General features: G+C 37.2%; 4 protein-coding genes across 7 annotated transcripts; 3 read left to right on the plus strand and 1 right to left on the minus strand.

The window, feature by feature from the left end:
- The first annotated feature begins 22,262 nt into the window (after nucleotides 1-22,262).
- macroh2a2 (macroH2A.2 histone) lies at nucleotides 22,263-27,902 on the plus strand. Its single transcript, XM_088420819.1, has 9 exons — nucleotides 22,263-22,508; nucleotides 23,833-24,010; nucleotides 24,219-24,325; nucleotides 24,524-24,721; nucleotides 25,214-25,318; nucleotides 25,409-25,508; nucleotides 25,589-25,678; nucleotides 25,752-25,926; nucleotides 26,874-27,902. The coding sequence occupies exons 2-9, from the start codon at nucleotides 23,839-23,841 to the stop codon at nucleotides 27,037-27,039; spliced, it is 1,113 nt and encodes a 370-aa protein (XP_088276945.1). The 5' UTR covers nucleotides 22,263-22,508; nucleotides 23,833-23,838; the 3' UTR covers nucleotides 27,040-27,902.
- Nucleotides 27,903-28,155: 253 nt separating this feature from the next.
- Nucleotides 28,156-82,374, minus strand: gbf1 (golgi brefeldin A resistant guanine nucleotide exchange factor 1). 4 transcript variants are annotated; one of them, XM_088420816.1, is made up of 41 exons: nucleotides 82,117-82,374; nucleotides 80,049-80,152; nucleotides 78,569-78,635; nucleotides 60,518-60,649; nucleotides 59,063-59,181; nucleotides 58,681-58,789; nucleotides 58,524-58,584; nucleotides 56,245-56,299; nucleotides 52,675-52,710; nucleotides 50,486-50,633; nucleotides 50,115-50,335; nucleotides 49,860-50,019; nucleotides 49,076-49,287; nucleotides 48,438-48,536; nucleotides 48,124-48,318; nucleotides 47,843-48,035; nucleotides 47,511-47,648; nucleotides 47,344-47,432; nucleotides 47,044-47,246; nucleotides 46,818-46,941; nucleotides 45,510-45,635; nucleotides 42,685-42,767; nucleotides 42,207-42,443; nucleotides 41,771-41,864; nucleotides 41,308-41,484; nucleotides 40,974-41,038; nucleotides 40,606-40,729; nucleotides 39,952-40,023; nucleotides 39,722-39,816; nucleotides 39,482-39,635; nucleotides 38,015-38,240; nucleotides 36,596-36,753; nucleotides 36,258-36,507; nucleotides 35,169-35,377; nucleotides 33,567-33,717; nucleotides 32,532-32,662; nucleotides 32,338-32,439; nucleotides 31,916-32,029; nucleotides 31,647-31,824; nucleotides 30,782-30,967; nucleotides 28,156-29,899 (listed from the first exon to the last, which is right to left on the minus strand). In XM_088420816.1, exons 2-41 carry the CDS (start codon nucleotides 80,142-80,144, stop codon nucleotides 29,652-29,654), a joined length of 5,637 nt encoding a protein of 1,878 aa, XP_088276942.1. In that variant the 5' UTR covers nucleotides 80,145-80,152; nucleotides 82,117-82,374; the 3' UTR covers nucleotides 28,156-29,651. The 4 variants fall into 4 exon arrangements, with proteins under 4 accessions (XP_088276942.1, XP_088276941.1, XP_088276944.1 ...); XM_088420815.1 differs by having other exon boundaries at nucleotides 35,157-35,377; XM_088420818.1 differs by lacking the exon at nucleotides 52,675-52,710.
- A 5,162-nt stretch (nucleotides 82,375-87,536) lies between these two features.
- Nucleotides 87,537-102,802, plus strand: pitx3 (paired-like homeodomain 3). The gene is made up of 4 exons (XM_088421280.1): nucleotides 87,537-87,816; nucleotides 94,161-94,278; nucleotides 98,801-99,006; nucleotides 101,461-102,802. Exons 2-4 carry the CDS (start codon nucleotides 94,170-94,172, stop codon nucleotides 102,019-102,021), a joined length of 876 nt encoding a protein of 291 aa, XP_088277406.1. The 5' UTR covers nucleotides 87,537-87,816; nucleotides 94,161-94,169; the 3' UTR covers nucleotides 102,022-102,802.
- Nucleotides 102,803-114,479: 11,677 nt separating this feature from the next.
- On the plus strand, nucleotides 114,480-124,036 carry LOC148420062 (inactive pancreatic lipase-related protein 1-like). Its single transcript, XM_088421353.1, has 13 exons — nucleotides 114,480-114,571; nucleotides 114,663-114,717; nucleotides 116,212-116,363; nucleotides 116,435-116,554; nucleotides 117,370-117,504; nucleotides 117,702-117,810; nucleotides 117,931-118,050; nucleotides 119,003-119,119; nucleotides 119,799-119,917; nucleotides 121,765-121,894; nucleotides 122,454-122,568; nucleotides 123,340-123,507; nucleotides 123,923-124,036. The coding sequence occupies exons 2-13, from the start codon at nucleotides 114,663-114,665 to the stop codon at nucleotides 123,990-123,992; spliced, it is 1,410 nt and encodes a 469-aa protein (XP_088277479.1). The 5' UTR covers nucleotides 114,480-114,571; the 3' UTR covers nucleotides 123,993-124,036.
- The last annotated feature ends 2,653 nt before the right edge of the window (nucleotides 124,037-126,689 follow it).

The raw sequence follows: 126,689 nt of genomic DNA on the forward strand, positions 1-126,689 counted from the left end.
AGCCCTGCGGGTTATAGTCCAAAACTTAGCCTGAAAAATACCGTATTTTTGGGACTATAAGATGCTATTTTTTTTCTTGTGATTTGAGCTCTGCGGCTTATGGTCCAGTGCAACTTATCTGCATTTTTTTTTTGTATTATTATTATTATTGCTAGCCACCAGGAGACAATCCACCATTCAAGAAAATGTTTGTATTTGTTCAAAGTGTCAATTTATGGAACAACCATGAAATAGAACTGAAAAGATGTGAATCAATGGCTGAACTCAAAAAGAGTTTTAAGAATTAATCATTAAAATATTAAAACATATGTCTAAATTGAAAAAAATTGTGCATAAAAGTTTGTGATGTGCAAATTTGATATGCGGTAGATATGATTTTATTTAAATATTTATGATTGTATGTATGAAATATCTGTCATGTGTTTATATGTTCACTAAAATAATCTGCCAATTAAACATTGGGAGACAGAAGAAGGTGCTGTCGAAGAATTAATTTTGATCCTGAACGGCTATTTAACTCTACAGTATTCTATTGGTGTTATGTTGAAAATAATCCATCCATTTTTGCATAAATATTTTGGTGCTAAATATGCACGCAAGAGGATGTTACTGCTGGCAGGCAATTACATTTTTTTTAAATAACTATAAAAAATGTAAAAACTTCCACGTAATATCTTTTTGCGTAAATATCTGATTTTATGACCTGCGTCTTATAGTCCAGTGCGGGTTATCGGTGACAAAAATAAATTTTTTGGTCAATTTTTGCTTCTGCGGCTTATATACCAGTGCGGCTTTTAGTTCGGAGAATCCGGTACTCAGTTTGTTGTGAATGAGCATGCTGGCCATCAGAAGTGGTCGCAGGGTCAGGGGTACTTTTGGTATACGCAACATTCATCTAGCCTCCATTTATTTAGCCTTCCACCATTAATATGCACCAGTACGATAACATCTAAAGTTAAGCATAAATAATCAGCATCAAAAATGGTAAAAAAAAAAAAAAAAAAAAAAAAAGGTTTCAACAGCTACTTTGCAATAGTATAAATACATTTAAAGGTTGAAGTTTTAATACATCAAATTGTTGTGCATTTCTTTAATGGGCTACTTTGATATTTATGAAACGAGCAAAGAATCTGACTAACGCAAAAGTTTCAATTTTTGGTTAAAATGTTTGGGGTCAAATTTACTGGAAAGCTAAAAGTTGTTTTGAAATGTTATAGCACACTACAGTATAAGGTGAAATACATACCTTAAAATAGGCGGGATGTCATTTTGGGGAAATGTTTTTATATGTTGAAATTGGAGTGACAATTTAACCGAGTGAGAACACACTTAAAATGAATATTCCCTTTGTAAAATGTTAAGATTACGCAAGATCCACCATTTATATAAGTTTTAGCACTGCAATATTTGACATCCATGTGAACAGATTTCCCATCAATTTTAGTTCCTGGATGTTTTGCCTTGAGCAATGACTCACAGAAAACAGTGTAACGAGGACCAGCTTTTTTAGAATAAACAAAAGGTGGGCAATCATCAACTATGAGGTAAACACCGGCACTCGCGACGTGTTGTTTTGATGGCTATCAGCTGTGCTGGGGAACAGAGAAACTTCAATGGTTAAAATGGCAAACTCAGATTTTGCTGCTCTTTTGAATACTAAGGAACATCACTGATTAGAAATATTTCTGATGCGATGATTACTTTATATATCACATTCGAATTCGGAAATGGAAACTGCAACGGAACAACCGTTTTGCATGCCACGAAATAGAAAATTTTCAAAGTACAGTAATATGATGACACTTTCTGGAAGAAGTATTAACATCCTTCAAGCACACATCATTGAATCCCCGACTTTCCACATACTTTTTCATCTACTTTTGGACAAATGCCCAAAATTGGGAAAGCCACATTGTCAAGACTTCAGTTCCGATTTAAAAGAAAAAAAAAGTGCTAGCCTAAAACTTGCATTGCATGTTTCTTTGTATTTCTAAAATAAATCATCCTGGTAAAGGCAACATTAAGGACACAGTATGGCAACACAACATCTGAAGGGGGAAAAAAATAAACACGTGTAACACATTAGTAACACACACATTTTATCGAACACCTGAACATTTACAACCGTATATAAAGTCGTTTTTATGAGGAATTCATTTGTGCCATCTAACTTCATGCTGGGGGCGTTGCAGGTGTGTTTTTTTGAGTTACTGACTAAAAAAGGGAAGTCAACTCAAAAACGGTTTCATAATATGTACTATGTAGCCCAACTAGTCTAAACTGAGTAATCTGATTAATACAGGATTTGAGGAACGAGATATAAAAGGCAAAAGCTACCAATTGTTGTTTTATTTTGGTAATCTGATAAGATCGAGTATTCTCCTGAAAATAACACATTGCTTGGTGAGAAACCATTAAAACTATAGAACACCAATAAGCACTTAAATATGAATGTCCAGCTTTGATCAATTTTCAACCATTTTAACTTAAATTTAAACTGATTAGCAGCGCACTACTTTAGACAAATCTTTCCCCATAAAATTTTGGTCAATGAGACATTGTTGCCGGCTGAAACGGCACATTTGAGTCACCACGGTTTTAAAATGTGATCAGTAGGAACGGCAACTCTGTCAGGTTTTCCATGTCAAAGTGAGGGTTATTTAAGTATATCACGCCGGCCAATATAGAGCACTCGAACGCAGCTAGCTAGCGGCTAATTTATTCTAGAAGCAGCTATATCTGAGCCGGTAAACACTAGAAAATGTTTCCATACATCCATGTTTGCAAAATTAAGTGGTTTGTTAGTGCCCTGAATTAGTGATTGAACGTTATCATAGGACATTTTTTTGTTTTAATTAGAAGTTGGAATCAACAGCTGCAGTAGAAAGCCAAGACAAGCTAATATGTCTTTACACGTTGCCAGGAACAACTTATAAATAAAAGCTTTGTCCATATATTAGTTGATAAACTAACATTTATTTGATTGATTTGATGTTTATTTGATGACTGATTGTTCCTCTTCACTGAACATTAAAAATTGTTCTTGTAATTAGTTTGACATTTTTTTCTGATGTGCTCGCTACAAGCTAGTGTGCAAGAAAAAAAAAAGGTTATTTGAACCAAGGTTCTTGAATGACGCAAGGACTCATTTCTGCCCCAGCTCCAGTAAATGACTTCTTGGTAGAAGCATTTAATGGACTGAAAATTAAAATTTTAGGGCTGGGAGAAATATATTTATAAGCAAACACAAATAAAAATCAATACAACTAAACTCGAAACCATAGTTTCAAGAAAAACGCTTTAAAGTTTGGCCACATTCATCGTTCAATGGTCATCGTTCATACACGTCATTACAAGCTGAACCTGTTGGCTGCTGGAAAATGAAAGTCAGAATCTTAAAGTCGTCGTTTATGTAGAATTTCCAAAATGAGCATCTCTGGCTGTATTTTCGTTAATAACGCAAACAAATCTTCGCAATACAAGCCTTATTTTTTCTTTTTTTCCTAGACCATTTGAACAACAAGATTTCTCATTTCTGGCACACTATACATATTTAATCATGTATTTTTTCTTGAGCAAGGGTTTATTTCCCTTTAGAGCATCTGTAGTCCATTACACGATATGAATTTTGCAATGGAAATTTCCATCCAGTCATTCATTTTCTATAGGGCTTATCCTGTTCGGGGTCATGGGGACCTGGAGCATGTCCCGGCCGACTCACCAGTCAATCACAGGGCGCATTCTGTAGATAGACAACATAGCGCAATTGCATTCACGTCGCCATCGGGATTTCAACCCATGGAAGTCAGATGAGTGACCTATTAAAGTAATTGAAGGTTGTTACTGGAAACACCAAATATTTTCTCGACTGTAAAATTGATTCTAGCACAACAACAGGTTCAATGCACAACATCAGATGGACTCCTTTCCCCTTGAAAGATTGCTTTTTGATTTCACGGCAAGAAAAAAAAAAAGTACCTGTAGTCCTGCGATCTTGGCGATAATGTCGCAACGACGACAGAAAAGACTCCACATCTACGAACAGATACCGAATGTAACAAAATCTGAAGAAATGGATAAGGAGATCCACATGGATAAAATCCCCGGGGCATGCTCATGATCCTAAATAGAAAGCCAGACCAGAGGAGGATAAAGCTGTCCCACTGGCGGAATGCACTGCGGGTGACCTGCAAGACGGCCTGGGTCCAAAGATCCAAGATGGCTGTCTTCCTCATCTGTCATCCTTCAACAGTAAATGTCGTCAAAACCGCCGGGGCTCTCACGTTAGTTCGGCGTTGAGTCAGGGCGAATTTGGGAGGCCGATATGTAAATATGTAATCTTTAGACTTGTTTTGGGTGAGGGGTTCACGAAGAATTTATACTTGGAAATCGACGATTCAATGGCCTTTGAACCTATGTACGATTTCATTCCAGGGGTTGTGTTTTTATTGATATTCTCAAAAAAGACTCGAAGTCACTGTGTGGAGCTCAGTCAATGGGAACTTGCAGGACAGGGAGAGACAGATCTTACACAGTCTATCTTAAACATGCCATAGAGTGTAGATCTTTGATTTATTGGATGTCTCCATATCTGTTTTGGATATCACATTCAAGGCATACACACTAGACTTGGCGTTCTCATGGAAGGGTTTTATACCGTAATAGGCATGTGCTGTATGACCGCTGTTGTCGATATCATTTTTAAGCAAGGTTTTGGTTTGCTTTGAAAATATGACATGTGGCTTTTTTATGGCTGGAATGGGTAACAAGTTAACTCTTTCAGTACCAAGCGTTATCTGAAAAGGCAAGCCCGAGAGTGCCAGCCGATTTCAAGCATTTTGACGCATCTTTCAAGGCCGACAGAATATTGTATTGTATAATAATGTAGACATTGGTGGTACTAAATAAACGCTTGGATTCCATTCTTTACGTAGAAAAAGAGTAAAATTCTATTCCTTATTCTGTTCTTTAGAAACCACAGTTTGAACATAGGTCATTTGATTGACACCAAGCTATTTTGGACAAAACGAGAATTTTTTTTGTGAAAGTGACTTTGACACTTTTTTTTTGTTGTGCATGAAACATCTCAACAGTCCTTACTTTCTATAAAACATGAACAAAATTCCAACCGTGTTCGATTGGTATAATATTTAGAGGAGCATAGTTGACAAGAATTCTTGTTACTGGTACACAACATCAGTTTTTTACATCATGAAAATTCTCATCCATGGCACTGAAAGATTCAAGCAGTATTGCTACAGTTACCTTGAAAAGGTTAATTTGCTGATTACTTGTTTCAAAAAGTTACATTACCCGTTTTATCCGGTTTTGCCATTTAATTGGAAGTGCTTTTCATAGGGATGGTAAATAACAAAAGTTTGGTGTTGGTAAAAAAAAAAAAAAAAAAGCATTTTTTAAAATTTAATTGCCAAAAAAAAAGAGATATTTCCAGATTTTCTTTTTGATTTAAAAGAAATTACAACGTTTTTCTAGACCTAAAATACATTTTAATAGTTTATAAAATACAGACAGTCTTACTTGACATTTAACTAAAGTTGTTATAGCAAAAAAATTGTAGAATGCACATGTTGTTTTTAACTGCACAACTTGATTGCATCTTAAAAACACTATCATGCAAATCAGACGTGAATTTTAATTGAAATACTCCCACAATGTATCTAAATATATGATCTATAAAGTATTATTATTTCTTTAGAGACATTGTTTTCAAAATTGACATTTATTTTCACTTGTCATAGTATTGTGCTTGGTGAGGCAAAATTGAGCCAAAACTTTTCCAGAAGAGAAAAATATCTTTGTAACATTGCACAAACTTGTCACATATTTACAAATAGACTTCATGAAAATATCATTCATTCATGGATTTCATACAGTAAATGTAAACAATAAGCAGAGATGGGAACTCCAGGTCCGGAAAGTAAAAACCCTGCCACAGTTTGGCTTTAGCCACAGGTGCTCCTAATCAACTCGCAGTCAAATGAGCTCCATAAATTACCTGTTGAGTGAACGCATATGTGGCTAAAGCCAAACAGTGGCAGGGTCACTGTCGATGGTTGTGTAACTTGTCATTTTGACCAACACATGATATTAGCTTCACATTTTCCTATCGGCCTATTTGTACAAACCTCACTTGCCACTGAAGTTGTATAAAATAACCCCATGAAGTGGCAGTGTTTCTTCTAAAAAGATTTGCAGCCCTTTTCTGTGGTCAAAGAGGCATGATTTTGTCACCTCATTAAAACGCCAACCCATGTTATTTTTCAGCAACTATACAAGTGTAACAGCTCTGTGGAACAAGACAAAGTGTGGGCCAGCGTGTGCTGAGTGGAGTGCAGCTTAGAAATTATGCACTCCTATGTGGCTTTCTTGCAACACAAAGGCTTAAAAAAAAAAAAAAATATATATATATATACATATTATATATATATATATATATATGTGTGTGTGTGTGTGTGTGTGTGTGTGTGTGTGTGTGTGTGTGTGCGCGTGTGTAAACAATAGAATATCAATGACAATTATTATTATTGTTGTGTTAATGTTTAATGCATCAATGACCTTCTATCCTGCACAAGTCTGAAATGTCTGACTGCATTTGAATGCACCATACGTCTTGTCCTCGTGTCAGGAGCTATTGGAGACACGTCAAAAGGAAAAACTTCCAAATAAAAGTCTGATAAGGCTATCGCACTGATGTGCGTGTGTTATTTGGTGTGTTCATTTTGAAGTTGGCTTAAATAGTGCGTTTGTAGCCTGTTACGTTATATTTTTTAGCAGGGACTTGGGCTAAACCATGGCCATTGTTCCATACAGGTCACGGATGAATGAAATCTGGCATTCTTGAGCACAAATGAACTGTCGTTCAAAAACCATTTGGGACTGTCTGCAGGCGTTTGATTCATATTTCACACCGCAAACAGCGATACGAAACCGCTCATTTGAGCCGTGCAACACAACACAATGGCATTTTAATGCCTTTCTGGTTTCATAAATATTTTAAGCTACCACGTTGTTAAGGCATTGCTCACAAAGCTGTTTTAAAAGACTATCCCCACAACTACTTCTTCTCCTTTTTTCTTCCCCATTTTTTTTTGTGCCGACAACACCAAAATTTTACACTCAGGCCACTGGCCCACGAACTCAGCCTAGACAAGAGCGCCGCAGAGATGACTTTGAATTTTCGAAAGGAAGACCGAGCCTTGCAGGCGCATTACTTTAAACATTAGCACGTCGTAATTACAGTGTATGGGATGCCGAGGCGGGTTGGAGTCTGCAGCGGGTCACAACTGCGGTTGACTTGTTTTGGTCTCGGGAGAGGCCAGGAGGCAATAGAGGGAAGGTGGAAACCCACAGGAAGAAGAGAAAAGAGGATATAACATTTGTTTCCTCTGTTTTGGGTCAACCTCAGGGACTGTTTTTTTCATTCTTCAATTTAATGACTTCCTCACGCCTCCTGACTGACATAATCTGGTTTTTGCAAAGGTCGGTAAGAGTAGGTTACTCATAGCGGGAGCTGTTGCAAAGGATGACAAGATGACAAAAGCATGCGGTGCAAGATTTACACCAAAAAACTACTGTATATCCCTCTCTCTACCTCTCTTGGGAATAGTGACACAAATTAGTCATCTGTAAGCATTCATCAAACCACTGTGGTTGTGATGAATGCATACAACATATGTGACCGCTGGGCTCCCTTTCCTAGTAGCACGCAAGATTTCAAAGCTCCTGCGTCTGCTGGAGTCATTTGAGCCAGAGGAAGAAGACAAATTCAGCCAAATCAAGTTAAATGTCACCTACGGTGACGGGTCCGACTTATGTTGGGGAAAATGTTGGATTCTTCTCACATTCCTTGGTTAGTTTGACTAGTTTTGCTCAACTTTTTGCAGAAAAGTAAAAGCAGGATGTTTTGTTTGCGTTTTTTTAATTGGTCGGGTAGCAGCTCACACATTAGGCAAGCAGTTTTTTTTTCTTTCAAAATCACATAAAAACAAAAACAAATGTTAAGTCCACTTATTGTGGAAAATGCCCCTTTTTTTCCCCTTTTTTGCAGAATCGGATGAGTAAACAGCAACGATTCATATATTCATTATAAAGTTTTACTGTAGAAAATGTTCAAGTGGCAATAATGTTTGTTTGGGAGAAAACGACCAGGCAGCTGACAGTGTAGTACATCGTTCACTTGTAATTGTTATGAGTAGTGGTTTCACGAGGGGACCGATTTGATAGGAGGAACAGGTGCTTCTGTGAGTGCTCTCTTGACACTTATTTTGCTTTGTTGGCAATCCCAGTTAATTTCAGTCAGTAAAACGCCTGTTTTGGCTTCTTTGTTACTCCGCCTCTGACCCCCTTTTTTGATCATTACAACCTTAGCTTTTTTGTTGTTGGTGTGTTGTCGTAGCAGTCTGGTTTAAAACAACATTATCAATGGGGTGCAGCAGTCACACGGTGAGGGGCGGGGTTTCAATGAACAAGGTGTTTCACGTCCTTGTCAGAAATGTTGAAGAAATTGCATTTCCGATATACCAAAGGTAAGATTCCGTTATTTATTTGCAAATGATTCTATCTATATAATCAATAGCATCCTACACACGAAATGCACGGTTGTGAATGCAAGACCGTAGTAAATTGTTCACATCATATATTGAGCATGAAAACAGAGCTTTGAAGCTTTTAGTTGATGATAATTATTCAAAATCCTTATAGTACATTGATAAGGAGATCCTCATCGTCAGAGTTATCTGTTCTAAATCCACCCGCGCAAGTGGGCTGAAACCTAGCACGCATTGTTACTCGTTGTACTTTCTTAGTAATGTTTTCGCATAGTATGTTTATCCATAGGTCATTTGGTTATTTCTTCACTTGGTATCTTGTCAACGGAGCGGGATCACCAAAACACCACACTCTTAACCCTAACGTTCCAGCGATAACATTCCAGCTAAGGTTAGCGCAAGAGCTCTTTCTGTATTGGAGGGAGGTAGTGCTGATGGAGGAAAGGACAGGTGTAGCCATAAATCAAGATCTACTAACGCCCCTAGCGACTTGATGAGTGAAGAGACTGTTTATTCCGCGGAAATAAATTGCAAATGGTTCTAAGTATCCATCCATCCATTTTCTAGAGTCACTTAACAATACAAGGGTCGCAGGCTTGCTGGTGCCTATCCCAGCTGGCTTCGGGCAATCGTCAGGGGACACCCTTAGCTGGTTTCCAGGCAATTGCGGGGCACACAGAGACCAACAACCATTCACGCACCCAATCACACCTAAGGACAATTTAGTATGTCGGAGGAAGTCGGAGTGCCCGGAGAGAACCCACGCAGGCCCTGGGAGAACATGCAAACTCCGCACAGGAAGGCCGAGCCGGCTAGATTCAAACTCGGGTCCCTTTAACTGTGAGGCGCAACCAAGCTGCCACCACTGGTGGAGCCAGTTTTGATCTGAAGTGCTTTTCAGTCAATCATGAACGCAATCCCTCACCCCTCACTTTTAAATGTTGCATGCTAAAAAGTCGGATATAAATATCAGAAACATTCACTTATAATATCATTTACATTTACTTATAATTATAAGATCCCTGACTCAGGATGCGATTCTGTTGCAGGGTCTCTATATTTATCAAGTATTGTTTTGATACCCAGTCCACCAGATATGGACTTCAAAGGGATGCCCGCATAAGAGGCTGGCATTCTGACAGGGCCTTTGAAACCAAACACCGCTTCGGGATGGCGGGGCAACTGTCCATCATCCTGACGCTCATAAACAAACGCCCCACAAGGTAACACATGTAATGACGAGAAAGCTTTCTCACACTCTACCAACTCTTAATAAGAAGTAGATACCTAATAGCTGTGCCCAGCAATTGAATATCCGGCAAGGCAGTTTGGTCTGCCTTTCGCCCGCAGTTATCTGGGAGAGGCTCCAGAATCCTGCTCCCCGTTATAGGATAAGACGTAGAAAATGGATATGGATACAAGGTTATACAAAACAGTCAGTGTAAATTTACACAGAGGAACTAGGCAAAACTCAACTCTGCCCTTAACTCTATTTGTAGAACTCCTCAAAGACACACGCAACACAGTTACTGTAAAACATAAAAAGCACTGAATAAGTCAGAAAATGTTCATTCCTGATAAAGCATGCGCCTCGCATGCGGGAAACTAACTCCACAAAGCTGCTCAGCTCAGCTCAATTGCTGTAATTATTGAGACATTGATGTAAAAAATAATGCAAATTGTAATAAAATGGTGGAAAGTACATGTAAGGAGTTCATAGTAGCTGTGACAAGACACAGACGCAAACTCACATGCACACATACACGATAAGCTCTGATGTTCTCCACCCAAAAACTGTAACAGTACACAAACACTACGGTAAATGGTAAAAAAGGAGTTAAAAGTTCAAATAAAGGAGAACTGGAAACAAATGTCTGCTTCAGTTCTTAGAGTGGACAGAAGACACAGCCACAGTATACTATACAGTAATTAGGCAAAACAGACTAAGTATTTTCGCAGACCATCTTTTAGGCAATCCATTAGAAACATCTGTATTTTTGAGAAAACAAGTCTGGGTCACTTCATTAAGCTTGTCTTATACTAAACAACATACTCTTACCAACTCGTTTTTTAATGCATGTCACATTTTACAGACATTGCTAATTTTCCAGATCGATCCCCAACTGAAGCAGTTGCTGACCTGTCCAAATAGGTGACAAATTTTCCGTCTCTTGGAGTGAATGCAAATGCTAACATGATTACATATTTTGTAAAAGCAAATTTGGCAGCACTAAAGTAAGCGCTGACAGAGAAGCTGCTAACTCGTGCTGGTGGCTTGGGGTTTGTGCGATTCACAATAATGGCAGGCATGTATTGGTGTGCAAAAACACAATTCTGCTAGCATTTAGGGCTTAAAAAAATGTTTTTCTTTACAGCGCATAGAGCATAAGTATGCAGTCGCTACTAATAATAGGAAAAAATATTTTTAATATATCGCACTGAGCAACACTTTCTTCTCATTGAGATAGTTACTAGTTAGTGTAAAGCGCTTTGAGTACCTAAGGTAGAAAAGCGCTATATAAGTGAAAGTCCATTTACCAAGTCCAGATAGCTTAGCATGGCTGGAAAGTCAATGTGCTGCATTTCGCAGTCATGGTTTCATGAACTGAAACGCATACTGTACACAATTTTGCTCAACACATTCATTATACAGCCCTGAAGTCAAAAGCAATGTTTAGAATGAAGCGTTAAGAGATTCTTTGGTTATTTTGCATTTTGAATATGATTTGAATGAATAAATCACTTGCACATCGTTGAGAAAAGGATGCCCAAAGAAGTGCCGACATTCAAGTAACTCTCAATCTGATTGGCTCTTAGTCAGAAAACACAAGAGTCGTTTTTAAAATCCCCCCCAAAAAGGCGCTATCTAGTAAAATCAACATAATCAGAAGAAACTTCCAGGCATTTGATTCCATCTACCTTTCCCTGGAGCTCTACTAAAACGAATCCTACCTATGACAGACATGCTTTCATATGGGAAAGGTGACTCATGACAGATTACCATGATGCCAGGATAACAGGCTCCATTTTACCCGCAACCGTAACAACGATAAGCGCTACAGGAAATGTAAGACGTATGATTTTTATTCAGCATTTACAATAAATGAACTACACATACTTTAAACACTTTGTTAGAGGCAGTGCTTTGCTTTGGGATGTGAAATGTGGAAATTGGAAGCCCCCAACTCCCAGGTGAGACAAAGCTTGCAGAGAGGACAAAACCACACTGAGCTATGAATGGAAACAGCATGGCATCACTCTGGAAGTTGGAGTCCTATTCATGTGACTGACCGGGATTATCAAAGTATTAGTTTGTCATAAACATGAACATCATGGGGCAAACATCAAAGTCAGTGGGGTTACACATGGTCAAGCTATCTACCTATATAGCTATCTTATCTATTTAGCTAGATAGCTAGCTAGCTTTCTAGCTCGCGGGAAGCTGACTATGAATAGATTAACGTTGTGTTGTGTGGGGTGCAGTAGTGAGTAGTCAAGCTGTTACGCCGTGACACACTTCAGGGGAAAACTTCAAAATGAAAGCGCACATTGCTATTGCATATTGCTATTGTACTGAGTGGAATTTATATGCTAAAATGCTACTAAATCTTTATTTGTTTATTTTTCCTCAACATCTACTTGCTGCCTTGCCATTGGTTCACTCTTTCAGTGCCATGGACGAGAATTCTCGTCTTTTAAAATACTACTAAAAATAATAAATAATACAATTCTCGTCAAATATTTTTTATGGGGGGTAGCTGACCCCCGTGACTAATGCCTACCTAATATAAGCCAGTTGAGCACTGTAGTGCTAACTGTGACCATTGGATGGCAGTGTTTCCTCACATACAACACAGATATTACCTACGTGCAATTTAAAGTAAGGTATGGAAATCAACCTTTCATATGATAGCACACACTATGTTGGCCTTGAAAGACGAGTGAAAATGCGTTTTCCAATAACACTTGGCACTGAAAGAGTGAAGAGCATTGAAAGATTCATTTTCATTTCTTAGTAACTTGTAATGCATCTGTTGTATATGGAAACACTGCCATCTAATGGTCACAGCTATCACAACAGTGCTCAATTGGCTTAATATGAGATAGGCACTAGTCAAGGGTGACAGCTACCTTCCATAAAAACAGTATTCGACCAGAATTTTATTATTTATTATTTTTATTACTATTTTAAAAGATGAAACCTCTCGTCCATGGCACTGAAAGATTTCTATTTTGCGAGTTAACTATCCAAGTGAGTACGAGTTTCTACGAGTTTAGTTTCTGAGTCTAGTTTTATGAGTTGTGAATATGTTGGATTTTTTTCTGCTCCTGAGTCCAGTATCTCCTCAAATAGACATTGTAAGCATATGCAAAGTAGCAGGCAGATAAGAGAGAACTGTGTTAACAATCTTGTTTAGGTTCTGAACTTTCTGAACTGTTATGAATTGACTAAGGCCTAGATACACTCAAGACTATTTCCAGCAGCGCACATATAATGTGAGTTGAAAACCCCTCAATTCGTTATGATTCTTGTGGACACCACCACCACCTATTTTGTGTGTCTGTTGTTTTCTGTACACCTGTAATGTTTAAATAATTGATGTGTATATGCAGTAAAGCATAGCAAACATGGCGAACCTTGAGTGCAGTAACATTAGAAGGCAACTTTCTAGTGGCTGCAGAGCGAAAGCAACGCGGTCCCCTCGCAGGAGTCGGATTACATTCATGAGATGACTGACATATAGTGATGGCCATCCGTCTTGGTGTCACTACATTCCACTTTCATGTTTTATTTCAAGAGCATGAATAACAGCTCTCATCGCAGGCCCAGTGTGTTCTTGCACTGCTTTGAACACAACGGTTCATATGTTAGAGTTCAACAAAACTCTATTGGTAGCGTCAGACTCCGTTAGTTGCTTTTTTTTTTTTTTTTTTTTTACAAGGGCTCAGACTAGTCGCAAGTTGTAAAAATATTTTTGCAAATTTTTGACGGATCCAAAATTGAAACTGTCCTCTGTTATGGTGACACAAGCTCAGTGGTTCTTAAACTTTTTTTTTTTTTTTAATGTACCCTCGGTGATGTTTTTTTTTCAGACAAGTATCCCCTAACCGACACAAACAATTATTATAGAATTATAGAATAGAATAAAATAGAATAGAATAGAATAGAATAGAATGCCTTTCTTGTCATTCTGTACTTTGTACAAAACAAAACTGTGAGCGTTGCTTTGATTGGTGAATATTATATCAATATGCACAACAACTATAATCAATATTTTAGAATAAAAGGCATTGTTTCACATAGTGTCATTTTTTTTCAGTATGTTGTTTGTGTGTGTGTGTGTGTGTGGGGGGGGGGGGCACCAATCATCAAATCATTTTGAAATTGAAGTGAGGATAGCACTGCATAATTAAAAAATATGTACATTATTATTTTTTCAGGCAAACCTCTTTATGAAATTAAAGCCAGACTTAAATAGTTGCAGCTATCCAAAAGAACAAACCAAAAATTCCATTCATTTTGTCATAATTTTATCACATGTGGCTCATGTAGAAACTCAGATTGAATGGACAATTTCACCTAATGTCAATTACAGTATATGATTGCAAAAAAAAAAAAAAAGGCCTGCCAGTCAAACTTTTGTCAACACTTTCAAATTTTCAAAGGCTCTTTACGTAAAATCAGAAAAAAAGAAACCACAACGATCTTCATATTCAGAATTACATTTAAAAACAACAACAAACTACTGAAATTTAAAACGAAATTAAAGTAAATTAAGAAAGTCATTTCCACCGAGCTACAGCAGAAGAACCCTCGCCTCCTGAGTCACGAGCCGGGGTTGCGCACCACTTACTATAAACAATAAATGCTATCGCTATATGCATTCAAGGGAACAGGAAATGGTGTGAATCGACCGTGTGGGTATGTGAAAGGTTGCCAAGTATAAATGCCAGAGCTAAAAATAAACAGCCAGAATGCGGGAGTTGGCAGCGTGGTCACTGCTGGTTTCTCGGGCTTTGTCGCCACTCTCGGGTGGCTTTTATCTATCTCGCGCCAATTTGTGGCACAGAACTAGAAGCCTGCTAAGAGGCAAGGGGGAAAGAATTTTTTTTCAACTTCAATTTCGACAAATGCTACCAAAAAAGGTTCAATGCTTTTATTGTGAAGGGCTACATGTCTTCACTGAATGCATCCGAAAAAAAAAAAAAAAAGGCCAGGCATTTTTAGAACGGGGACGATGAGATATTCCTCCTCTCGCACCCATAACGGACTTTTTTTTTTTTTAAACAGCATTGATACTGCACTTTTGAGTGAGGCGTAAACAATGTACATGTTTTAGTCAGATACTGATTTTTTTTCTCTCAAATTTTTCCGATTTACTATAATTCCCAATCCAAAACACACTTCTTTTTAACCAAAAACACTGAAAGGCCAAAATTATGGGTGCATCCTATAAACGGTAACTTAAAAATGTGATACTTTTTTTTTTTTCAGGCACATAAGCCAAGTTTTGACGCATAGATGAGTATTTTTATATTGGCTGTATTCTTACTTACAATAATTAATGTCAGAATACTGACATTTTTTCACATGTCTCAAGATGTGCTCATGATCTCTGTGTGAGGTATCATAAAAATAGTTAACAGTGCAACAATTCATACCAACGCAAAAAAGTGCATTACCAGTACTACTGTAAACTACATACGATGAATTATGTGTTTTGTTTTACGCTCCAGTTGCATAATTTATTATTTAAAGCACAGATCTGGGAAAGGCTCCAAAAAAAAAAGATTGAGAGTACTGTAAAGGATCTGCAAGACGAATGGCAGATAAATGCCATGTCCTGGTGTGCAAAAACTGGCATGATTCCCAAAACTGTTAAATACTGTTTTGGCTTGCCTCTCTCCAAGTCAGAACTGAAAAGAAAGAGTCAAAGGCAACTACAGTGGGCATCCTGGGAAAAAAGTGCTTCTCAACATTTTTTCAGTGATGTACCCCCTGTAAAATATGTTTTGAACCAAGTATCCCTTAACCAGTACAAAGCATTTTGGTTCACAAAAAAAAAGGACTTAAAACATGCCATCAGTGTCTGATTTATTAATAAAGCATCCTCTTTTAGAAAGAAATCTAGAAGAAATCTGTTGTCTGTTCAAAACACACAAAAAAAAAAAAAAAAAAAAAAAAAATATATATATATATATATATATATATATATATATATATATAAAAATTATTGTATTAATAAATATTTGTCCACAAAAAAATAATCAAAAAAAATGTCAGCCCTGTTCTCAAAACAAATAATTACAAAGAGATATTTGTCCAATGAAAAATATTCAACATAGAGCGTCTTGTTTTGGGATTACAGTAGAGATGTGTTGACAAAAATAAATCATTAACTCGAGAGGTGGCACATGACAAATTGGGTTGAAACATTCTAGTAACCCACTGGACATACAACAAATTTTCTGTACTTCTATTTTCCTGAAACAATTATTTAATCCAACAATTATTTCTAAATGATTTTTGCATTCGTTTGTTTTATTAAAAATCTCAAGTACCCCCAGGGGTACCCGTACCCCCATTTGAGAACTACTGCTCTAAAATACAATAAACATACAGAAAAATAGTTTTTTAATCAATATATATATATATATATATATATATATATACATATATATATACACACACACACACACACACATACACACACAGGGACTTGAGGACTACATATCCATACTTGAGGCTCCTCTAATAGGACGCATAAACAAGGGTGATGGTATCTAAAATAGCTTAAAATGTAAATTGTAAGGCAGCTGATTACCATTTTGGTTCAACATTTGAGATATGATTTTCAAATGATATATGGAAGACATTCCATTCCATCGCAGCTGTCCTTAAATTATCTGCGCAGATGTAACACATCTGAGGAGCAATTCTGAACTCTCAAATGGTTGCGTTGGCTTTGGACTTGTCTACTTTAGGATTTTATACCGAACAAAAACATTGTTCTCGACTTGCTTTGAAGGCGCAAAGTCCCGTCGGCTTTCTTTCCTTGCCTAAAAATGCGCTCCGATCATTCTCCGGAGTAATTCACTTTGAGATGAACTGGCAACAGCTGGTACAGAAAATAGCTGAAAGTGAATATAATCTACTTTAAAGGCCAGCAACGCATACATGAGAAAATGGAGCGAGGATACCGTAAACAGTCTGATACTTATCCCATCTGCGACTTAATGGTGCCACCTGAGTGTGGTTTGGAAGATGACTTTTCCACTGCTGGGAAACAACTCCGGTCTTGTCCCGCACGCTGCTGCTGATGTACTTGTCGCGCAGGCCCGGTTAACCCCTGCCGGACTATAAATGAGCTTCATCTGCCTGCAATTGCGGCAAGTGTCGCAAAACCGCGAGATGTTCGAAAATAACAGAAGAACCTTATGGGGTTGGGGACATACTTGAATTCTGTCAATAAATCATAGAACGGCTTCAACTGCGTGGGTTGGGTGATAATTGTAGTTTGGGTTGTTTTTTCTTTCTTTAAAGATAGAAACTTGTAATAGTAATTACAGGCAGCCGTGAGCTCCGGGATTTAACGTTCCCTGAAGGGAGGCCGATCCGCTTTCCGAGCGCTGCCCCAAGGCGCCGGATTTAGGGTGAACCTTTATTGAGTTGCCAACGTTCGATCCCAGGTGTCGATTTAATACTTCAATATCTGGAAATTAATGTCCTCAATTCACTTAGGCGTCAATTGTCCGGACTCTTAAAAAAACGTGAAAATAAATCCCTGGCATTGAATGAGTTTATGTGTTTTTAAAAATGTAATCATTTTGAAATGCTACTGGATGATGAAGCAAAGGTAAAGCGGCATTTTATTTTAGAATGCTGTTTTTGACTAAATAAAAGGAAATTGAGCCAGTTTGTTAAAAGGAGGTGTGCAATTTGCAATTTTTTCGTCGAAACGTCATCAGAGCTTAAAAGTAACAAATAGATTTGTCAAATTGAATCTTTTGGTCAACAAAAAGGGCCCTTATTACATTTTTAATTGAATAAACTTAATCAATTTTAAGTTTTGTTTCCACGAATCTATGCTTGCCAGTGAGGTGTCCATGGAAAGTAAAGAAGATTCATTAAAAAGAATCGAATGTAATTTCAAAAGTAAAAGTGCAGAAGTAAAAGCCGAGCAACGAATGTTCTATCTGGACAGGAAATAACAAGCATCGGAATGCTATACGTCACCGTTCCTCACTCTAATCTGGGATAAGTGCTCATTGTTATACAAAGTGTCCAGATCCTCAAACTACAAAACCTCACTTAGGATGAACTCCATCACCTTGTCGCTGTTGTGCAGATCACAGGTCACTCAACAAAGGACAAAGACCCCGAAATACACCACGATGACCTCAAAAGCTGTCATTACCTCCATCCATAAACAGCAAAGAGGAAAGGCTGGGTTTCCCTCTTCTACTTGTGGAACAGAGATAGGCTAGGCAGAAAGATGATCGCAAATTTAATCTGGTTGACAAGCAAGGTCGTTTTCCCAGGATCAAATAAACAATGTTGAGGACACGGAGAAAATCTTATTATTTACACACACACATATATATATTAGGGCTGCACGTATTTTGGACAATATCGATTATTCATCATGTTTGGTCAAACGTCTATTTATAAAAATAATAATAACCCTACTTAGAACCAAGCACATTATTTACTTTTAAGCACATTTTAATCAATTTAGTAGTCAAAATGTCATTTCTGGTCGTTTCAAACCGAATTTATTCCCACTTTTTTGCCAATCGGATTTTTCAATATGGGTCTGAATGGACAGCTAGCACTGTATATATTAGGAACCAGGTGTGAAACTCAATGCCATTTCACACCGGTAAATAATATATTAGGGTGAGAAAAGCAGAGGCTTTTGTAAACATGTGGTAAACAGTGCCCCTGGCGGTAGGATGACAATGCTGGCTTTGGCATATGCGTACTCTAGGTAGACAGCTTTTTAAATGATAATATTGCAGAGGATCACCTTAATTAATCGTAATATAATGATTGCGATTAAAATTTGATTCATTGTGCAGCCCCGACACATAAATACACAACTCAGTATTGGAGGGTTAAGGTTGTTCCACATTACCTGCAGGCATTTCGGGGGGCGCTAACAGTAATTTCTTTTTGAAGAACTTTAAAATATTAATTAGTGACATGTATGGTGAATTAGCGCAACAAAATAACAATTTTAGTGAGATGATCATTGAAAACACTTTTTTTTTTGCAACTAGCAAGATTGTATCGCTAACTTATGACCTGCTTGAAATTTAGTGCGTACGAGAGTAGAGTTTCTGGGTTTTTAACGACAGTAACTTGGGACTCGCTTGAAACTTGAAGGTTAGGACTTGAGACTTCCTTACGACTTGCACATATGTGATTTACCTCCACCTTTGCTCTTTGCTACCGTTGCCAAAGGCATTGCTCACGCGGTGTTCCGTTGGCTTTCTTTAATGTATAATGACTGTGGTCCTATCAATCTATTTAAAAATTGCCCACATTCATTTTGTGGCTGGTGTTTTGAATCATTACCATCCTCAACTTTCACGGAACTCTTGTTTGGACTGCTTTTGCTCTCCAGGTGTTTTCTCCATTCAAAGCTAATGCTGACGTTGGGTGTCCATGCCCATTTAGCTATGGCTCAGGGCTCAGAAGAAGAAGAAGAAAAAAAAAAACATCTGCTGGGCCACTTTGAAGCATCTGCTTGAGCACTAACTTCAAGTGTCCTACCCAAGAACAACACAAGACTGTGATCACGTTCACTTAATAAAGTCCATCCAGCATTTTCATCATTCCTATTGCTTTTGTGTAGCTTTTTATTTTTCACTTGTTTATCCACCACTTTTTAAGAACTTTACTTGACAGTGTGACCCTGCCTACCGTTTTTTCTACTTAGGAGAATAAAGTGACTCAAAAAAAAATAAAAGAAATTCAAGAGAACAGTTCATTGATTGACGCATGGAATTGCCTGTAATATATTGGACATTTCAACACACGCTGTATGGCTTTTCCATTCTAAAGCAAAAACAGACCCAAAACTGAAATGAATCTAAGTTGAGTGGCAAATTACACTGGTCACAAGTCATTTCCTATGAAACTGAACAGCCGCTCTGTCCAATTAATGCTGTAGGGCAGACCTGGGCAAATTACGGCCCGCGGGCCGCATCCGGCCCACCTGCAGCATTTGACTGGCTCCTAATTTTGAAAATCGTCATGTCATTATTACACGCATGTTCAATTAGCAATAGCAATAGCTCAACAAGCACCACATGATAAACATTACCATTATTTGCATGTACAAGGTACGAGTGATAGTTACCCCAGTTTATGTGATCATAAACGAAGTGTTAGGCCTAACAATTTGTGCTCATGTCAATAACCCCCCCCCTCCCAAAAAAAAGAAAAAAAATCATGAATACTGTGGACTTTTTTTTTAACGATATATTAACTCATGTTAATATGTATACATGTAATGTTAATGTCTAGTGGCATTTTTATGTCCTAATTATGCAAACATCTTTAAATCTAGTGTCTTACAAAAGCAGTAAGTCATACTCATATGTTAATTAGTATGCAACATACTAGCATGCCGCTGTGGCTCTTGTCAACCTTTTCAGTTTCTCAAATGGGCCCCTAGGAAAACGTAAACTTCAACTGCAGCGTAAACACAAACGTATCGCTTCAGTTAGCTTTCTACTGACCTCTGCTGGTTATAAAAAATTTAGCAGCAGTGCAATATACATTTCCAGACATTCTGATTGCAGTTACGTTGGAATAATGAATAGAAATAGCATTCTTGGCTTGCCCAAAGATATATAACTCGCGTAAGAATATTAAAAATAAGAGGAACAATTAAAAAGAATATAACGAATAAGAAAAAAAATGACGATTGGGAATAAGAATGAGAAAAAAGTAAGAATTAAAATTAAAAAATAAGAATTAGAACAAGACAATTAGAAATAGGGTGAAAATAAGGAAAATGAGAACAAGGGGAAAAAAGAAAATGAAAACAAAAACTAAGAAGGAGAATAATGAAAAGGAAAATGGCATGAATAAAAATAAGAAGTATTTAAGAAGAAAGCGAAAGAAGAAAAAAATAAATAAGACTTAAAACAGAGTGCTGCACCTTTCATGTCTAATTTCTTAAACTTAACGTTTGTGTTGGCATCTCCAGCTGTATTTCAGCAACTCCAAATGATAAATCACATCACAACATTTTGATTTTAAAAGTTGTCAGTACCACGTTGTCTTTAAAATTAATCCATGAACATGACAATTAACAAACAACAAACAAACAAACACAAAAAACATCACCTAAACCCTACGTAGCAAAAACTTTTACAAAACGCTCAACAACAATTAGGCGTGGTATTTTTGGTGCCAGTTTATTTGACCATGTGCTTTCATGCTATACACGTGACAATAATTCTCTACAATCTACAATTCAAAACGTCAACGTTGATAATTGAAAGGCATCCATCTTAGCAGCATTTCGACTCACCATTTGCTTGTTCAAAGAAATCAGCAGCCGCATCATGAAGTCTACTTGCATGCAAGTTGATTGTCCCCACGCACGAGACCACGGCGGCCATTTTGCTTTTCACCCTAGACCCAAGCAAATGCATGAGCTATACCTGGCCGCTAGAGGGCAGTCTAACAACAATACCAAACGTCTAGAGTTCAACAAACGAACTTAACTACAGTATAAAATCAACCTAATGTGTCCTCTTTTGGATCAAAGAAGAAATCTGTTATATATATTTAAAAAAAAATACATAAAAAAAACTTAACTTCAAAAACTTAATTTTTAATAAATATATTCCACAAAAAAATCAATAAAGTGTCAGACCTGTTCTCAAAAAGAAATAATTATAAATAAATATTTCTACACAGAAAAACATTAAACATAAAGCGTCCTCTTTTGGGGTTACAGAGGAAATCTGTTCACAAAACTAAATTGTTAACTTAATTGTTAATAAATGGATATATATTCAACTTTTGGCATCATTTTAGAGGTGTGTTTAAAAAACAAAAAAAAAAACAAACAAAAAAAACTTAAATTGACAGGTAACGAGAGGTGGCACATGAGAAGATGTGTCCAACCATTCAAGTATGAGCGAGAATCGGAGTTTTTATTTTTTAATGAAATTGAATAACCTACTGAACATAAAATTTGTTTTATGGACTTATATTTTCCTGAAACATTTTCCTCAATAATTATTTTTGAAGGATTTTTGCATGTTTGTTTTTAAAATCTCGAGTACCCCCTAGAAGTTCTTCCAAGTACCCCAAGTACAAATCCTTTGTTTTGTACAAACCACCAGCAGTTTTAGATATTTTTCATATCATATTTCTCTACGTAATTTTCTGCATATTTTTTCTTTAATTATACATTTGATGTATTGATTTCCCCCAAATATATCGTTTAAAAAATGTAACGGCTCACCACCGTCTCTCTAACTCCTGGGTCTCAAATGACTTGTGTGCGATTTCTGCAGTCTGGGTTCCATTTTCTGCTCAAAGATTAAAATGTGAAATCGTTGTTGTTTGAAAATCAATTACCGCCATGACGTGCGAATAACACCGCTATTCGTTTATTTTGGAGACTCGGTATTGGGGGGTGGGGGGGGGGCGTTTTCATCGACTTTTCCCGGTATTGAATTTTTCCCCTTTCCAGCATCAGTAGCACAGAGCCAGCCTCCACACAGCCTGCGCATGTTCTTCTTTGCTGTATTTTTTTCCTAAGGGGGGTTTTGAAAAAAAGAAGTTACGAGCAGAGAATTCAGATTAAGACCGTTTGGCGCGGAGTGTGTTATTGGGAATTCGTTCTCCCCAGGAGCAGCGAGGGCGCGCTTGTCTCGCGTGACAAGAGGACAGTAGCGGAAAAACAGGTAGGAAACTTGGAGCATTTGTCTTCATTTCACGCATCGGCGCCTGAAGCTTGGCACTCGGGGACACTGCTTCTTGCTAGTTCCCACGTCTGAGGAGGTTGTCATGAGGACTGGAAGTGTGCATGACAAAATAAGTGGGCGGGAAGGGCCTTGTTGAAGTGTGTTCATGAGAAAAATGTATCAGAATTAACAGGAGAAGCTCGCGAGATGTGCGGAGTAATTTGACAACCAGCTCGCTGGTTCCTATTGCATAATTGGCACATTTCGTTATATGTTTTGTGTTTGCAAGTGTTACGCGAGTCGCTCCGGTTATTGCCGCTTGTGGATATATTTTGTACAATGTAAATGGCAGAAATACCTAATTGCGAATGCGTAGCTACGATGAGTTGTGCGGAGTTCAGTCTGTCGTATCCTTCCGCCGACATGCCAACTAGGGAACCCGTGCGAATTAGTGCGGATACGAACATGATGACCCAATGGCGTCCTCAACGTTGCAATGTTACAAAATAATACAACCCCGAGCGTCAATGACCTCCCCTAAGTTATCAACGTCATCAAATGGTTTATAGAAATACATGTACATTTTTTTTTTTTTAAATACGGACCTAAATCCTACTCGCGGGGAACGTATTTAACAAAAGTATTGGGACACATGCCCGTGCCACCTTCAGGTTGTGGACAAAAACATTTTTTCAATCGATTCTTTTTTCCGTCTTCAACGAAAAAAACAAAACCGGAAAACAAACACTGGATGGATCACAAGGACTATGTAGCGAGGCACATAAAACTTAGCCAAACTGTCAAGTTAGAAATACATAATGAAACATTGAATTAATTGAATACACAAAAATTCAAGTCAGAAATGTTTTTTGGGCCCATCTTGTCACATTATCCCGAATAATATTGCGTTTGTGGAATATGAATAAAACTGCAAAAACAACCTGTTTTAATTCATTTTGGACAGCGGCCATTTTGCCACCAATATCAACAGAAATGACATCACAGTATCTCAGGGGCTGACCAATCACCGCTCAGTTTATGAACATCACATGACCAAACTAAACAGCTGTTACCTGTGCAACTGCAATGTTATTTTTATGCCAACACACAAGAATGTCCACAGCACATTTTGAAAATTTAGCAATGAGCATCATTGTATTTTTAAATAAAAAAATAAAAATAAAATACTTTATACCTCAAATATGCAGTGCAGTTGTACAGCCCCTAAAAATAAACACACCATCCCTGGCAGTAAATGATCAGATCCAGTTTATGTCCTTTTGATATCCCTAAACTGTGTCTTCTACCAAATTTGGAACTGCAGAAGAGGATGTCTGCCAGAGGGGGGAAAAAGAAGGTCACAAAGCTGTCCCGCTCAGCCCGGGCAGGGGTCATCTTCCCTGTTGGCCGAATGATGAGATATCTGCGCACTGGCACACACAAATATCGCATCAGCATGGGGGCACCTGTCTACATGGCAGCAGTCATCGAATACTTAGCAGGTAAAATGACTACACCGTGTCTCTTGGAAGGTTTGTCTTCGTTAAAAAAAATTAGTCAACTGACTTTTTTACCAATACAACTGTTTCTAAAAGAGTATATATATCACAGTGACAAGTATAAATATATAAATAAGTTTAAAAATAAAAAGTAAAAGTATATAAATAAAAATTAACGTGTCATTAAATTCCATTTTCTTCTTCTTTGTAGCTGAGATTTTGGAGTTGGCCGGAAATGCTGCACGGGACAACAAGAAAGGCAGAATCACTCCAAGACACATTAAGCTAGCTGTGGCTAATGATGAGGAGCTTAATCAGGTAGCTACGCATTCCTTCAGCAACCTTTGATGTGAATTAAAATGAGGAAGATGTTTAAAGCATGTTTGTGTGCAAGATATTTGTGCCTCTTTATGTAACGGGCTCCTCTGTTCCGCATTTACTTCATAATTATAAGTTGAGAAAACATGGCATAGTAAGAGATAGTGTTCCCCGAGAATCAAAGTTCATGTTTTCCAGCTTCTTCGCGGTGTGACTATCTCAAACGGAGGAGTTCTGCCTCGCATTCATCCGGAGCTTCTTTCCAAGAAGAGAGGAAACCGAGTCAAAGTGGACAGCCAGGCGTCTGTCCCCGAAAAGCAGGAGTCACGCTCCAAAACCACCAAAGCAGTCAAACCCTCCAAAAAGGTTAAAGGCAAACGAGGGCGAAAGCCAAAGGTTAGTCTACTGATTGTGTGCCTTGCCCCCCCCAAAGACTGTCACTTCACAGCTGTGCCTACCTGATAAACAGGAATAACACTCCCACGTCCAGTCCAAATGTGGAGTCTAAAAAAAGTCAACCTACAACCTACTTGGTCTTGTTCAAACACAAATGAAGGCACTTTGCTTAAAACTAAACCACCGCTCATAATTCTCCATAGACAGATTCATGGTATAAGGGCATTTTGGCAATGAGTGGTGCTCTTGTGGCTGTGAGTGAGAGAGCTGTGCAGAGACTACGTGTGAGGGGGGAGAGCAAATGCATGTGCTAATGATAAGCGGAACCTGCAAAGAAGTACCTGGGATTGAATGTTGACACTTTGAAGATGTATTAGTATGCCTTTGGGATGGAATTAGTTAATTTATTGCCTGTTAGTAGAAAAAAAAACACACACAGAGGATGTAAAAATAAATATATAAAATAACTGCATATATGTTTTCATGTGACAGAGCACAGACAACGACAAAGAATCGGTACCAAATTCCACAGTTGAAGATGGCCCGGGTGATGGATTTACCGTTCTCTCAGCCAAGACTCTGTTCCTCGGTCAAAAGGTAATTTTGTATTCTTGAAGCCAGCTTTCTTTTTGGTTTGTTCCAAACTGCCACTTTGACGCTAAGTTGTTTGCTGGTGGGGAACCGCAGCTTTCTCTCACAGTGACTGAAATTGGCAAAATCGGAACAATAAAGGTGGACGCCATAATTAACCCAACAAATGCAGAGATGGACCTCAAAGATGCCGTCGGTGAGAAAGCGCCACTTCGGTGACACCTTGCTACTTTTTTGCACTCATCTGAACTATTTTTGCTGTTGTTTCGTTTGAAGGCAATGCTTTGGAGAAGGCAGGAGGTCAAGAATTCCTCGACGGAGTCAAGGAGCTTCGCAAAGCACAGGGACCTTTGGAGGTGGCATCAGGTACTGATTGCACCCATCATTTGACAAAAATGTAACATTCAAATTTAATGGTTTTTTTTTAATTCCCGTGTAGTGGCAGTGAGCCAGGCTAATGGAATGACAGCCCGTGTCATCATCCACTGCAATGTTCCTCAGTGGGGATCAGAGAAGTGCGAGGAACATTTAGAAAAGTCCGTGGAGAATTGCCTCTCAGCTGCAGAGGAGAAGAAATACAAATCTTTGGCTTTCCCGTCCCTCCCGGCTGGACGGTGAGGACACACCCACTTGTTTGCAATAAAAATGATTCATGCATTAGCACTTGTAGCATTCTGCACTGATGGGAAAATGAAGTCTCATGAAGCACTTGCAATATTTTTTTATTCCTCTCGATGGCGCTCTTGGATTAAAGATAAATGCTAGCACAGTGGAAAAATAGTAAATTTCCACTGCATCTTTAAACTGAGAGGAGTAAAAGATATCACCTGTTTCATGAAGCTTCAGTTGTCCATCGTTGGTGTTCTGGATGTACAATGGCTTTTTTTCCAATGATTGATAATTGAAAAAAATGAACTCATTAAATCCCCAAAGACATTTTTTTAAGACTCCAGACATTCAATCCCAGATACAAAAAAAATAAAAAAAAAATCAAGGGTTGACTAAAGGATTGTCTAAAAACGGCCGTTATTAAATAGATTAAGTATAATGGAATCAATTAGTAAGTACTAAACTTATTAATTTAGGTAGGTAATTTATTGTTGACGTAAATTACTTTGGGTAATCAACTGAAAAGTGATTACGTAAGGTACTGAAGTACACCTACTATAGTGATCGATAACTAAAGTAATCAAGTACATATACTGATTATTTTAGTCCTTGATTACCTAAAGAAATAATTACTTCAGTACTAATTCACAAAAAGTACCTAGAGTAATCAACTACTCGAGTTAAGTACTAGAGTTAACTGATTACTTGTTGATTAATGCTTGGACAGAGGAAAAAAAAACATAAAAACAGCATTTTTTTTTCATTAACATTTGTGCAGAAACAAGTGCTTAATGACTTCAAAATGCCTCACATTCCCGACTAAATAAAATAGAAACCTTGTGTTTTGTTGTTCACCATTCTCCAACCATGCGACCAAATGAGTTTGGATGTCTTCGTTGTTATTTAAAAAAAAAACAAACAAAACATGTCCTTAAATAAACCTCACCCACAGGAATGGATTCCCAAAAGCAACAGCTGCCCAGCTCATCCTCAAGGCCATCTCCAACCACTTTGTGTCATCCACCAACTCCTCTCTGAAAAACATATACTTTGTCGTGTTTGACAGTGAGAGTATCGGGATATACCTTCAGGAAATGGCCAAGTTGGACTCCAAGTGAGGAATCTTAGTTGTGGATTTTTCTCGGTGGGACATGCTGATGTCCTTTTCAGTATGGTGCAGTGAAAAATATTTGTTTTCTCTTTTTATTTATTTATTTTATTGCATTTTCTCCCAACATCAGCAAAGATATGAAAATATTAGAAAGATAAACCAACCCAAGTTAAAGCGAACTTTTTTTTTTTTCCCTTAAGGAAATAAAACTGATCAAAGATCCCTTTTTCAGTTGGGTAACGTTGAATATTTTACCACTTAACTCTCTTAATGCCAGGCATTAAAAAAAGAGAATTTGACAGCTAATTTTGAGTTATCTGAATATTTTTTCTTTTCATAATAATCAAACCAGAGCCATTCAAATGTTTTCCTTTACCATGACAAAAAAGAAGAAATTGACATGAATTCACGTCGGTCGGATTCCAATTGACATGCTTTCAATGTCAATGGTGCTCTAAGTTTTAATACATAAAAATAATGAAAAATAAACTTTAAAAAGAGGTATTCATTTACTTTGGCCTTCCTTTGTTTACTGATCTTTAAAAGAAGTAATTGCAAAAAAAAAACTTGGGGAGACAATTTTTTTCACTACACGGTAGCTGATAACACAAGCGGATCTGCAGTAAGTGAAATTAAGAAGGAAATGTGAACGGAACGCTGATGACAAACTATGTTGCTGTTTCTTAGAGATTAGATAATTTAAGTCTCTTAAGTTTGCCATTACGTTGTTGTGTCACGGATGTTTTTACATTCCATGTATAAATAGAAGTTATTTCTTGGCTTCTGTAGTTTTTCAATTACACAAGGTTACTGACAAAAAAAAAAAAAACGTGGTTCTCATTCTGCTTTGAAATAAAATGTTTTACATCATTTTGCTTTTGGGAGAGTCTTTCCATGACGATGTCTCGAAGAGTCCTAGGCTGCGTCCAAATGTCCACCCTCATCACCTAAGACACATTTAATAATAGTGAAAAATGCTCATAGGATTATGTTTCAGACAACAAAAAGTCTTCTACCTTTTGTCATCTAAAATAATTTCATTCGGCACAAAATTGCACTCATTCCTGTTTGATAGCTGTGTGTATAACACAGGAGACTCGTGGGAGGTATATGACGACAACAATCCTTATTTACATTAGATTTATTACATTTTAAAAAGTACGTCACTTTTTATTTATATATTATGTACAATTGATTTGATTTCCTGTCCAAGCAAAACATCAGTTCCAGATGCACAACGAAATAAACATTTTTTTCTTTTAAATCTCTTAGGCTGTTGGTGGTGCAAGACTGCCTGTTATTTTCCCACTCGATAAATAACATAAAACATCACAAAGAGGACGCCGGGGCCATCCGACTTAGAGGAGGCTCTCGACCTAACTTATGTGACACAATTAGTATTCAAGTAGTGAAACAAAATGTATTTGATAACTAAAAATTCCTACTCCTTGAAACACAAGGAGACATGATTTCTATGTCAACGTAAAGCGCGTAAGCCAGCCTGCCAATGAAAGTTGGTCAACTTTCAATTGCCATTGACGAAGGCAACGAGCACAAGCCTAAATGCGTTTCTGAAAGAATGTGAGCCCTCCTTATTGATTCAAAATTCAGTTGAAGTCATTTCTTAGAAGGAACTGGAGTTCCGCTCTTGGCAGCCAAACTCAGTTTGAGCCACATTCATTCAGATCCGCTGTAGTCACTAAGAAGGTTTTCGGCATTGTTTGCAGGCCTCGGCTTTAAACGGCGTGTGTTAACATTGTTCACAAGAAAAACAAAATAACAATACTGCACTATAGAAATAAATCTACGCATTGGAATGTTGATCTGCTGATCCTCTGAAGAAATGCACATGCACACAAACACTTCATGAGGTCTATTAAAACAGTTTTTTTTGGAAGGGTTTAAAAAAAAATCTATATATGTAAAAAAAAAAAAAAAAACGTGTAGCAGGGGGAATACAAACCAGTCTCTTAGTCCAATACACGAAACACAATATATATCTTTTTCTCCCCCTCGTGAGCAGAATCTCCACGAGTGATAACAAGGCTGCTAAGAACACGGACAGACCTGATTTTAACTGACATGCAGTACCTAAAATACTTAATTCTCCCTGCCTACAATCTCAACATTTACATGCGCCAGCAAACCTCAAATCTTGCATGATTATCAGGTTTAAATGTGGACTTTGCTTCACTGCGTTAACACGTTGGGAAGCACATTGCTGACATGCTCGGTTGCTCGGAATCGGAAAAACTATGTAAGCCCAAACTTGAGCATTTATGGAATCATTTTACTAGCGTATGTATGTAAGTGGAAAAAAAAAGAAAAGAAAAAGAAAACGGTTTTGTTATTTGACTACAGGAGTGTCCAAACAGTTAAAGCATGAAGTCTAGCTGTCAGAAAGCAAACAAGTGAAATTCCGAACATAAATAGCAACTCGTCAATGATTGGGCGAACTCGTCAATGCATTTTGACCTCCAGACTGTGGAATGAGTCCAAATAAACTGCAATCTGCCAGAATTGCCACTATGAACAAGTGATATAAACGGATCAGATCTGACTTCATTTGACAAGCATGTGGTGGTTGGGCTGGGGGGGGGGGGGGGGGGGGGGGGGGTCCTACTGGACCTCGTCCGAGGGGCTTGTAGGTCTGGGACCCGGAAGCAGCGGTACCGGGGATGTGGCCTCGATAAGGGCGGGGTTGAGGATGATTGGCAGGGACATGGGCGGGACCCCCACCTGTAGCGGAGAGGCAAGTGGTTGGATAATGAGAGGGGACTGGCTCAAGGGTGTGGGCATTTGACAGTGAGGGCTTTGCGATGGCACTGGCATTGGTGGCAACACTGGGGAAGATGATCGCTCTGGTCCTGAAAGACATTAGACCAGAACATTTTATGTTAGGCATTTTATTTTTAATCACGTATGTAGGAGTATACATTTGTATAAATCATCACATCCAATGCAAGTCAATGAACATAAAAGTGGTATCTCTAGAGATATCTTTTTTAGTAACTCCAGAATATCTATCATGTAACATCATCGGATATATTTCTGACTCTTCTTCTGAATTGTGTCACTAATGCATTTCAATATGAAACTTGCAAATGTTCCCAGAAATTTGCTCTCAATTTGAAAAGAAAAATCTCTTTCTTTCTTGGGATTTAAAAAAAAAGCATTACATTAAATCTGTTAAATTCTCATATCTTCAGGGTTACACATACCCCCATTTGACAACCACTGGTCTAAGCAAGTCATGGCCCAGGTACCAGATATGGCCCCATCATATGATATTACATGGCCTGCGAAAGCAGATTGTGAGGTCGGGCTTTGTTTTGTTTTGTTTTTTTAAAGCAACGTGTACCCCGAAATGCGTTTTAGATTTCAGTGCAACTTCTTGTTCATGGTGCATTGTTTTGGTATGACTTAAATTCTGCGGCGACTACAGTGCTAAAATGCTACCTTTGGTTCAAAGTTGTCAGAACTCTAATCTTGACTATCATATCTATGCAGTTGACACATAGGCTTTCTATCAATGTCCTCATTCTAAAACAAAATTTAAAAAACGGGATGAACCAAAATGTCCCTCAACTAAACGGAAACAAAATCTTAGGTAATTGTTTTTGGCAGCAAAGAAATTATTTTGAATCCAAAACGTTGGAGTGCTGATAAAACTATATGTGACTCTGACCATTTAGATCAAATCTGTCAATAAAATAACCTTTAACCAGCTGAAAAATGTATGGTGGTACCATTGGCAGCTTGGGTCTCCTGTGGTGATGATGGCCTGCTTGGAGTTTGAGGCTCTGCACAAATTATAGGCACAGGGGAGGGCGGTTGTTGGAGTGCTGGAACCACAGACCCCGGTGGTGAGGGGGGCTGGCCTGAGGATGATGGCTGCACCTCAGATGGAGGACTGGGTACTGGTTCTGAAGGAACTAAGGATGCAACATACTGAAGATGAAGTAACTTAAATAGTTCTGCAGCAAAGTTTCAATAGTTGGAAAGTCAGTACTTGATCTAAAACATGAGAGAAAAAATATATAGTCAAGAAGGCAAACAAGAACCTAGAATCCCTAACATATAGCTTCAGATTATATTGTTTCCCAGTTCTCAGTCATTTATTTAATGTTTGTCTATTGTTTCTCCTTTATAGTGCAAATTTCCTGGTAAAGCTGTAAGGAAAAAGGGCTTCAAATTCAAATTGCAGTACAAACTGTTTAGTTACTTGTAACGTTTATTTGCAGTTACAATGGCCAAATACGGGAAAACCCCAACTAATATGACATCATTTACACCTTCCTATATCTAACTACTTAAATGCCAGCCAATTAAGAGCATTTTGGCTTTCAAAACCCACAGGGTGTCGTGCATCAGTAAAGTCTTTTTTCCCCAAGATTTGGGATTCACGGTGGAGTAGGATCAAAGGACCCCCTGCCAATCCTCCTTTGAAGACGGTGATTGACAAGTGTACTCCTCAGTGTAAGGGAATGAAATCATGAATATGACGTTTCAATCCTCGGGCAGAATCGTTTCTGTTCTACGACAATAAAAATGACTCCATTTTTGAGTTAGGTCAAGCAGCTTCAAGTGAAAGTGCATGAAATAAACATGTACCTGGTAAAACAGTTTGTTTAAAGAGCTCTTCTCTAAGGTGAGGCAGGAAGCAGTCGATTCGTTCCCACGTTATTTCCCATAAATCTGAGTATCTTGTCTTGGAATCTGGGCTGCGGAAGATTTCTGCTGTGTCCATCACCAGCAGCATGTTCTTCAGAGACTCTGGGATGGCCTCCAACTAAACATACCAACACAGATGTATGTTGAGTTCCACATTCACAGACATCTATGCTACGGAGTGACATCACGTTTGCTGTCAAAGCCCCCACCAATAAGTCACTGGATCCTGCGTGCATGTACTTGTCCATGAAATCCAGAATGGTGAGCCACAGGGCAGCAAAGGTAGGCAGGGACAGCAATGGTAGGAGATGCTGTAGAAAAACCTGCCATACATGATGATCATTTAAAAACATAGCAATTATTATGAAAATACATATTCACACAAGCCTGTGAGGATCGTACGTAAAGCCTAACAGACTGTTTCACATATTGAGTCCTGAGAACCGTGAAAATTTGTGTAATTAAAGCCCACCACTATCAAAAAGTTTTACAATTGACTGCAGGTGCTGAGCACTCCATGACATTCCTCAGCTAACAACAATACCTACTTGGTACCATGATGCCAGAAAATGGCACATATATAAAACTCTAAAATATGTTGATTTATCCATTGCTTGTGTATAGCGCAAACCTTTGATAGGATAGTACAGGCTCTCATTCTGGTCTCCTCCATTCCACCTACATCAGCTGGGCTGATGTTGTTTAGCAGCTTGGTCAATAGTGGGAATAGCACCTGCAAGGAGATAATTAATTTAGCTTTTTAAATGTATGCATTGATTTAGTTTTTTTTTCCTTTCCAAATTACGTAAGCTGCATAAGAATCACCTTATTGAAGCAGGACTCCCATTCGGTAGCATCTAGCGTCTGCAGATCGTGTACAAGCAGAGCCCTCTGGAGGTAGTTGAGAGCCTGCATGCGCACTTGACGTCTGGCATCGCAGCACAGCCAAGCGATGCCTTTGGTGATACAAGTGCAGAAATGGAGATATACACCAAAGAAGTGATTCAAATTAACCTAAAATGTGCCAACCAATCTAAAAGCGGTTTAAAAAATATGTTTTGATAAGAGCTTAGACTAGGGGTGGACCATTTGTTTAAATTAATGGATTTATAGAGGACATTAAATTGTACTATTTTATATAAAATTGAGACAAAATTCACATAAAATACTTACAAATAACAATAAAGCAAAATTATGAAGTAGAATTGAGGAAAAAATATATATATACACACTCACACACAGTACATATACTGTATATCTATATCCTTGGTTCAGCGCATAAGTAGCAAAATCAACCTGCTTTAATCCATCTCGGGGAGTGGCCATTTTGCAATTTAAATGTGCATACAGTATTTACAGCATTTGCATATCCCCCCTGAGATGAAACCCATTCATTTGTGTCTATTGTATTGCACATTGTACATTTGTTGTTGGTCGATGTCTTTGACTCATTCAAACTACTCCTACTAATTTCTGGTGTGCTCAGTAGAGGACATCCTGGCCTTTCCAATAATGGCTCGTGTTTGGGTGGGATGCAACTAACCTTGCTATCTTCCTGAGACAAATTGGACACAACAATGGACATAAATGAACAGGCTGGGTCTCATGAGGATATGTCGATGTACGCATGTGTAAGTGCAGTTAGAAATATGTAATATGTAATAAGTTTATATGTTGAGTTTTTAATGTGCATTGATTTTTTTCCCCTCATTGATTTGCGATAGGGCAAACTTGAAATAGGTCAAGTTAATACCACCTTTATTAAAACATGCATTAATTGCAAAATATAACCTAAAAGAAAATCTGTTTGAAGCAAACACATGAGCATGATATAGTCTGTACAATGCAATATAAGCAGACCTTGCAGTAGTGGGCACCAGCAACTAGTCCACAGTGTCTGCGAGTCAGCTTCAATCTTTCTACCGGCAGCCTCCAGATTCCGCTGTTCTTCTGCCCAAGAGCTGTAGATACTTGCAGCGCGAGTGTGCAATGTGTGCATCAAGTCTAGAAGCTAAAACATTAGACACAATATGAGTAAGCATTAACAAAAGAAACTATAATACTACAATAATAAGTTGGGTGATAAATTCAATGTGATGTCTGACAAGGCACATGCATATTGAATATGGATTTATCGTACATGCTAGTAGTAGTGATGGACAAATGAAGCAACATGAAGCATTTGTAAAATTTTTCACACCTATAGATGGCACTCATGGTTTGAAGAAGTGGAAATTTAATATATTTTCATTGAATTTCCATTGCATTCACATTTATCTTTAAATTAAACCAGGAGTACAATCTAGAGTAAAAAAAAGTATCGCATGTGCTTTATGAAGCTTCATTTTCCCATCCCTGGTTAGCAGACCTGTTTATTTTCAAATGTAAAGCCGACAGTGCATCTTCAAATATTCAATGCTTCCCTTTTCCCACATTTAACATGCCAAACGTCACACACCTTGTTTTTCACAAATTATAGATTCAACATCCTGTATTTCCTTTTTCTCAAAATTCTGAATTCAACATCTATGATGTGAAATGCATTTGCTACTATAATAATCTATCTTGAAAAAGCCAATAATTCCATACAATATAAAATTCCATAGGAAGAGCTTACTTAAAACGCACAGTGCAAATCCATCGCGAGTGTGCATAACAGAAAGTGACAGCACAATGCATTTTCTGTTCATTGAGATCAAAAAACATATTTCACGTCAGAATATTTACTACAAGGTCAGCAAAGAATAATGAATGCCTAATCAATCGCACAACTCAATTCAAATGAAATTTCAAAAAGGGAAATCCTATCTCATATGGATGAGTGTAAATCACTAAAAATGAATAAATATCTGCTATATTGGGTGTAGGTCAGCCTTTCCCATTAGTCATACTGTTATGTTAAATATTTGTGCAACTTCCATTCTCTGAATGCTTATTTCAATTGCGGATGTGGACTAGTCTATCCCAGTAGTTATTGAGCAAGAAGCTGGTTACACCCTGAACTGGTGGCCAGCCAATCACAAGGCAAAAACAGACAATCAAACATCCACACTTACTGTACATTCACACCTACGAACAATTTCGAGTGTTCACACTGACCTGCATTTCTTTGGATTCTTTTTTTCAAAAAAATTGTTCTTACATACACATATTCAAACAACTAAATTGCTTTAGGCTGGTGCAATGTTTTTAGATGAGGAATTACTCAAAATTGCACCACCCCTTAAAGGCATAGACACCAAAAAAATTGGTAGCCCCCCCCACCCCCCTGTTAAAATCAAAGTAAAAAAAAAAAACCACAATCACTGCTGAAATAATTTTTACCTGACATAACTAATCATGACTAAAAATGTACCGAATATTAGCAACTGTATTTAAAATCAGGCAATAACTAATGTTGCAATCAAACAGAATACTAAATAGAATGAAAAAGAAGGCTCCTGTACTTACATCCCGACTAACCTGTAATGACACAGTATGATAACCTGCTGGGACACCTTCGTCCTCCTCGTCATCACTATGGGAACGTGATGGACGATGGCCGGAAGCTCGACTTCCGCCTCGTCTTGCCCCATTCCCACTCTCTTTCTCCTTTCCTCCAGCCTTCTTCCTTAAACGAGACTTGGCAGAATCGTACTTATGACTCTTCTTCTTGTCATGGTTGCGGTAACCTGAGGAACGAAACATGCTCTAACACATTTGCAGTACAGCTTGTAACATTTTGTCAAGTTCTATTAGTAGTATATAACATATAATGTGTAGTGACGAGACGTCTCACGAGATTGAGTCCACAAGAACAAGGATTTGGTGAAATCTGTAATATAAATAATGCCCAGTATAAATGCCAGTTTTTAAAGTTATTTACCCACTTGATGATGACGAATGACTACATTTTTTATATCTATATTTTTTGATAATCAACATTTTCTTTAACCTAAACTCTGAGATTTTAGACAGCTCTCTCCGCATAGTTATTTTTCAATGAGACAAGTGACATCAGACCCACAGAAGACACATTTGACTCAGCCCTGTATGTTCAAAACTGATCAGTAGCAACTGCAACCATGTTAGGATGCCAGCATCAATGTGTGCTGTTTTGATTTATGTCTATCAAATCTCCTATGCAAAGTGATCTGACTGCTTTCGAAGACACGGAAACTGAGCTAGCAGCTAATTTATGCTAGATACTGCGCTCAAAGCTAGCAACTGGCGCTATACAATAAAATGTCAGCATAAGTAATTTTAAGTGTCCTATTGAACATGATTTCGGAACAACCTGTAGTTTACTTTGGGAATTCCGACTCACGTCGGGTGGGAGGAACAGTTTATGAAGTAGAATGTATTGTCACCGTCGATGTGACATGTTTCCAGAAAGGATTTGAAATGAATAAATAAAGTGTCCCAAAGTGTTCATGTCCATACATTATTCGGTATGGTGAAGTCTTATTTTGAAGCGTAGGCTGGGCATTTCACCACATTTGGCAGCAGGTTTTACTGCGATAAAGTGTATTCTGCTGTGTCTTTTATTGTATGTGCATTTGAGTAACTAACCTCCATTAAGACTAGCCTCCACGAATACCCGGATGGCTCGAACACACAGCTCAAAGTTGTCTGGTGTGACGTGGGCGGCGTCACGGACAATGAAGGACAGTGTTTCAACACACTTGATGAGAGACTTTGTGTCATGCTGACCCAGGTCCTGACCCAGTGTCAGACTGTACTGGTTGACCAACGGGTGATTGAGTTGGGATTTGGAAGTCACTGGTAGGGTCTTACTAATTTCCAAATCCTCTTTTCCAACCTAAAAAACACAAAGTGGTCTTTAAATTGAGGGTTTCCAGAAAAAGGTCAAAGCATAAAATCATCTGAAGTAATGTGTGGGTACTGACCACCAGCCATCCACTGGTAGCTACATCCACATCTGTTGTGGAACGAGGGATCCGTGCCTTGCTGTGTTCAGTGTAGACCTCGGAGTCAGATGTATAGCCGCGATCTAAACTCACTTCGCTCGGATGATGGGATGGCAGCTCACTGTCCGACTGAGCACCTGGACAAACAGATTACAGATTGACTCGTGTCAAAACATAAATACTTCACAAATGAAGTATTGTTGGAAAGGGGGATTCAACAAGAATTGCTGATTGAATTTTCAACGTCAATTTATTGATCAGAAGGTCAAGTTACTAAAATGTGTGCTAATCTTCTCAAGTATTATCTTAAGTATTATAAATTATAATCTGGGATCCTTCGTGGGTGATTGCACAATGGCTGAAAAATTCTCTCTGAAAAATTCTCTCATCTTCAATAATGGTTTCGTTTTTCACCTGAATAAACCACTATGGTTTTCATGTTTGTTTCAAATTTAAATTGCACAAATGTAGTTTTCACACACAACACCTGTTAGTCCTGTTCCAATAGTTTGGTCACGAGACAAAATTTTATAAATTATGTTTGCGTCTGTTTTCAAAATTCTAACTCTAGTTATACTTGACAGTAAACGAGTATTTTTAATTATGTTTCGAAGCTATGCCGTGGCTTCAAGCACAGTCAGTTCAGCCATCCTTCATTTGAGAAGTATGAAAAGGTCTATTTAAAAGAGCACATGAACATAGCACAACTTATGGCTAACAAACAGGCTAATCAAGCTCAATAGCTAATTGCCCTCTTGCCAGATGGCAAGACAATCTGCAAGGGCAACACAAGCTCTATTTAATAGTTTTCTTCTTGCCTTTCATAAAGCTAAGCATGTGCGACCCAAGTCGTCCTATTCTGAGGATATTTGCTACTGAAGCGGCTTGGATTGGCTGTTGGGCGGGGCTGTGTATCATTTTCGTGAAGGAGATTGCTTATATTATCACTTTACAGTTGACGGAGATTTTGCTCTGACTTCCTTGAACTAATTAAACTGGATCCAGAGCAACCCATGTAAACTATAACTGTGTGTACACACAGATGGTGTACTGCTAATGTCAGAGCGACACAGAGAAGGAATTTGAGGGAAACTGTTTTTAATGAAAGAAAGGATGCATCCCTAATGGTACTCATGTGAGTAACCCATAAAAAAAATAATACATGCACCGCTGTTAATTGAATTGTGAAGTATTCATTTTTATCATGTCTAACCCAAGCGTTTCCACTTTGCGACAAAGCAACTGTGTTTCATTTTAGTCAGCTAAAAAGTGTAAGAGGCAAAGTGTCATATATTAAAAATGTATTGAATCAAAATAGCAGATGTTTATTAATGCTTAACAACTATGATGTGTGTGTCCTAAATGTTTAAGCAATCTTAAATCAGAGAAATATTGCACCTGTTTCGATGTCCGTGCTGGAAGAGGTAAACTGAAAAGAGGCAGGAGGTTTCACTCCAGCCCCAACGCATTCAAGCAGCGAGAAGAGAGTGTACCAATGGTCTGTGCTGTGGATGTTGGCTGCATTGGTCTTGAGCAGCTCATGAAGGCCATAAGCCACCTCTCTGCTTACCCGCGACAAAACATGTGGTTTCATCATAAGCAGGAGACGCAGAGAAAGTAGTACCTACATGTGGGATTCAAAAGAAAAAAGATCAGAGGTATTGAAATATTTTGATAGCACAATTAAATGTAGTACATAAAGATGGCTAGCCAGTGTTACCTACTGGTAAACAATTTTAAGTAAATAAAAAATAATATCCAACATGAGAGCAGATCAAAGGGCAGTTATGCCATGAAGGTAGACTATTAGACGATCAATTTCAACACGTGTCAAGTTTACAAAATAAAGAGGGCACCTTTGTGTTGGCATCGGAACGAAAATATACTAGTAATGTGCTATGGCAGCATCATTATCCCAAAATGTGCAAATCATTTTTGTGTCAATCATCAATACTTCAAGAGCAATAATCTTGCTCTTTCAATATATTAAACACATTTAAATTCTCATGTTTTTTTAAAATACTAAAAATACTTTAATGTAATTTCACTTTTTGGGGTGTCGCACTTTCACATTTACACAATTTTCTTGCCTACCTTGTACAATGGTTTGACCTTGAAAAGTGTTATAACATTTAAAATTTTGAGAAAGTTTGAGATCGCGCTCAGCTCCAAAAATGCTTATCGAGTAACGTCTACATAAAAAACATTATATAAACTGAGAAAATATAATGAATGAAAAAAATGCAGTATAATAACAAGAAAAAAAGACAAAAACACTGTGTAATAAAAATGAAAACAAATACAATGCACAGAGTCCAGATAAAAATGGCCATAACCAAAATGACTGATTACTCATAATAAACAGAAAGAGGGTTAAAATAATGAATATAAAAACAGGTAAGTATTGTAAAGGGAAACACTCCTTGGGAGAAAACAGTGTTCACCATTCAGAGGTCATTTTTTGATGCATAATAGGTCTAATAGGTCATTTGTACCGTTTTTTTAACTGCATTTCTTTATTTGAAAGTAGTGATGCTGTGAAAAACATTTACAATTCATAAATAATTTTATTTATTTATTTATTTATTTATTTTAACTTGAGTCCAGGATAGGTACTTGGTGCTCGTGTACTTAACGCTCTTATGCGAAATCATTTCTAGTGAACAAAAGGCTGTGTAAATTATTTTATTTTGACCATGCCATTAATTAGCATTTATCTTTTCTCTTGTTTGAACATGTTCATTTTTGGGGGCTTTCATGTGACACTCCTAGATCGTACTTTCGAGAACCTACTCTGAAATTCTGGCTTCGTACTGTACCCGAATATCTGACATGTGACTTTACGGAAGAAAACGATTGTTGTACCTGGGAGCTTATATCTTCTCGTCGTAGCAAGCGGATAGCAAGTCGAAGAAGTCCTACTACAGCTCTCTCCACCAAGAAGCAGCTCTCGTTAGCGTGAACGCAAAGGTGACAGAGGTGGTCACGCACTGTCTGCCACACGCATGACACGCGGTCTCTGAAAATAAACATAAATTATTAATATACAAAAATTTTGATAAAAGAAACAAAGGTGGTATCCTTTTATTCTGCCTTAACTCCTACCGATTTTCCATCACAATACGCAGTAACATTTCTAAGCAGAAAGCGGCATCCTCTTCATCATAAGTCTCTTCATCAGGGGTGACGGATATTAAAGCCTTCAGAAGATAAAGTAGTTATTTAATTTCCAATCAAATAAATAACTTACATGCAACAACATGCCATAAAAGATAACATGCTTAGCATGGTGGTTGAAAAGAAAAAAAATCTGTGTTAATTCAATCAACAGTTACCTTCATTAGTTCCTGTAAAGACTCAAGCTGGAGGAATTTGCTTTCTGTGATCATCTTCTCTGGGTCACATTGCTGAAAATAAAGAATAAAAGATAAAGGTTTGACATTTATATTTGAGAATTTGTCTATTCAGAGATTGTTGGGGAGAGGAAGGGAAAGGCTATCTTTCATTATTTGAAAAGTGCATACAAGCATCCACAATCGTCTGCAACGTAACAAAAAAAAGGACATTTTGTGCAGCAAAGCACTGTCTTCCTTATTAATGTACATCATGTAAGTACAATATTAAAAATTGATGAGCAAGCATGAACTCCAATTCCAAATATGATGGGCCAAATATTAAATTCTATTCATGAGTGGAAATTAATATATTACAAACTAAAGGTGTCTCCTAAATATGTGTTGGGCATGCTTTTTAGGCACAGTTACACTGGAAGATATTCTGGAAGAGATTGAAATGGAAATAAAATGTTTTGGAATAATAGTGTTTGCAACGTTTATCCATTAATAAATAAGCAATAACCAATTAAAATATATTCTAAAGGCGTGTCGAAACACAAGGATCCACCGTACACTAATAAAGACAACAAAATCAAACACATGATGACTGAAATTAATTTGTGTATGTTATTTATTGTAAATTGTATTCAGCACCTTTATGCAGAGGATGGCGGCCTGTTTGGCTTCCTGATTTTCCATAGATGGTCCTCTAAGTCCAGACTGTTCCGTGCCACTCAGAGTCAGCCAGTTGACAAAACTCAACACTGCTGACTCCCCACTGAAATGATATTGCGGAAAATTGTATATTTTAATGCTTAAATGTCTTGTAGCTCTTTGTGTCATTACAAGCTTTAATTGCCATTTTGTTCAGATCAGTAAAAGTGACAGCATTAGGTGTGACTGTGTTTGGTTTAAGTGTATTTGCGTTCTTTTTTTTTTATGTTGTAAATTAATGTTAATAAATTTATGGTGTATTATTACATCAGGTGCATGAATTGAACAGAGATCAAAAATGCAAATACCGATTAGAAGGAGTCTCCTCTCTTTGAAGAGAGATTTTCCCATTTGGCTCGAGAAAGTCCTCCACCTGATAGAAAAAAACCCCAAAACAAAACAAAAAAAACAACTCATTATTGAAGAACAGCCGATAGGTGGCAGCAAAAACCTCCAAATGAAAGCAAAAAGACTAGCTTTGCACAAGGCAGAACTAATTCATTGGCCTGCATGACTAGTTCTGTTGAAAACAAGTATAAACAGAAGTTCAAAAATAAATGTAAACAAGTAAACATAATACAATTTTAAGTAATGTTATAATATTAAGTGTAATTAAGTACTATTTTATCACTTGAAACTGACCTCAACCATGGCTTTGGGTAGGAGTTCAGCCCTGAACAGCTGAAGCATGGATTCCATGATGTTCTTCCAACCCTCTCTCAGGATGTTGCCGTGCTGATGGGCAAGATCAAACACCGTCTTGGCGGCTGTTTGTGCCTTTGTGTTGCTCCCAAAAACAGTTGGGAGGTTTTCCACTGACTGGAAGGGAGAACAGTCAGTCATATCAATGCTAACTTTCTGTTTGCCCATCTATTTGTCAAGGAAGTAGGTTGTAAATGTGTTTGTCTGCAGTTAAGAATCAGCTAACAAAATCACATAATGGTCTACACTGTACAATATATCAACCCACAAAGAAAATGTCACCACTTTAAATACCTTGTTTTTGTGATAATATAGTACCAAATAAAACATTTTGGTATGTCATTGCAAACAAGGTTTTGTGGCAGTTACAGGCAGAATACAGTGACATATAAAGTTTCCTCACTTCACTACTCAGAGTGGTAAACTTGCACAATGAGATGATCAAATTGTCAAACACATCGTTAAATCCACAGTGAGCTGCTATCTTGGCACATTTCCTGCACAAACACATGCAAACACAGACACATTATTAGTAAAACATTTCCGAAAGAAAGTTTTTGCATGACTTGAATGATCTACTATCATGCTATCCTGACAACCCAATGCATTTGTAATCAAACGCAGTATGCATTCAAACAAGGCAGCTATTTTGAGTGTTTGTGGGTGTTTAAGTCAAACAGTGCACAGAAATTGTTGAATTGCTTTTAAAAAGCATACACATTGTTCAGGTTTGTAAATAAAGGTGAGTGACTGTATATGTGTCATATTATGGAGCCATGTCATCAAAACGTTCTTCCAAAACACCCTACAGTTCAACTGAAATTTTCAACATACAGTACCTAAAGCCAGTAATGGCCTTTTGGAGGATGTTGTCATCCAGACTCTTGTCAAAGACGTAGGAGAGAGCTGCAATCGTAGGCCCCCAGGTCATGGTGAATAAGTCGTGATCATAGCTGCCAGGTGGCAGGTGAAGAAAAAGCCCTTCTGGTGTAGCGCCACGGTGTAGCAGCACACTCCATACGTAGTTCTCCTTCACCAAACCAGTCTGCTCATCCGGCATAACAATCTCATCATTCCTGGAAAAAGGAGGAGTTTTGATACTGTTTAGTGAAAACACAGATGTTTCTTAGTGAAATCAAGAGCCACTGATATTGATGCTGAAATATAGTGTTCGGAGCATTAATTCAGTCTTTGGAACTGTTGTGTTGGTCAAGTCAGGCTTTCTACAATTCCAATGCCATCAGTCCTGTTCAAGAATCCTCAAGCAAACTGTAGTTCATCATGATGCTGCAACAGTAGTTTGTAAATAAAACTTACTTGATGGCATTGTAGATATCCTCGAGCATGTCCTGGTTAAAGTCTTTATTTCCATTAACTCCTTTCAGATTCTTCTTGAATTGCTGTTTCAAACAAAAACAAGTAGGATATCTTATTAAACCAAACATCATTTCCAACTTCTTTTAGAGCGAAGCTGTTTAGAAATTCAGCTAACGGCACAGTTTAATGCTTTTACATGAATTGAGCATCGACCAAACAATTAAAAGGATTCTAGGTGGGTAGACCCTCATTATGTGTCACTTAATATTGTTAAGCCTCTAAAACGGGGATTAGGGAAAAGATCCTCCTGTAAATAAACACAATCACCGAGTGATAACTGACAGCCTCAAGCCTCGGGTTGGTAGGATTTGTAAATGGTGACTGCATAAATTAATACTCCACAACTTCAGTGACTACTCAATGCTTTATTTATCCATTTCTTTTTATTATTATCTCAGTAAAGACATTTTTGGACCAAAGTATTGTTTAAAGCGTTTACGTGATAGCAAAGAGAGGTAAAATTTGTAGCATTGTCCAGGGCTTACTTAACATGTCGTATAGGAGCACATTGCACCCACAGTTAATCCAACAAATCCCCAGACGCACACGCAAAATATATGTTGAAATGGGGACAGCATAATTAACTTATTCAAAGGCATATTTTTGAGTTGTTTTTTTCTCTCGGATAGTCAACACCAGGCAATTATTTATATTTTTATTTTTTTTTTCTTAGTTGGCTAAAAGAGGGTCTAAAAGGGGAGACAAAATGGGGTACAAAATGAATTAGATGCTTAAAGTAATGCATTGCTTTAGTACTTTAGTACCTCAAATGATAAATTACTTTAGGTACTAAATTACTTTAAACAACTGTTTATTATTAAACTATTTAAAATGATTGATTACTTTGACAATTAATAACATAAAGCAATCAATTACTTTAGAACCTAATTACCCAATCGATTACTTGAGTACCCAATTACCTAATGTAATTGATTACTTTAGTTATTTTTAGCAATAGGCATTCTTGAGCCATTTTGAAAAAAAAAAAATGAAGACGTGAATAAGTACCTGGGATTAAATGTATGGACTGTCCAAAGAAAAAGGACAAATATGTCTTGGTATTGAATGAGGTAATGACTTCACCTATGGGTCTGGGAAAACATGCCATACCACTGTCAAGTAATTTGGAAAAGGCTCTGATTTATGCACTGATGCGCTGCATTGTGTTCTCATGTCAAAAATAACCCCAGCACTGACATGCTGTGTTGAATCTTACAAATTGCAAGCTAAAGTGTTTGGTGCCATTTATATTGGGCCTCTGTAAGTTATTGTTCAGTAGCCCCTTTTTGTTGTTGGAGCCAAGCGGTCAAATGTCCTTCTAGGAAATGTGATTACGGAAATGAACTGGAGCATCCTGGAAGACCATTCAACATTCAAAGCAAATGAAAGAATGAAGAAAGCTAGAAAACAGGAACTTGCTGGCCCACCCACAATCCATTCACAAAACTCCAGAGCCTGTTTGGTCTTCAGGATCTGCCATCGAAGCTGCAAAATAACATTGGCAGGGACAACAGATGAAATAAGCCCCCGACCCCCACCCCACCCCACCCCACACCCTCCCCCAACCCTCGGCCGCCTGTTTAGAATGGTTTCGCGTCACAGACAGACCACCACTGGTTACAGCTGTTGACTGAGGGCTTTCTGACCCGCCAAGCCGAACCAGTGCAAATGCTACAACTCCCAGAGGAATGTCATACCATCAGACACGGGCATACACCACAGAGAGAACAAAGACAAAAACAGTTGATGTATTTCTACCAGGAAGCTTTAGGTTAATTAGGATGGACTCTGCATTTAATTTTGAAGTCAAGAAATCTGTACTTGGGTTAGATTGACAATAAAAAAAAATGTTCACATTGAAGAACTACATTCAAATATACAGTATTTAAGAGTCTACTAGGGTTGTCACTATCGGACCTTTATAAAATCCATAAGCCTATTGAATATGCCATAGAATAATGGAGTAATCGTCTCCCAATTTTTAAATTAATCTATTAAGCATGAACTTAAACTGACTTTTTAAAATCTACTACAGTTGAACCTTAATTGAAATGAGTGAACATACTCATATTTTAATCTTTTATAAATACAACATTTTTAGATAAACAAAATTTGCCTATGCTGACCGGTTAGCGATTGTGATTAGCATTAACGTGCTAGTAATATATTTAAGATCAATAAACACCAACTATCATTTAGTTCACACATACTTAATGGTATATGTTTATTACAAATGAAAGAAGTGTAATTAATGTAACTTATTCAAATATTTCAAGAGTAAACCTGAGAGTGGAGCTTGCTGTTAGCTACAAAAAAATTAATAATTTCCTGTTGTTCTTTGCATATGTGCCTCTCCCTGAAGGACTAATGTTGTGTGCCTTGTCCACTTAGCAATAAATGAACATTACTTTTTTTAATTGGATATGATCTCAAATTGTGATATCTCCTCTTTATGGGGAGAGTGTGCCGCTATTGTAACACTGTGCATCTTGCAGAAAAAGGTGGTGCGAATAGCTTAGAGGCGGGTGTTTTGGGTCGCCATATAAGTCGACTTAGAACTTGATCAACATTTTTCCCTTAGCCCTAGAGTGTACACATTATATAATGAGGTACAAATGAGCATCCAAGTGTTGTAAATTAGCTGCAATAAAAAAATAAATAAAATAAAATAAAATAAAATAAAATAAAATAAAATAAAATAAAATAAAATAAAAGCTTGGCAGAAAAAAAAGTGAATGGATGAGCAAGAGAGTGTGATCACTAACCTCTACAGTCATAGGAATATTCTGTTTTCGGACATTGTGGTTATGCTGGTCAGTGTTCAACATTATAACAGCGTAGGCCAAGGCAAATCCTGCATCATTAGTCAGGAAAGGAGAGCCATTTACTTTCTGAAAAAAAAAAAAAAAAAAAAAAAGAGTACAGACACACACACAAAAAAAACAAAAGAGTACAGATTATGCCATGGTTTCAAGCTAAATAATAGATGTAAACAGATAACTATTTGTGATGAATGTCACACAATATTTTCAACTAATCGTCTGATATAATTATATCCAATAGTGTGGAAAACCCATTCACACTGAGTCATTACTTATAATTACTCATTGACGTTTTTAAGATGACTATTTTTATATTAAGTGTCGAATCCAAGAAAAGGTCACTACTAGGAATAGTTTCCAGGTCACATGGATTCTCTTGTTATTTTGGGAAGACAAATGTTCTAGGAATAGAGTGGTCTTTTTCCCTTGTGGGTGCCTGTGTGTTTGATGGGGACACACTGTCTTTAAGTCTGATGTCATCCAACAACTATAATACCGAGGGTTAATAATGTGACAGGTCTTGAGTTATGTTGTCGCCATGCCCACCAACTTGACACCAACTGAAATGAGCTGGTAATGGAAAAGGTTATGTTTCACAAAGCTGAAAGATGTATTTAAAAAAAAAAAAAAAAGGCAACTGTGTGTTTAGACAATTGAGGTAGAATTTAGGGTTTTCTATGTACTCATGGAGGTGCCAATATTACCAGAGTTTCCTCTAGAGTGTTATAAGGTCAGTGGCAAGCCCTTATATATATAATTATTTGTTATTTCATTTTGTCCACCGTGGGAGGAGCACTGTATTTTTCAAACTTTGTCCTTTTGTTTTCATAATTTGGCCGGTCCCTTGACTCACTCAGGAGGGAATTGGGGGAATATAAATTAACCCTTGGACTGGCATCAAAAAAGGCCGTTCCCAAGGATGTGTACCAAAATGTATTGTGACATCCAAACACTACTCAGAGTGGTAACATGTGGAAATCCTCTTACAGATTGCACAGTTTCTCACTGATTGTCAGTGAATAGCTTTTTCTCCTCATAAAGAAAAACTAAGAACTTAAATTTGTCTTAGTCAATGACCAAGGACCAAGCACAAAAAGTGCAACAATCAACTACAATACTACCTTAGAAAACAATTTGAATAATGGTCCTGCAGTGACTGAGGCCAAGTGATGAATTTCACTAATAAATATGCATATATCTACACACTGTATAATTTCACTCTGCAAATGGGATAGCTACTGTATGTCTTACATGCCAGTTGTCTGTAAATGTTTCCAGAAGTCTTTGGATGACTGGAGCCTCTCCAGGTAATCTGAAGGCCTCAAGGTAAAGCCTCAAGGCCTCATCAATACGAAGCCCCTGGAAGGTGAATGTGCTGCAACACAGTTCATATTTTTATAAGGAGTGAACATGCTTTAAGACGGCAACCAATAATTAATTAAATTGCAAATCGTTTCATGTTATTTGAACATCTTACTTGACAAAGCTGTCTAGGAGCTCCATATTATTACGGTCACTGATAAATTCCCCTATCATCTTTTTGTCCAATCGGGGATTTTCACGAAGCCACTGGGCCACTTGGTTATTATCCATTGGATTACTGAGAATCCCCTTTTCCTGAAGGAACTGAATTCCCTTCTTTGGTTTCAGATTAAATTGTTCTGTTCCTGTGATAAGAAGCTATAGAATGAAGAAAGAATGTACGATTTATTTACAGATGCACTCTGCTGTGTTCCAAACCAAAGTGTACAAGCGTGAATGTGTGTGAATACTACACCTTTTTCTTTGTTCTTATTTGGAGCAACTCTTGGGAATCAGGAATACTTGAAGAGAAACGCTGAGGTTTTTTCAAGATTTTCTTGTCAGCTGGAAGAAACAATGAAATGTAAAATTTACATGTAATACCTCCAATACCATTAGAGTCAAGCAAGTCTCTAGTCTTACTCGTGTCAATCTCTCTTTGAGCCTGTCTACACAGCTTCATCTTTTCTGCCATGAGATTTCCACTGGTTGGTGGGCATCCTGGACCATGATCCACTAATGGAAAATTCAACCCATTGGTACTGCCTTCTTGATTAATATCTGAGAAACGCATAGTTTAAACATTGTGATCAATGTTTACGCAAAGGTAAGGATATTATCAAATTTTGACATCAGGAGACCAAAAAACAAAACAAAAACAAAAACAAAAAACAAACCCACCAGTTGTTAAAGGAGATCAATCATATCTCCAAAAAGTGAACAAGATTCACATAGTAAATAGTCTTTGATTTTACCATTTGCAGTGTCTACGCCATTTTTCATCAACGTTTCCTCCTCCGATTGCAGTTTTTCTGATTGGTCTTTGTGAGAGGTGTTGTCTAGCACTTTGGCCTGGCAGTGGCCCACAATGCTGTCAATCACAGTTAGCAGAGCTTCGAGTGACAGAAGGTGAGTGGTGTAGAGCTGCCCTGATACAGGAAATGCATTCTGTTGGATTAAAAAAAAAAAGAAGAGAAAAAAATCAAATTAATCCATCATTACATTTATCGTTGTGCCCCTGACAACAGGAGTCTACCTTTGACAGCAGCTTAGTGAGGTCTTCAAATAAGTTGGAGCAGTAGAAGTCACAGTCATAGTTGATGTACAGCTCAGTAACAAAGCTTGGGATTCTCCACAGCTGAACTAGTGCCTCCAGAGCCATTTCCTTCATTTCATAAGGCATCTTCATATTCTCTGAAGTGATTATGTCCATCAGTTTCTTAAGATACATCTGTAAGGTTAAGCATATTTTCTGAAGACTATAAAGTACATGCTTGACATAGATGTGGTTCCATGAGAAAGATTCTACATGTCAAATAAAGAATACTGGAAAATGGTTTGTAACATTACCTCCAGCTGAAATTTAAGATGCACCCTCATGCTTTCAAATAGCAAAAAGCACACTCGTAACGATGAAGCATAGAGGTTCATGCGGTCCATGCTAAGTAGCTGCCAAAAAAAGAAAAAGAAATAAAACCTTACACTTTACAGTTTGAATTTTGAAGTTTTTGCAAGTGAAACTACTAAATTCGACTGCACTCGCAGAAAAAAAGTCTTAACTGATAAAATTTGTGGTAAAGTTGTAATAGGTCCATGATATTAAAATGGTGAAACTACAATACCAACTTGGGAAAAGTGGATTCTATGAAAATGCGCACCACTTCTGCCCATAACTGCAAAGTATGTTGTTCAATATACAATGAAGACATGCGTCTGAAAGTAATGTAATTGTCATTTCAATAACACACTAGGTGTTATAATTGGACAGCTATGATCTAAGTAACCACTAATCAGGGGTAGACTTATACTCGCTATTTGTAAAATTCACCCAAATTGATGTAGAAAAAAAAAGGGGGGGGGGGGGGGGGTGTGAAGCTGTCGACTTATAAGCGAGGTGAACTTGTACTCTGAGAAATCTGGTACGTTACTTTTTATTTCCACAGCATTGTACAAAGGAATTATTAGGTTATGATGCTACTGTACTTTACCTGGAAAAGATGCCTACAAAGCTCATCTTTGATTAGTCCTAACAAGGTTTGGTAGTTAACAAAGTGTGCAGACTCCAGGGCTACACTCAGCAGTTGCAGGCCCATGTGCATCATTGCATCAGTGTTGTGGCGGTCATGAGGGTTGGTCAATGATATTAAAAACCGGAAGAGCTCCCTTAGACAGGGCAGACCATAGGGGACGAGAGATGCACCTAAAAAGAAGAAAATAAAACAATTAATAAAAGCAAATAATCAGTAATAGCTGCAATATTGAACTCCAACCACCAGAGGACATTCTTTGCAGATTTAAGAGAGGCTAGCATTTTAAAAGAACCACATAGCATGTTGGACTAGCAGTAACAGTGAAACTAATCAACAAATGTTTAGTTTTTGTTTTTTAAGGATGGAACAAAATAAAAACTGTGAGTGTGTCATATTTTTCGCAACGCAAAATAGAGCAAGAAAAGGTTGACATGCATATTTCCTATATGCCTTTTCTGTATTTGTGGAAAGAAATATGCTCATAGCTGATGAATGTAAACGACCCTAAAGTACTGCAATCACTAATCACCTGGCCCTGGCTGAGTGTATGTTATTAATAACTGAACTGTCATACTTTCTCTCACATCATGAAACTTCAAACGTATAGTGAATGTAACTTTTGACGCTGAAGTAATACCATGAAAATTTACCAATAGTATGCTCTATAATCAGTACTGTTGTTTTGAAAAAATTCCACAGTGATACAAAGCAAAAATGCTGTACACATTGTGACTATTCTTACCATCTCTTTGTGTGGACTGTGTGAATCGGACACCTCTGGGATTGACGTAGTCCATGTCATGGACAGATGCGCTATTTGACTGTTCTGCAATAGATTCCCTTTCCTCAAGAACCTCTGGGATGGACTCCACTGATGCTGATTGAGGCATTCTATCCTCAGACTTGAATGACATGGGAAAGGACATAAATGACATCCTTTGCATCGCATTTGTATTAGCCATATACGTAGATATAGAGACGATGCCTGCAGGCTCACCTGTGCATTTGGAGAGCCAGGATCTGTGCCAGGTAGTGGGTTAGCATTGCCAGTTGTAGTTGCAAATAAGCTACACTGATCCAGGTCAGAGAGGTCTTCCCCAGAAGTGGCTTTGGAGCCAGAGTCTAGGCCACTGTCTGTTGTTGTTGGACTGGAGATAGAAGACCCAGCACTGTCTGAGGCTGGTAGTGAACACCTTTGCTCTGTCGAGACAACTCCTCCTGAAGAGAAAACAAAGATAGGGAAAGATAAAATACTCGGAGGAGTCAAAGAGATTTTGGAAGCAGGTGCATGGATATTAAGTGGCTGCCGTAAAATGGCTGCAGGTAAAGGAAGCACATTTTCTTTAGAAATGGTTTTAAAATGCTTACCAGATAGGTTGTTATTACTGAGATTGGTAGACTGGGTAGAGTCCATCTGTCCAGAGGCACTTCGCACCATGTGGCGAGCCGGCTTTGGTGAACGTTTCTGCTTTTTCCATTTGGATGACTCACTTATCCCACCTGTACGCATTTTCAACTGAAAAGAAAAATATAATGCATAAAGGTGATTTTAGTCCAGTACTTTTAGTACCTCAGTTAAAAAAAAAAAAAAAAAAAAAGTGAGGCAGTGTATATGTCAGAAAACCTGTAAAGCCAATTGCAGCAACAGTAGTTAGAAGACAAACTTCAAAATGAAGCTTAGTTTAGCAAATAACATATGGACGTAAATGCCTTCTAATGCTTCCTGGCAGCATGTCAGTTTGACTAGTCTTCCCACTGCAATCGACTCCTGATACAAACAACGCTATGTTGTTCTGAAGTTACGTTCAATCGACAATGCAGGACGCTAAAAACAACACAGAACCTTTTGCCGGTATTTGCCTGTGGCTTGAGTTCCATTGTAGCGGTGTATAGCATAAATTAGCCGCTCGCTAGCAGCGCTCAAGTACTCCATATAGAACGGCATGATGGATGTAAATGATTGCACACTTTAATGCTGAAAGCATGACGCAGTTCCTGTTCTTCAGATCACAATTTAACAAACTTTGATAAATGTGGTGCTTCATCTGCCAAATTCGTCTCAGACCAAAATTTATGGGGCGAGAGTTGGAGGTGGAAATTAGTGTGCTGCTAGCCAGTTTAAATTTAAGTAAAAATAAATTAATTAATGTAAAAGTTGCTCAAAAATCTAAAATGTGTTTTTTCTGTCTTCTGTCAATCTTTTTCACAAAGCAAAAAATTTAATTTTTCTGCAGGATAGCCAAAAATACTCAGCATTTCAGCAATAGCAGCATCTAATAATCTAATAATGCGCCCTATTCAGTAAGGGTTCCACCAAAAAGAATAATTAACAGCAAACAATCAGGTGGTATATGGACTTGCTTATACAAGATGTTTTCTCCAGCGTAAGTCACAAATCTTTGCATGCTTAATCATAGTAGGGTATATCGTATCCTAGCATCTCATCTAGGAAGTAGTGCTGTTGTGAACTATAGGCAAGAAACCCCTACCCAATTTCCCATCCAAAACTATTTGAACTCTGCCCCTGAACCCTGAAAGTCACAACTTTCAAGTCCAAGTTCTGTGTTTTTCTCTTCTTTTTTCGATGAACCCACATTCCACTTTTACTCCGTCTTCAACCCACAGTACTTGTGTTTCCAGACCTGGGCCATGACCGATTGGTATGGTCAATAAGCGATGACTACTGTACTGTATAAACCCAGTCAATCTAATTAGTAGATGATCAAAAACCAAGACTTTTGTCTGTTGAAAATCTGAAGTGCAAAATTGCACCAGCTCGAGCACTATCAAATAACGTGCAAATGTGTGCAGTATGCAGTGCGCAGTGTGAGCCAATGCTCCGTTTTAGCAAGAGTTGCATGCACTAGTGTGATTATGATTGTCCAATATTTTTCATGCTTTGTAACACTTAAACAGCTTCAGCAAATTATAACAATGATTTTGAAATATGCACAATAAAATGAAATTTGAAAGTAAAAGAGAGCTTTGGAAATAAATTCCAATCAAAAGACAGGTTCACATCTTGAAATATTTGGACATTAAAACAATTCTCAATTTTTGGGGGGCTTAAAACAATGCCATGTGAGTGTAAGTATTCTATTTGGGTTGGAAATTTGTTGCTGCTGTCTCGCAACCTGAAATACGAAAAGTTGCCAATACCAGTGGAGCATGCCGGACATTCGGCTGAAAAATAAACAAACCCGTCAGATAGGTACCAGTAATTAAAAAACATTAGGTTTGGTCAGAGCCACTATTTGTAATATTTTTTAATAAATATCCTAAAAGCAAAAGTCAGTGATTAAAGCACATCTTGATCGTTTCATTTCAAATCCATAATAGTGATGTTTAAAGATAAAATATGAGAACTGTGTTGAACTGGTTGCAAGCTTAATCATTGTTAATATCAGTAAAATATACACGAAAGTGTCATCTGCTTACACATATATCTAGGGAACAAACTAGGGTTAGTATTATCTTAAAAGTGAGATAGAAAATGTTTTGGGGGGGGGGTGATAAAAAAATACTCCAGCTTTAGTTTTTAAGATTATCTTTCTTACCTGGACTCGTTTGTTTTTCCATAAGATATTGTAAGCCTCAGAAGAGAAGGGGAGTAGGCAGGTGCATGTGATTAGTGATAAGAAACATGTCAGCAGTGGGACCATCAGAAAACACATGCAGGTACAGTTATTTATGCACAGTCCATCCGGAAAGTATTCACTGCATCACTTTTTGAACTTTTATTAGAGCCTTATTATTAAATGTAAAACTTATTTTTTGACTAAATTCTACACACATTACAACCCAAAATGACAAATTAGGAATATTTTTGTGACATAAATCAAATGTACAGGCATTAACAGCCTTTGCCATGGAAAAAAAAAAAAGAGCTCAGGAGCATCCTGATCCCAGGGAATGACACAGACATTGGCATGTTGTACTTAAAATTGAAGCCTACAGTAATTATACATCTGCAAAATGACACATTAGTGATTTTAGGTTCGTTATACAACAACACCCACTTCTGAAGGAAAGAGGTTAGCTTGTGTCCTACTTTTCAGCTAATGTCGCAGGCAAAGTATAGGAGACCAAAGGGGGCATATATCCATACCATACAATGCAGAGGAAAAGCGGCATTACAAGCGTAGTTAGTTACAAATATTACAAATATTGAAAATGCAAACTGGTTTCATTTTCTTGATTAAAAAAATAGTTTTGAAGGAAAAAAAAATGACAATCCTGGCCCCAATCATCTCTTCAAATGTTTCAAAGCGTAACTGGAGTCAACCTGTAGTGAGTTCACTACTGCCTTGGTGTTGAGTTGACATGAATTGTAAAGCCACACATTTCTACTTAAAGTCCTTTAGATACTTTGGGATGCATGTGTGGACACAATACAAGCATTGATATCAAAATAATTGTCTGTAGACCAAGACCGGATGTATTTTCAAGGCACAAATCTAAGGTTACAGAAAAATTCTGCTCTTTTGAAAGTTCCTATGAGCACAATGCCTTCTATCATATAAAAATGAGAAAGGTTATCGTTCTAGTGCTGGCCATCCACCCAAACAGAGCATTCAAAGTTGAAGGGCTTCGAAAAGTAAGATGACCCAGAAGAGCTATGAATACTTTCCGGATGTACATATGGTGACAAAGGTGGGGGTTTCTAAATGCAGCACTGTGTTGGGAACAAACACAAAGTATTGGCTGAAACCATTAGGAAATGTTCAAAATAGCAGGGGAGGTTGACTCGACAGACAAGCAGATCATGCAAACCAGTAAATGTGGAATAACTGCAAACATCAATTTTTAAACTACTCCTTTTGGGGATTTTGCGGGATGCTAGCTCACGATTTCTTTTAAAGAACAGTCTGAAAAACATTTAAGAGCTACAGCACTACACCTGGTCAAAACTATTAAAAAAAAAGCCATAGGGAAATGCCAGTTCTTTTTGGTGATCACATGTACAGTAGCAATATGAATAAAGCCTATTGCCTTTAGCTAGTGACCCCACAACACGAAAATATGGACAAAAGCAAAAATGCTCCAGTCTGCTAGGTATTCTAGAGATAGGTGTGCTGCATAGTCAGAAAGCTTGGTCAATCGCAGGTCATGGGGGTTCAATCAAATCGAATAAAAACTCATAGATAAAAATACTAACGAATGACTAAGAGCAAAACAATGGACTATTCTGAAGAGCCTTGCCATACATCCCAAAGAACATTAGTTGAAAGAACTGAAAGATGCCCTGTGGTAAAAGTGCCCTTCAAATCTGAGACAACTGGAGGATTGTGAGAGGTGCATGTGTTTATGTTAGTTGAAGGTATTTGTCCAGGTCTGTTTTATGAGTTTTTTTTAAAAAATTTTTTAATAAGTCTGTAGAATCATGGCTCAAAAGCAATGGGGTTGGGTTTTCATTTGTAAAATTCCATTAAATGTTCTTTTACTTAAGTGACTTACATTCAAAAATATGCAAATATTTTGTGCTACCGGTGCATATTTGGGTATGTCGTGACCAGTGTCTATTGTACTATCTGTGGCAAAGCCCTATGTTCAAAATTGCAAAAAAAAAAAAAAAAAGAGAGAACTCACAATGAACCCCAAGGCAACAAAATAAGGAGGTAAACACGAGATTAAAGGATTATGGTCTGTAATAATGGTCTGTAATAAAATATGCCCTCTATCAAAACAGAACTACAGCAAAGAAATCTACTGCACAGTGGTTGACATTTGTCAATTATAGACATTTACAAGACACAATTATTCAACAATCAATGACACACAATCTCTATCAGTTAATCTATTCATTCATTATGACTATATCTATTTGATTATGGAATGAGATTATTTTACTGCCTATGTGCAGTTGCACTCAAATAATCCAACACCCATTTATAAATTAAATTTGCAAAGTTATACAGTATATTTCCATGAACTTCCTTAAAAGGACAATGTGTAAGATTTAGACCGTTTTTCATTGCAGACAGCAGGAGGTGCTGCATTTACCATTGTCCCTTGCAATAACAGATATGGGAGCCTCTGGAGGAGTGCCACCCTCTATGTAATATAATTTAATGATAAAAACACCTACAATTATATTTAAAACATTTTGTTGGTCATTAAGAACACAATTATTTATAAGCTTTTAAAATTTATATTAATTGAATTTATTCATTTTTAATTTAAAATGGTGTAAATCTTACATATTGTCCCTTTAAGAGCAATTTAAAAAGCGAAAAAAAATATAAGGGCTCATTATTTACTTACGAGTCGCCATCTTTTGGAAGGCCATACATTTGACTCATAACGTAATTTACAATGACGTTTGAATTGTATACCTTTGAGTGAACATTTAACATGCAATTGTTATATTCAGTGATTCAAGGGATTACGATTGCATCATTACGTAGGAATGGTAATAATCAATTACTCTATGTCAAACGATCGGATTTAGTGCAACATAACCAAGTGACCTGGGTCCCGTTTGAAAAAAAAAAAAAAAAATCTAATCTATGTTTTTCACGCTGCCAACAAAAAATCAGATACAGGTCGAAGAGAGGGAAAAAAATAACAGAAATAGGTCCCCGCCTACTATTGCTACTCAACAAAAATGTTCCCATCTCTGAAAATGTTATTTTTTAGAGACAGATTAGTTTTTGCACAAAGGTTTGTCAAAGTCACATGAGCCACAAGGTCAATTTTACATACAAATTATTGATAAAAACGTCAAGTCCCAAAATTATGCTGTAATCTTGTAAATGAAGTCCTTGTTGCATCTTTCCAATGACACTTCATTTACGAAAATCAACCTAGTGGTTTGAGATATAAGAGTTTAAATGACGCCAGCCATGACCCTTTTGCCTAAAATGTAAAAATTTGGCAAGCTGTAGCTCTGAAACCACTGCTTTGGTAAAGCTAAAATTTCTGATTTAGTCCTGCGCATCACTATCAACAAGTTTCAACAAAATCGTATTTGAAAAAGAAACAATTTTACCAACAGCTGATTAATTCAGATTCATTTATGACTAGAGGCAATCGAGGAAATGAAAATTTGCAAACACAACAACAACATCAACATACAAGAGGATAATCGAATAACAGGCAGACCAAGTACTCATTCCTTTAATTACCTTTTTCATGCTGGCACCAGCATAACTTTTTGGCTCTTCCTTAAATTGGGGAAGTCTGTGGGGAAAAGAAACAAGGACAAATTTGGTCAGCGATAAGTACCGTACCTTGATAAATTGTAAAATTTGGTACTTAATTTCAATAATAGATCAAATTAAATTGAATTCTATACATTTTCATGGACATTTTCTATGTATTTTTCCGTTCAGCATAGTGCAACAGTGAGAATTAAATCCTGAACTGTGACTTTTTGCAACTGTTCTTTTGCACAAAAAATTGTTGTTTATTACGCAAAAAACATGCATTCCCCCAAATTATATAACTGTTTGTCTTCCATAACAAAGTACCATCACTCAGATTCTCCATGGTGAAAAAAATATCATATATATATATATATATATATATATATATATATATATATATATATATATATATATATATATATATATATATATATATATATATATATATATATCCCACTGCTAATGAGGGGTCAGGAAAATTAGGATTTAGGAAAACTAACTAAAAACATACAAAAGCAACATGTGTATGGCTTTTTTCCCCAAAATAAATCCATACAATTAATTCTGTAGGAACGTAGAACATGCTCTAAGCCACTTAAAAGCCAATAACATGGTGGGAATCTCAACATTCTCTGCCTAAGTCTCAAACAAACTTCTCCAAAGATGGTGATCAATGTTATCAAAGTGTGTGATGTGTGTGGGTGTGCGTGTGTGTGCGTGAGTCTGTGTGCCTCTCTAAAATTTTGTGGACTTTAAGGCTTTAGTGGAAAATGAGATGTCACCAGCAATCACACGCACAAATACAGAAAAACCCCAAGAGAAAGCAGCCCCCCATGACATTAACTGTGATAATAGAGAGTTGTCTCACAAGCATGATTATTGGATGAGCTGTGAGTCCAACAGATTAACATGCTAATACTCTTATAATCCAAGAGTCCTGTGAAACAGACTAATGGAACTCCTCAGTGAGCGCTCTGATTCATTCACATCTCAATTATCCACCATCTGTAGAACGGAGGCTGGTGGAGGTTGAACGGTGATAACTAATATGCGAGTGCATATGTGAAAGAGCGCTAGTACATGTGCATATGAGCACATATAGATTATGGTGCGTACTGCCTTACATACAGTAAAGCATTTTACTGTTCTCAATGTGTACATTTTTTAAATTGTACCTTTAGTATCTTCGGTTTCTGCCAGAGTTATGGAATGATAATCCCCATAATGTAAAACTGGATTTGTTGAGCATCAGGATTTCTACACCACTCATAAGAAATAAATATGAATATGTGCATTCCTGTCAGATCTTGGGCATGATTATAAGTGTAAAAAACACTTTATGTTGCATTTGAGAAAACAGGATGTGGGGCACATTTTACTTATATTGCCATTTGAGGTCAGCCCCTAAGTAATAATACAGTTGAATAGCTGCTAATCTCGGAGGATACAGGCCGGAAGGGCCCATGAATAGAGATAATACAAAGATAATTGACATCGGAAAAGTACTGATTTTTTTAATTGTATTATATTTAGTTATTTTACAAACCAAATGTATATTTCAAAAATCAAGATACAAATTCAACATGTTTTCGAAAAGAAAATGAGAAAAAAATAGGAAACCAAAAAAATTGGAAACAAAAATTAAACAAAATGTAAAATGGTGGGGTTGACTGTCATTCATTTAAAAATTTAGCAATATAAAATCTGTCACCCACAAGAATCTTTGCTTGATTTGTAATTATAGCAAGAGGCTATAAAGTGTGCTAAAAAAGTAATCTGTAACAACAGCTGACCATGCGTCAAAACCATACAGTAATAAATGCAAAAACATGCAAAACTAAATATCCCTACATTTTTTTTTTTCCATTTTAGTGAATTTCTACACTAGAAAGAAAAGAGAATTTATAAGCTGATATCAGATCACAAAATTCAGCAGCTGTTAATATTCACGGAAGCTAAATTAGCTTTATCAACATGCAGATCACTCAGTGAAGAGCTCAACTGGATCTGGAAGCATTTATGCTCAATGCCATGTTATGCTATTAGTTGATCAGTGGTCCAATGACCCTTTGTAGAATGAAGAAAAAAAACGTGATTTAAAAGAAAAATAAAAACTATGAAATACTTGAATTGTGACAGACTTCTCAGTCATTTGGCACAGCCTTATTCCAGACAAATAATAAACAACTCACCACAACAAATTTGAAGGGCCACAACTGCAGACAAATATAGCTCATTACACAGTCATATCAATTTACCTGGAAAACAGAAGCTGCACCATATCAACAAGGGTGTGTTCCGCTGATTTTCTGAGGAGCTCTGTGTGCACAAGACAAAAAAAATGTTTGATGTAAACATCTAAAAAAGTGAAGAAAGACTACAAGCAGAAGAAAAAAATGAGGTTAGGTGACAAACCACTTAGCCGCATCTCGAAGCAGATTCGGAAGCACGACTGCATGATCTCGCAAACTGATTCATTGGTAAGGTGGGCTCCAACTGGTGTTAGCAGCAGTGTCCTCAAAACCTGAAAGGAGATCATAAGTGTGACCTTGACTTTACATTGTCTGTCATGTGCAGCTTTTAAATCAGTGGCATGAAAATGCATTACTTATATTAGATGCGCTTTTCATTTTAGGATCCATATACAAAGTAAAATGCAATTCACCACAAAATAAAATAATAACAACTAATAAAATTGCACCAAAGACACTGCGAACACCATTCACCTGATTGTAAAAATATGTAGAATCAGCATCATATCTGTTCGAATGCAAATGACCAACAAATGGAGACCTACCTGTAGAATTTTCATAAGGACCACTTCATCACTGGCAGGGTCTGTTCCGACAAATCTGGCGTGTGTTACGGCATCCGCCATGTTCTCGATGGCCTCGGCTGCACCTTCATGATTAGCATCTACAAATAGAGAAATACAATGGTTTCCACATATGGTTAATTTAAAATAAAAGTGAATTTCATTCATATAAAAAAAGAAAATGTGAATATAGGAATGTCAAAATAAGGTTAGATCAACTTTAGCATGTTGAGGGGGATACAACAGCACAGGATTTCAGTTTATTGTACAAGGAACCATAAAACGGAATGACAAAAATAAAATTAGCAGCTCACGTTCACTGAAACACAAACCTAAATCACTGACTGGTAGTTAAAAATGTACATAGAGACGTTTTGGTTGCATGGAAGTATAAAAACATTGTTTTATTTTTTGGGGGGGTGATAGTTCAAAGCTTTTGAAGAAAACAAAACACATTTTGACAATCAATTACAATGTATTTGATTGAATTTAAGTTCATTCATTTTGTTCTTCAAAACATGGGACCAGATGTGGCCACTTGTAAGAGGAAGCAATGGACAAATTGGCTGGTGGAAACACAGGAGCTTGTGTTTTGGTAATCTGAGTGGCTAGCTAGCTGTCTGCCAGCCTGTTTTTCATTATATCCCTCTAGATAACAGCAATTCATTAACTAATAAGCATGGGTAAAAAGATGAGCATATGGGATCATAGATGGAAAGACTGAGACTACGCAATTCAGTTAAGGGTTTTCGAAGAAAAGCTACAAGGCAACCCATCTGACTTAAAATGTTGGAGATAGTAATTGGTGTCTGCCAATTGCAGCAGTTGTCGTGTTAAAAAAAAATCATTGACTGCTAGCTAGTCTAGATAGTATGCACACTGCCTTTCAGCGTAAATCCAAGTTTATTTGACTAGGCTTACAGTGGAACAACAATGAACAGTTTCCTTGCATTCAGCCCTTTTACCCACGATACCAACCATTTAAAATCTACACATGGGCAAAATTGTTGGTATCCCATCTATTAGCATCCAACTGAATACTGACAAGGGTAGAAGTCCAATTTACAGTTGTTTGATTGTAGTACTGTAGTTTTCAGATTGCAACTTGTCTCAAAGTGATGGCAACAAAATAATAAGGTATGGCTGCCATCACACTTCAATCATTCCAAATTGGAAAAATGTACAGAATATTTTCTGCTAACCAGGAGATGGCAGTGCTTGACAACAGCGAGTTATCTGATGTTCAGATTGAGCCCTTACTGTATTCCAAAATTTTATATTCCAGGTGCAACAACTCAGAAATAAATTGTAATTGGTTATACAGCAAGACATCGTATTAAGATTAATGTATTAAGTTTTGGCATCTCGTTTATTTGTATAATCGATAGAAGGGTGATAAACAGCTATAAGCAATAAAAATGCCATAATCTTTCTTACCTATTAAGCCATAGGAGAGGAACTTGTTTACAGAGGTAAGGGCAAGGCCGGTGATTGGTCCAGTGGTATCCTCCGAGCGCACCACCTCGAGGAATGGTCGTAGGAATACATTGGGTTCAACATCTGACAGTTCTGTATATAAGAAACAGGCATATTAATTATTTGCAATGAAGAAAAAAATACACGCCGTATCAATTATGAATGGACTGTGTTTAGCTACAAACAAAAAGAAGAAGCAGTACCAGCAGCAACAGATGAAGACTAGCAGAAAGTTATAGACCTTGTTGTAGCAAACAAGCAGCTCCAGTTTTAAAGTTTACCAAGGATGGGATATTGTCAATGCATCATCTGCAAGCAACTTTAAAGACACTATTAAATGTGACTTGTAAGACATTATTTAGGTATGAACTAAATGGTAGTTTCAGTTTAAGGCTAACCCTAACCCTGTTACCTTTAATGTTAATCGCTGGCATGCTAATGCTAATTGCAATGGCAAATCATTAGGCACAGGCAATTATGTTGGTGGCCGATAATTCGTAGAAAAAAAACTGATTACTTTCGCTCACCTCTAGTGGGGGAGGAGTAACAGTAAGGACAGTATTTTTTTCTTGATATATATATATATATATTTTTTTTTTTTGCATTCATAAATATAGACCTGATTCGTCTTGCAAAAAACTTTCCAGTTTTGTCTTAGCGGTCCATCAATCAGACATTCTCCTTGAAGCTTTGCTGCTTGTCAACGTGCATTTTTCAAACTGTAGTCTCATGTATGTATTTAATTTGAACAGCAACGGTCTCTTTTGTCGCAACCCATAGAGTCCACTTTGGCTCAAAAAATGCAATCTGACACTGATGTATCTTGACTTGGGAGTTCACCTTTGATTTCTCTGAAGGTTTTTATGTGCTTTTCTGTTAGAATTTTTTTTATCTGTCTCCCTACCTTGTTATTAACCTTCGAGCTGTATCCACATCTAGTAAGCTTAGCTAAGGTCCCTTGGATCTTGAATTTCTGAATAATATGTGAAACTGTAGTTGCAGAACCTCAAAAATCTGCTTGGTGATACTCTTGTAGCTTTCACATTTGTAACAACATACAATTTGTCAATGTTTCCCCCCCCCCCAATGCCCTGTGACGTCTCTCCTTCTGATATCTCTGGTCTGGTCTATACTTAGTGTCAAAAATATGTTCAACCTTTTCTAGAAGTACTAATTATTTTTGTCCGATCCAGTTACATGAGATTTTCGTTATTATTAATAAATCAGCAGAATTATAGTTTACAAGAAATGCCTGATTTTCACCCTTTCAAACGTTGAGCAACTGCTCCACCAAAGGTCTCTACATGTCCTTGGAGAAAAAAAATAAACATATACCATGTACCATTACGAACAATAAATGTTAGTGCTAGAGCGCACAACGGAACATATTGTCAAATAATCACTTCATAGACCAAGTTTTGCCGGGTATTCCACCATGGGAACCCACATTCCAAGATAGAATGGGGTCAAGGAGGGGTGCCCCCCAAAAAAAGAAAGAAAAACCAGTAAAAACAACAACAGGCAAAGTTAGTGGAGTCACGCACACCATAGTGAAACATTGAGTACATGCTGTGTAGATCATGGCTCCACTCCAGGCATAAGAAAACAACTTGGGCATCAAAAGAGCTGCAGTGAGAGCCCAACTAATTTCTAAAACTGCACATGTGACCACCACGAATTAGACTCTGATATCCAATAGCCCTACGGCTTTGTTTAGAAATAAAATATGGAATCGTTTGGAAACTCAAAAGAGACTATCTGCCGCCAAGGTCACTTTAAGGCTTCCTTACTTTCAAAGGCAAACCTATTACTTTCGCCTTTATTGAATATTTTTTCACCTGGTGTTTTATTTCGGGTTAAATCTGAGAGCTTTGCACAGTCATAGTTTTTACTGGGGGAGGGGGGGGGGGGGGTTCAACCGAGTGTAAATTTAGAACCAAGCCAAAAAAAAAAAAAGTTGACTGTAAGACGTCAAGATTGAAGAGTTTTATTGTTATATGTATTTGCATTATGCTACATCTTAGACTAATGTTATTCAAGAAAATTCTAACTGTGGTTTTAAAATAAAGAATAATAAAATTGAAAATCATCAAACTGAGATTAAACTATTCATTGTTAATTGTGCCACTATGTCCATTACTCACTGAAAAAGGGGATTTAGTGTTCCATTGGGTTTCAATGTGGGGAAAAAAATTACATGTAGTATTGGTGGAAGCCGGGTGCCCAAATGAATCTGTCAATAGATCCTGATGAAGACTTCTGCAGAGGTGAACACCCAATAAGTGCTAGAGCTTCTCTCCTAAAGACCAGATTGGAAAACTAAATTGTGCTATATTGATCTGGATGGCCATCAGTGCGCATGGTGCTGACTGAAGCCATGTGTCAATGGCCATCACCAATCTTAAATAAAGCCCAAATACAGACTCGCTATTTCGTCTCAGTCTGTGGTCACGGTAAAACAACTACTCAAAAGCCAGATGACCTCTACTTAGAATTGGCAGTAACAAACAACAACATAAGCAATCGAGGGGCAAAACAGGCATACATGTACTGCACGTTGCCATCACCTGAGTTTGCTCATTTAAGCGTATGTTCAAGCCAAACATGAGCTGAATTTGTTATGAAATGAAAGTTGTAAAATATGAGTTGTGTACAGACTCTGATTGACCATGAGCCTAATCCTCTCAAGCTCTCACCATGCTAGAGCCTCGTCTCTCTGCTCTGAGTATCCAGCCATGTGTGGATTACTACTCCAAATGACCCCAGCAAAAAGAAAGGGTGCGGGGGTGAACCTCAAACCCCCAGGAGAGCACCTTGGGATGAAGCTGGCTTACTGCAGAAGCAGAAGCTCTCTTTAACACATGCACATCTATTGGCACTGGAGCAGAAAAGGCTTAGAACACAAGGAGAAAAAAAACAGGAGATGAAACTGAGCTGCAGACACACACTGTTGTCCAGACAATGACGAAAAGAATTGGACGTCAAAAAATGAAATACAAACAATACCCACAATGTACCAAACCTTCTGACTATAAAACATAATTATTTCCATCTGGAGCCTCAACAGATTATTGTAAGGCTATCTAAGCAGAGTCAAGAGTTATACAAACAGGGCAGTCTTAGGCTGAATCACAGTATTGAAGAGTAGAGCAAGCACATCAAAAGCAGAGTAGGATTACAGTTTAACGCTCCTAAGCATGAAAACGACTAATATCTTCATCTCACAAGTTCAATTTCAGGTGTGTTTGGACTTCACTCTTTCTACTTAGGTTGCAGTCTATGGAAGGGCTATTTCAACTGACTTTTTTTCCAGTTGTTTTTTAAAGATATATTTTAAATAGAGCTGGCCAATGAATCCAATTTATTCAATTAATTTATCACTGAAAAAAAATTCGAAGATTAAAAAATTAGCTAAATTGTGAGAGATTTTGGAAAAGAGGCGTAATGCCGAATGGGCCATTAACAACATGTTTACAATAGGCACTAAAAACTTTAAAGTGGCATTTGAATTCTGAAGACTTCATTTTGCACAGGTAGCAACTGTTCTGTTCCAAGTTATAAAAGAAAGACATATGATGTATAAAAGTAAATGAACAGGTAAAATATGAAACTAAAAGAAAAAAAAATAAAAGACAACAAAGGAAAAACAACTCAAAGAAACCTGATGCAAAAAGAACTATTTAAATATCCCTAAATAATGTTTAATAGTAAAATTTAGCATGTCAAATATATGAGAAGATCTTGAAAAAAAAAACATGTAAATTTGCGACTGAAAATAAAGTGATCAAATCTTTGATTATTCAATTGTTTTTACATAACTCCAAGATGGCAGTCACTTGTTATTTTCTACTTTCAGTGGTGGACTAAATTAAATTAGATCAATTTTACAAAATAAGATAGTGATGGTTTCTAAACTACAGTATAAGCTCTTGGATATAGTATGGATAGAGCACAGAAATGCAGCAGACAAAGGAAGGGTTGACCGCTCAGTGATCCAAAACCAAACAATGATGGGTATTGATTTGGACCACTTTGCTTCTGAAATTAAGCCAGACTGTTGGTTCTGGGGCCAAAGTTCCTGATGCTGAGATGACACTCATAAGGTCAGCAAACAAAATCCAGAGAGAATAGTCCTCCGTTCACCTGTTGAACGAAATATTTTATGCCTTCATTCAAAATAAAAGAGACTTTCTGAAGTAAATAAACTATATTTTTAGGCATGTTCGGGCAGCACGATGAGTAGTTAGTACAAGCAGCTCACAACTCCGCGGATGGAGATTCAAAAGTCAGCAACAGCCTACAAGTAGTATCCATGTTGCCCTTGTGCTTGCATAGGACACACTACGAAACACATTTCCCAAGACTCATTTGTCCATTGACATAAATGGATGCATATGTGTGTCTATAAATTTGCTGTGATTGTCTGATACCCAGTCAGCTGAGGTAGACTTCAGCTTACTTGTTATGCTAGTGAGAAAAAAGGAGTACAACAACAAACTGATGAATGGGAAAAAAGGAGGCTAAAATGTTGTCCGGCTGTAAAATTCTTGAGTGAAATGTATTTAACATTAAAATCTATACAAACAATTGTACATTTTTATTCATTTAGTTTAGGATAATGGATGTATGACAGAACAACATTTGTTAAATGTAAATAGTATACAGCCAAAAGTGTTTGAACCAGTGGGTGGCGCAGGGTCTGCACATGTGTGCAAGGTTAGAATGGTACCGCCTATGCCTCAATTTGAGCCAGAAAAAAAAAACCTGACCATGCTTAATTTCATTGCCTTTTTCTCGTCTGGGACAGAGTCTCCGGCAGGCCCAGTGCTGTTTTCTGCACCTGTCAGTCTACATTGAGCAATAAGTATTTTCTATGCCACACTCATAGCACAGAGGCTACTTTATTGCAACAGTGTTGGCAAATCTCCCAAATCTATAAAATTTGTTCAACAGTCTGGAGTTAGCTTTTTTTTGTGATGAAACTCAGCAATGCTTTGCGAAGCGGAACACAACCGAGCTAGATGCTAATGCTAGTCTAGCTGATGCTAGCTGCCAGAGGCACAAAAGTACTGCACCAAAGTATTGATGTTTTTGGATGCAAATGAATAAATAGCATAGAAAAACCAAGCAAGTACAAGAAGCTGAAACGATATGAAAACAAAGCAACAATACAGCAATTCAATGTGTGCGTGTCTCAGTCTGCGTGTGTGTGTGTGTAATGCATGTGTGTGTATATAAGCCTTGTTTGTTTCACCTGCTGCACTCCTTCAGCTCTCCCCTAATGGCATCCCCATGGGATGGGAGATTTTAGAAACCACATACTGTAAAGGCACACACTACACTGTGATCTCATCAAACAATATCATAATACTAATGCAACTAGTATCATGAGGTTTTTTTGTTTTTGTTTTTAATAAAATCATGATCCCTACAAAGCATTAAAGGTGAAATCTTTTTTTTTTTTTTTTTTTTACAATGTATTCTACGTGCACCCTCAAATCAAAACAAAGCATTCTGATTATTTTTTTTTTTAATAAGGAAGGCAGAGGTATCTAAGACAAGAACATAAATACATAAATGAAAATGAGTTTTATATATATTTTTTTTAAATCCTTGATTAAGGTTTGATAATTTGGCCTAGACCAAAATGAAAACAAAAATATGCTTTGAGGCATGCATGTCTTATTTGTACAGCATCCACAGTGGACCTGTATGTGATATTTGTATATAAAATGGATGGATATGTACAGTATTATCCGGTTTATATCACACCATTAATAATAAAAATAAGAATAAACAATAAGAATTTAATTATGTGGTATAGTAATAATATACATATGACAATAAAACTCGTGAATTTTGAATATGTCACATTAAGATTTGAATGATGGGAGTTCACACTTGACCAAAGAGTAACATAAGGTTAAACTCACAATGAAACATTTATTCATTTATTAGAACATAATTAATTAGTGTGATTAGTTTAGATATGCAAATGAGGTACACCAAATGACAGTTTCCTCACGCCAGCGCATTTCATTTATGACCGTCCCTGTGTGCTCTTAAATACAGTCTTGTTGCTTTTAAGGTCCCCTAAAGCTGATCCTAGCATGCCAGACATGCGGATCCACTAGGGAATAATTTATGACAGTTGTCGCCTTGGTCTGCTAAGCCAGTCCAGGACAACTCCAAAGACTAAGAAAAGGGCAATTCAGTGCCCCAGTGGGGTTAAACCTGATAGGCTTTAATGTTTCCCCACCATGGAGCCAGTGTGGCATCAGTGGTTTGAAATGTCCCTTGTAAGTAAGTCTGTTGTTTCAAAGTCACGAGCTGTTGTCATGGGGAGTATAACCTGTTGCAAGTCAGGAGCCCATAAAGCAAATAGGCGAGCAGGCACATTTATTTTGCTAAAAGCATTTAAGAGATAAGGTAGACTTTTATGACAGTTTCTTATATCAGCGGTTCTTGAATGGGGGTATGAATACCCCAGGGCGGAGATGAAAGCACTTCAGGGATACATGAAATGTTAACAGGGATTCTGTGGGTATCAACAGATTTATTTTAATACATGTTAATGCAATGAAAAGAACAGTACAGCTGTGTTTTCAAATTGAGAGCAAATTAATTGGACCACGAATCAACTTATTGCTAAATTGGGTTATAGTAACTCCTTCGCAAAATGTTTATTTTAGGGGGTGTACAACTTTTTCACGTCCAATACACCACCATTATATAAGCCTAAAGCGCTGTTCGATATCAATCCAATAATCTATCATCAGCAACTGTACCTGCGTTTAGTATGAATTTTAGATGAGACTTGATCAAGCGATAACATTCAAACAACTAACGAGTCACCAACAGTAGGTATTCCTAATTGTAACATTTGAGTGACATAAAGCCAACCCCAAAAACGAATATAAAATACAAATAAACCATGAAATAAACTATGAAAAAATTAAAGGACATTGCGGAATTGTTTGGGGCTTTGGGGTATGTTACATGGGCTCTGTAAGTAGACGCTGCTGAACAGAAGAGCAGAAGCATAGTCTGGAATGGATCGCTTGTATGTGTGTGAGTGCTAATATCGGAAATTTTCAATGAATAACAAAATATCAGATTAGCGCACCTCATTCTGAGCTGGTTAGAAGGTACATGGCTGAAAAAACATTGATTCTCAAACAAATCTTTTTTCAGTTCAACAAACTATATTTACGGACTGTCAAAGCTCCACATAGAACAGGGGGTCTGGGTGTAGGTTAGATAAAGCTATCCAAAACAACGTTACAAAAAGTCCAAATGCAAAACAATATAATTCTGAATAGGGTGCACTTATAAAAGAAAATAGTTCAAAAATGTGTTTGCAAAACCACTACTTGGTTAACATCAACAACAACTTAGACAACTCTAATGAATTGATAATACTCAGAGACTTTTCAGTTCTGAAACTTCCTGTTAATATTACGTGAGCCCATTGAAAACATGTAGACAAATTCTTTCCCATGAAATTCGTTTCTGCAGTGTAATGTGTCTCCCCAACACCAAGCATGCTCTGCGCACGCAAGGCTGCGCCTATCCAATCTGGCTGGCATCACGGCCATGGAATGCTGAAGTCCACATTTTTCCCATTCAGCAAGGAAAAGCGGCCTTTCAAAGCCAATCAGCTAGAAATGTTGCTTTGTTTTTATTTTCGACTGAACTTCCTGGAACCTATTATGGAGCTGTCAGGGATGTATATTTAGCTATGGCTACACAGGGCCTCCTCATCCCCTTGCGCCACTGGTCATGTCACCTCTGATAAACAGAAAAACAATTGGTTATTGCTTTTGTCACCTTTAAAGAAAATGGTACTGATAATGTGGGCAGTGGGTGGAGCTAGCAAATACAACCTATACAAATTCTCTGGAATCAAGAACTGTTGGGCAACGTACTATATTTGAGCTCGCGAAACAAATTTCGGGTGTCACACTAATAAACTAACCGCCTTTGCAGATTGAGGGGTATTAGCCAAAACAGGTGCAACATGATTTTAATCTGAACCTGAATTTTGAGTTGTTCTTAGCAGAATATGAAAATTAGGATCACTTGTGTCTAGAACAGCTGATCCAAATTCTTTCAAACAATCTTAACGACTCTCACCTTGACCGAAACTCACAATAATTAAGACCATCAAATGATTATTTTGCTAGATGACTAGTCACCAATACTAGTTGTGATTACTTGACTAAGCTGCTCCCATACAATTGTTACCTTGCATCTTAAATCTTTTAAGACCCAATTATTGATGTTTATTGTGGTGTTTATTTTTTTTTTAACTACTGGTCTTTTTAATTGGTAAAAAAAAAAAAAAAACAGCAACACAACAGTTAAGCAATAGCACATAAGAGAAAATTATGTTACTCATCAAACCTGTTAAAGTTTATTTAATTACTAGTTCAATCAATGTTTTTAAAAAAAGCAACTGCTGACAAATGTTTTATTTTGAAAATACAAAAAAAAGATGATCAGAATAATTACTGTTGTGAGGTAGAAACGAGAGGATTCAGACCCCTAAGAGTGAATTCCTTCCATGTTTTTGCAACCAAACCACCTAAGAATTGACTAATTCTAAGGTATCTTCTAGCTTGGAAACATTCTGGACCTCACAATTCATCACATGAAGCTTTAGGTATTGCAGATTATATATTCTTTTTTTTTTTTTTTTAAAGTGGTTTAGACAGTTACCAAGAACGAATGCAACTGATATTGATATGAATTTTGGGCCATATCATCCAGTCCTATTGTCACTGCACTAGGGACTATATCGTACTGGCGAAACTGCCTAACTCATTCACATAAAGGTATACTAAATGCCTAAAATCACAGTTAGTTGTGTATAAACTAAAGTGATTTTGGTTACGATCAAGAGAATAATAATGAATAAGTGTTTAAGATCGTCTTTTAAATCACTCTGATGAACTATTCTTGTTGTCATTATTATATTTGTCCCAACAAATCTGACTTTAGTTGTTCTAAGCATTTACAATGATTAAGACAATGAAGGAAAAATGGTAATCTAACATTTTTTCCATGTCAGTACAGCGAACCCAAGTTTCCACTGAGGGTATCTACTCTGCTCTACATCAGTGAACATTGCATCTCCACTGCCACTGCCCAGGAGCCCCTCATCACCCCGCCAGTGACTTCATGCTACAAGCAACCACAGCAAGCGAGCACACGACACACTAACAAAAACAATGGAGAATGCGTGAACCAATCCAGCTGCTTCTGCACATACTGAATTTTTAAGATAATAATGTAGGTATTATAAAGGTTTGCACCTCCTCAAAAGTCCAAATATTGATTTGCTGGAAAGCCATTCTTCTCTCTTCATCGTTAATGATGGCTGTAGTCCATCGGTGGTTTGCACAGTCGCACAATAATGGCAGATTTGGCTCGGACCAATCGATGGCCTCCAAAATATATACGTCAAATTTCTTAACCAAGCTGTTATTTTTGTCAAGTACTGTAGGCATTGGGGAATTATATGGGTTCAGAGTCAAAATTTGTATATTGTGATTGAAAAACAGCCGATGGATGGAAGGTCCCCCTCTGGGTATGAGTAGGGAGCTCAATGTTTCACACTTTGAAATCTTTTCTCCACAACCATATCTTTGTCCCACTGACGTGAAACTGAAAGCTGTAAATGAAGGCTTGAGAGAAGGGAGTGAACATGGTTGTACATATCAGCAGATCTCTTTTGCATTCAAAGCAATCAACACCTTGTTGTCTCTGGTATTGAGCATGTCTCCTTGTCAGCTGCACTGGCATAAACTGTCTTGTGCTTAGCTTCTTCCACTGTCAGCAGGTTGGATTATGTCAAAATGTGTTTTCAGCCAAACTGATTGCACTCTACGATCTGGGAGTGCTGTCAGGTTTAAAAGGAACTCCCTGTTGCATGCATTTTATTTTTTGCGGCTCAAAAATTCCAAAATACAGTAAATCTCAATCATGAGAACTATTTGCAGAAACCCAATGACGACACTAGTCACATCAACTCGCAAAGGGTAGCTAAACTTAGTGGCACACTGATAAAATGAGAATAGTTTTCTCAAAAATGTGTGTAGCCTATCAAAGTGTCATCACATGCCGAACATAAAGTCTATTTTTTGAGCGGACCTGTGGTTACTAAAAAAGGCACTAGATTAAAGGGTGCTGAAACACACCAAATGTTAATACCCTTCTTTAAAAATGTTGCCTGTCAGTGTGAACTTTGTGAAGTATTTGAAGCAACATTGACCTCAAAGACAATTAGCTAAGGGGTTAACACAATGAAGGGAAATCAACATAAAAATAAAATTTGACGTGTAAGCCAAAAACTTTCACAGCTGTTTTTGCTGTGTCTGATTCAAATCTATCAAATGGGTTTATAACCAAATTCCATGCAAAGGTTTGACAACATTATTTCGATTATTGTTGATTCAAAAATAAGTGTAAATACTAAACTACTAATAAATATAGCCATTAGCCAGAGCTAGATTTATCAGTAATCAGGTTCGATTAGTAATGATTCCAACTATTGACAAAAAGAGATCAAAAAGCTTCATACTTTTCGCAGAATTTGGATGTCAACACACATTTAAAAAAGATTAGTCATAACTCTCGTTTGGTTGTAAGGGCTGCGGGCTTCCAGTCTTTCCTAAACCATATGGATAAATTATTGTTTTTTTTTGCATGAAAATGCAAGTTGAAATTGTTGAACTTGCGTTTCTTTTGTGACAAGTTAGGTTTTAGCTCAAATTCTGCCTACTTCTGTCAACATAACACGAGTCACACTTCTACCCACAGGCCATCAGGATTCTGAACAAATCCCTCATGCACTAATCTGCCCCATCACCAGACACTTTACTACATGCACTTTACAAACCATGCACAGTGCAGGAAAGCTGCTACCTACATAATATTTTACACTACATGATAGTTTGCACTATCATCCTCATATGTATGTAGTTTCTGCCACTCTATCCACTCCATACATTCAGAATGTGAGTCTATTCCTTTATTAGTGCCTCATTATCACTGTTCTTATTGCCTTATTACTGGTTTTGATTGCCTACTTTATTATTGTGCGGAATATAAGTCTGCTCGGGGAGGTGAACAGAACTTCGTTGAGGAGTGTTACCATGCATATGACAATAAAACTCTTGAATCCACCAAAGGACCCTCCACAAGCTGTCCATATATTAAACCTTCGACCCCAAGCCCAATCCTGTAGACAACTCGGCGTGCATGATTAATAGCTCTCTGTTGGGACACTCCTTCCACTCAACACATTGTAGGGAGCCTCTGATACAGGGCAACAGTTGCATCCCTTTTTCACACTGGACCTAAGCCCCGCCTGTCGTTCCCCAGTTAGGGCACTGTTAACTGTTGAAATTTACAGCTACTAACCAGAACTAGACGGCAACCTGTCTGTTGTCGAGAGACACTGATTAATCACCGCTCCATTGATAGTGTTTTACAACGGTATAATTCCAGTACAGTCCACAACACTAGCTATAAAACCTACTTTTCCTTTTTTTTTTTTTTTGGCGGGGGGGGCAGTTTGAGTCGAAACATTTAAAATATATTTTTTTTTTAAAAACACAAAACAATGTATTCCAAGCTAAAAGCAGATGTTTGCAGATGTTTGCAATTTCCAATCAAGGGGGCAAATTCTACACACTTGAACAATATTAAGTCTCTAAACAATCGATTAGCAAAACTAATCAATTTGGTAATTGATTAGTTCTCCATCGATTGATTATTGCAACTCTAAAATAATAGCAATAGTTGTAATTATAATAATGATAATAATAATAATAATAATATAGCCGCTAATTTATCTGAGAAATAGGTATGATGCAAAAGTTGACTGAGAAAAACGATCAACTAGTACAGAAGATTCAGCAAAATAAATGGATGCTTTCACCCAGTTAGGCAGACTATAAACGTTTGCATTTCACCCCTTAAAAAATCCAGAACACTCATTTCAGCTAATATCTGCCTTATTTGCAGTTTATAAACATAAATGAATGTAAGTAATTGATGGAAGTGAAAAGAGTGAATAATAAAAAAATCATAGAAATATATATTTAAAAAATACTGTTGTCTTATTAATGTAGGCAATACTGTAGTTGTTTTCTGTTGGCACCTGATTATATAACTCGATTATCAAAAATAGTAAACAGAGTTGTATAAAAGCTCTGGTCTAAGGCAAAAAAATGATCAAAGCAACAGAGTCTGAGTCAGTGTATTGTCTTATAACCAGGTCATAAAAATAACACTAAAAGCAAACTGAGAATCTCTTCCATTACCTCATACCTAAAGCTACATGACCCAAGGGTCAGCCAGCAGACATGTAAAGAATGTCCATGATGTGGATTATCTTTGCTCCAAATGCCATCGAGTGTAAACATATTTGCATAAGTGGGTGAGCAATATGAAATACGGTTCCTCCTCATTGGCATTTACCAGCTGCCTTCTGCTGGTTCAATTGGGAGTGATATATGTGCAAAGATCAGATGGCATGTGATGGGGGAAGGGTGTAAGGCCACAGTCAGTTCCCATGTGCTCCGACTATGACCCCAGAGACGCCCACCAGCGCCTGGCTGACCACAGCTGAGGTCTGAGAAACACACACACATACACACGACCTTGAAAGGAGGCTAAGATCGGCATCATGTGTGCATTCTCTTTCGATGACTGACATGGCGGTAAAATGCAACAAATTAGGGCTGCTGTCTTCAACACAAGGATTGCTATGTGAAAACATAAGGCTAAGAAGAGGTACACATAAAGTCATTGATATTAGTGTTAAAAATGGCTTTATTTATTTGACAATAAAATGAGACCACAATTAGTCATCAGCAGGGATGGGCAATGAATCAAATTAATTCAATTCATTTGTCATTTTAAAAATCGAAGATTAGCTAGGTAGGGGGAAATTGAGATTTTACAAAAGTGGCAAAATGCTGGATGGGTGGTTTGCAAGACAGCTTTCCATTTACAATAGGTACTAAACATTTAGTTGTGGCTTTTAAATGCAGACCACTTATTTAGCCTTTTTTGAAATGTTTCTATTTTGTCCATAATTAACTCTTGGCGAGAACCATTTTTAGACCCTTAATTAGCTTAACACTTATAAAATATTTGAAAAATATATAAATAAGTACATCGGATTGTATGACTAGACATTAAAAATGTAAAATTACCTCTTTAGGATTGAATTAGTTACCGTATTTTCCGCACGATAAGGCGAACTTGATTATAAAGCGCACTGTAAGTTTTTGAAAAAATTTAAGGCTTTTTGGTGCGCCTTACAGTACGTAAAATGCGGTAATTTGACACAAATAACACACAAATTTGATTTTGTTGAATGTTAAATTATAAAGTTAATAGAGCAATATTTTGTGATTTGCAAAATTTTTCATTGGTCATTTGGCTTGTTTTAGAAAAAGCACACTCTATATTAATGAAATACTGTATGGTACTGTAAGCCCTGGTAGTACCCTCTGGTGTCAATGTGTGTGCTTGTGAATTTCTTCAGTGTTGGAATCAAACGGAGAAAAGCTGCAAGTCAAAAGGCCACTCAGGTTTTGCACCACAGGGGCTTTTTTGAGCTCTAAACCTGCATTTGTATGAATAAGAATGAAGGGATTTACAACTGACTTTTGTTTCCTGCAGAAAAACTGGCCTCCATTGCAGCTCAGGGGTGGGGGGAATTTTGAGAAGGCAGAGTCTGGAGTGACAGGATTGAAGATTTGACAAGCTGAGGCTCCGTGACTTACATCCAACATGGAGCACTATCTGAAAACCTTTCTAACAAAGGATATTCCCCATGCAGACATACTATCAAAGCAAATACAAAAACAAAAACAGAGTAGCCTTGGCCTTACAAAAGAGGCCCTATATCAATGTTGGATGAGAGATATGCAATTACAATAGTTTCAAAAAGCACAGTCGTAATAACTTTGAAACAATGCAAGATGGAACTAAGCCAAATCAAAAGATATAGTGTAATATTGTTGTCATAAAAAGAAACAATATTGCATTGTCATCCAAACGATTTGCTTAGAGTTGCAAAAAACTTCCATTCAAAATCCTTTGTTATTTTTTTTGTACTTACACACTAAAAAAAATGTGGTAGGATATTATTGTGAGGGATAAGAGGGTGTAATCTCCCCTCTTATCCTTGGGTTTCCCTATTCTATATAGAATAACAGCGACTCAGAGAAATGAGAAAAACCTTAAAGCTTTGTAGTTTCCCGTGAAATGCTTGTGGCCTGCTTTTCAAGTTGACAGCAAAGGGAAAATGGCAGGCCATTCAATGTACAGTATACATAAAGAGTGACTGATACTGTTACTTGCTATGGCATTATTGTGAAAATTCTGAAACAGAGGTACTGCAATATTTACAGGACCATTACATCCCTAGGTAACACTGGAAAGGAGATTAGAAAATGGAAGGCTGGAATAACAAATGCAGTTTTCTCTTAATTTGTAATGCTACTTTGTATTTTGTAATTCTATGACAGTCTGTACCATGGAAACTGCATCATCGTGCAGTGGTTGAATGCAAAAAGCGACACACACATATGTTCTTCTTTCAACTTAACTGGTTGGGTCACTGGTTGGGTAGCCACAATGCCTCCCTAACCCATGAGGGCCCCGCTGCTTTGGACAGAGTGAGTGTAATGTAGAGCTGACGGATCACACCAAATGTTCAATCAGTGACCAAGCTTCTCCGATGGTGCTCTCATTGTTTCAGTCCAGAGAGACTTTTCAAGGAGATGATGGAAACTTTTTTCCGTCATTTAAAAAGAAGGCAACACTTCCTTTCCCAGAACAATTTATCTCTCTTTTTGACAAGACAACCTGCTATATTTACCCAACTAAAATCACAGATGATATACTTCCAGCTGCACAACTCTCTACTTGGTGGCACATGGTCCTGTCAATCATGTTAGGTTGAACAGAACAGCCGTTAGCCAGACAGAAAATGAGAAAAGAAACAACAGAGCGGAGACCTAGCCTAACTGAGAAATCTTGAGGGAACCAATTCATATTTCCCTCCGTGTTTGTCTTTTGGCGTTAGCAAGAACAGACACACACGCTTGAGTGAATGGAGTTACACCGCTTCCATAATGCAGGCAGCTGGGACAATGTGAAAGCATTTGAGCAGCAGCCAAACACAGCCCACCCACAGCATTTTCAAACAAATTACTTTGTGCTTTTGAATGACAGACTCGTAAAGATGACATTGTTACGCTAGTCAAAATGGGGAAAAAAAACTCAAATCAGTATGTAAGGTTCAGATCAAATCTCTGTTGAGGTTATGTGACCTTCCTTTTGTCTTCCAACAAGGTATGAATGTAACATTTGAGGCAAACTGCACATGGGAATTGGGTTTAAGGGCCTTCAAAATGGCCTCATTATTTAAACTGTCTTTTTTAACAGTGAATTTAGTTGAATGAAGATGAGGAAAAAAACTGTTCAACGATAACAAGCAAGCTTTTATTTTTGCCGATAACAGTCAGAGCTACTGGAATATGAAAACATAAGGATAAGCCAACATGGTAAATTTCTCAGACAGCAGTGCCTGTCCATCTCACAATAGCAGAGGCCTTCCCTGGAGACAGACAACAGCAGCGTGGGCTAAAGCCGCACAGCATCGTGAACTGACTATCCAATGGCCTTCTACTGCTGCAACTGGAGATGAAGGGCTATGAAAGCTGCCAGGTCTCATTGCAAAGGCATGACAACATGCAGTATTGTTCGAGCCAGCTTGAGTCGGTCAGACAGTGCTTTGCAGCATATAAAAACCTAAACTCATTATATCATGTCAATTCAATTGGTGCAAAAGAAAACCAGTAATTTCCTGCTAAATCATTCACAAAAAATATATTGTGGACTGAACTCTCCAACAATGAGCTGAATTCGGCAACTAGTCTAGCCATTACACTATATACAGTACCCACATATTGTATTTTACAAGAATACTTTATGATATTTATCATTTCTTATACACCAGTCGACAAAATAACAAAGCTTGCGGCAAAAAATAAAAAAATAAATGTACACAAGCAGTAGGTACCTTGCCAGTATGTATGTGCATGCCATAAAACATATGGCCTATATTGCCTTTATTCTGATTTTTTACTGGCAACCTGCATCTTCATCAAGCAACACACTGTATTTTTCTGGCTTTAAAATGTGATACAATATAAACTATTGTATACAGCCATAAACTCTGTCAATGTACTATTATATTTCCAAATAAGGACTTCTCCCAACCTTTCTATTTTATTTTGACAGGCAACACTTACAATTAAGACTCACATTACTTGAACATTAATTTCTTAGCATCTGTCACACAAACCAAAATACAGTGGGCCCCCGGGTTACGAACTTAATCCGTTCAGCGGCTACGCTCGTATCTCGAATTGCTCGTATAGCGGGCAATCCAAACCCATGTTAATTCGTGAATGCGTGCAACGCGCGCCGAAGCCTCAGGTAAAAACGACACACTGCATACATATATTAAAATTGAGTGACATAATCTGCTGTACACTTGCATTATATAATAAATACAATGGATAAATAGCTTTTACCTTTGAAACGACGAGACTTGAGCTGGGTGTAAGCAGAGGGGGGCAGAGTCCAACGCTCAAAGTTAACACGGCGATAGATATGCTATTGCTCTTACAGTGTTACAGTAACTCTTTCAGTCAGGGTGCAAATCACGCAGATACTAAAACATCATCCTCTTATTTCTTTCTTTACCGCTGCTACTAATTTTAGAAGCTATGTCTAACAGATAAAGTTTGCAAAGTCTTCACAACATTCCGTTTTTCACTAATTTTCTCTCCTTCCTTCCATCCTGTCCCATCAAGCTAGATAAAGGCGTTCGGCCAATAGCATATCGGCATTTCTGTGATTGACGTGTGACGCCGGCCAATAGCATCTCCGTGAGTGAGACCGGGTGACCTTAATCGACCAATAGCATATTCGCATCTCCGTGACTGACTGATAATTATTCGCACTTTTTTTTTTTAAACGGTTGGAATGTATTGACAATTAATTTAAAAAAAAACACACATTTAAACCCATGACAATTCTTTGTCCTGCAATCGGCACATTTAATTTCATGTCAGCTGTTTTTCCCTTTAGCTGTACAAACACTACACTTAAATGGTAATATATATTTAGACACCGTGAGTGAGACAGTCAGTGTGACGTTGTAAGACCAATAGCGTTCACGTTACTGGCACAAGTATCTACTGATGATTGAAGATGTCACTACTGTTGATTTTATTGACGCAATTAAACGAGAACAATTCTACATACTCAATGGCCGGCATGTCGAATTGCTCGTAAGGCGAGAGGTTTGTTCGTAAGCGGAGGACAAAAATCTCCCTGATCCACGCTCGTAAGGCGAATTGTTCGTAAATCAGGGTGCTCGTAAGCCGGGGGCCGACTGTACCAATAATTTAAGGGTACATGACAACAGCAAAGAAAACAGGAATTCAAAGATGTATCTATACATGGTTCAGATCATAACATAATGATGGTATGAATAGGAACAGGCAAGTGCAACGAATGTTAAGTTTGGTGCACCACAGATGTCTTGATGTCGTGACCAGAAGTAAATCACGATTGTAGTTACTATTCACATTTATGTTTTTTGGTTTAATGATTGACACTTTAAAAAAATATTTTTATTTTGTTCATGTTCAACTATGAAAGAGCTCAGCTGCAACTTTTTTCGAAGCAGCATGTGAAAAGGAAGTATTTGATTCTGTTCATGTACAACTATTCTGAGAGCTCTCAACTGCATCATTTGTTATTGTATTGAATATTTATCTTGTCCTATGCATATATATATATACATATATATATATACATAAAACATATTCCTGATATAGAGCACTATGAAAGTACAAATTGTGCTACTCCATCATCTTACACCGCACTGTGACTAAGGCAAAGACATACCTTTAATGTGGCAGAGTATTTCCTTCAAGTGGCCAAAACTGTTCAACAATGGATCCTGTTCTTCATCCTGAAAACAATAGAAGCAGGGAGTGGCATAATCTAAAAATTCCATGTGAAAATTTTCAGATTAAAAAAATTAAATAAATTATATATATATATATATATATATATATATATATATATATATATATATATATATATATATATATATATATTTATATATATATAATGCAATGTTGCAACTAATATGATACTGCTGTGATATGTTTTTAAGATAATGAAACAATGTTCATATATTACTTTTAGAAATTAGAAGTTGCCAAATTCAAAGACGAAACTCTTGGTTTTTTTGTTTATTTCAACTCTTCCACCCATATTCATCAATTCAAACTGAGAAAGGGAAAACAAGGAAAAGTGGGTATGCACTATATGAGCTCAACAGACACAATAAATGCTCAACACCACCAAAACCTCATAGGTTTGGATGATGAACCATACTTTTTGGACAGTAAAATTGTAATATTTGGTTATATTATTTTTACATACGTATGTGACGTATGCTCGAGTGCAGTGTACATCGTAGATATATTTTGATGAGAGCTTTGTATTGATTTCTATTCTTCTACTTGCTTTTGGAAGATGACAAAGAGATTTGGTAGCTTATCCCCACCTCCTGAATGGTGTGCATGTGACAATATTCAATGATACAGTAGCGGTATCTGCAACTCCTCTACCCCCGAAAATTAATTCACAACTGAAATAGACTGAACATTAATGTCCCCAGAAGAAAATCCCATTGCACAGAATCAATGTGGCAAATAATAAAATCTGCAACCAAAAAACGAAAAAAGAAAGTTTGGAGTGAATGAAAACTTGTGAGAGGCTGGCGAAAAAAGGAGCCTCCTCTCAGGGCAATGGTGAAAGCAAAAAATGTTAATCACAGGTTAAAAGTAGTGAGTTCATAGATGAATGCTTGAACAAAGCGCTGCTTTAAGAAGCTTATAAAAAGAGCAGTTTCGTCTCCACGCCCTGGTAGTTACCTGGGCGATAATATCCATGACTTTGTGGACGGACCTTTTTGCCATTGACACTCAGTGCAACACAACTGCCTCTTTCCAAAGTTGACAGTTTTCCGTTTCAACTCCATACCTGCCATCAACCCAGGAGGCTTAGCTAAAACACACGAGTCGCTTGACTCCTCAATGAACTGGAGCTTTAAGGCCACCTTGCAACACCTTTGGGAGGAGTAGATGATAGATGGAGAGCATAGCTTCACAGAAAATGGGAAGATGCACCATGTAGCTTGTTTTTTCTTCTTTTTTTTGTTTAGTTTTTTTTTTTTCCTGCCAATATTTACCCTTTAACTTAAACCAAATATTGTCTCCAAATATGGGTTAGCGGCCTCCTTGTCTATTGAATAGTGGTCTTCCCCCCCTAAAAAAAATAATATATGTAAATCATAATAGTAACATTCACTTACCAAGGGAGTATGGGTGTTCCATCTTGAGTTCCTCTTGATAGCTCCGACAACAGCAGTTATTTCACCTTGGACAATATAGATACTTTTGTCCACCATGATGAGTTCTGATGGAAAAACGAAAATGCAAATGACTGACTTTGAACAGCAAGCCAAGACAATATTACTGTTATACAAGGGTATATAACGTGAAGGTGCGGTGCATGTGGTTGCACAATAATTACAATAAAACACACTAAAATAAACCATCTGTACATTTGGTGGAAAAAAAAAGACAGATATGTTATATGATATGTCTTCTTTGTCAACACCTAAAACCAACATGGATCACTGGAAACAGATTCCTAATCCTGGGCTGTTCATATTTGAAGAGTACTTCCCAAAAATTGCTGGATTAACATTTTACTGGTGTCATGAAGGCCATTTCAGATAATATTCCTAGTTTAAAGTGAGATCAAGCATAAACATATTGTTGCTGACTAAGTGGCACCACATTCTTAGGCATTAATGAAAAGCAATAATAAAAAAATAAGATGACGATATATGACGCAGGAAGGGCGACAATGATGATGAGTGAGAATAAAATCTCATACAGCCCACATCAAGTTTCTCTTTGCTCACATTTTACATGCATTTCAACAGCTGATTGTGTTGCTTCTTAAAAGCCAGGAGTGGTTGGTTTAAAGTTATGTAAAATAGCTGTAAAATAGGACTTCCTAACTTAGTCTGACATTCACAAAGTCTGACAAAGATGTGTGATCCCTGCTATCCATATCTGATACACAAGTCCTTTGCCCTTGCTGTGTCAGTGCAAAGTGTATAAACAATATTCCTTTAGTGTTTTTGTAGGCGCCAGTAAACCCGTAAACACAATGAGGACAAAATGTCTGAAAAATTAATGTTATTAAGGGCAATAAATGTGCAGGTGTCTACAGTATGTCGTCATGTGCGAATTGAAGTGACATTGCAACAAAAGTGACAAATTTTGACCAGATTCAAAAAAAAAATCTCTCAAATCATGTAAAGCGTTCAGATTTGATCAAACACTTGACAGCAAAATAGCAAAAGTGCATCCTAAAGTCTTTTCAGGTTCTGACTGGAGAGCATAATAAAGAGTGGGGCAGTATAGGAATTTTAGTTTCTGGCTATTCTTTGAAGTAATACTTTGTTCAATTTTTGTACTTGATTAATATGAATGATAAATGGACTTACATTCATATAGCACTTCTCTACATTAGTACTTAAAACGTTTTACGCTGACAACTCATTTACCTGACGATTCACACTCATCAGTTGCAAGTTGCAGTTCAGTGTCTTGCTGAAGGACACTTTAACATTGTTTTAGTGGTTTTGGGGATAGAACCCACAGCCTCTGTGTAGGCAGACGACTGCTCTACTACTGAGCCATGTTACTCCTACTGATAAATATTTCTTGAAATGTTGATTTGTTTTTCCCCATAACATTCAAGCACAATCTGATTGTATACAAAACAGTAGGAAATTCATGACAGTTTGCATGCAGACTGATGACCAGAAAATAAACATTTGCATCACCTCAAGGATAACCAACTCTTGAGTTTTAAAAAAAACCTGCATTGGGAGCCCACAGGGGACTCACATGTGCATGTGTTTCAGATCAAAACTGCAAGCCGCATACGACACAATATTCTGATGACATACTTCGAATTTGTTTGATGAGTACTCATCAATTGTCATATGTTGTCTGTCTAAATTGCACGGAAACGTATATTTTAAAAACCTATCCATCCATTCAAGGTCTGTTAGAATTTCGATCGAAATGCTGTCAGCAGATGTTATATAGCTAGTTATGTTGCTCGCGTCAGCAGCGACAAGCTCCTCTCACAATTGGTGTAAAATTTAAAGGTACCTGCAGGAAAACCAGCCCATAAGAATGACAGGTGTCGCTAGCAACCTAGCTTAACCAACTAGCATGCAAACTCGCAGAGATTGGCATTGTATTCATCGTTTACCCAGCCTGCAAAGATTTAAGCATACTGTACGTGACAAGTAGATCTTTTTGTCGATTCACCAGAAATTACATAAGCGTTACCTGTGTGTGTGTTCGACTTCTACTTCGAAGGTGGAGCTCAATAGAAGCTACAGATGCTAGCTATGCAAGCTAGCAGCTAGCCGGCCAACAGTGAGTGAAGACCAGTATTGCAGTTCAATCCTCCACGACATATAGACACACTACAATTTTGCGACATTCCGCAGCATGATGGCATACAATTTCTACGCACCACTGATTCATTCGAGCAATATTAAATGACGAACAGTAAGGAAAAAGGAAAACACCCTCCAGTAGCTGTCAGCCTGGTCTTGGTAAACACACTGACGTGGAAAAAGCAGTGCGCTCTCAACCGAGCTTGATATGTTTTTTTTTGATTGACAAGTTTTGTAGTTAAAAATTGAAGCAGCTCAAATAGGATAATGATAACGCTATTTTAATTAATACTTTAGATTTATTCGTGCATATTCCACAGTGCCTAATAAATGTGTGAGTAAAATATGAATTATATCGAAGAAAGGTATATTTGAGTAAAATAAGGGCGGGACAAGAGAGCAGTAAGTTTGCATAGCTGAGTAGCGGAAATGACGTTTTCTCAGGCGTTTACGTTTTCATAACTGCGATTCAGACACATTCACAAAGGCAACATTTTTAATTTCACTCCATGTTTTAAAGTATTCCAAACTAAAATCACTCTTTATTTTGAGTCTCTTAAGTTTGGAAATAATAGAAAAGGGAAAATGATTCTGGACATTTATTCTAATTTGTTTCAGTGAAGTCTGTCAGTTATATTTCTCATTGTCTGGAGGTTATGATTATCTGGAATGCCTGATTGTATTTATATGTGTTACTGTTTAATGTTTTGTTGTGTTGTTGTTCTACGGTTGTGTTGACAAGGAATTGCAATTTTAAAATGTGCAAAGATATGTCTATAAAATTTGAAAAATTACTGCAATTCAGAGCTTCAGGAGTTGCCAGAGGGAAATTTCTCTGGAGTTGGTGAGAGTTATGCTTTATTGCCTGTACCAGTTCTGCAACTCAAATAAAGTAAGAGAACATAAATTTGAACCGTTATACATTTGCCCTTGCAATTACACAATTATCCAGGTAATCTGATTTCTCTGATCTCAAAACGCATATTTTGAGATCGAGTTAGAGAATTGGCTATAGTTATGACCGATTTTGTATGGATTAGTATTTGTCAGGATTAAACTGCCTTGCGAGTAAATTGTCATCTCACACTGACATGCTTTTTTTCAATTTAGACCAAAAGTGTCAAACTGGTTGTGTTACCATAACAGTAAATGCAACTAGCCATAAAGTTGATAGTTGTGTCATAAATATTTAATGTAACATTATTTAACACTCGTCGCATTAAACTTATCACTCACAAATACAGTGGAACATGAAAAGTAACACACTTTTTTTTATTGTTGCTTAAACATTTGTATTTGTCCAAATCTTTTGACATAAACCTATCAAAAGTGAATAATATATTATAATCCGTAATTCTCTAACTACATTCAAGGACATTAGCTAATTTGTGAATATGAATGAACCTATCGGCTATTTTCTGCACATCCTTCCTACTAGAAAAACGTGGTGATAAATGTGTACACAATCAAAACCCTATAATTCTACATGTTAGTCTAGTTAAATATAAATTGTAAAGCACTTTTCATATGTTAAGAATGACACAAGTACTTTAAAGAACTAAAAACAATTGAAAAAAAAAAAACAAACAAAAAACACATGGGAAAACCTACCACTCATCCCCACATGTAAACACACACCCATACAAACATACCCACCCACATGTACAAAGACACACCCGGTGCATATTAAGTGACATGTCACGGCAATGAGGCTCCAGGTGAAGAAAAAAAAAGATGGCAATATATGGAGAAAAGATAAAACAAATCACAGCACCATAAGTAGCTGTGCAAGCACATTAGGAAAAATTCCTGTAATATAGAGGTATAAAAAATATCCAAAAATTAGGTGCATATCCAATTAATTAACAACTATTTTGGTAATCAATTAGCTGCTTGAGCATATTTTTCAACTTAAGTCATACTATCAACTCATGACGTGCTAAGTGGAGGTTAGCAGCGCTCTATCTCCACTGTACGAAATTCTTCCCAATCACGCCTCTCCAGATCTCACTGTCATTCCCCACATGAGGATATAAATCCCCCAGCGGAACCAGGGAATCCACAGATGGAGCGCTTTCCAGCACACCCTCCAAGAACTCCAAAGGAACCCTTATTACCTTTTTGGGCCATGCCCGGCCGGGCCCCATAGGTGCAGGCATGAGGCCCTCGCTAACGGGCCCCACCCCCAGGTCTGGCTCCACAAGTAACCAGCGTCTGAGGCGAGGGAAAACACCGTCTAAATCATAGTATTTGTGGTTTCAAAATGTGATTGCTAAATCTTAAACTAATTGTGTCAATATTTGCTTTATAGCGTAGGTCTGTGCAAATCTTAAACAGATCCTTTACAATCTGTTATCACTGTGCAATCACAAGTCAAACAGTTGGATTGTATACGTTTAAAGAATATACAGTAGCAACGTGAATCAGACCTGTATTTGTTTTATACAAAATGTTTGATCACCTGTAGGATTTGGCATGTTCATTTGTCTGCAAGCAAATGCATGATCTTTTTCTCATAACAGATCAGGCAGCTCTGATTAAATAAGAAGTTGACAGTTTGTTTTAAATCTGCTGTTTCACTATTGTGGGGTATATCATCAATTGACGCCGGAAAATGCCCAGCAATAAACACTAATCTATTCTAGGTTTAAAAAAAAAATCATCCACAAAAAATGAAATCTTGGGAGGAGGCTGGATAAAAATACAGAATTTGAAGGGGTTTCCTAGTATTTGATTGGTTCTGTATTGTGAAATTGTGACTTTGAGACTACTAGATACAGCAAAACAAGAAAAATGTTAATGTAAGATAAAAAATGACTTTTTTTTTTTTAATTTCCATTTTAGGGTCCATTTTCTCAGCTGCATGCATTGCTCGTCACAAATTTGTTCACTTGAGTTTATCAGTGCCGGCATGCAGCTCAGTTCCTTTTTCCAAAGCAGGTGTTACAGAAACAAATACACCTGCATCATTGTTTGCATCGTTTTTCCAACCAACTCTGACAGGTGATTTTGCAAGCCCCTCTCTTCCAGCAACATTAGTAAAGGTCAATGAAAGATAACAAACCTTGACATTGTGTACAGTGTCATATCTCAAAGCTCACAGCTGTGTTAAGAATCTGCTAATACTCTGACAAAGATGTATGAATCATGGCTTTCTTTTTTCTGTATCGCAGAGTACTCTGACATCATACTCACCCACCCGAAAACTATGAAATAGGCCATTATTTTTACTGAACAATGTGTGTTTTTCATTGGCAAGATACCACAATGTTTCTACCATCACAGAGTCACGAATTGCCTTAACCAAAGTTACCCTTGCAATAAATATTGGATTACAATATATTTCTTAAGGGGTGCATCAAGACCGAGTATTTTGAACCAGATTTAAAGAACAAAGATGCAGAACCAAATTATTTCATAGTTCAGTGCCTCTTATCAGCAGAGTTTTTTTTTCTTTTGCTAGCCATAAGGAGACAATCAGTTAAAAAAAAAGAAGAACAATAATAAATAAATCAAAAATCTCAGTCACGGAGATGCGGATATGCTATTGGCCGAACGCCCTCATCTAGCCCAATGGCACGAGCTAGTCGGTGTGTTGTGAAGACTTTGCAAACGTTCTCTGTTAGACATGGCTTCTAAAATTGCAAGTGACGGTAAAGGAAGAAGTAAGAGGATGATGACAATAGAAACCAAGCAGGAGATAATAAAAAAAATACGAAGGAGGCGCACGCATAGTATAAACCTTGCTAGTGATTATGGCCATAACCGCTCGACGATCGGTACAATTCTCAATAACAAGGAAGCTATGAAAGCAAGCAAGTCTTCGAAGGGCAAGACTTTCCTTGCCAGGGGACGGACCTCGGTCATCAACAAAATGGAGAGGCTTCTTCTATTATGGATCATAGCGAAGGAAATCGCCGGTGATATGTTCTTGTTTAAGAAAAGTTCTCGTTTAAGAAAAAAAAAAAGTTCTGCGGGTTGGTCTCTGCTCCCCTTCGCGTCCACCCACCACCAGCTCAAGTCTCGTCGCCCCAAAGGTAAATGTAATTTTTCCTTTGTATATTTAGGTTATTTAATTTAACTGTACAGTAGATTATGTTCCTAATTTTTAATATGTGTATGAAGTTGTGATGTTTTTACCTAAGGTTTTTGCACGCGTTGCACACATTCACTAATTAACATAGGTTTGGATTGCCCGTCATGCGGCCAATTCGAGTTAAGAGCCTGGCCGCTGAACGGATTAAGTTCGTAACACGGGGGCCCACTGTATAGTTTCAGGGCCCCAACATTTTCCCAAAATACTCAATGGTCACCACGGCCTATACTGCCCTTGTATCAAAACCATCTTTACATGCAGAACTCACCTGTTTACTGGGTTTGGTCATGTGACATGCACAAGCTGAGCCATGATTGATCTGAGCACATGTGATATCATTTTCAGAGGACATCAAGAGAGAAATGTGTTTTCAAAAGTAAAAAGGATCCATAAAAATAATTTATTATCATTAATTATGGCGAAAACATCAATAATTTCCTGCTGAACAGTGGCTATATTTTCTCTCAGGGGCGGAGCTACATGCTTGCCACCCACACACCTTGGAAAAATTCTCAGACCCAAGGATGTTGTTATTACCAAGACTACATATTTAAGCACCTCCAATAAAATAACTTGTTTTTTATTCATGAAATCCTGTCTGTAAATACGTTGATAAAGAATGATGCATGCATGCACGCCACCACTCACTGGGGCGTTGTCACCCTAGCCACCCCATGAGAAAAAAAAAAAAGGTCACATCCAGGCAAGGTGGAGGAGTGGTTTGCACTTGCACCTCACAGTTCAGAGCCCCAAGTTCAAATCCAGCTCGCTTCGGCCTCCCTGTGTGGAGTTTGCATGTTCTCCCCATGCCCGCGTGGGTTCCCTCCTGGCAATTTGGCTTCCTCCCACATACCAAAGACTATGCATGGCTGGTGTATTGGACACTCTAAATTATTGATTGGGCGTTTGAATGGTTGTTCTTTTGTGTGTACCCTACAACTGGCTGGCAATTAGTTGAAGGTGTCCCCCGCCTACAGGGATAGGAACCAGCAAGCCAGCGACCCTAGTGAGGCTATGCGGCTGCAGAAAATTCATAGATGAAGGGCAGCAAATAGCATATCAGCAATATTGCATGGTCTTTGGGAGACAGACAAGAGTGTGTTTATGTGAGTAAGTGAGTGAGTGAGTGAGAAAGAGGAGAAAGAGAGAGAGCGGGACATGTGGGCCGTCCTTTAGTGGACCTGGCTGTCACACACAGACACACACCGCACACACACAATATTTAGCATGAAAGCAGCCTCCACCCTCTCTCCCCAACCCTACATTGTGCGTGGGGATCAAACCACACTCTTCTTGCAGTCTACATGACAGAGAGGAGACAAACTGCGAGGAAAGCGACTCACTCACCTTCTCCCCGCATGCTTTCGTGACTATTTGACAAACCGATGAACTTTTTGTCCATGTCACCACAACACCTGAAACCAGGACACCCAGCGGCAGCAAAGATCTTTGCCTTCTCTACGGATTAATTTAACCAGACCTGGATTGGATGTAAGTGCTTGCAATCGCACTTTCGCTTCCCTGCCGATTACTTTTCTTTTCTGTTTCCACCATCTGTTTAATTAAATCTGTTAAACCCCACAAAAAAATCTACAATGAAATCAAAATTGCCGGATGTTTACTATAGATCACCACCCTAGGTGCCATGCACGTATACCAAACTTCATGTTAAGTTATTCTTGAACATGAAAATGAACTGCGTGCAACAATTGTAACATTTTACGACTCTATAATAAATATATAAGACTGACTGCGCATAGGCAGACAAGTATGTGAAAAATATTTTGAGGTCCGAAATTGATAGGTGGCAGGTGGTTGCAGGGCCACAAGAGACACTGCTTCATAAGCTCTCCCCCCACCCCCACCCCACACACACAAGCACAGCCGCGCGAGTAATAAACAAGTAGAAGTTCACTGTCAATTTAAAACAACAATTACGTGAGTGTAAATCTCTAAGTATATCGTTTTTTTCAAGAGTTTGATTAAATCGGAGGAAATTAGATTTACTCGTGTTCAAAATATGGACTGAAAATAAAACAATGGAATGTAAATAAAACAAGTTCTATGAAATTGCCAAAACGAACATTTTCGGAACATCTTTAGTCAGATACCAATATATCTGTTTTCAGGAAGCTATTAATGTTTTGATGGCATTTACGTGTTCTATTAACAATCAAAATATCTGAAACAAAAAATAAAACAAATACGTCGGGGGGGAAAAATAAATTGCAGCGACTACACTGCGGAATCCTAGTTCATCCTCATTTAGCATATATTCTTTTTAGTGGACGGGATTTTACGGCCTGGATGCATACAAATTCTATATTGCGAAAATATAAAAAATGTTTATTAAAATGATATCAATTTCACCACTAGAAATTAATTATTGCCATTCATTTTAAAACCACAAATGTCCTTATCAAAATACATTGTTTACTTAGATTCAGATTCAGAAAAGCCCCTTTGCAAGTTATTCCATCAATGTAAATGGACCGAAACGTGTATACATTTACAATTCAAAACCTGCGGCACATGTGTAGGAATGTAATGAATTGCCGCACAAGATGACCAGGCTAATAAATTTAAACATTTAGCTAAAATAAAGATGCTGCTTAAAAGTCTTAATTTCCGCAGGAGAAATTATTTTTTTTCCAATGTGACGAACTAATTAAAAAAATATATCGCTAACCAAGGCATGCATAGTCAGTTATTTGGAGTCTGTTTGATTGTGCAGGTCTCGGCCTCCTCCCTCAATCATATGCAAATGACTGTTATAGGGGGGCACGAATTAACATCTACAAACATTGGACCAAAATTCCATCTGCCGCCTCTTCAAGGAGGCCCTTAATAAGTTCTCAGACAGCAAAGTGACACACATCTTAATCAACTCTTAATCCCGAGAATTAATTCTCGACGCGTTTATGAATAATTCCCGCGTTGATGGCTGCTGTCCGTGCAAATGCGAACAGTCTGCACAACGGAGCCGCCAGATGGACTCGACAATCTCCCCCAAAAATGAGAGGATTTTTACACCCTTTATTATCTTTTTATTATTATCATCATCCTCAGATATATATTTTTAATGAAAACGTGCTACGGCGATAGTTCTTATGCTAATCAGCGAGCCAAATCGAATTTTCCCCCAGACAAACATGGCCCAGCATCTAGAAAAAAAAAGTCTCTTGGGTGCTTTCTATATCTTTTTTTTTAATTACGTGCATTGCACGCGCAGTCATTAACCTCCAGAAGATCACACACCTTGTTAGCCTTTACGTGACAGCTTGTTGGTCATTAGTAAGAGAGGGGGGTGGCAGGGTGTGGAAGGATCTTGATTTTGGAAATATTGTCAAGTAGCACCCCTGATGTGTAGGCTGGCAAGGGCGGGCAGGGACAGGGAGGGGGCGTCAGGGTGCTGACACCTTGTTCTGGACAAAATGACTGGCTTGCAGCACTCAAAGGCCTTGACTGCCAAGCCCGTGGGCCTCTCAGCACCACATTGACACCACTCTGTCTGGTCATCCATCACTGTCACATATATATCACCCGAACGGATTGTCATGCAGTCATATTTCAGACCTAAAAAAGCTACTATAGCTGCAGATCGGGATCGGTCACGAATGGGGTGACTAAAAATGTAGTCGTTTTGTAGACTGAGGGTTTGGTTTGTGCACAGGGGATACACTCATCTATTTTGCAATTCAAGCAACTTAAAAAATATATATATAATGGTATTTTGAAACTTGGTTCACAAGCTATTGCTCTAAAAACGGCTAGGTTAAAAAAATGATCATTATATGAGTCAATTAAGTTCGACCCAATAGTTGGGTCGATATGATCTCACTTCAGAGGTAGTTTTATACAAAACAAAACAAAAATGAAATGTTTTTGTACACCTTAACCCCCCAAAATTAAACAGAAAATAGTGTCTAATTGTTTTATTTATGTGTGTGTGGATTACTTTGAACTGTTTTTAGAGCGTCTCTTCATCTTACATTTTAGTGTATCTGCTTACAATATCTATACCTCTTTATATTTTTGTATATATTTAATGATATGAGATATGAAACAATATTAAGGACTTAAACCAGAGTGAGGAAACTTTATCACTGGAACTACATTTGTGGTAGGATCTCCAGAAAACTGCGTCCGCTACTGACAAAAATAAAGGCATAGAATGTTGTGCAAAGAATTCACGATATAACACAATTTACCTGCAGGTTGATTCATGTTCAGATTTATTTGCTCTTAAGTTGAAAAGAAAAATTGCTTTTAGCATTACAATGTACAATACAAAACAGATGGGTCAAAAGTAACACAACTATGGGTCAAAAGGGGGCTGACCCAATATCTGAGTCAATTTAAGTTGTTTGGGTTGTTTGATACGCAAAAATCCAATTTTGAGGTTGCAAACTGACTTTTTTTCATACAAAACAACCTGAACAGTTGGGTCAGATGGCCACAAACACTAGATGGGTCCTTTCCTGACCCATAATTTGATTATTTTTAACAAACTGTTTTAAAATGTATATTTTATAATACCCGAAAACCCCTGTTAAAATGTTATCTACCTGAAGTCCCTTCACGTTCCCCCATTTCAGAACCGTTATTTGTATTGTTACAGTTCAAAGAAAAATGAAATACTGTAATGCATGTAAATTCAGAAAAAATAATTTATTTAAAAAAAGGGTTATTTTTGACACACATTCCAAATGACTATTTACATGCGTATGAGCAATTAAGGTGAAGTGACCCTGAAATCACCTATAACCCCAAATTCTGTATCAGATGCACATTAATCCAAAACCACCACACCAAGGCAGTGTGCTTTCGAAGTTAATCTCTCTACTGGGAGCTTATGACCTTATATACACCCTCAAAAGTTCTTTCCCAAGAAATACATAGCCCATGGCTTTGAAAAGCAATTTTTGAGTCTTCTAATCTTTTGTGAAAGGCGATGATAATTCTCACGGATGCTCAATGGGAAACAGATGCAGTTTTCTCGCATCAAAATCTCAGATAAATGTTTGCAGTGTTGCTGCTCACGTTTTGGATTTTACATTTTTACTGTACTGTGTTCTGTTTTAATTATTTACCAAACTCTTCATCTTGTTGCTCTGAAATAGATGACGCTGTTCACTTTTGTATTCAAGGGTCTAACATTTTGTTTTTATCCATTCTCTATAATTATTTAACTTGAGTGAAAATCAGTCACTTGGTCACCTTAAAATATGACCACAATGGTAATAAAAACCTGTAAATATTTTTTTCATTTTGATGAAGACACTTGGAAATTAGACTTGAAACATATGATATGAAAAAATATGCATCATTTCATTAAATTTCGTTTACAGATTTAGGATTACAGCACCTGATATTTTCTACTCCAAAAGGCCGAATCTTCATTTGTTTAAATAAGTCATATGGTTTGATAACTTTTCATATCTGCATCAAAAAGATGCAGATGTTCTACTCGAACAACAGGAGATGTGATTTAATTGAAGTGTCTCCGACATAAGATTATTGTCCTTCTGACAGCATTCAACAGTTGGATTGTGTGACAAAATGAACTTTGTCTCATTGATTGATGTGAAAAGGTTAACGCCTCGTATCTAGCTGGTTGATCTGAAGCCAATACTTACAGCTCTTACGTCACATTTTCCTTGCTCTAAGCAATAAGTTGCAATCTGTTTCAAAATGATACCCCTCGCATGCGAAAGAGGGACACTGGAGCCTGTTCAGTTCCAAACATAGAACTGTCTGTTTATAATGTAAAGTATACATACTGTGGAATTTGATGTTCAAAGGGTGGTGAGCGTATATCCAACCATCTATTATTCAAAGAACTGATCCCATTCAAGCTGCAGCCTATCCCAGCTGACAGTGAGTGAAAAGTGGGGTCACCCTGTAATGATTGCCTGTTTGGCAATTGGCTATACTGTATTTGAAACGAAATTAAAGCAATTATTGGGAAAAAAAAAACAACTTCTTCATCATTTGTCCCCAATGGAAAAACCTAGTGGTTTTCAAAAAACACCCTTCTTAACCAGTGCAAAGCATTTTTGGATGAAAGAAAATGTCTTAAATCAAAGTGCTGTATCATCTGTCTGATTTAAAAAAACTTTTGAACTACATTGGAGGTTGTGCATTTTACTCAGCAACCCTAGAAAACAGAGCACGTAACATCAACAGTATTATTTCTGTTTCTATTGACAATGCGCATCCTTTTAACACTTAACAAAATAAACGTTTCGCGTATGAGTCAAACTAACACATTTTGGCAATAGGTTGCTTCAAGTTCCAATCAATTTGATCTTAATTTGAAAATAAAACTAGCAACTACATTAACAATTTAGGATGCGCAATTCAACAAAATATTTTGAGTTTTGCAGTTGAAATACCCTGTACCCCCTGAAGGAACGAATGAATGAACACATCTTTGTTTGATAGGGACAATGCAACGCTTTCACGTTCCCCCAGAGGTACATGTACCCCAATTTCAGAATTGCTGAAATTAGCATGAGATTAAGTTAAAAGAAAATCTTTAAAATCATATGTTTCATGCAGCTCCACTGTCTAGACACAACATTGTGATTAATATTATATTAGTGGAATATAAAAGAGCCAGCAAAATACACTCATATTTTTATATCTCAGGCTGTAGCCATTTTGCCGCTGGCTGACTGAAAACATCTCACATTGAAAAAAAAAATTACAGCCAACATTTGCAGTGTTTGATGGGCATAGAAAACTTTTGTAGCTTCAAATGTGGCACTGCTCTACTTTCATTTTCAGTTACTGTGGTATGCTTGTGGTCAAGACACCCAATAATTTTGTCAATTTAATCTGAAGAAACCAATTGTAAAAAAAAAAAAAAAAAAAAAAATGTTTGATTGGGGTCAAAGGTCAAAACAAGCAGACATGTGAATACAAGATAAAAGTGCAATGGTTTACCACACTACACTAACAGAGTAATAATAATATGTGTGGATGGCAAACATACACATGGCTAACAGCATGGCCCGGAATCAAAGTGTGGTTGCAAGTTCTCTACAACCGTGGGGCAGGAGGGTTGGAGGCAGACACAGTGCAGAAAATCTAAATTTGCTACTTCTAAGTATAAAAGCTGTAACCACAACACTACTGCTACACAGAGACTGCCCATATCCAAATATCTAATAGAGGTTTAAATGCAATCTTAAAATATGCGAGGATGGATAAAGAGTGGATTATCACCTTTTAAACTCTTTGACAAAGTGAATGAGTTCCTTGATCATCCCTTAGGAAAGGCATGCAAACCAGGCTAAATTATGACAGGTTGGATATGGGTGACCCACCTCCCCATTCCTACATGCATCACTGTCAGATCTTGGTGTCTTTAAAAAATAAACGGTACACAAGATTTAAAACATGTACATTTCCAAAAATCATGTCTATATTACAACCTTCCCCAAAGCCCATGCATTCAGGGTGTTAACTACCCTGCAATAAATAAAATAAACCATTAGCTATTTCGGGGGTGCTCTGTGAAAGAAGACGACTCATCAGCTTGCCATTTGGCTTAGAAACGCAAAAGCAATAAGTATTGCTTTCCCTGGATAGCCTAAAATAGTCTTTTTACGGCAGGTCTCGATAGGCTCATGGCGTCATCACACGAAGGAAGTGTAAACGTTAAAATAGAAAAGACAACAGATAATAATAATAATAATAATAATAATAATAATAATAATAATAATAATAATAATAATAGCGAATCCAATCATGAGATGATCCTATTGGCGATTAAAGCAATTGTTGACAGTGTGCATTTCACGTGTATTTTCCGTGTCCGTGTGCAGAGCCTGGTTATGGATTTTAACCTCCTGACGGATAGCGATGCCCGCAGCCCGGCGCTCTCGCTCTCCGACTCTGGGACTCCGCAGCACGACCAGGGATGCAAAGGACAGGAGAGCAGCGGTAAGTACGTCACCACTGCTCAACTGGGAAGAGAAAAAAAAGCGCCTTTGTTTGCATTAGTTTTTATTATGAAGCCAAAGACGTTGAACAAATTGAGAAATAAAATGACATATAAAATCCCTCCTAAATCCTTCGCCTTTTCATTGTAATGAAAATTGATAAATGCCAACTAATACCAACGACTAATATTTTTTTCCCCACAAAATTAATTAGGAGACATCCTATAAGAATATAACGATCATTTAATCGCACAACAAATATTCCAAAATTGATTGGCTGCATGACCTGGTCGAATGCAGATTTAACCAAATGCTGCATTGGTTTTTGACTAATGTTCTGTATTCTCCACTCGATTCATTTCACTGCAGTTGCCATGCCTGTCTCCACACGACGGCTAAGAATTAATTGCGTTGGACTGAATTATTCAGTGGATGCTATATTATTCAGCGGACATTTATACCACATACCCAGAATTGAAATTAGTATATTATTATTATTATTATTATTATTATTATTATTATTAAAGTATTATTGAAAAGTCACTGATGATTTTAATGCATGTTGCTGTGCATGTAATGAAAGGCCAAATACGTGCAATCTTGTTTGTAAATGCATACGCGGAATTAAGTGCACGGGGAGAGCATGACCCACACACACATCCTCCAATATTCAATAATTGGACACCCTGTCATGTTTTAATCGCTCCTGCGGTTATAGCTGGTGTCCATTTTCAGTTATCTTAATATGCAAATGTGTCGCTGAAGAGACTGCGAGAGCCGCAATGCACCGCTCACTCGGTTCCGGTTGAGCCAAAGCTTTTTAAATGAAAATAATTAATTTGATGAAGTGTATTTCGTTGAAGTGTATGTATTATTACACTGGTCATTTTCTTCCAGTGAAATCAAATGTAATCGCTTATCGGACAAAGGAAAAAAATCATATCTTTACGTGCATGTGCCACGTGACAGCAGGCGCATAAGTTTGGAGGGATTTTGCCAAAGTCAAATAATTTATGGTAAAAGTTCTGCGAAATAATAAGCGCAGGCCACGATATTCTGCGTCATTTCTCTACGATTATAACAGAATTTATGAATAAAATTAAAGTCAAATAGTCAATAACCAACTGTAAAGCACAATTATAACAATTACAGCAACATTAAACTGAGGTTATCATATTTTTTTAACCTCATTAATTTTTGCAAGAACGCCAAATTCCAGTTGCCTGCAGGAGTCCGGGAGATTAATATATCCTTGTTGTTGACATATGTCAAAGTCAATCTATTCTAGGATAAGGTCGGCTGCTGCGCATTCATCTGACATGACTTTGACATTACTGCAGGTACAACTATCGTTTCTTTTAGACTTCGTTCGTTTTCAATTGTCACACAACGGGTCGACAAGAAATAGATAGGAAATCTTCATATTCACAACTAAGATAAATGTGAAAATGTGAGCACTCGTAACTACAAAAAATGCTAGTGCATTTCATTATTTCTTATGAAACAAACGGATTTGAACGAAATAAAACAAAACTTTTTTTTTTTCGTCAAAAGGAAAAACAATTGAAGAAACCCGCGCGCCGCTATATCGTAAGCTCCTGCAATTTTAATGAATGTTCTTCGTACAAATCCTTTGGAACTTCTTCAGTAGCCTTATTAAAACGATGGTCCCATTTCTTGAAGGCAGATGCCAAAGGATGTCGTTTATTTTATTTTATTTCATAATATAGCAAGACAAATGGGTGTCAAATGACTTAGAATATTTTCTACCCCATCCATATTATGAACGTGCATTTTAATCACGAAGATTACATGAGCGAGGTTATTTGTTTAAAAGCCTTGCATAATAAACTGCTCCGTGAAGCTGACCTGGAAAAAGTCTGATTTGTCAGCACATTATCAGTCAGATTGCTCCCATTGTTCGGAAGCGCGTTGCCCTGAAAAAGGGCTGCCCTTTTCCTCTGTATTGTGTTTTCGACTTTGGCCTTAAGTGACAGCTTAGCCAGTGTCAGTTTACTGCCAGATAACAGCCTCAGCTTTGCTCTTATTGGTTTTGCTGGTGGCCCCGCGGAGTCTCTTTTTAAACCCTGCTGATGATTTCGAACCGCTCCCAGAGAGTTAAACCCTCACCAAACAGAGCCCAACCTGCCCCAGTCACAAAAGCCTGATCCACAGGATTAGCTGGCCAACTAATTTCACTTCTTTCTGTGAGGTCCTCAAAGCAGCGGCAGCCATATCTGGTAGGCAGACATAACATGGATATGGATGTGCGGCCCCACTCGTTATACTGAGCCACAGATATTTGCACTCCGTATTTTGGCACACATCATGGAACCAATGACCAACATCAACCGTAGTAAAGGGTTAAAAAATGATATATGATTTTACCGTATTCTTCAGATGCTCCTCCGAAGGGATCAAGAGCATCGAGAATTAGTGATGCTTTACAACAGAACCCTCTACTGTCTTGCCTAATGCAGGTCTTCCGGCAAATATAGAGTACAGTATATATAATCATGCCCTGGGTTTAATGAAATAAATAATGATGTAGATTTTAATATGCTGTTAATATAAATATGTTGTGGCAATGTATCTATAGGGTATAAAACTCCTGCATCTTTTGCATCCATGTGAAAACGAAGTGCAGATCTCAAATGTTCCCCTTGAGTTGGCCATAGCTCCGCTCTGATCATGACTTCATTGACCAAAATAATCACTTATGTCCATTGTAGAATTTCAAATTCTAAAAAAAAGAAATGCAACACTACTAAAAGGCTTTGCAACACATTTAATTTTGAATGCAAAAGGCAAAAATTAAAGTGAACCTTCATGCATTTCAAAACCCAACAAATGTACATATTTTGCACTATATTATTAGCACCGTTGTTTCTGTTTGTTGTTTTGTTGCTATTTATTGCTATTTTTTATTGCTGTTTATTCTTTTGCTCGGTTACGGAATATAATCTGCTGCTCTCGGGAAGTGGACAGAATAAGAATTGCATTGTGTTATAATGATACCATACATATTACAGTAAAACTCTTTAATTTTGAATAGCAGATTTTTCTTTTCAAATTGAGAGCTAAATAACTGGAACATGAAGCATATCATTGCTAAATATTGTTCTGGTGACTCCTTTGCAAAACATATTTTTGTCTTTGTTTTGTTAAGTTTTATATTTATAAGTAGATACCTCTACAAATTTATCGGTAGCTCCAAAGTTTAATAAATGAGGCGCAGATGGCACAGCACCGTATTACGCTTTTGCACTGATTACGGGTACGTAGGGTACATACAAGGGAGCGACAAGGCTGGTCATAGACACGAGAGGACACATGGAAATCTGACAAACAGACTATTTATACACAGGGGAATATGACACAGGTGGAGGCAATCATCCTAATGAGGAGACACAAGGGCAACAAGTAAAGCTTCTGAAATGCGAGGAAACAGTTATTGCAAAATAAAACTCATGACACGACATGAGTAAAAACAAAAGCTGAGAACATAGTTGACGAGAAATGACATAAGGCGATATGTGGATACTTGTTTGTTTTTGAGCCATACTTTTCTTATATCTAAGTAAAACTCCAAATTGCTTGGCTGACTCATTAAACCTCTGAGAGTTCACCAGATACTGTTATAAAAGGCAATATTGTATGCAATGGTGAACGTTCTAAAATAGTGGCAACGTTTGTCATTGACGTAACACTTATTAATGCAATATTTTTTCTTTCAAGTTCCCTGTACCAAGCACAACGGGTTTTTTTTTAGACGTATTTTATTCAGCGACTCCAGAAAATGGTGCATGTAACATTGTACGTTTGATTTCTGTCTCATCTACCAGAAAATTGTCACTAATGACAATGTACGTCCATTTAAAACTGAATAAAATAAAGGCATGTACAATTTGCACGAGTTATTATAATATAATTTAGCAGCAGTAGTACTAGTAGTAGTAGTAGTGTAGTTCCGATTAATTTGCTCTTAATTTGAAAAGAAATATGGACTGTTCAAGACACAGCTTTAAAAAAAAAAAGTTCTAGAGTAGATTTGTTGAAACCCACAAAGACCCTGTTAAATTCTCACATACACGCTCCAGGTGTACTCATACCATCAATCTTGTTCTAAAAGATCTTGTTTGGGGAGAAAAAGAAGTTTTATAGACTCAAAATCGGCATTCGGCATTTTCCACGAAAGAAATAGAAGTTGACCCGAGTAAACATGTTTTACCTCCTAACCTAAAAATATATGTAAAAAAACTACTCTGCAAATTTTTGGAGCGCAAACAACACACTTGCTTTGATGTGCAAACTAGTGCTGTTTCAAAAATGTACATTTAAATTTGTGCAATTCATATTTTTATGCACTTCCAATTTAAAATTACTGCAGTTCCCCTCACCCCAAAAAGACAATCGTGTGTGTGCCTTTTAGAAACAGTAAATTAATTTTCATGGTTTTAGTCACTGCTAATGCAATGACTGGTCTTCCGCTAACGCGTACACTCTCCTGAATGCGATTGCAGACACAGAGAAATCCCACCAGAACCAACTGGATGAATCCAGTACTGATGACAGCTCACTGAAGAAAAAGCAGCGGCGGCAGAGAACTCATTTTACCAGCCAGCAGCTCCAGGAGCTGGAGGCCACCTTCCAGAGGAACCGCTACCCAGACATGAGCACCAGAGAGGAGATTGCAGTGTGGACCAATCTCACCGAGGCACGGGTCAGGGTGGGTATGCACCTTGATCAATTATCCAGACATGGCAGCTGATTTTCAGTAAAATCCAAATTTTGGATGTCATACGCATGCTGTTTGAATTTTGCGACATACTGTCTCGTCTTTTGGTGGACCAGTGAGTTCTCAGACATGTGTGTTTGAATCTTGCTTTGTGGATATTGCATGTTCTCTTTGTGCTTGTAAAGTTTCTCTTTGAGTACTCAGGCTTCCCTCTGAGTTCCAAAGCATGTACAGTGAAAATAAAAAAGTCGAGGCGCGCTTATTCAAATGTCAGGTTGAAGATAAATATCAGTTAAACCTTTTTCTCCACAGTTAAATTAAAAATAATTTGACCTATAACCTGTACAACTCAATTGACAAAAACGATAGATGGGAGAGTAAATATAATAATGTAGTTGCACAAGTGTGCACACTCTCTTATAACTGGATCTGGTTGTATTCTGAACTGTCATAATTAATTGATTAATGGACGTGTTGTCGATTAACATATTAATTGACAATTATAATAGTCATCGCTTCGTGTTCTTGTTTAACTTAATTGTCAAAACCTGATTTCAGCCTCTCGGCTGCAATTAAGCTCTGCTTTATTTGGTCTTTCATGAAAGCAGATTGATTATCTTTTGTCTTTAATCAAGAAAAGATATTGGCAAACATCTACTTTTATCCAGTAATTGAATCAGTTTCAAAAAGTTTAGTGAGTATGACATCGATTGTTGTTTTGTTGTTGTGGTTTTTCCACAAAGCGATACTAAATAAACAGTAATTAGTTAATAAACAGTAATTGGGAAAAAATGGTTGTGCAATACACAAATGCAAAATAAAACATACGGTTATTTGATTTATCAATGAAATAAAGTATAGAATAATCAATTCTAAAAATATTCAATAGACACAGCCCTAGTCCAAAATTAATCAACCACAACTCATGTTAAAGGGAATCAACCTATGAGTGCTACCATTGAGTGCCACTGGTTAACCTTACATAAAGTTTTCATATTCGTTGTCTTTTTTTCTGACACTTTTATTTCCTATCAGAAGACTAAAGATTTTGTGCTAGCAATGACTGTTGTTTTCTAATTAGTTCCACACCTCATAATTGCATATATATATATATATATATATATATATATATATATATATATATATATATATATATATATATATATATATATATATATATATTATATTATATATATTATATATTATATATTATATATAAAACACACACACACACACACACACACAATTTGCCAAGCGCATCTCGTGTGTGTACTGGCATCACCTAAAGCACATGTGCAATGACCTTTGTCTAAAACTAAGTTTAGCCTAAACGTTCTCGAATACCCATAACGATTCGTAATGTATTATTGTTGCAATATATTATCAGTGATGAGCGAGGTAAACATGTCTGCGGTGATTCAAGCACATAACCTTGACATTTAGCCCTTTCCATAAACATTCAAACAGCATAGTCTTGAAGCCACTGTAAAGATTGAATGGCTTCTGTCCTCTCGAGGGTTCACCCACTGTCACAGAGTGAGACGGAAAAGTCATAAGCTTTATGCTCATATTGATGGTCAACAGTATTCTATTACTATAATAACAGATGGTCGGACTATACGTAGAACTGAAGGAGCAGAGAGATGCTGCAGTAATGGGAGAGCATTGGAACAAAAGTTAGTTTTTCCCCAAATCAATTATATTAAGTGAATTAATTTGTTCTAGAAACAGTTGAGCATTTATTGCCTTTATAAAGTCTATAGGCAATATTCTCGAAATATGAAAACAAATATTGCCATACCTCCATAGAGTGAAAAAAAATCATAAAAGAAGAAACAAAATGTCTATCTTCCAATTTTCATTTAAATATTTGGTTTCCCACCAAACTCTAGGGTTCCCTTGTTACATTGCGGTTCAGTTATTGCAGCTTCTCTAATTTGGATTTTAATTTTTGACCATAACTTTTTCTCTTGCAGGTTTACTAGTCTTCTTGCATTGTTTCTTTCTTTAAAGTCCGACCAGTCAAAATAGAGCAATTTTATGAATTCAACTACAACATGGATTTTTCATTTATGACTATATCTATTGCGGATTTAAGATTCAAGATGCAAGAGTTTTATTGTCATATGCATAGTAATACTACACAAAAAGTCTTATTCTGTTTACTTCCCCAAGCGGACTAAATTCTACAATCAAACAAATAATAAAGTAGGCAAAAAAAACAAATACAAAAAAAAACAAAACAAAACAGAACAATAAGGGCAGTAATAATGAACCACGAATAAATGAATAGACTGACATTCTGAGCATACTATGGAGTAGAATAGACAGAACTAAAAAAATGTCCAATATCTACATTGCCAATTTGGTCACTGTGAGTATTAGTGACATTTGTGAACCGTAACACGTCTAATTATTATTATTTTTTCTTGTATTTTGGCACAGGTATGGTTCAAGAACCGACGTGCGAAGTGGAGAAAGCGCGAGAGAAACCAACAGGCGGAATTGTGCAAGAATGGCTTCGGGGCCCAGTTTAACGGACTGATGCAACCCTACGACGACATGTACACGGGTTACTCGTACAACAACTGGGCCACCAAGAGTTTAGCCAGCAGCCAACTGTCGGCCAAGAGCTTCCCATTCTTTAACTCGATGAACGTAAGCCCCCTGTCGTCCCAACCCATGTTCTCGCCCCCCAGCTCCATCCCCTCGATGAACATGGCCTCGAGCATGGTTCCCTCGGCGGTGGCTGGAGTTCCTGGCACGGGCCTCAACAACTTGGGAAACCTCAACAATCTCAACAGCCCCACGGCACTCAACTCAGCGGCAGCCACTTGCCCGTACGCCAGCACGGCCAGCCCGTATATGTACAGAGACACCTGCAACTCCAGTCTGGCTAGTCTGCGACTTAAAGCCAAGCAACACACCAACTTCACCTATCCAACTGTGCAGAATAGCGTGTCTAACCTGAGCCCATGCCAGTACGCTGTCGACCGACCGGTATGAAGAGGAAGCTTCGACTGTCCCGCTTCACATTTCTTCGGTTTCCATCTCAAAACTGCCAGATGCATTGCGACCTGACAGACCACGGCCAATGAGGCGGACAATTCCTCCAAAACGATACAAGAAGCCCGCGGCGGACCACCTTGGCGCAAAGGAATACTCACTTTGTTTGTGATACTTTGCCGACTGACCAACTGCAAACTTGAGACTAAAAAACAAAACTCTCCCCCAACAATGTCATTTTTTTAACCTGCATGATAAGAACGAAACCTAGTAACCAATGGGAGAGGAGATAGGAAGCTACCGACTGGACTCGTGATCAAGTTCTTGTAAATGCTACAATTGCAGAACGAGGAACCTGCGGTTTTCGGTTTGGGAAAATCTCGGATGTATATAAAAGACTCTTTTCAGTTTTGTATGTGACAAAATAGGATATAAAAACAAAGAACTTGAAGAATAAGAAAAGCATGTTCCTCAAATGCAAAGCCCCGGGGTCTATGTACAAAGAGACATCCTTTGGGGAAATTAATACTTCTGTTGTGAATTCCGTTCCCCCCGGGAAGGTCACAGGTCAAAGGCCAATTTATACAAGCAGGAGGAGGGCAGTACTGGATTACAAAAATATCCAGTTTGGTGAAACAAATAGGAATATCATCAACCATTTTACTACGAAAAAGCCATTGGTTAGATTGATTTGTGTGGTGTTATACAAAGGGAGTCTGTGACAGTAAAATATATGTAAGAGTGGAGTTGTTATAAGAAAAAAAAATGTTTTTTTTCCTGATGTAGCCTGCTTTGTCTCATTAAAGAACAAATCAGAAAGAACAGTTTTAATAGAAATTACAATTCACTTAAATATTGCATGTACTATCACTGAACAACAGCTTTAAAAATTAATTGGTTAATCCACATTAATCGATTATCGAATTAATCCACAACTATTGTAAAATCAATTATTCATTTATTGGAATTATTTAACTTCAAATGATGAAGATAATCAAAATTCAGTTGCTGTACACTAATTATTCCAATTTCTGTCCAAGAAAGTTAATGAATTGTCTTGCGTTTAATATGATATTTGATTTTAAAACAATAACCATACAATAACAGTTTTAATAGAAATTACAATTCACTTAAATATTGCATGTACTATCACTGAACAACAGCTTTAAAAATTAATTGGTTAATCCAAATTAATCGATTATCGAATTAATCCACAACTATTGTAAAATCAATTATTCATTTATTGGAATTATTTAACTTCAAATGATGAAGATAATCAAAATTCAGTTGCTGTACACTAATTATTCCAATTTCTGTCCAAGAAAGTTAATGAATTGTCTTGCGTTTAATATGATATTTGATTTTAAAACAATAACCAAAGCAGTGACTGAATCAGATTCAAAAATTGTAGTCCAATACCAATCACTCTTGTGTAAGATGGTTTAATTGTTAATTAGTTTTTGATTGTTTAATCATTAAAGAATCCCAAATAATCAATAATTGGCAAGTACTTTAAATGAGGAAAAAAGGTTTTATAAAATACTTTAACGCAAAATTAAAATGACTGGAATATTTGATTAATCCTTGGAATAATCGATAGAATAACTGATTCTAAAATATTCGACAGTGACAGCCCCACATTGAAATATAATGTCCATGAATGAAAAGAAAACATTTTCGGGACTGATGATTAATGCACAGACGTATTTGAGCAACAGTGGTACATCACGATTTCAAAGACCCAGTTTATGAAAATCATGTTTTTTGACCCATAAAACCCTAACCCTAAAACAAAATAAACTGAGATATGAAAATCAGAAAAATTAGCGCGCATACAACTGTAGACTTAGATCATTTACATAAGATATGAAAAAAAATACTATATGGAACGGGTTAATTTCATATCTCAAGGTACCTCTGTATTCCAAAAATTATTCAATGTGGCAGGTGCTATGATCTACAACTTCAAAACCAAATACAGCCGACCCTTTTCTTGTCATTTTCTGTCAAATTTTTACATTGGGACTGACATATTACTGAAGGTGAGAAAGTATACAGTACATTTAAAAATGTCATATTTGGTGGGAAATATAATCAAATACATATGCTGGTTAACCCTCTATGACAATTATTTATAGTTATTAATGGTAATTTAAATAACTTGATCCCAAGTCAAAATAGTGACTCAACACACACACACTAATGGTTAATACGCACACGCACAGTACAAAGAACTGTATATCACACTGACAGAACTTTCCTGATGACTGAGATGAAGAAGACTGAACGCAAAGGTGAGAATCACTCGTTTATAGCTTGGTTTATTTGTTTATATGAAAATTCATTTTTTTATAGTGATTATACTGATGTGGATCATGCAAGAAATTATAGGTTGGCACTCAACTGAATATAAAAAAAAACATTTACTTTTATGTTACCATCGATTTTGACTGCAAACACAAAATCTAGAAGATCAAGATCCTGATAGATATCTATTGGAGCAAATCACATACGCTTGCCAGAAATCATGACAACGTCATGGAAACCTGGTTTGACATCCATGGCAATGGTGACAGACAGTCATTAGCTCGAGAGATTAAGATACACGGAGAGATAAAGATGTTCCTAACTCTGGTTCTCTGATATGCTTGACCTACACTCCAGGAGTAAACCACAGGCTATCCACTAACAAAGCAGGAATTCACAGAGGCCCTGGTTGCGTTACTGCCATGGTTACATAAGGTTCGGAAGGAGTAAGAGAGGTGTTTCAGTCGAGCGACAAATGAGGGGTTAGCAGCTCATCAATCCCCATCAACTCCGGCAGCTGTTTATTGCTCTGACATTTCACCGGTTCAAACTCATTTCTATACAACCCAACAATGTCATGTTTACGACTTCACACAACAGCTCTCGTACTAGAGAGAAAACCTATCTATCTATCTATCTATCTATCTATCTATCTATCTATCTATCTATCTATCTATCTATCCTAGCTAGCTAGCTAGCTAGCTATGAAAGATATGAATGTAGCTAGCTACAGTAGCGAGCTAGCTAACTACAATATCTAGCTAAATAATGAACAATATTTTTTAAAAACAATTTTAAAATATTTGATGAATACTTTTAGAGACTCTAGTTCAGAATAAAATGAGAGTGGAACGTTTGATACGGAGGGTTTTAATACACAGGCTTTTCTAGTTTACTTTACTCAGAACCAAGACACAAGTCTGCAGCGATGAGAGTAGCTCTCTCATTCCAACAGCAAATATATGTTCTTTCAAACACTGTTGTATTGCCCTTGCAATTGTTAATGCTATAACTAGTATTACAGCACAGTTAGATTTAAAGATGACGATGTTTTAGCAAACGGTACAAATAAATGACAGCAAAACGGTCCCCTCAAATTATGAATAAGACATCATGAAAGGTTCATAGCACACAATATACTGGTCATTTAACCAAATATAGAAATATTCTGGCAATAAATACAAGGTTCTCAAAATGAAAGTCTCTGTTGCTTGTTTAAAATCATAAAAACATATTTTTTAATAACGCCCATATTTTGTAAATAACTTGGCAGATGTAGGAATGATCTTGTATGAGCAAGGATGAAAAAAAAACCCACTTTAAAAATAATATATGTTATGATAAAGGAAAAGATACGAAACATTAAGAGAATAAATTTACACCACCCAGTGGCTCTGTGGAATAAAAATGTCAAATCTATTATTTCAGTGTTGGAAAAATAAGGAGCAATCAATGTAAAGATGCAGTTTTGTTACCACTATTCATCAAAATGGGTCTACTGTCTTCACATATTTCATAAACAAAATAATCCTTTCTGATTGATTGATTTATTGAACATATAAAACACACAAATTTCATTGAAATAAACACAAACTAAAGAAAGGATCAATACATACTGTATTAATTACTATAAGTACAGTTATAAGTTCAAAGTAGGAAGAAGTTCACAACTTATCTAAAAAAATAAATAAATAAAAAAATATTTAAAAAATAATAAAATAGAAAATAATGCCATCCAGTTATAAGATAAATAGAAGATGAAAGAAATAACTGTTTAATATATGCCTTATTGATGGTAATGAAGATGAAGCGTGAAGGTAGTGTAGTTATTCAGGTTTACATTTCTCAATATCTTTGTAGCATTGTATTTTTTAACATGGTTTTAAACATAGTAAGAGATTCAAAAGTTTTCATAATTATTCCATAGTTGAACACCTTTTGCTTAAACACATACTTGCCTTATGCTGGTTCTTGCCTTTTCTTCTATAAACACATCTTCGCCTTTTAGAGTGTAACAACTCTCCCTAATTTTGAGCCGTTTCATCATACTTTTATTTTTCACACTTGAATAAACACTCACTATTGAGGGCTTTATTGCATCACTCAAATACCGGCAGTGAGTAGTTGTCTGAATGTTGATCTGTGGTCAAAAAAACTCCCTGTGGCCCACAAACAAACCGGTTTTGTGGAGTGAGGTGTGGCCGTCACACTATGTGCTCCTGGCTGTTACATGCTGCACTCGAGGATCAATATTCCACCAGGGGAAATGTGTATGGCGCATTCTACCAGCCAAAAGTCAATACGGGAACACAGAGACGATCGAGACAAAAAAATACAGAAGTTCTAATGATTCCCTCAGAGGATAAAGGATGGACTTAGGAATGAATTGAATGGAAATATGAGGAATTGGACACCCTCATATGTTCAATGGAGTTTACCACATTAATGTCATTAACTATTCATCTAACAAACAAACAAATAAGTAAATAAGTAGCATGCATTACAAACTTTACTCTGGCTACAAAACAAAATGTATGTTTTTTTTAAGGCGAACAAGTTTTTAATCTCTCTATTTTAAGTCTTTTTTAATTATACATTTGAATATTTTACAGGATGTAGAAAAAGGTTGAAAGGCACTGATCTAGAGACCGATATTAAACATTGTTATGCAGATATACAAAAATATAAACTGCAGAGACACTCTAAAAGCAGTCAGCATTTTGTAGTGGGTTAAAAATAACTACTAACAGAAAGCAACTCAAAGTTGGGTCAAATTGACCAAAATATTGGACTAGTACTTTTTTGACCCATAATTGGGTTATTTTTAACCCAATACACAAAAGGCTAACTGTATGCAGCCCACGAGCCTTTACATGCATGGAACCATATTTTGCTACAGTACTCATTTACAGTACAATATTTTTCTGTTTTTTAAGCATCCAGGCACTCAACTATAGTCACTGACATATTTTTATTTATTTATTTTTTAAGACCAAACATCACATTCTCACTATGTGTATATGTTTTTCCCCAAAATTGTCAAGTGTTTTCAAGCGTCAGGAGGCAGAGGGGGTCCAGTAATGGCCAGTACAAAATGAATGAATACAAAAGTAATCCTTTAGGTGAATAAAGTAATAAGGTGATTTATTACTTTTTGGAATTTACGATTAAAGTTATAGATTTACTAAAGTAATTAATAACTTTCATAGTTTATTTCATTTTGTACCGGCCATTTAGGCAGGGCTTGAAAACATTTTTTAAATACGTATCTGGCATGGAGTATCTTTACTCTTAAAAATGTAAAAATATGTATGTGATTGAAGAGTCAAGATTTTTATTGTCATATGCTTAGTAATACTACACAATGAAATTTTTATTCTGTTCACCTACCTGAGCAGACTTCCATCCCACACAATAATAAAGTAGGCAATAATAAAACTATAATAAGGGCAGTCACATTCTGAACGTATTATGGAGTAGATGGATTAGAAGAAATCTGATTGAATGAGTTAAGGTCTTAGTTTTGCGGTATATTATTTGAAAATGATTAAAATAAAATGCAGCCCTAAAAATGCCCACGGCATATTACATTGCCACCATTTTGAATATGAGCCAGACAACATCATGTCAGCACCAAGGTGACGACTTATAACGGAGATGTTTTACTGCAAGTGGATCTGATTTAAGCCTCTTGGGGCATATCAAGGACAAGATCGTTTTTCACAAGTCACACCAGGCTGCCCTAACATTTGCTCCTCCGACTAGTCTACAGTACGGCACAGCACAGCTGACTTTCAAATTATTGGAACATACTTAGAGTGGCATTTATAGAACTGAATGAGCAGTGAGGGCAGTTTTCTGTCACACTTGCCATCAGTCTGCTTTACAAATATACAAAGATAATGGACTTGACATATAATGTACTATCACTAGTAAAAATATGAATCTTTTGTATTTTAAACCCCCCCCCCCCCCCCCACAAATGATTCGGCGAATTGATATTTAGTGGCTTTTTTTCGACTCAAGTACAGTATATTAATGAGTTGATTTATTATAATTTGGATAAGTACAGTCTATTTTCATTTCAGCACTCTTCGTATGGCAGATTATTGTCTCAGAAGAGCTGAGCTGTTACAATATAATTAAGGTTTGAGATGAAAACACCTTGACAGTAATTACTGTGACGAAGCCATTCTCTTTGTTCCTGCTAGAAGATTACCCCAAAATTTGAACGGGTTGATACATGCTTTTCAAAATTATTAACTAAGCAAAGTGACTTTTGGTGGTCCTTTTTATGAGCTGTTTGTTCAACCGATGGAGTCTTAATCATTTCGGGAGCTGCTTTAGGGCAGAACAAAAATGGAAATGATGTGGAGATAAGTAGATGAAAAGAACTCTTCATATTTCAGTTTAATTACTTTGGACCAAACTAACATTGTCACAAAGTCATTTCTTACACTTACACTTTTTTTTCCCTTTTGATATGAGTTGTATATACCTGATATTGCAGCAAAGATGAGTCATAATGTCAGGGTTACCTAGGCAGTCTTAAAGATGATATTAATTTCATAACACAGGTAACAAACAGTAGCCAATAGCATACTAATAATTAACTGGATATCATCATCATCAAGGGAAACACTGAACTGCATCGCTACTGTTGTGTAATTTTGATGGACTCGCTAAACTGAGAGTCAAGCCCCCGCCGACTCTCCCAAATGACTTTTGAACGACACTTTAGTGGCAGGTTTCGTTAAGACTTAATCGCGCCAAGTTGCTGTCGGAGGACAAAGAGGACGAGGAGGAGGAGTCGTCATGTCGCTCGCCGCAACAACATAACGTGACACACACCAACGGGCTACACAGGCTAACTTCAAAATAGACACAGCAAGGATGTTAATGCAAAAGCATAGGCTTTTATTTTGAAGTTTTTTCAACGACCGCTGGTAGTATTCTGTTTAGCTTGACATGTCCAAGTCTCCTGGTTTGAAGACCAGACATTTATGGTGCATTCAAAGGAATCAAAAGCATACAGAATAAAAGGCCATTGATGGATTAAACATTAATAAAAGTTGCTTCAGGTCACGTTATTTAAAAAAAAAACACATTATTTGCTAAATATTTTTTGTTATTATTGTACAATTATTGCATTACGTTGATTCATATTAATTTATATTTTTAAACATTTTTATTTTTTATAAATAAACTTTTACAGTTTTTCATACTCAAATTTATAAATTAATAAATTTCATATTATTTAATGTATTCTATTTTAAAATCATGTTTCAAAATATGTTGATGTATTCAAATGTTGTATGTCATTTTCTCAAAATTATTTTACATTCCATGATGTTTGGGAATTGCATCTATGTTTATTTTTTGTTGTTTTTTTTTAGGTTGATTATTTTGCTTGGCATTTAGATGTCACACCCTACAGCAGTGCTTCTCAAATAGTGGGGCGGGGTTTTATTTCAGACATTTTGATGCACTTGGTTATTTTGTTCTGCTTTAGACTAAGCTGTAAACCGTATAAACACTGTAAAAATAATTACACAAACAATAACAGTTGTTGAAAGTTTTTTTCTTGTGTTAATTTTGAAAAGTATACATGTTTAGGTGTACCATTTTTATAGATGATAATCTTATTTATAGTCAGTGTGGAGAGCACGAAAAGTTTTCTCATTCCTAAGGGGGGGGGGGGCTTGGCAAAATATAATTGAGAAGCACTGCCCTACAGAAACAAATGAGAAAAAAATAGAGGTTTCAATCACCTTGAATATCTTTTGTCTCGTTGGAGCTGCCCTACTAAGCCCTAGAATGCTCGGTCAAGGATGTGCTGGCTTTTCTAACGATGTTCCACATGTTTGGGTGGGATGGGGTTAATCGCAATCTTCCAGGGACAAAATGGACACAAAATGCACACACCATTAGCATAAGTGCTATCCTTTTTTTTTCCCCCCCAAAGTCAAACATCTACACACGTTCCTTCGACTACTAAGGTTACTCGAAAAGTTCTTGGGGGATTTGTGCAATGTATTGTTAGGTCTTGGGAAGCACATGTAAACAAACCTGCACTCATAGTGCTTTTCTCCTCTTGCCGTCTCAGCTTTGTCTTCCATTTCAGTCCTCCCCCACATGCCTAGCTCACTTCAAGCCCGATGCAGCCTGCGGTTCTACTCATCCTCCAACTGTAATACATTTGGAGGATTAAAATTCCTACAGTAAGCCTCAGCAGCACAGACCTAAACATACCAAGCTTTTCTCTACTCACTCCGTTAGGAGGACGTTTCAACTTGTTTTCATGCAAGTGATTTCCCGTTTGCTTTGAAATATGCCATCATCCCAATAATCAATGGCAACATAAATGTAAGGCAGATGAAAAGTGTGTTGCTTTCAGTATAGTGCACTTAGTAATGGTTAAACTTTGTAATGAATGCTATCATTTGGAGGTTTTGTGTTAACCTCAGCAGATGATTATTTTACATGCCCAAACTATTTCATTTAAATTCAAAGAATTACTGAACTCATTAAATTTGCCAAAAGTTTTTTTTTGTTTGTTTTCCACACAGCATGCTACTCTCTGTATTTTGTACTTTATTTTTCTAATCAAATAACAGCTTTGATTGTGTGTCCAACAAGTCCTGAAAATAATTTAGCTTTTGATTTAAATATTTGTTTGGCTAATCCTGTTTGTAATTTAACCAAATCTATTTCAAAAACAACAAATATTTTCTTCAGCTGCATTTGCAGTTTTTTGGGGGGGGCAAAGATATTGCACACATTGGGATGCTGTGCAATTTAGGAAATGTAAAATAAAACAAGGATATTTATACAGGTTTTTGCAAAAAGGCAATCGCACAGTCACACACACCCACACACAGCTTGTCTACAAGCAAAGCCTGAAAGTTCTAATTGGCAGATATTTATCCAGGAACCAAGAGACGCCGGGCTGTTTTCACATGGGATTAACCTCGGTCCAAATCTTAGCTCACTGAGAACACTGCAACACTTCGAAGGCATCATTTGGCAAAGATTGGCCCCCTGCTGACTTATATACCTCACATGGACGACCCCCAAACAAAAACAAAAAAAAAAGGCACATGCGTGTTTCAAAAAAGTATCATGACAAATTACTAACATGATTATGTTTTCCTTTAAATGATTGTTGCTTATTATTTATAATATATGTGTGTATAAACGTGTACTATGAAACAGGTGTCCGTTCACATTAATCAGTACCGAAGTAGAATCTACCAGTGTGAAAACCTGGTGAGACCAAATAGGCCTACTATCAAGCTGTATAAAAAAAATACTGCATTCACAAAAATAATGAAGATCATATGGAGTGTCACTGTCAAAAATATATTCTCTAAGATGTTTATTATTATTTTTGTACTGTATGCATTCGTTTTGTAAAAATACCGTTCATATTAATGGGTGCAAGAAAGGGCCATTATTTGAAGCAGAAATCAATCACCAAAATGTACCATCTTTGTGAAGGCATAAATGACACGGCTCTGGTTGCATCTATAATATGCATGCTTGACTATTCGCATGATTTTGGAATAAACAGTATGTACTCATTTTAGTTTCACAATTGAACTAAAAATGACATATTTTATAAACGATCTACTTTGTTGCGCAAGAATGTGATGTTCCCACAATCTGTGGCACTAGTATGCCATCTATTGGGCATATTTGGAACGTACATCAAGTCTGTTCCAAACTGTTGAGACATTATTCACTAAGTTTCTTTAGTGGCAGAAAAGAAAAAAAACACAGAATCGATTCCAATAATTAGTGTGGTGCTAGTGTGAGGAATGTAGCTTTAGAGAGCTCTAGTAAACGTTCTTAAAGTAAAAAGGAAAAGTCAGTCATGTGAACTATGTAATACTGTATACTACATAAAAGCATTTATACTTTCAGCTTGCGACTTTGTCCATTTGTCTGCAGCATAATAGGTAAATGCAGGTTCACCATATAGTATTTGCTTTGAAATCGGGGCTGCACAAATAGACCCGAGTTTGCAGACCTCAGAGCCCTGGGTTTACAGTGTTCCTTCGCCACAACGCGGTTTGATTGTTGCGGCTTCACTCTAATGCGGATTTTCATTAATGACCATGACTTTTTCTTTTGCAAATTTGTGTTGCTATTTTTCTTGCAATTTTTCTTCCTTTCAAGTCAGACCAGTCAAAAAAAAGTCATTTTAATTATTAAAAAAAAAAAAGGGGGGGGGGGGGGAATTATTCTACACAGATTTTTATTTACAACCATATCTTTTGCAAGTTTACCTCCACTATATATTTTTTATGTTTTTCCTTCTTCTAAATTAGATCAGACAAAAGAAACAAAACATTTTACATTTACATTTCCTTAATGTATTCAGAACCCAATCCATTTAGGTAGAGGAGTACCAGAATCTTAACATCCATTTTGGAGTCATATTTTCAGATTTCTCTGCTCCTTGTTTTTAATATATATACTATAGTACAAAATACTTACATAACCAAGCAAAAGTAAGTACCATACACACCATATATATTCAGAGAATCTCACGTAAAAGGAAGAATTGGGGGGTTATGGGACTTCTTTTGCTTAATTCCTTGGGACTTCACGCTTGAAACATATACCAGCCTCCAATGCTAAGTGGGAGAACAAACAGCTGTAACAGCACAGGTGGACACATTCAAACCAACTAGATAGACTTAAAAAAAGGGAGGAAAAAAGTTTTGGTGATTAATAGATGAGAACTAGTTGTTCTTAAACCAGGAGAAAAGTGATGACCAACACATGACTGACAAAAACAATGGAAAACATCAATTTGTGACATCTTGTGGATGCTGGTGTTTTGTGTTTTCTTCAGAAATCTTTGTGTCTAGTTACTTTAACACAACTACAGTATAACATTGTTCACTTATTGACTCGGGAAGCTTTCTCTCTCTTGCGCTCTCTCAATGTCAAACTGCAGCACACATGGTCAATGCAGCTGTTTTCGTTTCTTTGTTTGGCATCTATGTCATTTTTGAGATTGCATCCTTTTTCCAGCTGCAGCACTTTTCTTTTAATGCGTTTGTATTTTTTGTTTGCAGCTGTCTTAATCTCGGTGTGTTGTTTTTTTTGCACTTGTTTTGTTGTAAGTTTGCTGTCATTTCTTTTTTGTGATTACATCTTTTATTTGGTGTGTTCTTAAATGTATATGCATTTTTTTTCATTTTTTTTTGTGTTTGTTTGTATGCCTCATTCCTGTCTTTGTAGTGTTCTGCCGGTAGCTCTGTATTTAGATCATGTGGTGTGCTGACTGCAATTTGATGTGTCAGTAGTATGACATCACACGAGCATGACACAGAGTAACCTTTTAGTGGATTAATGAAAGAAGGTGAACTTGGCTCTCTAAACACAATAGCATTAAGTCAAGGTCAAAACCCTGTCCCCAGTTCAAATGCAAACAAAAGCAATATCTGCAATTGTCAGCTGTGTGACAAGAATTAGTGAATAGTGGTTAATTCCTGTTGCAACATAGAATCTGGCCATTAATGCAGATTTTTTTTTTTTCCGAGGGGGGGAATGAAATTGTTCCACCGTTACACAAATGACAAAATTAATCAAAGTGAACTGTTTGTGCAGTGCTATACTTTGGTTTGTAGGTCCAGAACATGCTACTTTGTTTTAATCTCTTGCATTTACAAAAGGACTCAAGCATTCACATTGTGGGGCACTTCCATGGTCAGCTCTTTGAGAGAGAGAGAGAGAGAGAGAGAGAGAGAGAGAGAGAGAGAGAGAGAGAGAGAGAGAGAGAGAGAGAGAGAGAGAGAGAAAGAGAGAGAGAGAGAGAGAGAAAACCTCCCTCAAGATGCCCTCTCTGTGAACGTTCTATATGCTTGAGTCAAGCAATCACTAAAGATAAGGCTTGTTTGCATAGCAAGCGATTTACCTTGTACAATATACACACAAACTAACGCAACACATCTCCTGGATGTTATGTAAGTTTTTTTTTAACTATATATTCTCCACTACATACTGACTACTGCGACCCAAGGGTCAAGGTTGGAACATGTATGGTATGAAGCCCATGACCTATTATGTAGTATGGGTTTATCCGTTTTTTTGTTTTTTTTTGCCATCTGCCCGGTTCCCACAAGCTCATGATTAAACACACACTAAACACACTAAACACACTGCACTATTTAAACCAGACCAGAGTTAAAGACAGTGTCGTTTTGCAGTCTTCTTGCCTGACCTTACGGTAAATAAAGGCCATCATTATGGTTCTTGTTTTCTTTTTCTTTTTTTTTAATGAACAACACTATAATCTCTTGTCAATATGCTTTCAACAGATGTCGCCACTGTGGAGTTTAAGTCTGCTCTGTCTTTTTGCTGGTGCATCTTATGGTATGTTATCTCCTGATTTTCAGAGCCAGAAACCTATAAAAAATGTTTGTGCATCTCGATAAAGTAGAGTATGATGAATACCTAAATGTTTGTGGCAGTTCAATATATAAAAAAAAAAATGTAACGTATGTTCTTTTGACTCGCTGCAAACTCATCATAGTTAAAAAATGTAATTTGGGATTTTTTTTTTTTGGTTTTGTTTCAAACATTTTATTGTTTGTCCACTATTTAACATTCAAGAGCTTCATTGACATATGCATAGTTGTACCACACAATTTTGTCATCTTAGTGTGTGCCTAATGCCTCCAAGGAGTATAAGAAACACACCAAAAATGTCTGTTTTAAAACAGAACATTTGATAGTGTGAACACTGGCAGAATTTGTTTGTTTAAACCAAGTGTTGCATATTGATATTAATCTATTTCAAAATTACTGTGAAAAATAATTAATAAGATGGGCGGCTTAGTGAAAAAGTGGTTCGCACATCCGTCTAAGAGTTCAGAGTCCCGAGCACAATTCCATCCTACTACGGCCTTCCTGTGTGGAGTTTGCATGTTCTCCCCAAGCCCGCGTGGGGTCTCTCCAGGCACTCTGGCTTCCCTGCACACTCCAAAAACATGGATAGCAGGTGTATTGAACTCTCTAAATTGTCCTTGGGTGTGATTGGGTGCGTGAATGGTTGTGTGTCTGTCTGTGCCATGCGATTGGCTGGCAACCAGTTGAGGGTGTCCCCCGCCTACTGCTCATAGCCATCTGGGATCGGCACCAGCAAGCCTGCAACCCTTGTGAGGATAAGCATCTATAGAAAATGGATGGATGGATGAATTTATATAATCAGTATCTTCGCATAAATACATATTATGAATAAATGACAATAACATAATTGTCATGTGAAGAGTAGAATTTGGACCCAAAAGCAGAAAGGACACATATATGAAAAACTAAAAACTCTTTCTACTCAAAATAATCCAATGCAATCATAGCGGGCACTTCAAAAAATAGACTCGGAAACAAAACTCAAAGAGCTAGACTCAGGAAAATGAGCTAGACTCAAAAACATGATTTGGAAAGATACAAGGAGCACAGCTTAGCATGACGGCTTGAGAGTTTGACGATCACATGACATGATACAGCCAACCATAGTCACTGCATAGCAACTGATAGATCAATTTTAGAACAGTAAATACAGGCAATATGACAGAGGTGACAAACACTTAAAATGACAAAAGGTGACATATACATGAAATCACAACAACGATAATTTTAAGCGATAAGCGTGTACCGCTCGATTTTTTGAGTAGCTCTCCCAAGAACATCATTGTAGATGTAACAAGCAAATTTTCCACGATGAAGTCTTCTTTTCAACTGCATTTACAGTATTTGGGATATTATCAAGCAAACCCCAAAATAGAGGACTAGTGATCTGAGGGCCAGGAAAAGACTGCACCAGGCTGTCAACTTTGTGACGTAACTGCATGTCTTCCACATCTGTAGCTGCTGAGGTGTGCTTAGGTGAGCTTGGTTGCTTTAATGACCTGCCGCCATGGGGAGGAACCGCCCAAAGACCTGCCTCTGTCTTGCCGTGGGCCGCTGAGAGATTAGGCACCCGTTTCCTTCTCTTCACCCAGAGAAACCGTTACTACCAGGCAAGAAGGAGGCTCCCTTAACAATTTTACCCCCAATAAGCAGATTTCTGAGCTGTTATTGACTCTACTAGGATATCAAGCCTGATCCAACCATCAAAGCTTCCAACTACGCAGCCACGAGAAAAACACGATTCATCATTCCTGGTTATCTGCAGAAAGGAGATGAAGATTGGCCACAAGAGATGTGCAAGGTTAGAAAAGTGTGCCTCTGGTTTCACTGCTGGCTATGTCTCAGTTTAACTACAGATTGTATTTAATTTGTTTGTAATAATATTTATGAGAATAAAGTCAAAATATATTTAAGATCAGAATAGAGAAATACTTTCATCATTAAAAAAACTCAGCAAAGATTAAATTTCTTTTTTTTATGAAGTTAATTAAGTTATAAGGACATTCATTTTTGTCATATACGTATATTTGGGTTACAAGTATTTGGTGTCATATTTACCACATTTAAGCTTAATTTACGTTGCACAGCATTTATTTGTGTGTAACGCAGTAATGGGAAAATTAAGCCTCATTAACCACTTCCAACATCTTTTTTTGCACCTACAGATAATTACTGTTCAACCTTTTTTAAGCCATGGCAGATTGTTTTCCTTTGGAAAAATCTCGAGAAACACCACCAGCTGAAAAATGTAAAATCTCAAACTAAGAATTTTAAGTCAATTTAATCAAACTTTTATTTATCAACAGGACTCAAACAAACACTGTTTAACACCCCTTTAAGAGCTTATCTCAAAGTATTGGAAGACAAACAAGCTGGCCCTTTAAGAAGGAGGCAGGTGAGGATGGAGAAAGAGTTAGTCTGCTCATCATGCTCTGGTATGGAGTGATGTTAAACAAAATAAAGTGTGCAAAAAAGAGACTGCTCAACCTTCATAGTACAGTTAGGTTACTGGGCATAGGAAAGAAAGCTAGTGTGTGTCCCAAAACTTCATTCCTAAAAGCAAATACCTAATTATGTATTGGTTGATGAAAATGACAATTGCATTGACAAATCCAGGTCATGCTGATGTGGGAGAATGTGAACTGTATCGCCGTGGAGTGGAAAAACGGTGTGAGGGCTCAGTACGCCCAGGCTGCCAATAATGGCAGAGTGCTTGCTGCACAGGTGGCCTCCATGATGACATTTCTCATGGTATGTTCCTTGACCCTTCATACTCCCAAATTTTATAAAGTACCATCTTGAGAGATTACTATCCATCAAAATGATTCCAACTTTGAATGCAAAACAAACCGAGCGTATTCTCATGCATTAACAGAGTTTAAATGACATATGATGTAAACAGCTTGTGGTTCAGATGATTAATTGGAATGAATATTTTCCTGGCCTAGGGAAACTACAAGCAGACAGCAAATAAATTCCAAATTATTGGTCATAGCCTTGGCGCTCATGTTGCTGGAGAAGTTGGTAGCAAGATCGGCGGCCTTGCGCGTATCACAGGTAATTCTGTCACACACAAACACACTTGTATGCAATTTTGTACAATTATTTAGTTATGCAAAATGAGAAGCAGAAAAATGCCAGACTGGCTCATGATCCATCTTGTCTGTCACTCATCAGGACTGGACCCAACTGAGCCTTACTTCCACGGCACAAATGCCGCAGTGCGCTTGGACACAACTGACGCCGCCTTCGTTGACGTCATCCACACTGACGGACATCCTTTCAGCTCAAAGCTTGGTACCCGTTATTGTTGGTGAAAATGTTTCAAGTGGACCTTGACTTGATGCATTGAGTTCAATGCACAAGCTCAAGCTGACTTAATATTGTGTTTGTTCAGGACCACGCTCGTACAGTATCCATATATTAAATAGACCTAACATCTGTCCCAACCATTCGGGTTGCCAGAGAGACAGATGGTAGAAATAAGGCTGTGCTATGACAGCGTTGCGTGTTGCGATAGGATTCCGCGAGTCATAGAAATGGAATTTCATTATTTGTAACAGTAAGGTAAGACTGGTTCTATTTCGCCCTGGTTTCACTCCCTAGCTGAGGGTTCTTTTAGAGACTCCACAGACAGATGATCTGACTTCTAGAATCTAGTTATGACTTTTTTTTTAATATGGTGCAATTAGAAATACAAGGCGAGGGGGGGGGGGGACATAAATCCTTTTTTAGATTTTATAGGGAGCCACTGCAGTGAGGCCAGAATTGGAGAAGTAGGATCGCTTCTCGTAGTTCTGCTCAGCAATGAAGCAGCAGTATCTGTCCCGGCTGGAGACACTTCAGAGACATAGCCTGCCAGTCAGCAGTTAAAAAAAAAACAAAAAAAAACTGGTGTAATTAGATTTCAAACTGTTCTCACCCATTTACTGCATAAGCCTTGATCCAAAAGCCAGATTATATATATATATATATATATATATATATATATATATATATATATATATATATATATATATATATATATATATATATATATATATATATATATTTGAAATCAAATTACACCAGTTTTTTTTTTTTTTTTTAAACTGCTGATTGGCAGGCTATGTCTATAACAAATGTTTTTTTTTTCTTTTTCACTTATCGCGCGGGGGGGTTCCGGGTACAATTAACCGCTAAAAATGAGGGATCACTGTATTTATATATATAAACACTGAATTGATCTTGTTTTGGTTTCAATGGTCAGGTCTTGGGATGTCCCAGGCCATTGGCCACATTGACTTCTACCCCAACGGAGGAGAACTGATGCCCGGTTGCAAGGCGAACAAAGGCAGTGAAACAGACCTAGATGCTATTTGGGAGGGTAAGTTCAACTCAGATGGAGACCCCTGACATTTTTTTTCAAACTAACAAAAAAAAGAATACACAATACAGAGAAGTGTGGCCACTGGTAGAGAAGTACAACATACAAGATTTGTTTCTTCTTTGTTTGTTGTTTTGTTTGATGTTTCTTTCAGTTTGTGATTAGAAACCACGTGCAGTATTCAAACAATGGAAACTGAAGTCAAAATGAACACAACATAATCTCAAAGATCGCACGTAAACTATAAACTGTCCTCTATAAACTGTTTTCGTTTGTTTACTCTGCAGCTACCATTCGAAAATCAAAACGTGAAAACTGGAACAATGAACACAAATATGAGTCTAAGACATTTCTCAAAAGTGCTTCCAGTTTATCTCTTTTACTTGGGTCTTCTTTTTTACTTGCATGCTGTTTTTTACTGTGCTCTTTTTACTTGCGTGCTCCTTCATCTGATGTGCTCCTTTTTTTCCTTGTGCGCTCATTTTTTCTTGTGTGCTTCTTCTAAGGTGTTTCGCTGTTTTTGTATGTGATGATCTTTTTTGTGTGCTGAGTTTTTTTGTTTGTGTGATTTGCACCTCAGGGCCACCGAACATTTGCACAGTCTATGTTAATATAGCTTTAAAGTAATTAACGCCTTACTTAAACACTGGTGGTGCTCAAATCTATCGTCTTTCGTCAGGTACAAAAACGTTTGATGCCTGCAATCATGTCCGAGCCTACCAGTACTACCAGGAGAGTATGGTTAAATCTCAAGGTTTTGTAGGATTCCCTTGCTCCGACGCGGCCAGTTTTGCAGCCGTAAGTATTTCTGCTAATAAAGACACATTGACACATAACAAGTGCAGACTATGTTGGCCATGCATATAACAGTTCCATGCATATATACTGCCAAAATCATCATTGCACCTGAGGAAAAAAAAAGGAAAAAAAAGGAAAATGTGAAATGGTTGGTACTGTGCAGTCACAATGAGAGCACTGGGGCTTTGCCATACTGACATTGAAAGTATTACAAAAAAAATTGGGGCAAGCGAAGAAAAAAAGGTTGACGGAATTCTTGCTTTTATCCCAGAGATTTGACTTCCCAGAAGTCTCACGTTGAAATTTCGGTATTTATTTCTCAAAGTCAGAAAAAGACAGAATTCTTACTTTAAAATGAGCAATCCGACTCCCACTTATTATTATTAAAATGGTCACTAGTCAAAATTCTGAGTTTTCTCTGAATTCTCACATTAAAGTCAGAAATCTTTAAAGGGAATTATTTAAAAAAAAAACCATACTACTGATAGATATAATGTAAATAAATGGCAATCATGAGCTTCAGTGATTAGAATGTCTGCAGAGATTTGGTTGTAAAGTGCGATATAAGATTATCAGAATTCTCACTTTAAAGACATCATTCTGACATTACAGTATTCTCAAAATGGTCACTTTAGTCAGAATTCTTTTCTCAGTTTTCTCAGAATTCCGAATTTAAAATTGGATTTCTCACTTATGATTCTGGCTGTAAAGCGATATATAAAGGCAGAATTTTCATATATAAAGGCAGCATTTTCAAACGTGAGAATTCTCACGATAATGAACATTTTGAGAATTAACTCAGATTACTCACTTTAAAGTAATAAATATAATACAAAAAATGTGTGAAAAGTGATAGTTCTAACTAAAGTAAAATTCTGACTCAAATGATCATTCTTGGAGTAAAGTTAGAATTCTGACTAACTTTGTTCTCTTTAAAATCAGAATTTTGTCAGAGGTCAAATTTCCCACTTTAAAAGTAAGAAATTTGAATATAAAAAAAGGATGGCGAGACTCCAGTCTAAATTTCAGAAAAAAAGGTAGAAATCTCAGAATTTTACTTTATAGTTATATTCCTATAAATAGTCAGAATTCTGACTAAAATGGGAATTCTGACTCTCAATTGAGAACACTGAGAAAAAAAGTCAGAATTCTGAGATTAAAATGAGACTCCTGCCAAAAAAAAAAAAAAAAATCTTCACTGGCCCTCATCCTGTTCCGTATTTAAAAAAAAAAATCTCCTTAAGTCAATTATGCAAACCGTCACGGTACTTAGGAGAATGTCTCAATCCAAACATAACTGACCGTATCTTGATACTTTTAGAGTAATTTTTGCCTGTGCAAAAAGTGTCTCCGATCTTCGCCAAAGAATTGTAGAAGAATGGAAGCGTAGTGGTAGATCCATGGCAGCGTGTTTATGGAGCCACCACCTGTCGCGGCAACATGACACCGATACGGCTGTGAACAATTTATTTGCTTTTAGAAGTCGATTCGGGCGAGATTGGATTTTTGTTGCAGGAGCGGGGAGATATAAACAGACCTCCATCGTGTCTTCCATTGGGACAACTTGTATCTGCAGCTGTTGGTGATAATGGCAGTTTATCCCGGCTTTGGACACGTCTTGATCAAAGCCGGCATTGTGTAGGGTCCGTGTTATTCCTACGACGGGGACATGCTTGGCACCGATCCGGTCGGTTCCCACAAAGTTACTGTACATACAGTTTATGGACTAAATACATTGAGGATTTGATTAGGACTTCATCAGCTCTGACCGCAACCCCAGACTGCACCTGGTGTATGAAATGTGGAATAAAACAATAAAATTGCCTTGCTGTGCTTGATCTTTGCAGGGAAAATGTTTCTCGTGCGTTGACAACAAGTGCCCTCTGATGGGCCTGTACGCCGACAGGTTCTCTTTGAATAATACCGTCTCTCAGACTAAGTACTTCCTCAACACTGGCAGTTCTGAACCCTTTGGACGTAAGTACATTTTTTTATTGTAATTTTCAACCCTTTTTCATTGATGTAATCATTGCGATATATTTTTTTGGGCTAATTATGTCCTAACCGAAACCTCAAACAGTGCGGTGCCAACAGTATCCAATTTATTACACGTTGGACCAAGATTTGTAGTGGTATCGCTACATAGGTATGTTTTATCCCAAAACTCATCGTCGGTTTGATTTATGGCTTGTTCTTCAGACAAATGCATCGCTAATCACGGATAACAACGTGCATCCGTGTAAAACTCAACAAAATAACATTTTGCAAAGGAATCACGATAACAATTTAGGAATAGGTTATTTCATGTTCCAATTAATTTGTTCTCAATTTGAAAAAAAAATGTACTGTTCTTTTCATGGCATTAAAGAACATTAGATTAAATTTGCTGATACCTGCAGAAACCCTGTTAAAACCCCCTTGAAGTGCCTTTTCATTTCAAATGAAAGGGATCAGAACATTTGCCCAATACTGTATCATCAAATAAGCAAAGGTGAAATCATCTCAACATTTGTTCTTTTTTCCCCTTCTTTACTAGGTTATAGCTGCAATGTGAAGGTAACTTTGGATGGTCCGAGCTGGTCTAACCCAGGCTTCATGTATGTGGCACTTGCTGGAGAAAGTGACAGTACAAAGGAATACCAACTTCACGTGTAAGGCATTTAAGTGCAGATAATCACACACTTTAAGCAGATTTTAAAATACACCCAGATATCAGTTCGGCTTGTAAATATTGCATGGAGTTGTGTTTGCTTGAGTCGAGCCTTCCTCAAGTTTCGCTGTCAGTCAAACAAGATGCATAATTTAAAGGCTAAAGCCCAATGTCGTTTTAAATTGTGACTTATCCAAAACGTATCCATTACTTTTTTTTTTTTTGCATAAAGGTGACAGAACATAATTCGTTCCAAATTACTGATGAACTAATTTATTTGTACATTGTTTACAACTATTTAAAAAGGAAATACGTTTGTTAGGGCTAACACAGACTTCACTGAGGTCTGGGTGGCTGATCATTTTGTAGTGTTTGAAAAAAAAAAAGACAAAAAAAATTAGCCACGTTTGCCAAATTTATGTTTTTATATGTTGTTGAGAAACATGTAATAGCGCCGCATAATAGTCTAAAATGACAGATTTGCACAATTTGAGGGTCTTACAAGGTTCCTTTGTAAATATCTCACAACCGTCAGGGAAGAGAAGGGTTAAAAGAAAAAAAATAAGTACAATATTGAAAAAAAAGTGACATTAAACGTCTAGCTCCAGGGATAACTTTTTTTTTTTTTTAAAGCAGGCTCAACGTATTCTTAGTTAATTCATTGCATAGGTTACAATTTACATGTACATACTTATGGAGGACCAGTCAAAGTTAAAGCATCAACTTTAAATTAATTCAACTGATTTAGGTGATCCGTCTTACCTGTTCTCAGGGGCACAATGACTCCAGGAAAGACTTACGAAGTGCGCATTGATGCCGAGGTTGATGTGAGAACCGTAACAGAGGTGAAATTCCGATGGAACAACCACATCTTCAACCCCTTGAATCCAAAGTATGGGGCCTCCAAAGTGGAGCTGATAAGGGCAAAAGACAAGCAAGTGTAAGTAAACAAAAGTTCTTAACTGCAAAACAAACAGGATCGCTTATTTTTTTTCCAATTGTGTGCACTACTTTTTCTCTGAACATACAAAACAAATCAATGTAATGTCGTAATGGACACGCTTTACTGATATGTTGAAGTACTCATTTTGGCCACTAGAGAGCAGCATTGGACTGGCATTTAGAGAGGGACATAAAATGCATTCCGCTTTTGCTGGAGGAAACCTAAAAAACAAACAAAACAAAAAACTGTATTTATTTGGTGATTTAAGTGTATGTGTTTTGGGGTATCAGTGTTCCTCAAGTATATGGACTCTTATTCCTCAAATGCATTAAATTCAAACTAAAAATTACAGTCACTGCAAGTCTAATGTTTTTTACGTTGTCCATTAATTTCTTTTTCCTCTCTCTTGCAGCACTCACTTCTGTGGAACAGAAAATGTCGCAGAAAATGTGATTCAGTCAGTGCTTCCTTGCCAAGCATAAACTTCATTGTGCAAGCAACCTTTTAATAAAGATCATGAAGTGAATCATTTCCATTTTCTTGTCATTCATCAAACGCACATCAATAATGATGTAACTACATTAAATCTTATGCATATTGAATTGAATTCCTCAATTTCAATTTGCATTGTGCCGTATGATCACACTGTATGGAAAACCTGAGAAGTTCAAAATGAGAGAGCTGGGGGCATCTCTTGCTCAAGAGCTTCTCAAAAATAGTTCGGAGTAGGTGAAGTCAGCCCTAACTATATTCCAAAAGAGGAAGATTTTAAGTCTGTGCTTGAAAAGTGAGACGGGAACAAATTTGGATGATCCTTCAACAGGAGAGGATCTAAGAATGAAAGGTTCTTCCTCCCTTTCTACGTTTACAAATTCTGGAATGTAGAAAATGAATTTTGGGAGTGAAGCACTAGATTATGTAAATAAGGCATCACAAGCCCTTAGGGAAATAATGGCAGCTGAACAGTGCTTTATATGTGAGCGTTATGGCCCAACCAAGGCTGATGCTGATTTAAATAAATTATTTTATAGCTATATGAAATGAAACTGATGAACCTGTTTTGCCAGCTGCTTGTTATAGCCAGTTCTTGTTATAAGAAAATCGATTCCAAATGCTATATCTTGAGTAACTGTCAGTCTTTACATTATATCAGTGTTTCTCAAATTGTGGGCTGGCCCCCTCTGGGGGTGATGCCTGGTGTTGCACGTATCACCCTAGGGAACAGACTTTGCCATGTGAAGTGTAATTGTACCTCCATGGCACCAGGTGGCACAGTGGTGCTCTCATTATTAAAGTCTAAATCACATTGTGATTTAGAAAAAAAAAAGCCTGCATATTATGTACATAATACCTTTTTGTTTAGGTTAAAATGTCTAAAGTATTGGTATTCCTGTGTTAATTTTCCGGATGAATTCACATTTATTATTTATTGATTTCATATTTCTGTCAGCGTCAAACTTAAGCTGGGCAAGTTGTGTCTCTTTTAAATAAGGGTTGATGTATGTATGTATGTATGTATGTATGTATGTATGTATATATGTGTATGTATCTATATATATATATATATATATATATAATTTACACTATTTCTCATGCACTTCAAGTTATATTATTCTGGTTCAGACTGTTTCAGAGTTCAAATCCCTGCTCCAGCCTTCTTGTGTGGAGTTTGCATGTTCTCCCCGGGCCCGCATGGGTTCTCTCCGGGCACTCTGGCTTCATTCCACACTCCAAAAAACATGCATGGCAGGACACAGTAAATTGTCCTTAGGTGTGATTGGGTGCATGAAAGGTTGTTCGTCTCTTTGTGCCCTGCAATTGGCTGGCAACCAGTTCAGGGTGTCCTCCGCCTACTGCCTGAAGCCAGCTGGGATAGGCGCCAGCAAGCCTGCGACTCTTGTGAGGATAAGCGGCTATTGAAAATGGATGGATGATATCATTTTAGGTATAACATTTTTATAAGTAATGATCTTATCTATAGTCACCGCAGTGAGAGGGGGATGCAAAATGTTTTCTCTTTCCCTTCTCAAAACATAATTGAGAAGCACTGCATTAAATGAAAGTATGCCATGCAAAATCAGATGACAATACAACAAAAAGCAAATACGATTATGATGTACCCCTCCAAAAAAAGCCTGCGACCAAATCCTGCGCGGAGCGACCAACTGCAAAAGTTAGTGTAAAGTCCTAGTTTGTGTCCGCAGAAATGAAAAAGAAAGAAAAGCCTGTTTTATAGTTGTAATTATGTGTGTTTTAAAACACAAGTTTGAAATAAACAAATTAAAGAAGAAAACTCAAAAGTTATCACAGTCACACCGTTTTTTTTCCCCTCATGTCAAGTCGCAGACATACTTGTTGTCACTGTCAAGGCCTGTCAGGACAAGGAAGGGGTAAATATTACCCTTATTAATGCAGAGACATCATGTGCCATTTACGCAAACACAAAATCAACAGCAAATTACATGGTGAGATCACTGCTTTCACCTGCTTATTTGAATGCACAATGTGTCACATATATGTGTAATTCCAAAGTCTTGTGCGCGCAACGCTTGCGAGCGCGTCTGCAATGCACTCATTAATCTGTCCGTGGCCTTTCGCTGCTTTATGAAGTCCTGATTGTGTGTCATTGTTTTGGCTTCATTTATTTAAACGCACACCCTGTAATCACGCTTGCAAATACACAGCTTTAAAAAGGCGAGCTGCCATTTTCATCATGGCGCTAACAAAGTCTATTTGAAATCACTCTGAGCTGAGCCATCAGCACTCACACAATACCAATCAGAGGAAGAAACTCTCCGCTTCCGTGCTTCAAGCCTGACTACATTAATAATATTAATAAAACAGCAAAGTGAATGTGTGGGCTAAGAGGTGGCGTCGGGGGTGTCTTGAAATCCTCTAAAGACGTCCGTCTTTGTCTCACAGTCTTGTTTCTCTTTTCATTATTGGCTCATTGAAAGTGAAGGCTAATGACAAAATAGCAGACTAATTCCTGTAATTATGTGTGTTTGTCAGAGAAAATTTCCAAATGACAGCACTTCCTTTCTCTGCTCTTTAAGCCAGTAGCTTTGGGGGTGGCATTGTTACTAACAAAGCATTTTATCGACAAGTCATGAATTAGTTGAGGTATAGATGTAGGTTTCAAGCGGAAAAATAGTACCCCGAGGAGTTGCTTGCACAAC

The sequence above is a fragment of the Hippichthys cyanospilos genome, chromosome 8 (assembly GCF_059441005.1).
Source record: "Hippichthys cyanospilos isolate Australia breed blue-spotted pipefish chromosome 8, RoL_Hcya_1.0, whole genome shotgun sequence".
Classification (NCBI taxonomy): Eukaryota; Metazoa; Chordata; class Actinopteri; order Syngnathiformes; family Syngnathidae; genus Hippichthys; species Hippichthys cyanospilos.

What these genes read in the sequence shown, in the direction of transcription:
- LOC148420062 (XM_088421353.1), top strand. Translation starts at nt 114,663, where the DNA reads ATGTCGCCACTGTGGAGTTTAAGTCTGCTCTGTCTTTTTGCTGGTGCA. An exon ending in CAGTTCTGAACCCTTTGGAC is followed by an intron (nt 121,895 to 122,453) that starts GTAAGTACATTT and finishes CTTCTTTACTAG; the next exon opens with GTTATAGCTGCAATGTGAAG. An exon ending in AGGGCAAAAGACAAGCAAGT is followed by an intron (nt 123,508 to 123,922) that starts GTAAGTAAACAA and finishes TCTCTCTTGCAG; the next exon opens with CACTCACTTCTGTGGAACAG.
- gbf1 (XM_088420815.1), bottom strand. Translation starts at nt 80,144, where the DNA reads ATGGTGGACAAAAGTATCTATATTGTCCAAGGTGAAATAACTGCTGTT. An exon ending in AATACTCTGCCACATTAAAG is followed by an intron (nt 60,650 to 78,568) that starts GTATGTCTTTGC and finishes TCTTATATACAG; the next exon opens with AACTGTCAGATGTTGAACCC. An exon ending in CCTGTACTATCCTATCAAAG is followed by an intron (nt 32,030 to 32,337) that starts GTTTGCGCTATA and finishes CATGTATGGCAG; the next exon opens with GTTTTTCTACAGCATCTCCT.
- macroh2a2 (XM_088420819.1), top strand. Translation starts at nt 23,839, where the DNA reads ATGTCTGCCAGAGGGGGGAAAAAGAAGGTCACAAAGCTGTCCCGCTCA. An exon ending in ATGATGAGGAGCTTAATCAG is followed by an intron (nt 24,326 to 24,523) that starts GTAGCTACGCAT and finishes CATGTTTTCCAG; the next exon opens with CTTCTTCGCGGTGTGACTAT. An exon ending in ACCTTTGGAGGTGGCATCAG is followed by an intron (nt 25,679 to 25,751) that starts GTACTGATTGCA and finishes ATTCCCGTGTAG; the next exon opens with TGGCAGTGAGCCAGGCTAAT.
- pitx3 (XM_088421280.1), top strand. Translation starts at nt 94,170, where the DNA reads ATGGATTTTAACCTCCTGACGGATAGCGATGCCCGCAGCCCGGCGCTC. An exon ending in CAAAGGACAGGAGAGCAGCG is followed by an intron (nt 94,279 to 98,800) that starts GTAAGTACGTCA and finishes ATGCGATTGCAG; the next exon opens with ACACAGAGAAATCCCACCAG. An exon ending in TCACCGAGGCACGGGTCAGG is followed by an intron (nt 99,007 to 101,460) that starts GTGGGTATGCAC and finishes ATTTTGGCACAG; the next exon opens with GTATGGTTCAAGAACCGACG.